This window comes from Vulpes lagopus, chromosome 3, assembly GCF_018345385.1.
Source record: "Vulpes lagopus strain Blue_001 chromosome 3, ASM1834538v1, whole genome shotgun sequence".
NCBI lineage: Eukaryota > Metazoa > Chordata > Mammalia > Carnivora > Canidae > Vulpes > Vulpes lagopus.
In genome coordinates, this window is record NC_054826.1 from 58,626,943 (window position 1) to 58,748,838 (window position 121,896).

At 49.5% G+C, this 121,896-nt stretch overlaps 1 protein-coding gene across 2 annotated transcripts; it reads right to left on the reverse strand.

Moving 5' to 3' along the window:
• Nucleotides 1-38,830: 38,830 nt before the first annotated feature.
• Nucleotides 38,831-121,696, reverse strand: SH2D4B (SH2 domain containing 4B). Of its 2 annotated transcripts, XM_041750721.1 has the most exons (8): nt 121,499-121,696; nt 95,958-96,121; nt 94,540-94,687; nt 81,338-81,485; nt 66,384-66,600; nt 64,024-64,151; nt 42,885-43,105; nt 38,831-38,923 (listed from the first exon to the last, which is right to left on the reverse strand). In XM_041750721.1, exons 1-8 carry the CDS (start codon nt 121,694-121,696, stop codon nt 38,831-38,833), a joined length of 1,317 nt encoding a protein of 438 aa, XP_041606655.1. The 2 variants fall into 2 exon arrangements, with proteins under 2 accessions (XP_041606655.1, XP_041606656.1); XM_041750722.1 differs by lacking the exon at nt 42,885-43,105 and having other exon boundaries at nt 38,835-38,923; nt 64,024-64,148.
• Nucleotides 121,697-121,896: the final 200 nt, after the last annotated feature.

The following is a 121,896-nucleotide window of genomic DNA, read 5'->3' on the forward strand; positions in this document are numbered from 1 at the left end:
TTCTATTTGCATGACATTCTAGAAAAGGCAATATCACTATAGTGACAGCAGGTCGATGTCTGCCCTGGACTGGGGAGCTGGGGAGGGGGCGGCTGGGGGTAGAGGAATGGGATGAGTGGGAGCCAAGAGGCTCCAGGAACCTCATCACGGTAAAGGGGCCGCTCTCAATACGGGGTGGGATGGTGGTGACAGGATTGCATATACTTGGCCAAATTCATGAAAGTGTGCTTTGGAAATGGGCGAGTATTATTACATATAAGTATTTCCATAATAAATAAAAAGAAGAAAAATTAAAAAATAAAATAAATAAAATAAATATATAAATAAATAGATGGATGGATGGATAGATAGATAGATAGATAGATAGATAGATAGATAGATAGATAGATAGATAGATCGCCCTCCCCCCATCAAAAAAAGAGGAAATGTGGCCTCAGAAAGTGACAGCAGGGCCGCACACAGAGGGGAGACCATGAGGGCAAGAAGGCAGCCACCTGCCAGTCCAGGAGAGAGGCCTCAGGAGAAACCAGACCTGCCGACATCCTCCAGAACTGCGAGAAAATAAATTTCCGTGGGGTGAACCCCCCCAAACACCGCCACCCCGTGCTCCTTTGTTAGGACAGCCCTACCTGACCAATACAACCACGTTAGCACAAGGAGGACAGCTGCTGCTCAAGGAGCCAGGACTTCTGTCCACAAGGAGGTCTGACAGGTAGCGTGACTCGCCCCAGGGCATGGACAGCAGGCCAGCCGGGACCCACACGTCCGCTTTCCGGCCTCAGTTCCAGGCCTGGTGTGGGGTACTGAACCATGCAGTCCTACAGGACCTGCCTGAGGCCTGAATCTCTGCTTCTCTGCATCCCTACCAGAGAGCCACCAGGTCTCCCTGCAGAGGAGGCGTCACATAGAAACCACAGGGCCTAGAGGCAGGGGTCACAGAAGGGCAGGGTCACCCCTCCACTGGGCTCTAAAGAGAGGCTGAAGTTTATGGCTGTGTGAGATGTTTACAACAGAAACATTTGTTTCTCAAACTGCTCTTGGGTTGCTAAAGTGAATTTCCTCTAAAGCTGAAAAGTGCCCATCCATCTGCTTGATGGTACCTTCCCCAGAGGCACAGAAAGCAGAGGCTGGCCAAGCGAGCATAAGGCCAGGCCGGGAAGGAGGTGACAAATCAAGCCACAGCGGGGGTGGGTGCTGTGGCTGTCCCTCCACAGGCAAAGTAGCTAAATTTTTTAACTGAATATAGTAAAAAATAATAATAACAACCACAATCAGGGGCTCTGATTTGTGACTTTATGCCAAAAATTCTACAAAGATTTGCAAAATCAATCACATTCAAAATATCCGATATTGAAAATAGTATCATTTCGTTAAAGCACACCAAAATTGTTCCAGAGCCTGCAGCATTGAAATCAAGAGTTGCCAGATTGCAGCTGGAGCCTACGCTGGGTCCAGATCCGGGCACTGGGGGCTTCTAGCTCAACAAACGGGGATCTGGGCAGGGTGGGCCGGGGTCACACACATACTGCAGGGGATGCCCTCAGGCCAGTCCTGGAAGCCGCAGGTTCCTAAAGGGAACAACAGTCCCATCGGATGACAGCCTTGCTTGCCCTTAAAAGGGCTGATGCTCCAGAGCCAGGCATGGGCCGCACGTCTGCGGGTCCTGAGGCAGGTTAGACCAAAGCATTAGCAGGTTTCTTTCCGGAAACTTCCTGCCCTTCCCCGGCTGCCCAAGGGCACCCCAGCTGAGCCGGCTCCAGGGTGGGCAGGAGCCCATCCCCGGGAAAGACAGCAACTCTCCACCGCACTTTCATCAAAGCAGGAGGTTTTATTTTGCTCCATGGATGTATTGGAGACCGAGGGAGCTGGAGGGAAGGCCGACAGTGGCTGACAGGAACAGTCTAGAAACGGGAGGAGGAAGCTAAGTCTTTGCAGAGAGAAGGAGAAGAAAACCCAGCAAGTCAGAGGGTCTGGAGCCGATCGGAAGGACCCAGGCTTGGGGCACTTGGGGGGCTCCGTGGTTGAGCATCTGCCTTTAGCTCAGGACACGATGCCCAGGTCCTGGGATCGAGTCCCACATCGGGCTCCTCATAGGGAGCCTGCTTCTCCCTTTGCCTGTGTTTCTCATGAATAAATAAGTAAAATCTTAAAAAAGAGAATGGAAGGAAGGAAGGAAGGAAGGAAGGAAGGAAGGAAGGAAGGAAGGAAGGAAGGAAGGAAGGAAGGAAGGAAGGAAGGAAGGAGAAAGAAAGAAAAAGAAGAAAGAAAGAAAGAAAGAGAAAGAAAGAAAGAAAAGGAAAGGAAAAGGAAAGGAAAAGGAAAGGAAAGGAAAAGGAAAGGAAAAGAAAAAAAGAAAGGGAAAGGGAAAGGGAAAGGGAAAGGGAAAGGGAAAGGGAAAGGGAAAGGGAAAGGGAAAGGAAAGGACGAACCCAGGCTCAAGCAGCCTCTAAGGCAACCCCCTCAGCAACCAGTCCTGCAGACAGGAGCCCTGGACCCTTGCAAATCCCTGTGGACTGAGGGGCAGGGCATCTGGCCACCGTCGGCCCCCTGGTGGGGATGGGAGTAAACAGACAGAGCCTTGTCCCTGAGCACCTTGGAATGTCCCTCTTGTCCAGGCCCCGGGGGGTCCTGCCCCAGTGTTCCAGGGGGTGTAAGGCCTGGTAACCAGAAGGAGGAGGAGCCATCCACCCCATCCAGTCTTGCCACAGATACCACAGTGCTGGCTGGCACCACGAGACCCGCAGAACACCTCACCCCCCCACCTCCACCCCTCCACCCCCCACCCCCCCCGTATGGGGCCACAGTGCGCAGCGCCCAGTAGGAGCTGCTGGTTTATGGTGAGGCCTAGAGGGAGCAGAGAAGCAGGGAGTTCCGGGGGGTGAGCCACACTGCAGTAAACGGCCCAAAGCAGAGCTGCTGGTGAGCTGGGGGGAGCTCCAGGGGGGCCGGGGTGAAGAGGGGAAGGCCCAGGCCCCGGGTGAGCAGCTGTGCCGGGGGCGAGGGTCCCTGTCAGCATTACCCCATGTGTGCCCCGACCACACTGGGAAGGAACCGGGCACCCGAGGAACTGGGCTGATCCAAGCCATGGGTGAGCGTGCACTTGCCCATGTGGGAGAAGCCATGTGTTAGGGTTACAGCACGTCTGATGGGAGTAAGACTAGTGCCAGGCACATAACAAACCATGCAAGTGACAAAGGAACGTGTGATGTTTAATTCCAGGAAAACGAGAAGGTGCACAAGGAAGACACTGCCATCATGGGACCAACTTGAACTGCTGCGAACAGTATTTTTCATTAAATTCAGAGGATTTGGGTGGCTGAAGAAACAAAAAAGAGGGTGGGGACAGGCGACGGGACAGCTGACTCCAGTCTGTAAATGATTCCCTTACGCCGAGAAATCGAGAAACAGTAGGATTGAACTTGTAATTCAGGAAAATAAAGCTAATACTAGAAAGAGCAGCTGAAGAATGGAGAGAGGTTGTGTCCGGGGAGTGGCATCGGGTGGGCAGGGTCGGGGGGAGGCAGGGGCCCACTGGGTCCTGCACGGTCCCCGGCGTTATCCTCTGACCTATGAACTACCCACTCTGGGTCTCAGTTTCCCCATTTGTACCATGATGGTGCCAACTAAGTGGTCTTTAGCGGGCGTGCTGTTCTCTGGGGTTGAGTCTTGGGCTTGTGGGTTTATGTGGATGGATCACACTGGCTGTGATCATGGGAGCCTGAGTGTCACACACACCCCGGCCACACCTGCCCATCCCCCATCCCACATCTCAGAATGGTGCTCGAGCTCCAACAGGCACATGGTCTCCCCAGGGCAGCCTCAGCCTTCCCTAACTCAGCCAGAGGGAACCCTGCCCACCTGCTCCCAGGCTGGGGGCCCAGCCAGGGAAGGCACCTGTCGCCTGGCACCACAGGTACTAGCGGAGGCATCCCGCCACGCGGGGCAATCGCGGCCCATAGACACCAGCCATCACCCCTCAGCGGGGGGACTAGTTTGTGTCTGCAAACTCCTCCCTGCATTCTGAATGAGCCTATCAAAGTGGAATGAATGAACACATTAGTGAATGAATGAATGAATGAATGAATGAATGAATGAATGAATGAATGAATGAAATCCCATCCCAGTTTGTTCTCTGGGCACTGAATATCCTCCCCAGGCTCCAGACTCGAAGGAATCCAGGCAACGGAGAGATGCAAGGCAGACAGAAAGCGACATGCGCACCCCACTCAGAATGAGGAAGAGACACTGAGAAAGAGCAGAGTCTCCTTTGTGTGGCCTTCCCCTGGCGACGAAACAGGTGTGGGGAAAGTGAGGCAAGGGGTCCCTGCAGGGAGGTAACTCTCTCCGAGCCGTCCAGGGAATCTCCCAGCCTGGCACCCAGCGTGGCTGCATGGAGCCATGTGGCCAACGGGCCCTTTCTTTTAGCCACCCAGCCAGCTGGCGACCGTTGACACTTGGAGACACTGGTGAGGCTCTGAGGGCGCATGCACCCAGCTTATGTCACCGACCTCTCATATATTTTTTTCATTTAATCCTGGGAGTGGCCTCACAACACAGGAATCATGACCCTAACTTGCAAATGGGGACACGGGACACTGTCCGGGCTGGCCTATCTCCCCTCCGCTCACACAGCCAGTGGGCGTCACTTGTGGAGGGAGGGGGTCAACCCGAAACCCCGGTCCTAGTGCAACACTCTCGTCCTGCCCATCTCCCGACTTGCACAAGACCTGCTTTGCACGGACCTTGGCCTGGTGGAGGAGGGACACTGGGGGGTCGGCCCCCTGCAGGGAGTGCGTTCCTTAGGTGGCCTGTCTGAGCCCGGCCACCTCCACCTCCCAGGCTGGGAACTGGAGTGAAGATTCCAGCAGTTTGTTGTTGGTCAAGGGGGGCGGGGGCGGTTGTTGAGAGAGAAGCCTGAGAGGCGGGGCCAGTGCACCCACGTGCCTTCCAAATGGGGAGCTCGGGCACCCTGCCTTTACTCTGTATCCTCATGAATGGGTCTCTCCACTTTTTCCTGTTTCCGAATATTTTAAATGCACTTAAATAAAGGGATTGTTTAACAATTTCTGCCGTTTTTCTGGTATCTGTTTGGAGGGTTGTTTTGTTTTCCCCCCCTTTTAATTTTGTTTTTGTTTGACAGTGTTGAATCACCAAAATATTGTAAAGCACTTTTCTGGCTCACTAATTGATACACCCCTGCCTAATTGCCTGCTGTTTCATTTCTTCCTTGTTAAAATGACACGCGGTTTTCAGTGTTGTTGCTTCCAAAAAACAAACGGTGTTGCTTCACTACCCCTCCATCTGCGCCTCCACCAGGATGACAGCACGCAGCACAAACCCCACCAGTCACTGGTCTTGGGCCGAGGGAGCAGGAGCCCGCAAGGAGGAGGCAGAGGACAGTGGGCTGCCGAGAAAGCTCCCCACATTCCCGAAGCCCCCTCCCCAGCACCCCTGCCCGACATCATCTCGCCCATCTCCTGACACCTTCGGCAGGTCTTACTTGTCTGTGCCCTGAATTGCCAAAGGATTTTTAAAGCTCCTAGGAGACTCCAACCAGGAAGCACAGCCTTCAACCAACTGGCCTCATGCATGCCATAGTCCTGCGCCCCACAGGCCCCCAGCACAGATGACAGTCCCCTCCACCCAATGCTAGTAGATGTGTACACCCTTTCCAGCATCCTGCTAACCTCTAGCTTGGACCTCACCTCTAGCTCCATGAGCTCACCTTGAATCATACACAGTGTACAGCATAGATTATGGCCACAGCCTTTGTCAGCCTCGGGATGCCCTAGACCAATCTTGTCTGGCTCTGTCCGGGGCCTTGTCCGTGAGGCCCTGCCTCTCCTAGCTTTACGCAGGTCCCAGAATAAGGAAGCAAACCCCAGTGCTTGGCAACATGAGAACGTCCATGGAGCACATTTTTCTGAGCACACCTCTGCCTTTTCCAGAGCACCTTGCCAAAACCAGAGGTTGATTGGGAGCCAGTGTTACGATCCTGACCTCCTGCACCAGAGAAGAGAAAATACTGAGACCCAATGAGAGGAAAGCAGAGTCCAAGGCCACAGCGTGAGTCAGTGGCAGAGCTGGGACCGGACCAGAAGCCAGACTTCTAACGTGGTGCTGCACTAATTCCAGGCTTTATTCTCTCCACCTCTCCCAGAACATCCATCTGTTCTCTCTTTTGGCGGACCACGTTGTTGCATTCTCCAGAGTCAGGCTCATGAGTTCAGAATTTATCCTGCAGTTTTCTCAAGTTTTCTTGAGCTTAAGAATTATCTGGAGTGTTTATCAAAGCACTGGATTGCTGGAGCCTAAGCCAGACATACTGGTTTAGAATTTCTGGGGGAAAGTCCTCATTTCCCAGTACTCTTTGTCATCAAAAAAGCTTTAAAAAAAAAAAACTTTGTAGAGGTAACTGAAAGTCATCGAAATTTTTAGAGCAGGGTCATAACAGAAATAGTTATGCTTCTGAAAGATTAACCATGGGGCCCCGTGGAACCCAGAAGCGTCAAACTGTGTAGAGGTGCCTGGGAAGGCATCTCCAAGATCTGAGTGGACAGAGAAGTGCAGCCCCTGCAGCTCATGACCCCGCCTTCTTAGCCCCCGTTGAGAGGAACAGCATGCACACATGACTCAGTGGGGGACAGTTGGGTTGTCCCTCACAAGGATTCAGAACCAGTGTCTGAATGACTCTGCTTCATCAACTTGGTCTAATCTGGCCCAGATCAAAGCCCACCCCTACCCTGATGTCCTGAGCCAGGTGGCATCTCATCTTCCTTTGAGTACTCCCGTCAGCTGTCCTTGGCTTCTCTTCCAATCTTGGTTGCCCCCTTCCACTTTAAATCAGGGAGGTATATATCTATTTCACCATTAGACTATAAAATCTGGTAGGAATTGAGACTCTAGCTCATTCAACTGTGTTTCTATTCAAGACTCCTTGGACACAGACTACAACACAACTGCCTGGGCATCCAAAAGTATTTCTCTGACAATGCCTCCACTTTTTTCATTGAAACTCTGAACTCTCTAAACTTCCTTCCAGCCAATTTTCTAAGTGGCCAGGAGGTTTCCTATATGAGCTTTGTGAATGAGACCTTGCAGCTACTGTGGGACACCTCCAGGCTACCTCTTGCCCTCCAGAAGCTGTTACAATATCTCTTTTACCTACTGAAAGAGTGAGGACATGGCCCAGCACCCGACATGGCCCAGTTGCTGCTCATTAGGTGCTGAAGCTCAATGCCGGGTGCATGGCAAGTCAACGTTGCTGCCATCCCCAATTCCAAATCTATCTATGCCTTATCACTTCTATGTCCCACAGAGACACACTCAACACAGTTATTCGTTCAATATAGACTACCGTGGGTCTGCTTGGTTCCAGGGCCACTGCTTGGTACCAGCGCCATTAAGATACAACCCATTCAGACTCACTTAAGGTTCAAACATCTGCTGAAAGCATATGGAGTGAAGGACTGTCTTTCTTGAAATCCCACTTCACCCATCCTCCAAAAGGACTCCCTTGGCATGAAGTCATGCATATGCACCATGATGCTGTATTCCCCTCTCAAAAGTCCATGTCAAGAGAGACCCAACACCTTCCTCTGAATTAATGCTAGGGTCAAGTCCACCTCCAGACCGTCCTCTAGACATACTAACTCCTAGAGTAGACATAGCTTAAGCCCACACTAACAAATACCTCTTGAATATTGAGTGACTGTCTTTCCCACACAAATCCTATACAGACCAAGACATTCCCTCCAGTCTCCTTGTTGACCCTTTACACACATCGTCCTACATCACAATAACTAAGAAGGCTTCATGGCTCTTAAAAGACTTTCAACAATATAGTTGAGGGCCTCATGGCATCAGGAAGAAATAATTAGGGAGGACAATTACATTAATCCTCTTTTACAGATGAGGCAAGTGAGATTCAGAGAAGTGAAGAGCTTCTCAGAGCTGGAAGGATCGGAGGTGGTATTTGAATCCAGCTTCTTTGCTCCTAATTGCTGTGAGTTTCCAACCCAGCTTCTCTCGGAAGGAGGAAAAGGCACCTGATCAAGTACATGCTCTGTTCTAGGTCTTACATCTTGTCTAATCCTTGCAGTGGCCCCATGAGCCAGAAGTCATCACCCACATTTTGTAAGCGAGGTGATTGAGATACAAGGAGGTCAAGTGACTTGCCAAGATCACCCTACAAATAGGTGATAGGGACACGGTTTCCAATTGAGGTCACCAGGATCTGAAACTGATGACTTTGCCATTCACCATATTGTCCCGCCATGTAGAAAACTCGATATCTTATGACTATTTCAATAGAAAACCAGCCCTCATGCTACTGTAATCCTCATAAATTACCTCCCCAATCAATTAAATAATAAGCAGCAAAGAGTGCTTTAATTCCCAGGCTTCCAGCCAGCCTAGTAGAGCACTCGTAGCTGATCTGCTGTTCCCGTGTAATGTCCCACAAATTCCCAGCTGAATAACCACAAAGTTTTAAAAGCTAACAAGTGCATCAGCCCAAACAGAGACATCTTGAAAGAGGACTTGAAAGCCCTTCCACGTCACAAAAAGTACCAAAAATCACCAAACTTGTAGAAGTTTGCCTGGAAATGGAAAGGGTCATTGTGCAATCATGTTTGGAGAAACTTTATTAAGACACAAATTATATCAGCTACAAACTCATATTTTAGCTCATTTTTCAGATTAGGCAGTGGCACAGACTTCCTTCGACCTCCCCTCCCCTTGTCTTCCTTTCCCCACTAGGAAGAGAAACAGGGGAAGGCAAGTGGCAGGTGAGGCAGACTTGAGATCGGGGTAGATGCAAAGTATCTGGGCCACGGGCCAGAATGTGCCAGGACCTCATCTGGGGGCCACAGGAACCTCTCTAGGGTGGGTCCTAACAGACACTGCCTTGCCCTTCTTCCCAGGTTTCCACCGCTCATTCCTCCCACCACGGTCCTGTCCTGCAGGTCTAATGGGGCAGTGAGAGGACACCCAGGACACCAGCCCACCGGGCGGCTGCGAGAAGTGACTCCTCCAAGCCCCAGGGCCGCCTCCTCCAGGCCTGGAGCACAGGCCCGGCGCCCCCCCACTTCCCAGTCCCCTCGTGCATGGGTTTGGCCACGCTTCCTGCTTCATCTCTTCCAACGTGCCTTCCATAATTCAGATTCTTGGGTTTTGCCTCCAGGGGGTTCACTTACTTTCCCTGCAAGAGATTCTCTGAGGATTTCAGCCCAGACTCTTAGTGCACTGAGTCTCCCTTCTCAAGCTCCCAGGTCGTGTCTCCAGCACCACCCTGACACCAGCTTTCCCCTGGGGTGTGAACTACTGCTCCTAAAACACTGCAGGTTTGAAACTGAGTTATGTGCCAACAACAGAGGCAGGTAAAAGGACAGCTGGATTCAAAGGGACCCTATAAAAATCAAGAGAGGACTTGAGTGGCCAGGGAAAGTTTTCTGAAAAGGCAGCAGCATCTTATCATGTCCCAAATGGAGCTCATTGTTTCCCCAGCCACCTTCTCCTCACCAATGCTCTGTCCCAGTTAATGGACTCATCAGTCAGGTAGCTTTTACATCAACAGAGGAAAAAAAAACCCTACTCAAAACAGAAAAGAAAGAAGAACATGCAAAACAAATGGAAAGTATGACATAAGATGGCAGAGATAAGTTCTGATCTAATAATAACCAAGGAACCAAATTGGTTAAACTTACCAACTTAAAATGAGACTCCCACATTGGATTAAAGAAAATAATATCCACCAACATGTTGTCTTAGACATATTTCAAGCCAAAACAGAGAAAAGCTAAAAAAAAAATTTTAAAGGGGGAGAAATACACCAGGCAAATATGAAGCCATAGAAAGCTGGGAGAGCAGTCTCAATATCTGACAAGATGGAATTCAAAACCCAAGAGTGACATTACATAACGATCAAAAGAAACAGTAAATATATATATATATATATATATATATATATAATTATGAATATTTCTGTACCTTGCAATATAATTGTAATAATAATTCAAAATATATAAAGCAGTAACTGACAGGACTGTGGGAAGAAATATATAAATCAACAATTACAGTTGAGAATTTAATATCTCCAGCTCAGACAGTGATAAATAAAGCCACAAAAATTGAGCAAAAATAGAGAATATCTGAATAATGCAATTATTCAAGACAGAGGACTTCACCCCGGATAAATACAGATTATGCATTCTTTCCAATTACATATTTAACCTACACCAAGAAATCATCATCTAGACGACCATGAAATGTCAATAAATTCTAAGAGGTATGTTCTACTATCATAGAGGCATATATGTTCTCTACTCATATTCCAATAACATCCGAGATTACCAGCAAAAAATTAAGCTCAAAATTCTATGTACCAAGAAATAGAATAGCATACTACTATTACCCTTTGAGCTAACAAATCATAACTGAAGTTAATAAATGCTCTAAAACTCAGTAACAGCTAAGATGCTCCACTTCAAATTGTGTGGGAATAGCTGAAGCAGAACTTTTCAGATACTCATAAATTCATCAAAAAAAATAAAAACAGAAATTGAAAACATTCAATTCAAGAAATTGCAAAAAAAATAACAGAGCAAATAAAACAAATAAAAAGCAAAAAAAAAAAGGTAAAAATAAATGAAATTGATAATAAAAACAGAAGACATTTTACAAAACCAAAAGCTAGTTCTTTGAAGAAATTAACAACATAGAACTTTGGCAACACTGAACAGGACAAAAGGAGACAATTAAAATAAACCAAAGACAGAACAAAATAGGAAACACCTACAGCCACAATATAAATAAAATGATAAGAAACAAGACAACTACACACTAATAAACCTCAAAAACGGAGATAAAAAGAGTAGATTTCTTGGCAATGCTTCTGTCAGGAGCAGAACATGGGTCTGACCCAGTGAGCAGCATTGCCCACCTCCCCAAACACCTGCTCCACAGACTAAGGGTCTGAGCCCAAATGCCAGAAACCCACCTGTCATCCTTCATACCCCAAGGCTCATGTCTGGGAGGACATCCACCCTGCATCACTCCAGTCCCAGAATTTTCCAAAGCTCAAATCTAACCGGATAGTACCCTCGTTTAAAACACTTTGGTGGCTCTGAGAAACTCACAGCCAAGGGAAGCCCATGGAGACATGAAAACTAAATGTAACATAGTATCTCTGATAAAATAAATCCTGACACAAAAAAGGAACCTTAGGTAAAAACTCAGAAAGTCTGAATAAAGTATGGACTTTAGTTAATATTTCAATATTGGTTCACTCATTGTAATCAATGTACCATATTAATATAAGACGTTAATGATAGGGGAAATTGCGTTATGTGGTCCATGGGAATACTCTGTTCTATCTCAGCAATTTTTCTGTAAATCTAAAAACCACTATAAAATAAAAAATATTTTAAATTAAAAAGAATGTAGGAGGAAAAAAAAACCTAAAATGATTGAACTCAATTCCCTTATCTTGGGAAATGTAGCCCTTCGTTGTGCACTGGCATTCCTGGGGGGGATGGAGACCAGGGGCCAGGGCAGCACTAAAGAGAGGTGAGAAACCTGCTTCTCATCATTACACAGGAATGTGGATGGGAACACTTTAAATACAGGCCTCTGGAAAGAAAGAAAAAGGAAATGCCTTTGGCTTGGGAAGGGCCCTAATTTTGATCAGCAAAACATTCCCCAAAGGGAGCCTTGGCTTGCCTTAGGAATATGGAATCACAGCTGTAGGGACATCTGCTGCTCTGCACCCTAAGCTTGAGACCCCACAGAGTTGTAGCAGCCCAAGCTGGAACCCCAACACTGGCCCAGTAGGGGCCCCCTCCACCATCCAGAACATCGAGACACCATCAATCATGGTTTAGACGTCTCTCAAGAGCCTACCTGGCTCAGATGCTGCTCCCCATGGCTGCAGCCCCAGAGCATTTTCAGATCCCCCCTCAATCCTTGGGCCAGTCTTACCAAACGTAGACCATAGCCCTGGGTCTTTGTCCAAGCTTGCCCCTTTCGGGTCAAGTTCCTAAGGCTTAGTCCAAACCAACTCAAAGATTGCCACAATTTTATAAGAGAGTGCTAGAACAGAATAGATGACTTCTACCAACCTTTCCAGCTCTAAAAGATCCTCTGAATTTCTCCATCAACTCTACAAAGCTGGACTCTTAAATCCTCTTCTCCTTCCTCTTCCAGGCTCCTCATTTTCAATTCCTCTGCAGTTCTGCTGGAAGTGAATGAAACCCCCTAAGAGCCTCCTGCTTTCTCTCTACCCAGACCCTATAGATAAAAAAGAGAATTCTATGCCTGAAAACCCAGTTATGGACTACAGGAGAAATGCCAGGTGGCCACACATAGAAGCCTCTTTGGCAAGTTACATTTCATCCACATCCCCCTCATTCATCTTTTGGCAAAGAGCAGAGAGAGAGGATTTAGAATGAGGAGGATTCCATCAAGTCAGGCAAAATTAATTAGCTGCAATTTCACTGCTGAGCTGCCAGGTAAATTTCACAGTGTAATCACTCCAAGCTCCTGCATTAACACGACAATAACACCTTCTAAGCATTCAATATCCCATTTCCCTCCATGCATGGTCAAGCCTAGAATTAGGTACTAGCCCAGCTGCCATGCTTGGTTTGGATCTGAGAAGAATCAAATTTCGTAGAATGTTTCTCATAAAGAAACACAATAGCTGCTATCTCTGCTTTTCCTCCTCTCTACTCACCTCCCCCCTCTGGAAAGAGGTTGGACTCCTGTCTCTGGGCCAGTGGCAGGCAGGGTGTTAGGGCAGAAAGCACGTGGGAGTCGGCCATGAACCCACTATGTAACTTGGGACTACGTCACTTGGGACTCTCCAGGCCTTAGCTTCCTCACCTGTAAAATGGGAACAATAGCACAGTCTCGTGGGCCTCCAAGCCTGATAGGAGGTTATGGAGTATTGCTTACACTTTGCTAGCTGAACAGTGCTCTAGTCCCCAAGCGTCATAACGAAAAATAGCCCGAGTGGGAAGACTCAGTTATTTAGAAAAGAGAGCTCGCACACTCACCCTCCACATCCACCTCCCAGCCGGAGGCCTGGCTGAGTGGCAGGATCAGCATGAGTACTGGCAGCTGTAGATGTGCACGGGGCATCTATCCCCCACTGCCCAGAGCTGATGTTCAAGGTAAACCCACGTTATTCCTCAGCTAATATTCCTTAGCTGTTATTCTTCAGAAAGAGCTGACCTATCTGCCATTGGACGTTCACCAAAACATCGATAGCTAGTGTTTTTCTCTAATGGCTTAAGGGAAGAAACACGGCAACCCCGTAATTAACCCAAGAGGTTGACAAGACAGCTTGCACAGTAGCCTAGACAACCACAAGGAATGTAACCCCAGGATCGGGTCACTTATACGCAGTTACACACAGTTGAGGGGACAAGCCTTGGGGCCAGGCCAGCCAGAGTTTGAATCCAGGCTCTGCAACCTCATTTTCCTGTGGTCTCCTCACCCTCATATGGGTGATAATAGCCACGTCGTCATTGAATTATTGCGATGCACTTAACACCGCACCTGGCCTATCATTAGTGCTCCGTGTTAGCCTTATACAGCAACAACCCCGTGGCATCCCCCCAACTGCAGCTTATTGATTGGGTGATTTACATTGAAGAACATGGAAGATACAGGAAGAAAAACTTGAGGTGATTAGGGGGCTTGTAGCATTTGGATTATACTTAATGGCCCAGAAAGCATAGAGGGAAATAAAGCTTGGACCCCAGTGGTAACCTCTCACACATGAGAAGAAGCAAAATGAACTTAAAGGGGACATCCCCCCACCCTGACCACAGCTCACCAGCCTGAACAGGTGCCTGCCTCAGAGAAACACTAGCTACTGGGGAATCTTCCCTGTGTCCAAGGAAATCTTCTCAGGAGACCAGTGTAGGCTCGAGGGCTGCCCTCTGTTGCTACACAGAGCAGTTCTACATCTGCTTCCAAAGGGTGGCCCTACAGAAAGAACCTCTTGTCTCTGCTAAGGACTTTCCATGCCTTCCTCGGTCCCTAGTGACCAAACAGAAACTGTGTGGCCCGGTACTTAATTGCAATGGCTCTGAAGCCAGATGGATGTGGAGTAAATCCAGTTTGGCCCTGGACCAGCTATTTTGCCTTCCTAAGACTTAACACCTCTACAGTAGTGAGGAGAATTTAATAGAGAAGACACCTCATAGAGTCTGTTGCACAACGTGAACAGTGGTCTTAACTCATATTAAGCACTTACTAAATGTTAGTAATTTTTATAAAATGGAGAATTTACAGGAGAAGATAGCTCATAGCATTTTATGCACAATGCAAACATGTCTTAATGCATATTAAGCATTCCATTAAATACTAGCAATTGTTCTTCCTTCAAACTCTTTTATGTTTATGATTCTGACACCTTTAACCATTCACACACATATAAGAGGCTCCCTGTAAATATCTAGTTTTTTCCTACCTCACTGGCTGATACCACTCAGTGTCCTTTGTTAACTCAGGCTCTTTGGAAGTCTCCAAATGGTGGGTGCCTGGGCTTTGTCCTAGGCCCTCAGACCTCCTCCATCCACCCCAGGCATTTAATAACATCCTAATGTCTAAGATTGCTCCCAACCATGTCCACTATAGCTCAGATATTTCCATTGAGCTCCACACTCATATATCCAATTATTCACTAGACATTTCCATTTGGATATTATGTAGTAAAAAAGTTAAGCTTGCCCCTCCCCCAAAAGGTCTAGTCTTTACTGTTCACTTCTAGGAGCTTACCTTAAGCCCTTGGAATGTCCTAATAGGAGTGTCTTTACTTGCCCAAGAGCCTTGGATCACACCAAATAGTCTAGCAACATGACTTAGGTTACATGGTATCAGCACAACCAGAGAAATTGGAAATTAAGATCAGCTCCATGAATAGTCACCCGTGCCTATGCCCGTGGAATGCCAAGGCCTGCATGAGCTTCCTGGTTGACAATACTCCATGCGTTTTGTCACACACTGATACTGGGAGAGAGATGCTGTCCTAACTTCACAGTGGTAGGACAACGGAAGCTCCATGTTGGGCACTCCTGGACTCTGCTGTGAACTTCTTCTGTTGGCTGACTTCAATCTGCATCCTTTCCTTGTAATAAACCATAAACATGAGTATAACAGCTTTCAGTGAATGCAGAGAATCCACTAATAAATTATCAAATGTGGAGGTGGTTTTAAAAGTCCCCAAATTTGCAGCTGGTGTCAGAAGTGAGAATGATATGCTAGACTGTGCGCTTTCTAACTTCACAGTGGGCTACTCTTGTGACTTCTAAAAAGCATCTCTACCCTAATGGATCCAAACCAGAAATCTTGATCTGTCCTTTCAAAAAATCAACAAAAAATATATTTTTTTAATCTCTAAAACATGGCTCCTAATATCTTTCTCATCTCCAACAAACCAGTGGAAGGGAACAGGACATGGAAAATAGGCACCAGGGGGGTGGGGGGGGCGGTTACAGGCCAGGATGGGAAGTGGCATCTATCATCCGCACTCCCGTGCCATGAGCTAAAACTTAATCACCCAACAACAAGAGCAGCTAGAAAATATACAAGACTTGGGTGCCCAGAGGAAGAAAGAGCTCAGTTAGCCATCCCTGCCATAGTTCCCATCCATTTAGGACTAGCACTCAATTCCTAACTTCTGTTCTTCAAACACGCTAGGTTTATTCCTGCCTTAGGTTGCCCACTGCTCTTCTCCTTGCCTGGCTCTCTGCATGGCTGGCTCCTTCTTGTCATCCAGACCTCAGCTCAAATGTCACCTCCTCAAAGGGGGCTTTTCTGGACAATCTCAAGTGGCCTCCACTCACCAGCTACTTTCTGTTTCAATTTTGTCATGCATTCATTTCAGCATCCAAATCCACCTTATTTTTGCACCTGTTTATTACGAGTCTCTAATGTCACGTTAATAAATCCGTGAATGGCTGACACTGGCAGATGCTCATGAATATTTTTGATTACGTGAATGAGTGAACGAATGCTTTTCTTCCACTCTTCTCTCCAGTCCAGTGAATACCGTGATGATCACTACTCTGAACTCTTTGTCAGGCATATTGCTTATCTCTGTTTCATTTACTTCTTTTATCCAAGGTTTTTATTTTGTTCTTTTATGTGGAGCATATTCTTTTGTCTCTTCATTTTGCTTGACTTTCTGTAGTTGTTTCTACGAATCAGGCAGAACAGTGACTCCTCCTAGACTTGAAAGAATGATCTTGTATATGGCCATCCCTTGTGTAGATGGTGCATGCATGGCGACTTTGGCTGGCTGGATGAAGCTGTAGGTGGTATGAGCTGGGGGGCCCATGCACTTTGTGCTGGGCTCGCCCTGGTGGGATGGCATGTGGGTGAAGCAGGAGTGGGACGGGGCATCCCAGGGCTCTCTGGATAGAAGGCACCCTGCCAGGTAGCTGGAACCTAGATGGGTCCTAGGCGAGGGGGTCCCAAAAATGTTTTGTGCAAGGGCAGCTATAGCTGAAGTGCGTGTGAGTCAAGGTGTCCCAGGGTGCTCCATGCAGGGGACACCCTCACCAAGTGACTAGAACCTAAGCAGCTGTAAGCCAGGAAGTCCCAGAGTGCTCTGTGCCAGGGGTCCCCCAGAAAGCCATCTGGAGCTGACGTGGTATGGGCCTGGAATATTCTGGGACGCTCTGCACCTGTGTCACCTTGGCACTGTGGCCTGAGCTGTGATGAGTGCTGACCAGGGATGTCCCACTGTACGTGCACTGGGGTCACTTTGCTGGGATGGCTGGAGCTGGTGGGCCTAGGGGCCACCTACAGGCTAGGGTGCCCAGGGCTTTCTCCTGTGTGGGTTATCAAGGCTGTGAGTGTGAAGAATGTGAAGCGTGGTGCTTGTCGGCTCCCCCACCGCTGCCCCAGAGAGAGTTTCAGCAGTTCCTCCATCACCAGCAGGTTCTGGAGCTGGATCTTTTACGTGCTGGTTGCCCTTTTCAAGCATAGCTTTCTTCCTGTGCTCAGAGAGGACAAACATGCCCCCCTCAGCGCTACACACTGCACCTCGGGTCGGAATCTGAATGACTGCTTTTCTGTGCTTGCTTTGACCAACCAAACCCCCTCTGAACAGTACAACCCAATCCACAGGATGAGCTCTCCATGGAGCAAAATCACTCCTCTTTTCTCTGGTTCTGCTATTTCTCCTAGCAGAGCCTGTGATTTCATGAGCCCTGAGAAGAAACCTCTCCAGCCTTTTTTGGGGTCGGGCCTACAACCCACCCATCTGACTGCCTTGTACCTGTCTAGCTGGTGCTGAGGGCCAAATAGTGAACCTGGGAGTTATTTGTGCTAAAATAACTTGGGAATAAATTTGTGCTAAAATATTCGTTTTATCTGAGTGATAGTTTGTCTCCAACTGTCTGTTCGATGACCTGCCAGGTCAGTTGTCCCAACCGCACTGGGTCCACACATGAACGGATGCCCCTCGGGGAGAAAGGGAACTAGCGCTCTCAGTCCATCTCTCAACCTTGGCCAAACAGCAAGCGGACCTGTCCTTGTTCTGGTAATTCCAGACCAACCAAAATAGGCCCTTGAGCCCAGCTGCCCTTGGCCTTCGCTGTGAGCCTCAGATTCTCGGGCCCCCACTTCACCGGGACACTGCCTCTGTGCCCCCCCCCCCGCCCCTCCCTGCGTGTGCCCACCCCGTGGAGCATCAGGAATTTCTGCAGGGCCTCTGCTGTCCCTCAGTGGGCTTTGCATCAAACAGGCCAAGACTTAAGCATGGCTCCTTCATCTGCTGCTGCTACGGCCTGGGCCCTGTGTCCTCTTCCGTAAGATGGGGTGCTCGTGCTCATTTGCAGGGCTGTTGTGAGGATCGGGAGGACAAAATGTGTAAAGCACAGAGCCTGGCACAGAGCAGGACCCCAACAAGGAAGTCCACATCCTTGAAATAATGCGCACTTCATGGGTCCAGCGGGTCCTTCATGGCACTGGCACCGGCGCCCTCTGGGGTTGGGGGGGAGCAGCCAACTGTCCCTGCTTAGGAAGGTTCCATGTGCCCAGACCTCACCAGCATCTCGTCACTTGCTACCTAGACGGAGGCAGAGCGCAGACTCGTCTCCAGGGATGGGCCTCCAGCCGGTGGCAACACCCTAATGGGGTCCCGTGGGCTCAGGCTCTGCCGACGCAAGGATCAGGGGTCAGGGACGAGAGCTGACCGGAGTGTAGAGCACACCTGCTGACCCAGGGGTTCTCGCCGAATACTTCAGGTTCTGGAAGCTTCCACAGGGTTAAGCAAGAGAACCTGCCAACCCTGCGAGACAGGGCCCCCCACCAGGCCTGGGGCCCGTGTCCCTGGCAGAAGGCAGGCCGAGCAGCAGGGACGTGGGCTGCTTCTTCCTCACTTACAGGTGGGGTGAGGCCTGGGGGCTGCAGGCTGCTTAGGCACAGCTGAGTGAAGTGCGGTCAGCACGGGGGTTGACAAGAGCCACTCATGCCCCCCACCCCCGTCTCCACCCCGGGGGGACCCCCTCTGCATGGACTGAAGACCAAAGGCCCTCACCACCACGGTGGCATAAATGTTCACGGAGACTTCCTCCAGGAATAGGTGGCTGGGAGAGAATGAAAGGGGAAAATCTTAGTCTTTTCACAGTAGCATTTTTTCCCCTCTCGTATAAATCGTAGCTGAAAGGTCACTCTCTGGGATGGATGGCTTCCTCGGGAAGGTGCTTCCTCGCCCTTCCTCAGTCGTGGGGTCTGCAGGTCACCGGACACAGGCTGACCCGGCGGCGGCTACTCTCATAAAAACGTTGCAACGGCACTAAAATCACACTTGCCAGGACTCCGAGGGTCTGGCCTTTTTAAGAATTGCATGTATAGGTTGCTCTGCTCCCAGATGTCCCTCCAACTCTGGCTTCTGAAAAGAGCCATCAATCCTGAGTGAGGGGCTGGGTCCCCCTCCGACCACATCCTCATCAGGAACCCCCCACCTGTCGCGACACTCAGCGGTTCCTGCAGCGACTGGCTGAGCCCCGGGTTCCGTCCTACAAAGTAGGGACGTGGCAGCGAACTCACAGGGCTGGTGCCCGGGCTCCTGGAGCCACCTTCAAGGTAAATGCAGACAAGTTCCCCGGCGTAGCAGCACACTTTGCCAGAGTCACGCTCCAATCCGGTCTAGAAATAACTGTCTTATTTCCCCCAAAGAGGGAGTCGGGGCTTCGCGCATGAAGGCTTGGGCTTCCTTTACCCACTAGCCGAGTGCATGAGAAAGCTGCCGCGTTCAAAAATCTGGGCAAGTGATCTCACACTGGTCACCGGGGGTTCCCCTGGAGCCAGTGTCTCCAGCCTGCACAAAACCTTAAGACACCCGATCTGGGCGGGAGGGGGACTTACCTTGCTCTGCAACCCTTGTCTATACTCAGCCAAGAGGAACTGAGCTGCCAGTAGCTCTCAATCTTGACTGCAGGTTAGAAGCACCTGGAAATCCTAGGTCCCTATGCTCAGAGTCCACCTAAGCCAATGAAATCAGGAGATCCGGAGGTGAAAGTCGGTCCTCACTCGTGTTGCGCGCCCCCCAGGTGAATGCAGGTGAGAATAACGAGTGCGAGATGAGGAGTGGGCCCTGATGGACCCTCGGGCTCTAGACCAGCTGCAGAGGTGGAAGGGCATGGGGATCTGCTCCTGCGAGCTCAAACTCATCCCAGCACACCTCCCCGGGAAGCAGGGACGTCACTAGCAGAGAGGGCGAAGGAACAGAAACAGGCAACCACTGTTGCCTATGAAAGCCTCGGGGTACTTGTCCATGGAAAGCCCAGAAATGACTGGCCCCGTTGCTTTATGAGCTGAATCTCAGGGCTGGATTCTGTGCTATTTGGGAAAATTAGGGAATGTGTCACTTTTGGTACCTGAAGCATCATGTAAGTAATTCATATTTTGTATCCACTCGGTGGTCCTACAAGGTAGCAAGTGCTAAGAGGGAGGGAGACAGCTGCCACAGTAGCACAGAGGGTCCCCAAGCTGGCCAGGGCTCCCTTCCTTTTACTGGCCCCCTTTGCAGCCATCTGCAGGTGCCCTGCTTAGCTCCCAGCCATGCCCCAGCAGGTCATGGCCACTTGGCCAGGGCTGGCAGGGGTACAGAGGGGTATCAGAGCCCCCCCACCCCGGGGAGAGGGAAGTGGTAGGTAAGAACCTCAGGTCCCAGGCGCCGAGCCCCCCTCAGATTATCAGACTATTGATCCCAGGGTAGATGCGCTTGCCCAGGCTCCTCCTCCTCCTGTCCTCTTGCCCACGATCCTCCCCACCCCATGCTCCAGCCTCCTTCCCAGAATGAGGAACTTTACACCTGAAATGACTGCTCGGCCCCTTTTCTTTCTGCAGAGAGACTCCTATCCCAGTCTTCTGAATTTCTCCCCTCAGCAGCTAAGCCCAGACCCCAATTTACTCCTGAAGCATACAGCTTTAAGAACCTTCCTTGTTTACTGTCGGGACCATTGACTGTATTTTATAGAAATAAAAAACTATAAGCTTGTTCTCTCTATTGGCACAGCCAACAAGGAACAGCTGGCAGCTTTGTAAATGACTCCATTAAATCCCAGCTCTGTAGTGGGGCGAACCTCCCCACAGCCCAGCGCCTCTCTGCCTCCGCTGCAAATGGGATCACCTGGATGGGTTTTTAAAACTGCGATGCCTGGGTCCCCACCCCTCAGAGATTGTTTTAATTAGTCTGCAATGGGTGAGGAGCGCCATGCATGAGGATTGCCTCTTCAGACCCCCTCCATGAGGCTCTGACACGTGACCAGGGCTGACAACCACTGCCATGGAGCAGATCAACATCTTCTCTGCCAGGAGCCTTGCTTCATGGGCGAGGAGCACATCCCTGAAGTGCCACGGTGGGTGGGGAGGAGAAGACAAGATAAAATCAAGCCATGTTACTCATCATCCTCCGGGGTATCTGAAGCCCCCCACCTGGTGCTTTCCCTGCCTCCAAACCCACCTTCCATTGGGTGCTTTCCCTGCCTCCAAACCCACCTTCCATTGGGCCACCCCCAGCTCTGCAAACAAGTGCAATTTCTAGGATAAGTTGTCTTCACCTGGTGTGCTGCTTGGTCTGCAAACCTCCTCCAAGCAGGCACACTAGGAGGCCTGCAGCACAAGTCAGAGCCAGCCCCGGCCCTTCCTCCAACAGCCCTTGTCCAGCTGGGGAGATGAGCAGCTGACCAGTATGCTCAATGCCTGTGAACTTGGTGGGGTCACAGTGGGCTTTCAGAGAAGGGGCCCGTGGTGTGTGCGACAGGGGAGACAGCTGGAGGAGGCAGACCAAAGATAGGATGGGATATAGAGAAAGCCAAAGAAAAGGCCTCTAAGAAGCCTGAGAGCAAGAGAAGGTATAACCGTAAGGGGTGGAGAGGATGGGTGAAAAGGAAAGACCAAAGGATCCTAGGGGTCACCCCCTCCAGCTAGCCCTGTGGCCACCTCCTTGTCTGAGCTGTTGTGCTCTCCACTCCGGATCTGTGCATCTACCTCCCCGCTCCCTGTAGATCCCCTACTGTCAGGGGAGGGGGTAGTAGGAGGTGACCGTTGGCTGACCCGTAATTTAAACTATCAGCACCTCTAGACAAATTAACAAACCTTCCCTAGCATCAGCCCATCTCCAGACCACATTGAAACGTCCCCTCCCCATGTTTCACAAATACCCTTTCTTTCTTTTTTTTTATACAAATACTCTTTCTGTAGGCAATTTGTTCAGCTCAAGATCCACAGTGTCCAGTGACCTTGAGTTTCTTCCCATCTAAAACTGACTTCCCCACTCCAATTTTTTTCTGCTGTTTCTTTTTTGAAGAAGTCAGGTCATTTGTCCTATAGAATTGCCCCATTCTCAATTTGGAGTACTTTGTTCTTGTATGGGATTTAATCTTAAAAGAAAAAAAAATAGGCAAAGAATCACCAGTCCAGGTGAGAAGCAGGAAGACCTAACTGGGAAATAGTCTCTAGAGGAATAGAATAACCAAACCATGAGCTTCCTTTTCTCTTAATCCTCTCAGTTGTGGTTTGAAGAGCAGGGGAAGGTGGGATGCAACTATTTCCAGCCCAAGCCGACCCACAGTTCTGGACTTTGGGCACGTGGTGAGAAAAATAGTGGGAAGAAAGGACACCTCTGATAGAAGGGACATGACACTGAGGCTTGAACCCACTTGAAGGAGGTGAACAATTAAAGGTGTAAAGAGAAGCATTTCTAGCGGCTCCATCCTCCACTAGAAACTTTGCTGGGGAAGATCAGAGCCTTGCTCACCCGGAGCCAGTGGCCTGCACTGCTCCCTCGGTGAACTTCCTTCAGCAGTGATGAGGGAATCTCAGCCTGGATTTCATCCAGAGCCTTGTAGAAAGCAAGAGTGCAGGAGTGGCTTCCAGAAGAGTCTACATGCTGACTCATTAGACATCCTCTCCTGAAGGTGTAGGACCACCAGTTCCATCACGCCGTGGACGTGTCCCGCTGCACCTGCTGACGTACATGGAGAATGGAGGAGAAACAGGTCTGAATGTGCTAAGCCAAAAGTCAATCTGTAAGAAAGTTCTCGAGCCATCACGTGTGTACAATCAATGGTGGAAGCCAGAAATCTCACTGACATTTCGTCAGAATGGAAGTTGTCTCCTTTCAAAAATATACTCTAGAGCGCAGGCTACGGACTTACACACGCACCATATGTTTCCTCTGTGTTGATGGGAATTGGGTGGAAGACAATTTTTTCGGATTTCCTGCTTGAAAAGTGCCATCTTGCAGCAGTACTACGAGCAATGAGCATGTGTGCCCCGCGAGTCACACGGTTGATACATGTGGATACACCTTAAATCTTGATCAGCTCTGTTAGAAGAAATAATAGATGATCCTTTTAATTCTTTGTATGGAAAATAACGATTGTATGGAGAGATGATTAAAAGAATATAAAGCAAAAAAAAAAAAGTCTGAAGATGTGAGTATCACAGAGGTGTGTTAGGCAATTATTTAGTAAATATTATGCCATCTTTCTGGATTTGAGGATGTTTGTGGTATCCGGCCACTTATGCAAAAATGTGTTTTGTTGTGATTTCTTTTCATATTTTAAATACTCACTTTTGTACCTGGGGGAAAAAAAAAACTTAGGCAAAAAAAAAAAAAACTGAAAGCTATAAAATAGATGAATTAAGGAGTGATAATTAGCTTTGCACAGTTTCATTTAACAAAAAAAAAATTCCTTTAAACAGACAGTGTGTCCTCCCGGGGCGTTTTAATTATGGCTTCATAGAACGTTACAGCTTGAAAAGACCTTGCCGGTGATCCTAGGCACCTTAGTCCTCAGATAGCTGCGGCGCTAAGGCGGAAGAAGGGACCAGGAACCAAAATCACACTGTGAGTCTGTGGCAGAGGTGGAGTTAGCACCCCAGACCCCCACCCCCCCACCCCAGACCACAAGCTCTTGCCCCCACTGCTCTTACAGCCTACAGACAAGCACCAAGCACCTGGGCCCCTTCAGGAGGCTAGTCCCACTGTGTGCTGGGAGACACACACGTTGATACCCCCCACCTCTGTGGTCCTGCACTGCAGAGACAGCACCCCCCCACCCCAGCCCGAGAAAGCAGAGCAAGTCTTTCCCACCCGGGCCTGATCCACTCCACACAGTACACCCTCCAGCCTGCCCCCACCCTCCCACCTGTCTTTCCTGCAGTTAGGGACGCTGGCGGCTGCGGCAGGCACCTGCTGCTGGCCAAACCGAGCATCACAGACCGGCCTGCCCTCCCTCTCACTGATTTGGCCCCCACACCCCGACCCCACCACCCCCGGGGGTAGTACATAAGCCATGGGGCTAACGTGGAACAATTCTCCACATAGAGGGGGAAGGAATGTTCCATGAGACTTTGTTCATGTTCAGTCGAGACTGTGGCAAACAGAATTGCATCCACGAGATCCTGAAAGGGTGAGGCCCAGGTAGTGGAGCCCAGAGCAGTGCCTTGGAATTTAACATGGACAGACCTGATCACCTGGGGGTCTTGTTGAAATGCAAAGTCTGATTAACTGGGCCTAGGGTGGAGGCCGGGACCCTGCATTACGAACAAGTTCCCAGGTGATACTGTTGCTGGCTCAAGGACCACGACTTTCAAAGTCGCATGAAAGTGCAAGAACTATGGAGTCAGATGGAATGATCTGAATCCCCATTTTCCCACTTACAAGTTGTATGATCCCAAAGGACTTAACCATCCTGAACTCTGGATTCCATATATGTAAATGGGCTTATCCACACCTGCCTCACCACATTTTGTGTGGATGATATGAATAGCATATATGTAAGTGCCTAGGACGGTACCTGGCATGGAATGGGCAGGAGTTCAGTAAATGGTGACTAGTACCAGTACTAGTATACAAATTATCTCCCATCAGGTTCATGTCCTCAGCAGCTCACTGCCCGTGGATACTAGTAAAAAGGCTTTGAGTCACACAGACATGGAAATCATAGCATCTCACACCTATGGACGTCATTGCCATTTATTAGCCCCCTGGCTGCCAAGGTTAGATCTACCTATAACCATGAACCTTGAGGCTTTGGGTCAGTTCGAGCTGGATCCTTAACAGTGGTCTCAGGAGTCCTGATGGATGTACACCTTCTCTCACATCCAAACTGGAAAGACACAGAAGAAATAAGATTGATGCCTCATGGCCACACTGGAGGTGAGCCGTATTTCACGTGTGCTCCGGGCAGACACTGGAACGTGACCTGCAAACAGAATCTTCAGTGAGCCCGTAGGGACAGACTCAACGCTGTGGAGCTGCAAGGTCCGGATTCACATAGCAGCATTCATGTTCTGTCATTGGGCCACCTCAGAAAACCTTTAAGTCGTCAGAGCCTCATTTCTGCATCTATAAAATGAGATGATGAACATAATGCATCCAAATTAGACATAGAGTGTGAACTGCTTTGAAAAAGATCATCCCCAAATAATTTTTTTAAAAGAGAAGAAGAAGAGGAGGAGGAAAGAAAAGAAAAGAGAGATCATCCCCGTTGCCTTGGCTGTGTCAGGTGTTGGAATTCAAGATAAATCAGGACCTTTTCTCCACAGTTAGTTCTGGACCCAAGGATTCAGGAAGTTAGAGGCAAATAGATGTGATGGAAATGTTTGTTTGAAAATAAAATATACTACAATTTATTTTATGGCTAAAGAGTTTAGGTCACTGAGCATCAAAGACCCATCTGCCCCTCTGGGTTACATTCGGAAGAAAAAGCAACAGAAACATAAGGCCCATCTCCATGGTCAGGCCCATGAGATCCTTCTGCACTGGCCTCTCCAGCTCATCCCTGACTCCAATAAACATCACACTTCCGTAGCTCCTGGTGCCCTTTCCACCTCCATGGCTCTTCACATGCCCCCCTCACTTGGCCTTTCCCTCCATCTTCCCCAAAGGACCCAAGGGCCAGATGGGGCTCTTGGCTGCAACAGAATCTGCCTCCAGGTGACTTAAGCCTACAGAGGCTGTCAGGGAGCTCCCAGCATCACCGAGCAACCTGAGCAGGTGGTTGGGAACGAAGGAAAGCCACAGTCAGAACCATGGCCAAGGTCACAGTGCAAAACAGTGCAGGGTTGACCCCTCTGCTGCCATCACCAAGCACCAGAGGCCATAGGAGTATGCACTGCCAATGCCACCACCCCACCACCACCTCCCACAGGCTGACTCTGCCCCCAACTGCCACCATCACCAATCCAAGATAGGTGACCCATCAGCTGCAGTGCCAAGTTTCAAATAGATCTGTCCAACTGGGGAAGTCTGAGGGACTTAAATTGGGCTTTTCAACTCCCATGGTGGGACACGCATCCGGCATCCTAGCCAGACCCACTCAGGTCAAGGGCTCAGATGCAGGCGCCGGAGAGGTAGTAGACTCTGCAACCCTTCATGATCATCACGGCGGTGCCAAAACTTCCCTGACGCCCTTTTCTCCCCGAGTGTGTCACACGTACACATCCACACACAGTCCCTGACCTGGGCTCCCAGCACCCCTTAAACTTAATCATATGGTTTTGTATTTTCCTAACTAGTTTTCTGTGACCGCCTTAGGACAAACTGCCCAGCAGCAGACCTTAAGAAGAAGAATCAGGTGGTTTACGAAGGCAGTTCTCCAGGGGAGATCAGTGTGGGGAGTAGGGGGGAGCAGAACAGGAGGAGGAGGAGCGGAGCAAGGACGAGATCACAGGCAAAGGTGAAGCAGAGGGTGGCTTCAGGGGAACTCGGGGTAATCTAAGCCTCAGAGTTGTCCCAACCCAAGACTAGGACCTGAGCTCTCATACCTCGTGCCCCACAGGCACTGACTGGCTGCAGCCAGGTTGAGAGAAGGAGAGTGGGAATATAAACTCCAAAGCGCATCCTTGCAAAGTGGCTGCAGTTACCTAGTAGAGCAGCAGGGGGCGCCTGGGTGGCTCAGTGGGGTAAGTGGCTCTTGACTTCAGTTAAGTGTCTTGATGTCAGGTCAGGTCATGATCTCAAAGTCCTGGGATGGAACCTGTGTGGGGGTCCGTGCTCAGTAGGATGTCTGCTTCTCCCTCTCCCTCTGTCCCTCCCCCCTGAGCTCTCTATTGCACACTAATAAATAAGTAAAATCTTAAAAAAAAAATCAGCAAGTATAAGCTTTAAAAAAATGACATTGAGAGCAGTGATGGTAAAATGGGGTCCAAGGAGGTAGATGTGAGCTCTGACACTATGTCCTCCAATGACTCCACTAGACCCCAATGATCCCAGCTAAACCCCCTCAGAAGCACTGCCTGTGGTTGATTTGTCCCTATGTTCCCAGCACCCTAAGTAGGGCAGGAGCTGAGCAGGCTCATTTTCATCCAGAAAATGTCTAAGAAGTGGATAAATGTTGGCCAGAATGGGCATATTTCTTTCTAGTGGGCAAAATGAAGCGACAGGGATGAGCACACATCAGTTGGGGGGGTGGGGGCAGTGGGCAAGCAAGCACAGGTGAGGGATTCCAATCTGGATTCACATTCCCTATGTTATCTTGCAAGTCCTGGCCACGCTCTGTAAAAGGAAAGAATTCTCGGAGCTTCCAAGGTCAAAGGACCCCTGTCATTAGGAAGGATCCAGGGTGGAGTGAACGTTTGTGTCTAGAAGGCGAACAAGCATATGGAGTTCTCAGACCCAGCTCGCCTACAACTACCCACCCTCTTAGGAGGACGACAGAAGCTGGAGCTAATGCAGATGGCTTCCAGAAGTCACATAAAATACCCAAAGGACACGGGCGATTTGCTACAGCAGCTCAGTACTCTTTACCTACTAGCAAGTGGAAGGCAGGGCTGGACAGGCCCCTAAGTCCCTGACAGATGTGCTTTCACGGGAGAGCCCCCAGAGGAATTCATCCAGGCTGACTCTGGAAACAGGGCTATTTTTAATCCTATGCCTCTGACTTGGCAACCTCAGAGAAAGAGCAGAGCCTCGGGACAAGCTCTCTCTCCCATTTTAGGATGAAGAAGCAGGATGGAGTGACTTAGCAGAGGCCTGATCTAGGATGCTAGAGAGATCTGGGTGCTTCCAGTCTAAGGCATAGACATGCTAGGCCACCGAGAGAGGAGACCACACAGTGAGGCCCTCCGTGGGGTCATATGACCCAAGTCATCAGCAAGTCGATGCCTCTAACACTGCCATTGGCTTCTGGAGTTAAGGGCCACTGTGATGGGTATGGGTACATGTCAACTGACTGGGCCACAGGGCCAGATATGTGATCAAATATGATTCTGGGGATCCCTGGGTGGCACAGCGGTTTGGCGCCTGCCTTTGGCCCAGGGCGCGATCCTGGAGACTCGGGATCGAATCCCACGTTGGGCTCCCAGTGCATGGAGCCTGCTTCTCCCTCTGCCTATGTGTCTGCCTCTCTCTCTCTCTCTCACTGTGTGCCTATCATAAATAAATAAAATAAAATTTAAAAAAAAAAACAAATATGATTCTGGATCCTCCTGTGAGTGTGCTTCTGGCCGAGATCGACATTTAAATCAGTAGACTTTGAATAAAGCAGACTGCTTTTCATAATGAGGGTGGGCCTCATCCAATCAGTGGAAGGCCTGGATAGAAGCAAAGACTGACTTCCCCTTAGCAAGAAGGAATTCTGCAGAAGACAGTCTTTGGACTGAACTGCAGCTTCAGGTTCCTTCTGGGTCATCCAGCCCAGTGATAAACCCTGCAGATTTATGATAGATGATAGATAGATGATAGATTAGATAGATAGATAGATAGATAGATAGATAGATAGATAGATAGATAGAGGCTACATGGAAATATCTAGAAGGTTGGACCCAGGAGGTTGCACAGTCTCCATGCATCTGGATCTTGAGGGCTCAGAGAGCAGACAAATCTTTTCCTGGGTGCCTTTGAGAGAAGGTGGGCCTGCTGGGGCTTTGAAGCCAGAACAAGACTATCAGTAGGGGCAGTGTGAAGCTCCCGGGCTGGGAACCGGATAGGACCTTCCACCACGGTCCAGCAGGAAAGCAGAACAGATAGGGCTACATCCAGTGGATGTTGACTAGGAAAGAACATCTCCCACCAGCCCCGTCCCACACCAACCCCCTGATGCTGTAAATCCACCCAACTAAGAAGACGGGATTGTGAATTGACTGATTTTAACCTGAAATAACTAAGTTTAATTCAGCAGAATGGAAACCTGACATAAATAAGTTTCAGTTACAGAAAATTAATGTTTCATTTCTTGCTCTTTTTGCTCAGCAGCCTGAAGTTGTGGAGACTGTAAGTGTCGTCATCCCCACAAAGACAGCAGGTCCACACTATCCTGTGCCCCACAGAAGGGACACCTAACCTCTGGCACATGGAGTCCCCATTTCCTTAAATTACACTGATATAGAGACCCCAGCCCAGACCAACAGTAGCAGCATCTCTAGAGCAGGAACACTGGTTAGTTGGTTGGTTTTTAAGACCCCTGGATTAGGGCACCTGGGTGGCTCAGTGGGTTGAGCATCTGCCTTTGGCTCAAGTCATGATCCCCAGGTCCTGGGATCAAGCTCCATGTTGGGTTCCCTGCTCAGTGAGGAGTCTGCTTTCCCCTCTCCCTCTGGCCTCCCCTCTGCTCATGCTCTCTTTCTCTCAAATGAATAAATAAAATTTAAAAAAAATCCCTGGATTATTCTCAAGTGAGTGTCATTGGAAGTTATCCTAGATCTCCCTGTTTGTTGCTGGTGGGTTTTCTGCCCTTCTGTCGCAGCCCGAGTTCACACACCGCCCTATCAGAAGTCCAAACTAGAGTTAAATTTCACGTCTTCTGTCTCATTTTCCAGAAACCACACAGATGACTCACCCCCTGCCCAGATGAGCCGGTGGGGAAATGGCAACAGCCGTTGTGGAGGCCCATCCCCTGGTTCTGCCAAAAGTGTGAAACACCTGCATGGAGAACCGGGACAGGGCTCCCCGTGGGGGGACCCAGTGTGCAGGTTCCCCCAACAGCAGGGTCCCGAGGGGCCTTCGGGGGGGACCCTGAGCCACAGGCCCAGGTGAAGAGCCTCTGGAGATGCCCCGAGTGTCCTGACTCCAGTTGTGTGCTGCTCCGGTGACCCTCACAGACCTCCTGTGGTTGTTCTGTCTTTAGAGACCCTAAAAGGGCTCAAACGGTCACAGCCACGACATAAAACATGCAGAGAATGGTTCACTGCTAAACATTAAACTGACTGGGAGATCCTTGGCACTGGGCCGGTTGGAGCATGGGATGCAGCTGCCTGCCCACCCCGGGGCCCCGGGACCACTGCCTGCTGTCCCCTGGGATTCAGAGGGAGAGGGAGGGGTCGCCCGGGGGGGCCACCGGAACACCAGCTGGGCCTGAAAGCCGGAGGTTAAGCCACGAGGTAAGGGCGTCCGCCTTCAGAGCAAGACCAAGAGGCCCACAACCAGGCGCCACAAGGGGACCCGCAACCGTGACAGTGGCACAGGGAGGAGGCTGGCGCGCAGCCGGGCCGCCTGAGTACGTCGGGGCCTCAGGCGCGGTGAGGAGCTGGGACAACGTCGGGCCACCTCTGCTCCTCACGTGCACCTGGGAGACCCACCTGGGCCCACCTCCAAGAGCTTCGGAGCCCCCAGCTTCAGGCCGGCAGCCCCTGGGCACCCTGAGGGGATCAGAAGGGGGAAGAGGGGAGGTCAGGGTATTTCTTTAGTGCCCCCGGTGGCCTTCCCACAAGGTCACCTGTGGCCAGCTCTGTCCCTGGAGAGCCACAGCCCTGGCCCTCAGTGGCCAACTGCATGAGCATGTCCCTCCTCAGACTGCAACTGCTTCCCCCTCTGTCATCAGGGTGATGGCAGTGTCATCGTCATCGGGGTGACAGCAGTGTCATCGGGGTAATGGCAGGAAGCTGCTACACCACGGGTGACTGCATTGTGCAGTGTGGCTGCCCTACACCCCCACCCTTGTGACTGAAACCTCCTCAAGGACCCCAGCCTGGGGCCTCCCATTGGGGAGGGGTCTAGTGGGTGTCCCATTAGGGCTCTAACTAAGATAGACGCCAGCAGGCCCCAATCTTCTCCTGGCCACTCTCAGGGCCTCTGGACAAAGGCAGATTCATATTCAATGGCACCAAAAAATGATTCCATCTGAAGATGTAACAGAGGCAGGAGAAAAACCCTCATGAAATGGGTCTCTAACTTTTTCTCCTTTTTGAGTCACCGTCATACTTTTTTGAGTACAACTGGCTTTTAAAAAGTGGCGTTCAGGGCTTTTTAAATTGCTGGGACAAAGGGTCCCTCCCTTAAACCAATAATTGAATTGCTTAATTGAGAACATAAATCTCTATTGTGAATACCGACAGCTTCTCTTTAAGGGCTGCGTGGGCTCCATCCACCAGCCTGGGCTCTATTGTTTTATAGACGTGTCGGGTAAGCGCTTTTAACACAAAGTATTCCTCCCCTGGTATGCACTAAGTAATAAACGTGACGTTGCTCCTAAAATGATTTTGCATTTCTGTTTCAGCTATGAGTTAGTGTCTGCTTTTTAAGGTTATGAATGTGTCTAATGCAGAGTGTCATTAATTAGTTTCCCCATGGCCCATTTGCTCAGGGATTCCATGCCTCTTGAACAAATTGCTAAGCTGTTAATGGAAAACGATATTTTGTCAGGCAAACTTGGGGAAATGTCGGATTTGTTCCTAAAAATGTGTGCTAGAGTCAGACTCTGGGCTACTCGTTCACAGATATTTTTATGGATTTAGTTATTTATTAGAATGCTGATTTTGGAGGGCACCTGGGTGGCTCAGGGGTGGAGCGTCTGCCTTAGGCTCAGGGTGTGATCCCAGGGTCTCAGGATCGAGTCCTGCGTCGGGCTCCCTGCAGGGAGCCTGCTTCTCCTTCTGCCTGTGTCTCTGACTCTCTCTCTGTGTCTCATGAATAAATACATCTTTTTTAAAAAGGAATGCTAATTTTTGTATTTCATCGCAATACTTTGGCTGTTCTGTTTGGCCAGTTGGCTTTTAAGTGTGTCTTACTTTTCATAAATCCAGAGAAACTGGAAATGAAGGGAGAGACCTGATTGCTCCCAAAGAACTTTCCGTAGTTCTGTTCAACAATCAACAACCAGGAGAAAGATGAAGCTGTAAAGAATACCCAGGCCACATATAAGGAGGTGGGTCTCTCCCCTCATTGAATTGCCCAGCAGCTGCCCAGGGGGTAGAGAACCGACAAAGAACATGAAATGAAAGGCAGTCATTTCAGCCAATCAGAAGAAACCAAACAGAAAACCCACCAAAACTCGGTGAAGAGGCGAAAATAAAGGATGAGTGCTGGGTGTTATGCTATATGTTGGGAAATTGAACTCCAATTTAAAAAAAAGGAGAAACTACCCAGAGATGTGCCAACGTAGGACACGAAAGGGAGTCTGCAATACCAGTACCGAGGAAAGGATTCGGAAGAGAGATCTCTGGGTCTATACTGGGCTTTTGGTCATCATCCAAGTTACAGTTCCAGACTGCTGTTGCCCCTGAGGCTTGCAGGAGTGTCCGAGAGCCTTGGCTGGTGGCGGAGCATCCGGGCAGGACAGGTCCCTGTGAGGAGCTGCAAGGAGCGGGGTTGTGACAAAGGAGGGGCAGAGGACAGTAGGCTGCAGAGCGATTCTCGGGCCTTCAGTCTCACAACACACACAGCCCATGCTTGGGTCTGAACGACCCCTGTGGATCACTGTTAGCTCACACACACGGGCGCAGACACTTAGGCACTTTCACGCATCTCTACCTTTGCCTGTGCCACTCGTTTCCTCTCCTGGCAGCCACTTCTATTCTTCTTCTGCCATTGAAATTCAGATTTATAGCCATAACCCCAAAGAATGAGTTCGTCCACTAAACTCTGCTTGCTGTCTCCTCCTGCCTGCAGGACAGGGGAGGGGGGAGTAGGAGAGGTGTAGAAGCCCCTTACAAACGGGGTAAGGGCCCGGCAGAAATGAGCTCAGCCCCACTCTGCAGGGGGTGGGCGGTTCTGAGGCCTCAGCTGCCCTTCAGGGGGTCCCTTTGATCGCAGGGCCTCTGACATCGGATGTCCCTGGGGCAAGAAATTTCCCTTCGGAAGAGCGGCTGGCACAGCATTTCTGCATCTGCCTCTGGCCCTGCAACCTCACCACCCTCCACTGTATGCAGTCGGCTAGGGGATGAGCTCATCCTCTGAGAGGAGGCTGTAAATGCATGTACTAGTGGTCACGCGGGGGACTGACGGCTGCTCTCAGAGTGCTCAAAAAGACATTCAGCTCTGATCAGGTGCTTGTCGTAGATCCCACGCTTTACAGATATTGTCTTTTTAAAGCCCACCAGCTGAAGGCCATCCAGAGCACACACGAAGCCCCCATTAGGTTTGTTAGCTTGTTGCAGCCAGGGGAGCACGTGTTGGAAGAATCGGGGATCATCTCAGGAGGTGGGAGTTAAGCAAGATTACTTATGGAGATGGAGGATGGCCTTGGCAGGGCTTGGTCGGAGCGTAAACTAGGGAGTTGTAGAGCTCGTGAATCCTACAGATGCACACCCATATGTGTAGCAGGATTATTCTCAGCCCGCATGTCCACTGATGGATGAATGGATGGAGTAAATGTGGTGCACGCCTGCAAGGGGACATCATTCAGCCTTAAAAATTAGAAAGACAGTTGTCACACATGCCACTACATGGATGAACCTGGAAGAAACGTGCTGAGTGACAAAAAAAAAAAAAAAAAAAAAAAGCCAGATACCAAATGATTTCACTTGCAAAAGCTACCTGGAGTCATCAAATTAATACAAACAGAAAGTAGGGCCAGAGGGAGGGGATAACAGAGAGTTACGGTGTAATGGGTACCGAGCGTCAGTGTTGCAAAATGAGATGTTTCCTGCACGGGTGGAGGTGACAATTGCACTAAAATGGTCAGTTGAGTATTACATATATTTTACCACCATAAAAACGAGCCCTGCGGAGTTCCTGCCGTCCAGCTCGTCTGATGTCCCATGAGAACCACGGGCCTGCACAAACACTGGAGCTCAGTTTCTCTTGAGGGCTCAGGCTTAGCTCAGGGAGTCATAGATCAGCTTTGCCAGGATGTGGTTTCTGTTTCAATTCTCAGTTCGCCCATCTCACACTAGCTGTTAGCAGGGCTATCTCCTGTGTCTTCAGTCTCACTGGCTTCTTTGTTCGCTCCTCCTAACACCTGAAAGTAGTAGATTTCAGATTCCAACCCAAAGCGGCCATAATGCTCAGCCCGGGCTTTTCAACAAAAGGGTAAAGCAGGTCTTCAAAACCTGCAAAGTCCATTTGTCCTTAATCCAAGTCAACAACATCCACTGTTGCACGCATCAAAAAACACACAAGTCAGTATGGCTTTGTTAGGCCTCAGGACCACACAGACTGAAGGACATGGGTAAGTGTAAGACGTATGATAGATTCTAGAAAGTAAATGACTCTACGCCTATGGAAAGTATCTATATAACTACGATAGGACCAGCTTACGTTGGGTTAAAATCCTTTGACAAAGAAATGAGCCTCCTTTTCCGTCACTGGAGATGGGGTGAGACATAACCTACATAAAATGGCACCACCGCCCAAAAATGTAACGCATTTACCTCGGCTTCTCTGAAGTATAAACATGGTGTTAGAATCTCTCCTAAGAGCAGATTTAGATAAAGCAGAGCAAGAAAACAAAATAATTTCTAACATATGCACGTAATTTAAAGCCAGGGTCAGGAAGCTTTTTCTGTAAAGGGCCAGATAGTAAATAGGTGAGGCTTTGCAGGCCCTGCACGGCCAATGACACGGCGTCAACAAATGAGCATGGCTATATTCCAAGGAAACTTTCTTTATGGGTGCTGAAATTCGAATGTAATATAATTTTCACAGGTCATAAAATATTATTCTTCTTTTTAATTTTGTCCCAACCATTTGAAAATATAAAAACCACTCTTGGCTCTCAGGCTGGAGAAAGACAGGGCAGCAGGCCCAGTTTGGCCTGGGGCTCCCGTCTGCCTCGCCCTACTTTCAAGGCTTGCTTCTCAAAGTGTGGCACAGAGTCCAGCAGCATCGGCAGCACCCGGGAGCTTGTTAGAAACACAGAACCTCAAGCCCCACCACAGATCGACTAACGAGAATCTGCATTTGTTTTTTTAAGATTTTATTTATTTATTTGAGAGAAAGAGTGAGAGAGAGAGAGAGAGAGAGAACATGAGTGCGGGGGGGTAGGCATAGGGAGAGGGAGAAGCAGACTCCCCGCTGAGCAGGGAGCCTGATGGAAGACTCGATCTCAGGACCCTGGACCATGACCTGAGCTGAAATCAAGAGTCCAACACTCAACCGACTAAGGCACCCAGGCACCCTGTTTTCTTCTGATTTTATTTTATTTTTTAAGATTTTATTTATTCATTCATGAGAGACATCGAGACAGAGGCAGAGGGAGAAGCAGGCTCCCTGCAGGGAGCCCAATGTGGAACTCGATCCCAGGACCCCGGGGTCATGCCGGGGGGCAAGGCAGACACCTAACTGACTGAGCCACCAGGCGCCCCAAGCAGAATCTGCATTCTAAGAACACCCCCTTTGTGTCCGATTTGCACATCCCAGTTTGAGAAGCCCTGATTTAAGGTCTACACAGACTCCAAAGCCAGACTGGTGAATCCCAGTTCTATAATATGCCTTCCTTGACAGCTGACCCTGGGGAAGTTCTAAACTTCCCCGTGCGTCAGTTTCTCCATGCACAAGGTAGAGAGGAGAGTATTGTCTGCCTTGCCATGACGGCAAGAATTACACACACACGCACACACACACCGCTTAAACAGTGTCTGTCACTACTATTATAAAATCTCACCTTATGTGACAGTTGACCCTTGAACAACATGGGCTTCAACTGTGCAGGCCCATTTATACATGGATTTTTCCCAATAAATACTGTGCAGTACGCGAGATGTATTTTATCTTCAGCATGATTTTCTTTTTTTTTAATATTTTATTTATTTATTCATGAGAGACACACAGAGAGAGAGAGAGAGAGAGAAAGGCAGAGATACAGGCAGAGAAGCAGGCCCCATGCAGGGAGCCTGATGTGGGACTCGATCCCAGGACTCCAGGATCACGCCCTGGGATGAAGGTGGCCCTAAACCGCTGAGCCACCCGGGCTGCCCTTCAGCATGATTTTCTTAATAACACGTTCTTTCCTCTCCCGTCCTGTGTCGTCAGGATGCAGTATGTAGTACATATCACATACGAAGTCGGTGTTACCAGTAAGGCTTCTGCCGACAGCAGGCTGTTCACAGTTAAGTTTTGGGGGGAGTCAAAAGTTATATGTGACTTTTCAAGTGCACAATGTGTGTGGGGGGGGGCGGCACCCCTCGCCCTCACATGGTTCCAAGGTCGCCTGCATTTTCCCAGCCACCATCTGAGTGGGACAGACATGGTTTACCCCATGTCACAGAAGAAACCGTGACCCAGAGAATCAGAGATGCTTGCCTAGGATCACAAAATAAATTCCAGCTTTCTGGCTCTAAATTCAGTCCTGAGGCTGATGAAGGGCTCAAGGGGACAGGAAGGGGGCCACCTTCCCCAGGCGCCCAGGTCTTCACGTCCAGGGCTCCATTCTAGCTCCGAGGAGCCGCTTGCAGCCCGTGCCCCTTGGACCCTGACACCCCATGTGTCCAGCTCTCCAGCTCTGCTATGCAGGGTCCCCTCCCCCGACCAGGACCCCATGCTACCTTTCCATTCAGTGCCATTTATCTTCCATTAACTTGCATGGTGTTTTTTACAACTTTTCTTTCTAGTTATAGACTGTAAATCTTCTCTCTGCTGAGTCTTGTAGCTGACTGACAATTTTTCATTATATTTGTAGGGCTCAGGGAAAAAAAAAAAGGCAATCCCTTTATTTGAGAATCCTGACATTTATTAGCATAATAAAACTCTCAAGATGAAATTGCAGTTTTCCAGACAGTAATTTCATTTGCAGGACAACTTACAAGGAATTTATTTTAAGGCCAGGTAAAACCTAAAATATATGAGACATGCAGAAGGTGCAGGCCCCAAATAAAATGAAATAAATGTGTTAGGCATAGAAAACTCAGCTGTTGTCTCTCACATATTAATTAGGGGTGACAGGAACAACAGCTCAGGGGTTCAGGTTCTCAGCCCGGCTTGGTCGCCTCACAGAGCTGCTGCTGGTGCTTGGAATAAGAAGTTTCTTCCAACACCTTGAAAGTCATCACACCACATTCCCCTGCCCCATCACTGTTAAGCCTAAAATAATTGTTGCTGTTTCTGGGGTTGTTATCCGCAATGCCTTCCATTTAGACAGAGCTTTCACACTGCTCATTTAACTGACCCACCAAAAAAACTCATGGTGGCTACACAGAAAACCCTCTCCTTGGGTAGACTGAGCCTTCACGAGCTTGAATGTCTTGAACAAAGTCACGTAGTTAGTAAATAGCACGGCCAAAACTAAAATTCGGTTCCTCTAAGACAACTAGAACAGAAGTCTAGTAGAAGGAAATCTAACCATAATCGGTTATGGTTTGAAAGCACCTTGGCAGCGTTCAAGAAGCAGGTTTCTCCTCCCCTTTCTCTTTGTTCTATTCATTCTGGGGCCCTGGGAGACAGCAGACAGAAGCCAGGTTGTGAGGCTGACATTATCGAATGCATTAGTATGATGGGTCCTTATCCTGGCTTCCCTAAAAGGCAGAGCCTGCAGGGAAGGCCAGTGTGCTGCCACTTAATTGCTCCTGCCCAGGGGAGCTGGAGAGGGAGGCAGAGAGGAGCAGGGATGGACAGGAGGGGGCGGACCTCATCTGGCCACTCCTTGTTTTCTTCACAAGTTGCTCCGTCTTGCAGGACTGTCTTTTCAGAGGTTGTAGAACTGCCTGTCCGAACAGCCCCCCAGCAGGAGGAGGGGAAAAGAGGTAACCTACCAGCTGCTGTCTCCCATTGACCCAAGGTTCGCCCCATGCAGAGTTAATCACCTGCTCTTGACGGTTGCACAGGTGTTTTCTACATCTGCAGCAATAGGAGATGAGGGCCCCAAAGTACTGCACGGGGCAGGGTGGAATTGGCTCATCCAACATGAAGCGGAAGAGCCCCGTAAGAAAGAACAGAGTCGGTGCAGAATGAATTGCAGTTCTGGTGACCAGGGTGAAGCAAGTGGCCAAAGATGTGAAGAGTAGGGGAGGAAAGAGGTGAAGTAGAGCAGAAGAGATGTGGGACATGACTATCAAGTGAGGTAAGCCCGTCCACTGACAATGCACAGGGCCCATCCATCCTTTCACTCCCGCCAAATACGGTGCCGCTAGTATTAAAAGGCAAGTTAAGTTCCAGGGTGGGGACTTGAACACAAGTCTGCTTGATTCCACTGTCATATTCCCATCCTAACATGCTGCCTCCATGCATATATCCATAAACGTGAGCACCTGAGTTTGCATGAAGACAGCATCCCTGAGTTACTGCAGAGTCACTGGAAGATTCTTGTTGATAGGAAAACCATACTCAGATTCAGTGAAGACGAAGATCAGAATCAAAAGGACTACGAAGGCAGATGTAATTATTCGGGTAACCTACATAACGAGGGCCAAATCCTAGACAGCAAAGGCTTTCTTGGATTTATAATTCACCCCAGGTTTGGGGGCACATCTATGAGAATACACGAAACCGCTGCCTCAATATTGCACAACCAGGGTTAAGACAGGATTCCTAGACCAGGGGACGGTGGCAGAAGAAGAGGCAAATAAGGAAGGCAGCGCAGTGTCAGTCACCTATTCTGAAAGGTGGGTCTCAGAAGCCTTGGGCAATCATCCCAATGACAAAATCAATGAGGGCAATAATGTACATCATTAAAATGCGGCGTCTATATTTTCCACACAAATCCTTTGCAATATTCCCTCTATACTCTCCATGACCTTATAGACAGAACAGGTAGGAAATAACTTACTAGGAAACATCGCTGCTGAGTGTTGGGAAACTTTCAGAAGAACTGCATTCATTCAACAAACATTTATTGAATGTCTTCCATTTGTTAAATTCAGAGTTCGGCACTGGAATTATTTTGGATTATTAAAACATGACGACCCGTGTGCTCTAGGAGCTCAGTTTAGGGTGGCGATGGCAAATAGGCTTCATTCTCTGAAGTCATAACTAAACTCTTCATGAAAGAGTTGCATCAGCTCTTAGCAATTTCTGTCCTGGGCATCGGGATGGGGACCAATAGCACATATGCCATATATTTCATATCCCTTGAGACATACTAATCTACTTGATCCTCTGGATGGTGGGGATCTTCCAGGAGTTCATAGGGATTTGAGCTGGGAAGTTCTTGAGTTCAAAAAAAATGGATGCCCAAAGAAGGCCCATTGATAAGGGGAGAGGGGGGAATCATTCAAACAACAGATGGTAGTCTGGTGGGCTGTCCCTCTGTCCACAGGGTTCCTGTAGCAGCTCTCCCCCTGAAACAGTGATAATTTCCTCCTAAAAGGAAAAAACAAAAAAGGAAGAATTACTTATAACCAAGCAAGGGAAATAAACATCTACCAGAGAGAGGCCAGTTCAAGATAGAAAGTCTATGAATATGTATCTGCCTCCTCCTCACTCAAATTTATAGAAATGACAGGAAAAAAAAATCTGCTTTTAAACAGAAATAAGCCATATTGAGAAATGGAAATAAATCCAATATGGGAAAATAAAAAGGAAGGCCATCAACAAAGCTAAATGTTAAAGAATATCTGAAGACCAAAAGACCTACAGGATGCGATTGTCAGAGGAGCTAAGGTGGGGCGGGGGCTGGAGTAAGGATCAGAGGGACCGGCTGGCGAACCCCAGACAGCAAAGGTCTTTGCCACAGGCAGACTGGGAAGTGAGGAGAGACACCACCCTTCCTTGGGAGGCCAAAGAGACCACAAAAGCTCAGACATTCCCATACCCAAAAGATTAACTACTCACTGTCAACTCCAGCCCTTACAGTATGGAGAGAATGGATTTGGGAAACAGGGACTGGACCCACTGATGGATAAACAGGAAATTCAAAGTTCAGACACCACCTCATGGCTCAAAGTTTATACACACTTAAGGAAATCCTATTCATAAAAGAAAGATGCCAAACTCAACAACAGAACTGACTCCCAAGAAAATACCAGGTTTATAAAACAAATGGAAAGAGCCTTTAAGGGATGAGTATTGATCTCCTCAGTGGAATAAGAAGATGAATAATCCATGAAATAAGAATAGGCTATTATTCATAGGGTGCCTGGGTGGTGCAGCCAGTTAAATGTTGGACTCTTCATTTCAGCTTAGTTCATGATCTCAGGGTCATGAGATCAAGCCCCACATCGGGCTCCACATTCAGTGCATAGTCTGCTTAGGATTCTCTCTCCCTCTCCCTTTGCCCCTCCAGCTCATGCTCGCTCGCTCGCTCTCTCAAAATAAATAAATTTTTTTCTTAAGTATGGGCTATTTTTTTTATTAAAGAACCTATAAATGAAAAGAATGTCCATTTAAATAAAAATAAAAATGTCAATAGAAGACCTGAAGAGCAGAAGAGACATAACAAAAGCATAATTCAGTTGCTGCAAGAATTGACATGTCAGTAAGAAAGGAGACATCTAAGTAGAAAAAGGACAAAGGATAGGAATGGACAATCCACGTAAGAACTCCAAGTGGCCATTAAACATATGAAAGGATCCTCTGTGTCAGTAGTAATTGGAGAAATGCAAGCTAAACAACAGTGAGATAGAGCATCTGCCCATCTGATGGGAAAAAATTAAAATGACTGATAATCCCCAGGGTTGGCAGCAGTGTGGGGAAACAGCCTCATCTAGTTTTGGCAGACACAGGAATTGGCGCTACGTGTTTGGAGGCCAATCTGGCAGATCTTTTCAAATTAAAATGTGCATAATCTTCCATCTAGCAATCCCAGTATGACGGATCCATCCCAGAGAAATACTTGCACCTGTGCCCAACGTGACATAGACGAGCAAATCTCCGCAGCCCTATTCGTGGTTGTGGAGACCTGTGTCAGTGGCCATCAGAGAATACCACGGGGCAGGCATGAGGATGCGGGACACGCACCGACTAGAAGCATTTCGGTAACAGCCAATGTCCTGATAACTCACAAATGTCAGGTGTACTGTCTCAGCACGTTGCACAGTGACAGCTCAGTGAAACCTGCCAGTGACCCCGAGGAGGTGAGTACAATTCTGAAACCCACCTGACAGAGGAGGAAACTAAAGCATGAAAATTCCAGGAGTTCCCCAAAGTCACACACAGTAATGAGGTTGGGATTTCAAATTTAGCAGCCTGCTTCCAGCGACCATGCTTGGAACAAAAATACGCCATTTGATATATTGATCCTGCTAAAAAATCAAATTGCTGAGCTACTGGTAAAGAATTGTTGGTTCGTCCCATGCCGCTACCCTTATGTGTTAGAATTCCCCTGACCAAACTTGTACATTTCAGTTTTTCGGGAAAATTCTATCTTTTTTTTTTTTTTTGAAACCCCCATCTTCTTGGTGTATTTGTACGGTGGAGAATTGCATTAAATTTATAGTTTAATTAGGAAAAAAAAAAAAGAATTGTCCAGCTTATGTGGAAAATAACAAAACTATGCATTTCCTTATGTACATAAATTTTTGTGTTAATGGCCGGGAAACACTTGGATAGTGTTTGGCAAACTAATGGCAAACTAATACTTCAAGGTGGAGGGTGGAAATGGAGATTTGAAGTGAACACGCATTCACCTTGTGTCATACTTGATTCTTCTTCGAATGTAATCATAAATTAATTGTGTGATTAAAACTTTAATTTATACACACTGGCCACGAGATCACCACATGTGCATCGAACTCCCTCTTGAGAGGGAGAAACTAAATTGGAAGTCCCCAGCCCTGGATCTGGAAGAGAATAAAGACCTCCAAGGACACCTCTTCTAGGCTTCCCATGCAGGAACCACAGCATGGCATCTCTGAGGGTTGACCTTTTTCCTTTGCTTGAACACTCCAAAGCAGGGAAACCAGACAGCGTGGCACAGAGGAAAAGGCATAATCTTTAGGGGGCAGACAGCCTGAGGATTAACTCTTGGACCGAGTGGTGCCAGTCGTGAAAACTTAGGGAAGCTACCCAAGCTCCCTGGCTTTGGTTTCCTGATGTGTGAGATGGGACCAGGATGCCTCCCTTGCGGAGCTAACATGAAGAGGCAGTGAGAACATGGGTGGACAGCACTAGGCATACACCTGCCACAGAGAAGGTGCCAGTACCCACACGTGCCCTCCCTTTGTCTTTCCTAGAGTCATTTGAAAGCTCTTCCCAACAGAGGGAGAAATCTGCCCTTTCCCCGGTTAGTCCAGTGTCCCAGGAGTCCTCTCCACCCAGGGTCTAGGTACTTGTACATGGGTAATTTTCCATGTGCTTTACTTAGAAAGGAGGTCAAGGACTGTCCCTAGAGCCCTGGGGACACCCAAGAAGAAAAGGCAAAACAAATCCAAGAGTCCCTATTATAGCAAAAACCCAATGAGATGGTCCAGTAATTCTGTGACCCTTTCGACAGCTGCAAAGCTCCGGTGGGGGGGCAGCTACCAGGGCTCTGTCTCCCAGAATCCCTCGCCGGCCCTGATGGCTCACCAATTTCCACCTTTGGCTTATCCCCTGACTCTTGTGTCAACAGCCTCATTAACACAAAAGTCGTTTCTGTCTACATAGATTGTTTGGAAGACAACACCTTCCCTAATGAGATGTCTACAGTAAGGGGACAAATAACGAAGAGCGTTCCGGAAAACAAGAACTTCACAGTTCAAGAAACAGCACTTCACAGTTACGGAGTCTGTGACAGACATATTTTCATGGGATCCGAACTAAGTATTATCTACACCCATTTGCCTGGGTAGGAAACTAAAGTTCAGTGAGACTAAGGAACCTGCCCAAGGTCACACATGTACCACACACGTACGGATCCTCGTAGTTGGAACAAGAGACATGGGAACTCTACTAGGAAAGCTTCCCAAGCTTCAGGGTTGACAGCTAGGCTTAGGCTAACTGCGAAGGTGCCAGAGTCCTGCCTAGAATGTCCTCAAAGCAGGAGTCGGGGGGATGAGTGGCAGGTGAGCTGCGGGCTTGGACAGAAGGTGGGCTAGCTCTTCCCTAAGGGGTGACGGCAGGGAGCATTCAGACACTTGAGGTGAGAGGAGCTTAGAGGCCAGGGTTGGGGGTGCCTGTATTAGTCAGAGGGCAAGCCAGAGAGAAGAACAGCAGGCCCCGGGGCCTGTCTAAACGAGCTCTGCTCTCATGCACCCCAATGTTCCATATCCTTGTGATCCTATGGACCTTCGGGGCCTGCCTGCGCCCCCTCCACCTCATCTCTTAGAATACCTGCAGTCTGGGGCTCCTTCGCCTTAAGTTTCTACCAGTCCTGTCTCCTGAACAGCACCCCTCTGAAGGATACCTTGTGGAAATCAATGAGGTCGGTGAGCGTGGCGTGGCGATTGGGGTCCACTCCCAGGAAGCTGTAAAAATCCCCAGAGGCATCCACAAGAAAGTGCTTGAACCCTTTCTGCAGGCGATAGGAGAGGGTGTAACCCCAGATTTTCTCACTGACCCGGACCAAAAAGGCTCCCTCCGTCATGTTCTCAAGGAGATCTTCTGCATCTTCTCGGCTAATAATTCCTGGTTTAAAAAAGGAAAAAAAAAAAAAAGTCAGTAGGTTCAGCAAACCCTTCCCCTGCCACTCTCCCCGACTCATCCCTGCCCCGCATCCTCCTTTCAGGGTGTCAGGAAAGAGGGGGCCTCAGGAGCTGTCGGGCACTTGCCTCATCCCGCCGAGGACTCATCTTGGTCCAGAGCAACCAGCTGTGAGCCTGGGGGCAGACTTTCTACAAGGACCTGAGTTTAGCACGCTTTCCTCCAAATTAAGCCACACTAATTTGGATTAATTGGGTAAGCAAAGAATTAGCAAAGAGCCAGAATTAGAGCATCTATCGATTACAAATACAAGTCAACAAGCACTGCCCTGCAGAGAACCTAAGAGCCCTGCTTTAATGACAACAGCAGAGTAGCTCACGATGACGGCCCCAGCTGTCTGCCCGGCACCCGAGAGTGAGCACCTGAACACACTATGTCCTCCAGAGTAAAAAAGACTTCCTCCATCCATCTGTGGCCATCAGGAAAACAGCTCAAAGGGCACGATTTTCTCAGGTTCTGCTAGTCCTTCACCATCTGGTTGCACCGCGGTGTGAAAGTCGGAGCCGGCCCTAGAGTTGCTTATTTGTCGGTGGGCAATCCCCAGAAAGGTTCATCCGGAGAGAGCCCAGGAAGCCGCACGCGTGGGCACCAGCCTCCCAGGGCAGGGAAGGGCGGGGAGAAGGCAAGAGCCAGAAAGCCTCGACGGCCTGCTCGGCCTGCCTTCATCCGGACCGCGTGATGTTCAGCCAACACCTCGACTTCTCCAACGTCCTCTGACGTCTAAGCGATCATCTTCATCTGTCTACATCAAGGGCACATTATGACTTTCCGGTCAGTAAGGAATTTGAAGGCATTTTGTAAACCAAGAAATACCATGGAAATGCTGGCACCTGTTACCATGTTTGTGGGAACAGGAGAAACCTATTGTCCTTGTCATACCCCCACTTGGTTGCCCTCTGCAGACATTCGGTGGGTCATTTATCGACAGTCAGGTAGCAAAGGGGTGGAAGGTCCTGTGCCTTTGAGAGGCACTGCACACCTGTGACTTCTCACCCACTGCACCCTGGAGCCACTCTCAAGCTTTTCCGTAGGTACCCCCTGTCCCTCCGCCGCACCCATCATTGCTCACCTATTACAGGCCTTTCCTTGTGCCCAGAGGACACAGAGGCAACCACACTGTGACATGTCCCTCTTTTAAAGAAGCCAACACAAACGCGAGCCAACTCTTTCCTCCTTGCCCAGGACTTACCAAGAAGCAATCAAGTGAGCCACCCTCTCCCCAACCAGGCTATGTAAGTAGGAAACCAGGGAGAGGGGAGGGGGAAGGAAGTGGAAAGCACCCCCCAAGATCCATGCATAATCCCCACATAGCCAGGAGGATGCACCCTGGGGCTGCCCCCCACCCCACCCCCCAGGACGTTAGTGCCTTCAACCAGGGATCAACAGTGGCCAAAGGGGGACCAAGACGGCCACCTGGAATCTGTCGGAAGACTCAGCACCGTCCCTCACCCACCTCCCTGCCCCAGTGCCTGAAGACCTGGACCCCACAGGTGGCTGGGGTGGGGAGAAAAGTCAGAGGAGACAGACGAGACCCAAGGGCCGGGAGGAAGAAGAACCAGAAAATGTCCACAGCCCCAACCTCAAGCTAAAGCTCCGACCAGACTGGAATGTGGGGCGGAGGGAAGTGTTGCATCGGGTAAGAGACCGAACAATCAACCTGAGCAGGACTCAACTTTCTAATACCTGAAAGTGGCCGGTACACCAAAAGGACAAAGTCCTGTCTCTACCATCTAGAACCTGTGAACAGCCTCCCTGGACTGCGGCCGAGTCCAGGCTCAGAAGGAGGGACACTGGGCTCCGGGGTCCCCACCCACCACCCCCACCCACCTGGCGGGGCTCACTCACTCACTCACCCACCGCGTGCACCATGACTGGCGCCTCACCACAGGCCCTTTGTGCAGAAGCTTCATCCCCAGCCCTCTTCATCCCAACGGACCCTGAATCCTCCCTCACCAAACCCCTTCTCCTCGCTCCCGGGAGGCCCAGGCTGGGGCTCACCTGCCCTCCACCTTTTTGCAGGTAAGAAACAGATGTCCCTCTGAGTGGTGGAATTTGAAAAGGGTGCCTCCCTGGGCCAAAATGGCCCAAACCCACATTTCTGCATTTCAATCCCTCCTCCCCACAGTCAGCCCGCACAGCAGGGCCCCTTTATTCAGGGTGCAACATGCTGAACTCTGTCAGGAAGGAGTCAGGAAGCCTCCTCCTACCCAGGAGGCTGCCTAGATGCTGCAGTCCATTAGCAAACAGGCTGGGAAGGGCTCAGGGACAGAGCCTGGGCAGCTGTGCGGGAGCGGAGCGAGCTGTCAGGTTCCCTCAAGGGAGCCTCTCCTGCAAGGAGCAGTGTCCAGAGCTCAGGGCCTCCAGCTGCTGCTCAGGATCCAGCTCCGAAGCATCATTTCCCCAGGCTGCTTCTGGTACAGGGGGTACAGGACCCAGTGTCCTTGACTCAGGGCACGGGGCCTGCCATTCCCACCCAGGTTGGGGCCCCCCCAGTGAGCAGTGGCTGCTGGGGGGGAGCAGTTCCCATCAGCTAGAACGAGACTTTCCCTGAGCCAGGCTCCTCCCAACGGCCCTTCCTTCCCACCCTCCCTTCATGTCCAAACACTCTCCCCACCTTCTCCTGCTCCCTCTCCCCTTTATTCTCCATGGGCATTTCTTCCAGTAACTCTCTTGCACTTCTGCTTCAGGGAAGACCCAACCTGCCACCAAAGGTGGACCTCTGTGCCCCAAGTACCTGGAATGTTGGGGAGCTTGTTTGGAGCAATAATCAAAAGCATGGACTGAAATCACAGCTCAGGCAAGGCGCCCAGGGTGGCTCAGTCAGTTAAGTGTTTTGCCTTTGGCTCAGGTCATGATCCCGGGGTCCAGGGATCGAGCCCCACGTCAGGCTCCCTGCTCTGTGCAGAGTCTGTTTCTCCCTATGCCCCTTCCCTTGTTCATGCGCTCTCTCTCTCTCTCTCTCTCTCTCCTTCTCTCTTGCTTGTTCTTTCTCTGTATCTCAAATAAATAAATAAAATCTTTTTAAAAAAATAAAAATAGAATCACAGCTCAGAGAGTTGTCCCCTCGGTGGCCTTGGGCAGGTTACCTAAGTCTCTCTGAAACCCAACGTCCTCATCTATTAAGTGGTCCCAGTAACACTACCCACATGGTGAGGCTTTTCAAGCCCATGTCAAAGTAACGCGTGAGCATGGCCACCACAGTGCCTGAGGACATGATGACTATCTAAGGTACATAACTAGTCTGCGTTGGCTGCACCCAGGGGCCCGCTCCTGCACCAGGGATGCATGTCACCTGGTGCAATGGTCATAGCACCACGAGGCTGTGCTGCTCACACCCACGCCCCCAAATCTCCCAGAGAGAAGCTGTCGAGGGTGACTTCTTCTGATCGGGACTGCCGAGGGCCCTGGGCCCCAGCCTGCACCGCCCCTGGAAAACCATCCAGGCATCTGGAACACTAAACATCTGTGAAATCTGCCCCCACTCTTTGATACTTACCTAGAAATCAAAATTATAATCTGGCCCAAGGCCACAAGTAATATAGCCTCACAGTTCATGATGGTGGAGACCGTTCCACAGACAACTGATGCCCTGGAGAATTGCTTGGTGGCCGGGAGGCCTGTAGGACACCTACCAGGAGAAGCTGTTACATTCTCCTGCCCGTTCACACTCTGCCCTCCTCATCCCCGCTCTGTCTCCCCGGATCGGCTCAAAACCAAGTGTATTGGGAACTAAGCACTAATCATACCGCCTCCCATCCCACCTCGGCCCCTTCTAAACATTCCACCACTTGTTGGCTAAGGAAACAAAGGGGGGCGTCTCACCTTACCCCTTCCTACCGGGGAGTGAGCACTTGGCTCCCCAGACATCACGGAAGCTTTCTACCTCTGCCAACGACCAGGGCTGGCTGAGGGGTGCGGCCTTAACCACACGGGGCTCCGGGGTAGCTGTTCTGGAATGCTTACTGGAGGACGCAACAGCAGATGCCTTATGAGCCAATTCTCAGCTACCAACAATGGGCACTGCAGTTTATCCCGTGATTTCTTTCCTTCCTCCCTTCAGGAGCTATGTATGTAGCACTCTCTAAGAGCCAGGCCCCATGCTGGGCACCTGGGAGTCGGCCCTGAATGAGAAACAGTTCCTGCCTTCTAGAAGCTTTGACTCTGGACAGAAATAAAGATTGGCCAATTTTTTTGTTGTTAAAAAAAAAAGAAAAAGCAAAGGCTCATCATAACCGGTGGTGATCAAGGTCACAGGGGCTGTGGGGAGCAGCTGGGGGAGGCAGCCCACCCCGCTCTGGTGCCAGGGCTGGAAATGACCGCTAGAGCGAGACCAGGAAGGTTAAGGCAGAGGTGTGAGGCAAGGATGTGTCCGCAGAAGAGATGAGCACATGGCTCTTTGTGACAGGAGGGAGCGCCAAAGTAGGAGACGGGATGCAGCAGGAGCACAATATGCAGGGAGTGGAGGTCTGCTGGGGCCAGGCCCCAAGGATTCTGGACTTCATGTCAAGGGCGATGAGAAACTACTGATGTTCCCTAAACAGAAGAAGAAGAAGGTGAGAATGTTCAAGGATGAAAAGGTGGCCTCGGGGGGTATGAGCGAGAGGCACCCAAGCCAGGGATCTCAGCGCTGTGAGGGTTTCTTCATCTAAGGATTGCTGCATGGCTACATGTGCACAGCGGTAGCACTGGATTCCAGCTCCCAGACCGTCAGTCGGCTGGGGATGGCTTCTATGCAGAGGCGGGGGGGGGGGGGGGGGGCGGAGTGCAAAAGGACACATCGGGCGTTACGTAAGAAGCCCCATGTCACAGCCAGCCCTGGGCACCGTCTGGGGACCCTGTGGTCCTCATCTCCCTTGGTCCTCCCGACATCCCAATCATCATCAGTCCGTACCTGAAGACACAGAGGGTCAGCAAGAAAAGGGACTTACCCAAGGTCACAGAGCTAGTGAGAAGCAGAGCCAACATCTGAACTCAGGTCCTCGGACTCCAAGTCCAGTGCTCTTTGCTCTACAGCGTGTTATCTCATGCACAGGACAAGTAAGTGCTGTCAAAGACACAGAAGGAGGAGATTGCTGCAGCCTCTGGAAGTCAGGGCAGGCCTGAGAGCACCAACCGAGGGGGATGCCAAGCGGGGCTCTGGGGTACATCCCAGGGGACAAGCAATAAGCAGTGCCCATGAGGTGGGGGGAGGACGAGGGGGGTGATGAGTGAGGAGTCACAGCTCAGGCCAAGAAGGGGTCCCCTCGGCACATGCACATAAATGTGACCTAAGAGAAGCTCAATCGAAGTCTCAGGACAGGAGACATGGAGGACGGGCCAGAAGGGCCAGCGCCTATAGGATCTGGATCCCAGGGCACACAGGCGAGGAGAGGAGGCGGGATTTAAGGAGAGAATGACTGGGGAGCCATCGGAGGCGCATCACCGTGAAACTGCACAAGGCGACCTCGTGTCAGCCAGAGAAAAAACGCAGATTGTCCACAGAGCAAACAATGAGCCTGATGGTTAACTTCTTGGTTCCAACAGCAGAAGCCAGAGGACAACCGGACAAGATTTTCAGTGTGTTGAGAAAATAATAATAATAATAATAATTATTATTATTATTATTATTATTATTATAACAGTGTTTAATGAAATGGTCTTCCAAGGAGAAGGACGAAATAGAGAGATCTTCAGAAAAAAAAAAAAAAAAAAAACAAGAAAATGGACTCCCAAGGATAATCCAAAGGATGTGCTTCAGGTAGAAGAAATTTGATCCCGGACAGAGAATCTGACGGGCTGCAAGGAAAGATGAGCACAGAGCCTGCAGGGTAATTTAAAAATACATACTGACCTGCAAAACAATACCAATAATGGGTAATTTGAGGATTTTTAAAAAGAAGTCTAATAATGACAACATCGGATCAGTTGAGAATAGAATCACTGGACTTAAAAATTTCAAAAAAATGTTGAGGGGGCGCCTGGCTGGCTCCATGCCTCTTGATCTCAGGGTTGTGAGTTCAAGCCCCGCGTTGGGTGCAGAGATTACTTAAATACCGAAAACTCTTAGTAATTTAAAAAATAAAAATTCCGTGTGTTTAGGAAGAGGGTAAAGACGGATATCAACTTGGAATCGGTGAAATAGGCATGTTAAATCCTCTAAAGTAAACGCTGAAAGATAGGCACTGACAGTGGTACAGCCTCCAAACGACAGAGGTGGAAAAATGCAGTGAGGACACCTTTTTTTTTTTCTTTCCCAATGAAGCGTGAAACAAGCTAATTACTAAAAAATAACTACACTCTAGTTCCATCTCTATTAAATTGAAAAGCACACGAGGCCAAAGGCCATAGCGTTTGGAGATTAATACATAAACAATAAACGAAGCGACGAGCTGCTGGAGAAGATACACCTTCAGGAGAGGGATCCCGCCTGGGGGAAGGAACAGGGCCACCACGGGGAGGAGCACACAGGTGCTCCCAGGATGGGTCGTGCTTCCCCTTCTGAAGCTTCCCTCACGCCCTTCCCATCTGCAGGTGCACACACTGTATATACTCAATATTTAATATTTTAGGTATTTAAATATCACGGCTCTGCACCTCCCCACACATCATGCTATGACATTCATTCAAAGTCGGTCAATGTCCTTTGAGGGATGGGGAGGTTTTAGCCAAGGGGGTGGTGGAAAAAGTATCACTAATGAGCTTTAAATGTCAGTGTTGGCTGTTTGGAGTCTCCGGGGCACGGCTCTCAGCCCGGGCCCGCTCTGACAGAGTCTTGTTTAATTCATTTTGGGTACAAGCGTCAGTAATGTTTACAGTCTTTTCAGGTAATCCCAACATGCAGCCAAGTTTGAGACTTGCTGAGCCACAGTGTAAACAGTCCTGCGAACCAGGGTTGGCAAAGATGCACAAAAGTGATTTTTACAGCCTATGAACTTCCTCTATATTTAGGGTAAATACTTGGGGGTTCTGAACACAGTCCTGCAGACCCGCTCCAGAGGGGAAAGGGGTAGGTCCTGTGAGAAGTCCTCGCCAGGCAGGGAAGAGCAGAGGGGAAGAAGGATTAAAGAGAGGCCCCCGCTCACGTTCCTGCACCCCACAGCCCACAGAGAATGTAGAAGAGCCCTGTTCCCCTATTTTGGGGCAAATCCAGGAGGTGCTGTGTGCCTGCATAATGTAGCCACAATTAGGTAAAATGATGTATTTGCAAACAGAACAGCCTGAAGACGATGGTTGCCAGGCTCCCCAAGTCCCTGGGAGTCCTGGAGGGGATCCGGGGCTCCTATCACGTCCTGGGGGGTGGGGGTGTGGAACGTGGAGAGCGAGCAGCCCTCGTGCAGGGCTGCTGGGAACCGGGACCCGGCCAGCCTGCTGGAGAGCCACTGGCACCCCTAATCAAATTAACTGCACGTATGCCCTCTGGTCCAACAATCCATCCCTGCGATACATTAGAAAGAAATCCTCACATGGGTCCATAAGGGTCCAGGGCAAGGAATGTAATTGGCTCCTAGATTAATTTGTGGTGCTGATAAGTTGAGGGCAACCTGGGTGCCCACGACTCCAGGAGAGGATGAGCAAAATTAGGTAGATGCACCCCATGGAATACTGAGCAGCAATTAGAAATAATAGGCCAGAGTTAGAAACAGCAGGGCTCTCCTAACACATGCTCCACGAGATAAAGTGAGAAGCACAAATGATATTTAAAGCACCTCACCTTTCCTGTAAATGTCCTTAAGTGCAGGGCAGGAGGGGCATCTGTGGTGGTGGCGGCAGCATTTCCCAAATAAAAATAAGCAGGAGCAAGGGCGCCCGGGTGGCTCAGCGGTTGAGCACCTGCCTTCGGTTCAGGGCGCGACCCCAGAGTCCCCGGATCGAGTCCCGCACCGGGGTCCCTGCAGGGAGCCCACTTCTCCCTCTGCCTGGGTCTCTGCCTCTCCCTGTGTGTCTCATGAATAACTAAATAAAATCTTTAAAAAAAAGTAATAAAAACAGAAGCAGAACAAGTCAAGAACAAAACCCAAAGTCCAAGGACCACGTTTCCAACAAAACCAAGTCGTGGCAAGTCAGTCCCACGAACCCCAGATACAAATGGTGGTGGGAACAAACAATCAACACAAGACCTTCGTGACACCAAGAGTTTCCACTTGAAGAAGAAAGGAGCATGGGTGACCAACAGACCCGAGGACAGTCAACAGGAATTCCCTGGAAAGCAGGAGGCCGGCTTAAGAACAACAGCTGACACTCGGGATTCGCCTTCCCCAACCCCGGGGAAGGACAAGACGCCCATGGGGACACCCTCCGGGGCCACCTTCGCTCCCTGGGGGAGGACTCAAAATTGAGTAAAGTAGGGGAACAGAGGGGGCAGAAGGAGAAGGTCAGACCCACATGAGGGAGGGGAACCCCAGGAACCAAGCTGCCGCATTTGTGGACACATCACAAACACAATAGAAGAGGAGGCTCCGTAAAATCCAAATCAGCGTCCTGGCCCTTGTGTCCCTTGAAAGGTTCGGGAAAACTAATTTCGCATAAAAATTAGCCACAAAAAAAGCATCAAGGTCGAATCACATGTAACATTACGAGGAGGAAGAAAAGAAAATATAGGGAGCAGGCTCACTTCCCTCGGGTGCTAGACACACAACCTATACACGAGAACCCTTCGGACAGAGACGCGTGGTCACCAGGACGGCTGCGGACGGAGGAGGACCGGGAGTGTGGGTTGAGCATAAGGACAGTAAGAAAATACGCAAAATGCAGGGCAGCCTGGTTTCTTTCCGTAAAGATAATAAAGTATGAGGACAGGGGACAGAAGAGGCGGCCAGGGAGCTGAACCTGTAAGACGTAAGGGTTTGTTGTTGTTGTTGTTGTTTGGAAAATAAACATCATTAGGAACACAGCCCAGAAAAGAGGCAAGGTGACCCCAGAACCTAGGCTTTGGGGGGGTGGAGGGTCTTCCCTAATCGTTCATTGATGGCACCCAAGGCAGGCAAGTCAAGTTGGGGGAATGATCAATGTAAGAAGGGAGCACCCAGGCCCCAGCTACACTCAGCATCCAACGCTCCTGGGGGTTCCCAGCAGTGGACCCCTAGAGGCCGAGGCCGAGGCCCAGAGGTGAGCGGCCCACCAGGGGCTTTCTTGGCTCCCGCCAAGCCATGGGCTCCCCTGTACTCAGGCGCCATCAGAGGGCAGGGGTGGGGTATTGGAATGACCCCAGGTGCCCACAAGGGAGCACGTGGAGACGGGTGACACTGGGCACCTGCTAGAGAGTCACCAGCTCAGGCCGAAGGAGGCTCCTCAGCCGGAGGAACTGGACACGTCGAGGGTTACTTGTTTAGGCAGCAGCAGGGAGCGGAGGCCCCGACAGGCAAGACCACTTCTAAAAGCAGGTAGACAAGAAAGGACACTTGTGTGCCTTTCCTGCAGCACCTGGAAAGTCTGGGGGCGACACAGAGACCAGGTCATCTCCAGACACTGTCAGGCCACGACATCCCGGGGGAGCTGGGAACCAGGGACCCGCAGACAGCTCGACGGATCTGCCAACGACAACCAAGTCTGTAATAGAGAGTCCAGGGGGGCATCTGGGGCCCGCACCCCACGAGGTGCGGCTCCGGCCCCCCGGGCACCTCCCCGCGCCCCACTCAGGCACCTGGCCGCTCGCGGGTTCCACGGGTGCTCGCCGCCGCCGGTCCCAGAAAAGGGGGGGGCCCTTGGTAAGGCGGCCTCAGCCAAAAGGGGCCCAGCAACCCCCACCTTCTGGATTTTTGGTTCTGGCCCCCCTCACCTGCATGGCGGTCCCTGAAATCACTGGCTCCGAGTTTAACCGGAGTCACCAAACGAGCCCGCTTCGTTCCTCTGTTACGGCTTCTCCCCGAAAAGAAAGGCGTGCGGGGGGCCGGGGGGGGCCACCAGGCCGTCTACGTCTCAGGGGCCTCAGTGTCCCCATGTGCCTCTGTCCCAGGGCTGTCACCACAGCTCCGCCCCGGGTCCACTCCTCGGGACAGGAGCTACTTCCCATTCATCTCTGTCACCTCCCTTCCTTTTTTTTTTTTTTTAATTTTAAAGATTGTATTTATTTATGTATCCATGAGAGACCCAGAGAGAGAGGCAGAGACATAGGCAGAGGGAGAAGCAGGCTCCCTGCGGGAGGCCCGACGCGGGACTCGATCCTGGGACCTCGGGGTCACACCCTGAGCCACAGGCAGATGCTCAGCCACTGAGCCCCCCAGGTGCCCTGTGTGACCCCCCTTTCTTATCTCCAGGCTCTCCAGACGCTGTCCCGACAGGGGCCGAAGCACTAGGCTTCCGTCCTCCGCAGTTTCTCCCAGGCTCCCGGAGCCGCCGAGTTTGTGGGGTGAACAGGCTCACAGGCCTTCAGTTTTGGGGGCTCCTGCGGGGCTCCCGTGGGGAGCTGCTGAGACCACGGCTCCCCTGGACATGCTTGTCTCTTCCAGGTCCAGCCCTGCCTGCGACTGCCGGCCCCAAGCAGGCCAGACGGCGCCCCGGGCCTGGATAGCACCGACCTCACCGACAGCACACGTCCAGGACTCGGGTCATGCCTGTCTTCCTGACCAGACTGACTGTCCCTAGAGCACAGCCAGGCCGGGTGTGCCCCTCTCGAGGGACCAGGTGCCCTTCTTCTGGCACGAGAGGGCTGCGGGGACCTCCTTGTGGGACGTCAAGTCTGCACGGCTGCAATGGGATGGACTCTGTTATCCCCCATGGACGGCCGTGTGCCTCAAGCCTGGCCAGTCAGGGTGACCAGTTCAGGAGCGAGCACGTGACCAAAGCAGACCCGACAAGGCAGGACGTGAGGATGAGCACCAGTGACGCGGAGGGAAGAGCGTGCCCTCCGCCTGCTGGACGTCAACACGAGCAGCCGAAGCGCTGCCTGGAGTGACGTCAACATTAGAGCAACAGAGCTGAGAGATGGAGAAAGGCCAGCTGCTGAGACCTCAAGTTCCCTGGATCAAGCAAAGCCTGAAGCCGACCCTACCTTTGGATTTTTCAGTCACATAAACAGATAAATTTCCTTTTTTGACTCTATCAGGATTTTTTTTTCCTGTTACTTGCAAAGGAACGTAAGTTCCGTGAGGACAGGGAAGCTGTCCGTCGGATTCACCACCGCCTGCCCTCTACTTAGCACAGCATCTAAGACAACAGGAGCTTAATACTAACGATCAATAGATTGGTTACAGAAATGCCTTATACAGGGAGCCTGCGTCCTCAGGTCCCCGCCCGGGTGATTCAACAATTCCCAACACCGCTTCACTCCATCCACTGCACGAGGACTTGCAGACTGTCGGAGACGTGAAGGTCACCCTTCAGGGATTCTGGGGGAGGGTGACGCCGGCCTAGGAAGGAGCAGACACTTGCCCCCGCCAAGAGCAGGGCATGGCAGCTGCAACCCCCAGTCCCACGGCCCTGAGATGCCGAAGAGCCATCTCTTCCTCCTGCAGATGTTCTGGCCTGGGGAGGAACTGGCTTCCCTGAGTCCTGCGTGCCCCGGGCCATTACTCAACACTGTCCCTCGCCCGCGAGACGGTGACAAGGCTGCTTGGCCTCAGAGCTGGGAGCCTGGACTCCAGAGCCCGCCCACCAGGGCTTGAACCCCACAAGCCCCGCTTACCAACAGTGAGCCTCGGGCCGGTGGCCTCGACTCTCTGCTGCACCTCAGCTTTCTCATCTGTGAAATGGGGCCAATGCTAGCAGGAAGCACACGGTGCTGCCACAAGGGCTAAACAAGTTAGTGCATGTGAGGAAGCATCTGGCGGGCTATGAACCCTGTGTACCCACCTAAGTGCCAGTATTACCACCTGTTCCAGAGAGCTGTGCCAGGAGTCAATGAGGTGTTTACCTGGCATAGCCAGCACCAAGTAAAAGTTTAATAAATCATCTGTTAAGTCATAAAAGCCAGCCTGACTCCCCAGGGGAGGCCAACCAACCATGCCCCATGGAGAGCACCCAGTGCACACCTGAGGACCAGCACAAGCCTAAGTGCCCCCTTTCCAGGAATGCCCTGATCTGAGCAGAGCTCCTGTGCACCTTGAGACGGCCACAGGCCCATACAGGGTATAGGGCTTGGAAGCAGAGTGGAGACCCCGGTGTCAGCCTCTCTTGTCCCTCAGCCACATACCCTCAATCTGAGTCCAGCCCTGCACCTGACAACCTCCTCGTACTGCAGAGAAGCCCCAAATACTCGGATCCCCTCTTGCAGAGAAGCAGGGGAGGAGGGGAGAAAATCCTAAAGACCTAGTCTCCCCCAAAAAGACTACTCCACTGAATAGGACACAGTTCCACAAAATGGACTAGAGTTTATTTTTCCCCTACAACCCAGAAAGGAAGAAGGGGGTGGTGATAACTTCGTGATATGGGGAGAAACGGAGAAAAGTAAAGGACCTCCACTTGCTGTGTACACCAAAGCTTACAACCTGAGTGTGCAAATGTGGGTAAGGCCCCACTGCCTGCCGGGGGCGGGGTACTCGTGCACGTCTCAGGAGGAGCCGTACGCTGGCTGCATATGGCAGCCGCATCACCTCCCCTCCAGGAAGTGGTTCTAAGCTATCCCATGGGGAGGAGACACCCCTGCGGGCTGGTGACAGGCAGTGTGACTCGCAACACCCAAAAGCAGCAGCATCGTTTGAAATGTAACGTGTAAGCAAATGCTCCGGCGTGTAAACCTATAAAGAACTTAATTACTGAACAGAAGGCAATTTGAGTCTGATAAACTTTTAATAATGATGCATAAATATTAATGAGCCTTCATTTCCAAAAAAAGGCTTCTCCACGACTGTAGAGACTAGACTTTATTCTCTAGCAGGTGTCAGAGCCACCGTCTTGGTTTCTCGGATAAGCAGAGACAAGACGCTCAAGGTGGGAGGGGAGAGGGGAAGAGTCAGGCCGCCCGGCCTCATCGCCATCAGACTGGACCATCCACGCTGCCACGGTTTTGACCGAGGCCTGTCTGGCTTCTGCTGACACAGCCCAGCAGTGGGTGCTCGTGCCTGCTGCAGGTAGCTTGTTCCTCAATGGGACAACTCACCGCTCAAGAGCTCATCAGACTGTGCCACTGTCAGCACCACGTGCTCCGTGTCCCGACCTCAAGGCCTCTCCCAGGTTGAGGGACATTAGTGGTGTGAACACAGCTGCTGCACCCCCGACGCCAAGTCTTCCGTCTCAAGCCCATGCCTGCCCTTCAGGAAAATGTGAGCCCAGTGTCTCTGGCATGAGCTGGGGCACTGGGTGCCAGGCCCGGGATGAGCTCGGGACTGGGGAACAGGTGGGAAACTAGAATCCGGAGCCTGGAGCAAAGAGTACCCCCCAAATAGCTTGCTTTTGTTAAAGAAGGGTCTAACCCATGATAGGAACCTCCCAGAGTTAGGAAGATAGCAGCATCTTCTATAACCACCAGCAATATGACGGGACTGCAGAAGAATATGAAATCAATTACACCAACAGGCACCATGGTCTGGGGTCACTCTGCTTTTTTTTTTTTTTTTAATTCCAAATAGAAAAGAAAAATTCCGTTCTTTCAAATCCAACCAAATGGCCAAGCCCTGTCCCTCCCCTCACGTTTTAGTTACCCCCACCTGTGCATCAGAAAACAAAAAACTCAGCAAAACAACCAAAATAAAAGTGTTAAGTGGACAAGGCGCAATAGGCTGGAGTCCAAAGCACAGAACTGCAGACCGCCACAAGGAAAGAGTTAAGGTCTTGAAAACACCACGACGATCTGTGCTTTCCTCAAGCAAAAAAAAATAATGCTGCTGCTCTTTGTAATCCTTTTTTTTTTTTTTTTGAGACTTTACACCCAGTGCACAATTTTTTTTAAGACGAAGGGAAAAGATTCCTTTATTTCTTAGTTGGAACAGCTTAAGCAAGAACTTAAGAGGAAAGTAGGTCAACTGACCTACTTTTTCCCTCTTTTAGAAATTTTTGCATTTGGGATCCGAGTTGGTGGGAAATTTCCACTCCACATTCTGCTCGGGAGAGGAAAATCAGCCATCTGACTTGACATGATGGATCTGCGACATGCCAACCATCCTTCCAAATGACCCATGTGTTACTCTCACAGCTTTCAAAACACATTTCAAGATGGGGATCATAGTCATAATGTAAAAAAAAAAAAAAAAATTCAATTTGTGCTTTTTGGGGGGTAGGCTACATAAGTATCATCTTTATTCAGTCATTTGATGTCACCTTTTTCATTTCTTCCAAGTGACAATGGTGGCACAGCCTCAGGGTGGGAGGCCACCACGGACAGATTCAAATCCTAACAGTCATCTCCAAAGGCTACCGTGTTTATTTATTCCCTATAACAAATGGAAGCCGGGAATGTTCTAAAACACTTTATAAATATTATACACTTAATCCTCATAACATCACTACAAGGTGGGTATTATTACTTTCTCCACCTCCCACGTCTCTTCAGCAATTCCTTGCTTAACATGGATTCAGCGCCTGGGTCCTCGTTGCCTGAGTCCCCCACTCTGGCTGCCACCTCTCGACGGGCTCCAAGGCCTCACCTTTCCCCATCCTCCCACTGACTGTGGACACCACGCCCGGGACCTCAGCTGGCTCCCTCTCTCCATCTCGGCCCCAGAAATGCAAGCTGCTGAGCTAATCCCAAAGGCCAAACAGGACAAACCCAGATTCTCCCTCTAGCGGGGCCGGGAGACTGACTAGCAGCAGCTCTGCTGCACAAGGTCACAGAATGAGCAGGGGTGAGATTCTGAATAAAGAACTCGGGCTGAGTCTGAAAGAGGCTCAACTGACCATGCAGTAGGGGACAGTGAATCCAGAAGGAAGACCTTGGGGCCCCAATCTCCCTCCCTAGGTGGCGGTATATTCAAGGAACCTCCCAAATAGAGGTGGCAAGACCAGGATCCAGAAGGCCTGCCTCTTGTTCCCGTATCTTGCTCCTGGGCGAGCTGGGTGCTAGGGGTCGGGGTCTCGAGCTCTCTGGGCCTGAGCATGGTCACCTGCAGAAAGCAAACCGTGCCCGGGTCAAGAGCCGTTGAGAGTCCCGTGAGCTGGTGTGCACGAGGCCACCCTGCCCATGGGCACGGCCGGGCGAACACGTGAGGCGGTGCAGCAGCATCTGCAGGGAGGCCCCGACGGCCGTGCCCGCCGCCAGCCCCAGGCCTGCCCGCCCAGGGCGCTGCCTCCCCGCGGACAGCCAGCCTGGTGACTGCCGTCCGCCTGCCGCTCCTGGAGGGGCCATCGGCGGGGTCTCTGCTGCCCGCCCCTCTCCGCTCCTAGACCAAAACTGCCACCAGCAGTAGAGAAGTGCGCAAGGGGAAGAAGGCCACGGCCATGGAGAAAAGAACACCCTTCATCCTCAGCCCCAGACCCCAGGCACCCACTAGTGGCACGCCCCACGGTCCCCAGGGCACCCGATCCCCCGAGAAAGCCCAGGGAGGCGCAGCAGGAGCAGAGCCCGTGGTCCTGGAGGGACGCAGCAGGCGTGCGCTCGAGTCACACTGCATCCCAGGGACAGAGAGCCTAGTGGTCCCCGTTCCCCCCCGGGTGTGCGCTGGCATCCAGGCTGCGACCCCAAAATGCTTGGTGTTCTCTTGCAGTGAAGCGTGTCTCTTCGCACATGCTCACCCAGGCCCCGGCTCTGTCCTCGTTCACATAACCCTTTCTCAAGACAGAACTCCAGAGACTGAGGAGCGGCGGCTCTGTCCTCCCATCTATCCCACACCGGGGCGTCCCTTTTCCAAGACACACATCCCCCGGTGTGGTCCCTAAAAATGACCACAGCGACCTCTGCTTCCCCGCCCTCCCTCCACACATTTAGATGGGCTGCGATCAAGAGCAAGCGAATGAGCACGGGGTGTCATGCCGTATGTTGGCAAACCGAACTCCAATAAAAAAAATACAAAAAAAAAAAAAAAAAAGAGCAAGGTGAACAAGGGGTCTGGAGGCATGGGCCATTCCAGAGCCCACAGCTCTAGGACCTTCCACGTTCCTGGCCTCTCAATATGCCCAGCAGCCACAGTGCGGAAAGGTAGCACGCAGCACCCCTTGCACTTGGGAGCTCAGGCTTTGTGTGTGAGGCCACCCCTGACCACGGGGCTCCCTACAGGCCGCATGGTCTATGTGGGGGGTCCCTCCTCCCCGATGGAGCCCCCACTTTGTGCTTTGCCTGGAAAGGCATGACCAGAACACTCCACCTGAACGCCGGGCCCAAGCAGGGTTTACCAACACCAACCACATCAGCCACTGCCCAGCACCGTCCCCCAAGCCCGAGGGCAAGCTGCGAGACAGCCAGGGGGTTGTCGCCAAGACAATAATCACAGGTCACACTGTGACCGCTCTCCGAGGAGAGAAAACCGGAGGAGAAACGGGTCTCCCTGAGTCAGTGCTCAGACAGGATGTTCTTAATAATTTTAGATCCATGCTGAAGTCCAAAAATAGATTTTTTCCCCCAAAGCCAAGATCACATGCACCAGGTTTCCTCAGGAGTATTTTTGGAGAACTAGAAGTCTCTCTTACAACCCCTGGAACATTTAACAACGAACAAAGGAGGAAGGAGGGATAACTTTACCACTTTCTCTTTTTAACAGAGGAGACGACTGCGAGGGCCTTGGTCCCAGCGGGAAGCCCGTTCTCCTGCCCCTCTCCCCGCCTCCCCGCACCGCTGCGCTCTGGTCCCCAGCATGGGCGGGGCCTCTGGCGGGGACAGACATCAGCACCCACCCCGCCATGGCTCATCATGGGGGACAAAACACATCTGTTGGTTTGATCTTCATGAGTCCCGCAAAGTCAGGGTTAAAATCCCAATTTCAGAGATGGGGATTGAAAGGACACACCCAAGGTCACAGAGCTGCTAGGTTCTAGAGTGGGCCCGTGTCTTCAGACACCTTGTCCGCACTGCTCTTTGGAGTGTCGACACACCCCACTGTGTTTGAGGGAAGGAATTAGGAGTCAGAGTGGTTGCTTTTAACCTGCACCCAAAATCCAGCTGAACTGGGGCGCCCGGGGGGCTCAGTCGGTTGAGTGTCCAGCTCTTGATTTCAGCTCAGGCCATGATCTTGGGGTCGTGGGATCATCCATTCTCCACTTAGAGTCTGTTTGAGATTCTCTCCCTCCCACGCCCTCCTCTCCTCCACACTCTCATGCTTATGCTCTCTCTCTCTCTCTCTCTCAAATAAATATTTTTTTGAATATTTAAAACCCAGCTGAGTTAACTAGGAACATTCTACCCAGGAAAAAACGGATTTATAGTGGGGTTGTAACAGATTACATTATCAGCTCAAACTCTCCTCTGCTCCCTGTCTTCACACCCTTGGACACACAGCGTGGCTGGTCCTTACAGGAGAGAAGCAGGATACACTTTCCCACCCCATACTCTGTGACATATTGTGGGCAATGTCATGAGGCGAAAGCGATTGGGTCCTGCTTCAAAGAGGAGGTTCACAAGCAGAGAAGGCCACTTGCCCTCTGGCCCCTGGGAGGAGTGTGGGAGATTCAGGGAGCAGAGGTGCCCCTGCTAGACATCCAGCTGAGACCAGTTGAGAGCAGAGCCCCCAGCCAACCCCCTAGGAGGCAAAGACCCCCTAACAGTTAAAAGGGTGCGGGCTGCCCGTGGGCAGGATGGGCAGCAGCCCCATCCCAGGAAGGACTGGTGGGGCGCCGGGGGGGGGGGGGCCTCAAGGATGCAGTCAAGGAATGCCTCCCCTGGGGAAGAAGTTGGAGCACATCAGGAGTTCCAGACTTTGGGATTTGGGGGATGAGCAAAGTTACTCTCAAGAATTTGGAAACCAGGAGTCCTGGATGGCTCAGCAGCTGAGCATCTGCCTTTGGTCACCATCCTGGGTCCTGGGATCGAGTCTCAAATCGGGCTCCCCATGGGGAGCTGCTTCTCCCTCTGCCTGTGACTCTGCCTCTCTCTCTGGGTTTCTCAGGAATAAATAAATAAAATCTTTTTTTTTTTTTTAAAAAGGACAACTGAAGATATCTTTATAAAAATAAAAATAAAATAAAAAAATCACATTTTTTTTCATCCAGGTAGAAGGGAAAAGTAGAGATGGAGTTGAGGAGCTCTGCGATGCCTCCCCTACGGGCTGCCACACACGCTGCAGGCCCCCCCGGGCCCCTGGCCCAAGCCTCCCCTGCAGAACAGCGGAGCTGCACTAAGAGGCTGCCCTCAAGCTTCCAGGATTCCAATGGACCGAGGAAAAGGAAAGCAGCAATTCAGAGGCCGCTCTCTCGGGGCTGCAGGGACACATACCTGGGACAGAGGCGAGAAGCAGGGACCCCCTCGGGACTGGCTGGGGGATGTGTGGTTCAGCTACCCAGTGAATGGTGACTATCTTCTTTCTGGGCCCTAAAGAGCCTCTCCATCCTGTAGGATATGTGGAGGCCTGAAGGAAGGGGGTTGCAAGCGGACAGCTCAAGCTTAACCTCACTCGTCAGGCCCTGAGGAGACCCACACACTGACCAGGGCCCAGGGCAGAGAAGCGATGGCTGCCCTTTGGAACTGGGAAGACTGGGATCTCATCTGATACTTCATTCCCACCTTCATTCATTCTTCCTGCAGACACTTAACTATGGTAAGCACTCGGGGCAAAAATGAACAAGGTCCTTAGTTTCGCAGGCTTACACACAGGTAGAGCAGATGACAGCAAATAATAAGGTGAATATCGATTGGGTGAGCACTCTTAAAGAGGGACGCATAGTGGGTGAGAGCAACTGTTAAAGGCTGCTTTAGATAAGGATTCAGGAAAGATCTCTCCCAGAAGGGGATATTTGAGATGAGAAATAAGAATGCAGCATCCATGCAAAAAGCTAGGAAAACAGCAATGCCAAGCAGCTCAGAAATAAGTGCAAAGGGCCTGGGGTAGAAAAGAAAATGGCTTGAGACAGGAAAAAAAAAATCAGAGCTGTGGAAACAAGGTGGACAAGGGGAAAATTGTGCTAGGAGGCCGGAGCAGGAAGCCTGGAGTTTGAGATTCCTTGCAAATATAAACAGAAGGAAGCAGTGCGTATTAAGCAGGAAAGTTAACAGGATCTGATTTATCTTAAAAATATATTCTCAGGATGCTGTGCGAAGAATAAATTGTAGAGAGGCCTGAGTGAAACAGGCAGACCGGTGAAGACACCCTTGCACAACCAGGTGGTGTCTCTGTGACCTCCATGACCTTGGGCAGTCCCTGAACAATGCTACATCTCAGCCACCCCAGCTGTAGGGTGGCTACTACCTACACTTCATGGTTCACAAGCTTTTTGGGCTCCTGAAGCTGCGGATGGAGGTGCACACGGCCTTGTTCACCCCTGCACTCCTGCTGCCTTCCCTGGAGCCAGAGCCACGCCCACAGCTTGCCCATGAGGGCCTCCCCATGAGCCCTGAAGAGTGTGCAGTCATTAGTGCCCATCACGACACTGAGGTCAGCTCTCCATCTGGAGGGAACTGGAAACACCTGGAAGCTGGCCAGGAAGCAGGTGGGGAGTTGACATTGCAAGGGGAGACAAGACCAAGGCCAGGGTGCGGGCTGGCGAAGCTCCCAGGAGGCCAGAAGAAGAGATGTGAAGGCACTCAGGGGTCTGATGGATATGAACTGTGGCAGAAGCGATCAATTCTACCCCGGGGAGTCCACAGGCAAACCTGGGCTCAACGCTGATAAGGGAGGGACGACTCAGGGAGCAAGGCTGCAGGCAGCTGACCCAGAGAAGCCTGGCAGTGTGGCCAGGCTGCTGGGGGACACGAGCCCCTGGGGAGCAGAGAGGAGATGTCTCAGGCAAGTGTCTCCTGGATAAGCCAGCACCCAGGGGACCAGCCCGCCGTCTGGGGACACACGAGCAAGCTCAGCTCAGATCACCTGAGCCTGGCCCATTCCCGAAGAACTGCCTGGTTGATTCAAAAACTTACGAATAAAAAATACATGTTTATTTGTTTTCAGCTCCTGAGTTTTGGGGTGATTTGTTACGTAGCAATAGCTAACTGATCCAGATGAGTCTGGTGGCCGGTAGTGACTCCCATTTCCCCGTAGCAAGTCTCTGCTGAAATCACAATCCTGTTTCCCTGTTTGAGGCCGCTGCAGGTTCAGATCACTGGACTGGGGTCAGGAGCTTGAGGTATGTTCTTGAACTTGACCTCAGAAGTCTATTGGTGATGTTAGGAAAACCTCCTCCCCGATCTGGACCTGTGTCCTTGTCTGTGAAACGGAGAGTTAGATAGTTCCAGGGAGCCTTCCAGCTCTCATGCTCTATGCTTGGGTGGCTCTGACCTCTTCATTCAGCCATTCAGTCCTCTGATCAACAAGTGTTTGTTCGGAGCCTGCTGTGCGCCGGCCCACAGTCAGGATCAGGGATGCGGGCTCAGACAACAAGACATGGGCCCTGCCCAGCAGAAGCTCATGGTACATGGAGAGCTCACTGTCTTGTGAGTATAGAGAAGACCTCTGAGGAGCCCCTGACGGCCAAGGAGGCTGTGAGTGAAAGCAGTGGGCAAGAGCGTGGTCCTCCCTCCCCAGCAGAGAGCAGGGAATGCATATTTGGGATCCCCAGCACCTCCAGTCCTCTGGACTCCTGCTCAGAGATGTTTGCCTGGGTCCCTAAGGCCTTGATGAAGGCCACTCAGTACTTCAGCTCATGCCCTGGAGGAATCAAAACCTGTGCCTTGAACTCAGCACATTTAACAAGCAAACAGAGGACAGCCGTGGGACCTCTCTCCACCCAGGCAACCCGGGAGAGCCAATCCCTAGAGCTGGGAGACTGGCCAGTCTATGTGGGGGTGGCGCAGAAATACCAAGGTCCAAAGTCCTCGACTCCCCCTGATGCCAGCAGCCCTTCAGGACCTCCTCCCGACCTCAGAGAGAGGCAGACGTGGAAACTGTCTGCTCCAGGGGCCCGGTAAGCCATCCTACCATGGAACCAGGGGGCGATGGATTTGGTGTTCCTCTCAAAGCCAGCTCGGCGAGGCAGCTGCTCCTCCTTAAACCAGCGGACAATGACTTCCCTGGACACGGGTCTCAGTGGGCGCTCCCAAGTCCTGCTGAGAAGGGAGAGGAAGTGTGAAGACTCAGGAGGGGAGGGGAGGGGAGGGCAGAGGACAGAGGACAGAGGAGGAGAGGGGAGTGAAGGCCACTATGAGGATGAGTAATGCCCACACTCGTGCCTGTGGCAAGAATGGAGTCCAGGTGCATGAAGCCACTTTGCAGATGATAATACACCAAATATTCTTATTTTTCCCAAAAGAGCATTGTTATCACTTGCTTTGAAAAAAGTCACACAGGTGGGCATGGAGAAGAGGACGGGAGGGATGTCTGAGGGAAAGAAAAGGCATTTTCCCCCCCTCTAGAACTGCAGGACACAAGCATCGGCATCCACGAAGGAAGAGCCTCACGTACCCAGAGTAGCAGACCCACCTGGAGAGACCACTCCCCAGCCTCCCTCCCAGGGGGTCCATGTGTAGAATGAATGTCCCCAAGGTTATTCACTAAGGGCACCCTTGGTAATAACCAAAGATTTCAAACAACTTAATGTTAAAACATTAACAGAGTTTCTGATAAATCATTTCTAGCTCATCTGTGGAGTAGAATACGATGCAGCTATAAAAAAAGGAAAACTGGACCAGGGTGCCTGGCGGGCTCAGTCAGTGGAGCACAGGATGCTTGGTCTGGGAATGCTGAGTTCAAGCACTGCATCGGGTGTAGAGATTACTTAAAAAATAAAATCTTTTGGGATGCCTGGGTGGCTCCGTGCTTGAGAGTCTACCTTTGGCTCAGGTCATGGTCCTGGAGACCCGGGATCGAGTCCCACATCGGGCTCCCTACATGGAGCCTGCTTCTCCCTCTGCCTGTGTCTCTGCCTCTCTCTCTCTCTTTCTTTCTTTCTCTCTCTCTCTCTCTTTCTATGTCTATCATGAATAAAAAAAAAAATCTTTAAAAAAATATTTAAAAGTAATAAAAAAGAAAACTAAATAAAAATAAATGAATAGCTAAAAACTGATATGAAAAGACCTCCAAAATATAGTTCAATGGAAATAAAAGCCAAGACACAGAGCCATGTGCATAGCGAGCAACCTTTGCTGCAAAAATACATAAATAAAAAGCCGGGGATATGACTTTTCACGTCACCAACTCCTCAAAGGAACTGGATGGGCGCACGCACACTGAGGACGGTGCCCCCCTGCGGGGCAAGGAATTACCAAGGAGATGGAGGCAGGAATGCGAGGCAGTTGTTTCCCATACGTCTTTTTAAATTTCCTGGTTTGTGAATCATATAAATGAAAAGGAAGGAAGGGAGGAAACGCAGGTACGGCCAGCCCTCCCTAGACCGCGGAGGGGAGGGCGAAGGGGCCTACGAATGATCCTCAGTCCCAATTAGGGCAAAACTCAAAAGGGACTGGCCTCTGCTGCAGGTTCACGGTGGTTCGGGAGGCGGCAGGCACCCACCGCCCAGCCTCACAGGGCCGCAGTCGCCCGGCAGTGCCGGACATGCAGGGGACCAGCCGGGCGACGACAGAGGGGGGGGGGGGCTCCAGGCGGTCTCGTGGGCAGTCGCCTCGGTGCCCTGGCCAAGCCACTCGGGAGACGCTGGTGCGTGAGGCCCTACACCAGCCACACTCATCTGCCAACCTGCTAGCAGATCGGGGGATGCACCAGCGCTGGCTGTGCTCGGGACGAGCAGCCAACCCTGCTTCCCAAGCGGCTGGGCCACTTTTAACCCACTTGGGTTCTTACAGTACAAGTTCTTAGGGACGCCCAGGGGCTCAGTGGTTGAGGGTCCGCCTTCGGCCCAGGGCGCGATCCCCGGGTCCCAGAATCGAGTCCCACATCGGGCTCCCTGCAGGGAGCCTGCTTCTCCCTCTGCCTGTGTTTCTGCCTCTCTCTCTCTGTGTCTCTCATGAATAAACACATAAAATCTTTTAAAAATTAAAAAAAAAAAAAAACGAGTTCTTAGCCTGGAGTCTGTGATCTATAAGAGCTTGGAATTACATGCAAATATTTTGGGGCATTTTCATGTGCACATCTTGGAGGGTACACAGCATTCTTTAAGTGCTCAAAGGAACCCTGGACTCCGGATTTCCAGACTCCCAGAACTCCGGGGCTAATTAACATCTGGGACCAGATTCCTCACCACCCGCTCCGGCCCCATTATGCGGACTTGAACACTGAGGCCCACGGGGCGGGGGGGGGGGATGACCAGCTCCCAATGTCACAGCAGCTGGAGCAGAGCTGGATGGAGCCCCGGCCACACTGCACCTGCAGAGCCCCAGACCCACCTGACGGGTATGGCGAGCGGGGGCGGCGGCCCCGGGCCTGGGAGATGGTGGTAGAGTCTGGCCTCCTGCTCTTGGCTCTGGCCGAGCTCTTGGAACATGGAGCTGAGGCCGGCGACCGTGCCCTTCTGGATGGCGCGCAGCGAGTGGCGCCGGTACTCGTCCCTGGCGCGCTGAGCTCCGCGGCTCCTCTCCTCGTCTGCAGCCTTAGACCTGCGCACTGGGAAGGGGTGCAGGGCACACTCACCCAGACTGGAAGCCCAGGCCGGGTGCCCAGCAGGTCAGGACTGGGCCCGCAGCCCCGGCACTCACCCGGAACCCCATGATTCGGCTGGATCCACCCCCATAGGCGGAATGGAGGGCCATTCCTCCAGGTGGAGGCAGTCCCGACAGTGTGGGCCCATCTCCCCTTTCCAGGAGGAGCATGCAACCTTCGGATGGAAATGTGCACCCCTGTATGTATGTCCTCCTGGGAGTACCCTGCGTGGAGCGGCTTCTCAAACCACGTGCCCACCCACCAGCCTCAGCGGCACCTGGCGAGGGGATCAGCCTCTCCAGACTCCACTGCCATCCCCCTCACTGGGTGGAGGCTCTGTCCCTGCCAAGCCCTCGTTCCATGCTTCCCCTGTGATATCTCATTACAGATGCTTCCCCCAACCACCGAGGGCAGAGGGCCCGTCACTGTTTCTACATCAGAAACCTGGCTCCAGAAGGGGACATAACTTGCCCCAAAATAAACAGCCAACGAGGGGCAGAGCCAGGGTGGGAACTCGAGCGAGGCTGGCTCTAGAACCCAAGCGGCTCCCACCACCCCCTGCAACCTGCCTCTCCACCTCTCAAGCCTCCTTCATTTGAAAACCAGGTGTGCCTGACACCAGAGCCCCTGCTCCTTCCTGCAAAAAGCCAAAAGCGCATTTAAGACCGGCCAGTCCGACCTCCTCATGTGGCTCATGTGGAATCTGAGGCCCAAGGAAGGACGGTAACTTGCCCAGCTGGGTCGGTGGCTGGGCGGAGCCAACAGCCATCCTTCCTGCCGTCACCGGGTGTGCTGTTGGAAAACAGTGGTGTCCTGGGTCCCGCGCCCTTTCTCTGGGCTGCAGTGGCCTTGACAGCTGATGCCTGAGTGTGTTGGAGAGAGAGAGGATCCTTTGGCAGCTCCTCACTCCCAGATCACAAACTCCAGATGCCCCTCTCTCCGGCCTTCCAGCTTTTTCCATCCCGCCCAAGGCAGGGCCCTGTCTCAGCCAAGTGGCCTTGGAAAGACATCTGTGTGGTTGCTGCTTCTGAAACTCAAAAGGGCGTCCTAGAACTGGGGAAACACCAAGAGAGGGAACGCAGCCAGCTGGAGGCCAGGTCTGGAATCAAAAGCAGTTCTTTCATAGTCTGATTGCATCCTGTGCAGGCCCCTATCTGCTCCTAACATCAGATTCTTTTTGTAGAGAACCCTCAGAGCCGGACGTGTTCTAATTGCGCACGACTGTTGATTGCGTGCGGCGCCCAGGCAGGTCACCCTCCCCTCCGGGAGCAAACTCTTACCCACAGTCTAGTCCTCTTGCACCTCCGTTCCACTCGTGTGTAGCAAACACCTACCACCTACCCACACCGGAGGACTGTGCTCTGTCGGTGTCTGGAGGGTACAAGGAAAACAGCCTGGTCCTGAAAGAAAGCACTTCTCCCTCTCACGTTGTCAAAGCCCTTTTCTTGAAACATGATAGAACATCTCCCCAGCTCCGAGGCAGGCAGTGTGAAGTCATAAAGCTCAGAAAGGTTTATGGAATGGAGGTCACATGCAGAGGATCCAGTAGGCTGAGCAACACCCCCCTACACCCCATCCCAGGGCCGGTGGGGGCTGTCGTCTGCTCTGGTCATTGCTATATCCCTAGGTACGTATGTGTCAGTCACCAGGCGGTACCCGTTCTTGGATGACCGGGCCCGATTATAGGTATTTAACCCTGAGCTGGGTGCAGATGTGACAAAGACCTTCCCTTCAAGGTGCTCCGAGGCTACCTGAGAAAAGAAGACAGATGTCTCTAACACCATGGAATGTGGGACAGATAAAGTACTGTCAGGTTTAGAGCGTCGCAGCCCTCATCTTTGGTGCGGGAGCCAACAGCCATCACAGGAGAGGAAGCATCTGGAAAGGTCAGTAGGAGTTCTCCAGAGACTCAGGGAGGAACCTAGGTATCCGGGGCCCAGCTGGTTCATCAGCAAGTTGTGGATCTGAGAACAGGGCAAGGCCTGCCTTGCGACGCCATGGGAGAGGCAGACAAGGCCGGGATCCCCCCTGGGCCACCGGCCAGCACACTAAACACAGAAGCTGGGACCCCACGACAGCCAGCAACCCCTGAGAGCTTACTGAAGGACAGCGACCGCCCCCCGCCTTTGTGACAGGTTGCAGAAGGAAGTCATAGGCAAACTGGGAAGACGGGCTTTGGGGGTTCAGCCGGGTGAGGCCCTGAGCCTCCCAACCCACAGACACTCAACCCAGCCTCCTGAAGGCCAGCCCTGATCCGGCCATGCTCGTCCTCGGGAGCCTCGCACACAGGGTGAAGGGCACCCCCTCCCAGCCCCCCACGCCCCAGCCCTCAGGAAGCGTCCTGACTGCTCTACTGCCGTCCACGCTCTCCTTACAGGGTTTGTTTCCAAGGCATAGTCGGTACATGACATTGTGTGAGTTTAAGGTATTGAGCGTGTTCATTTGACACATTTATGTATTGTGACGACGGCCCCAGAGCCTTAGCCAACACCTCCGGCATGTCCCTGGGGCCAGAACATTTAGATCGAGGCTCCGAGCACCTCGACGTCTCTGCCGGGCCCTGCAGTCGGTCAGCACGATCGCCGTCACTCTGGAGCCCCCGCTTCCCAGCGGATCCGTGCACCTTGGCCTGCATGTCCCCCCCCCGCCACCCCCCCAGCCAGTGCCTGGACCCCGCCATCCGGGCAGGGTGTCACGCCGCATTGGCCTTCCTCTGGCTCACAAGCTCACGCGGCACATCGCCCACCAGGTCGGCGCAGGTGGCAAGGTCTCTTTCCTTTCTGCGGCCTAACAATATTTCACCGTGCGCGCATGCGGGCGTGTGTGTGCACGCACGTGTGCTCTCCAGCCACTCGTCCGACAGTGGGCTGGTTTCCGTACCTCGGCCACTGTGAACCCACGAGTGTGGGCCTCTCCGAGCTCTCCTGCCCCTTGGGGGATACCCAGAAGGCGGGGTGCCTGACCCTAGGGGGGGTCTAAGCTTTGAGGACGCGCCATTCTGCTTCCCCCGCGGCGCCTGCCGCGTCTCTTTCCCGCCTGGGCCTGCGTCACCCCATCCAGCTTCCCCAGGCAAGTCCCTCTGAGTCCCCTCTGGGCCTCAGGCTCCAGCTCTGTCAAGCCGGGAATGACACGGATGCCCACCTCACGGAGCTGTCACGGAGCATAAATGAAACGCCAGAACATTATAAACTATGAAGCGTGCTGCACGCGTGGGGTCCGAGGCCATCAGGCCTGCGACTTCGGTCCTTTCTTCTGAGCTCCCGATGCCTGAGTCTGGAGCCAGGCCGCCTGGATTCAGATCCTGGCTCCACGTCCCCGCTGCATGACACCGGACATGTCACTTCATCACCCTTGGCCTGCGTCTCCTCCTAAGAGAAATGTAGAGAACAGCAGCCCCTACCGCGTGGAGTCCCTGCGGGGATCGAGAGCGCCGGTGGTGCGAGGAGCCAAGCCACTGCGAATGGCGTCGGGTCCCCGCCGAGGGCTCCCCAACATCGTCCTCTCGGTGAGCCCTGGAATTGCTGGTGCAGCCCTGGCTCTGGTTGGCGCAGACAGACGCCCCTGCCAGCCCATTACAGGGACCCAGCCGGGCCAGCCGCTCACCCCACACTGTGCTGCGAGATCGATCCTAAAAGGATTGGATTCACAGAATCAGGAATGGATTCGGACTCCGGCCCGTGAATCTGCCACAGAAACCCTCAGCCAGAACTCATGGGTTGTTTTCTCTTTTTTTCCTTCTGATCCAATGAAAACAACCAAAACTCGTGTAAGAAGCCCCATTAGGAGCAGCCACCTCCTAGCACCTGAGCTAGCAAGTGTCAGACGCTCTGAGTGGACCCCGCGCCTGGGCAGGCCCGGTGCCCAATCACCCTCCTCCCACAGCTGCCCCCGGGGCCCAGACGACACCCTGCAAGCCCGCACAGCACCCACGACAGGGGCCAGCACAGCCACCCCCACTTCAGACGTAGGATCCAGAGCCTCCTTCCTCCCGCCGACGGGAGGAGCATGGAGCCTGCAGGAAGGCACTGCCGGCTGCAGGAGCCAGGCTGACCCAAGATAGCCCGTGGGGGGCCGCCCGCAGTCACACGCCACACCACACCCGGGGGATGCCTATATATATATTTTTTTTTTGACTCGTTTAACCAGAAAAAATAGAAAACATGTGTCAGGAAGGGTGGGGAGAAAGTGGAACCCTTGCGCATCGTTGGTGGGCATGGACCACAGAGCAGCTGCTGTGCAAAATGGGAGAGCAGTTCCAGAAAAATCAAACATACCATTGCCATGCGAGCCAGCAAGTCCTCTGCTGGAGATACACCCCCAGAGGGCTGAAAGCGGGGCCACAGCACATTCCTGTATGGCCATATGCACAGAAGCGTGATTCACAATAGCCTAAAGGTGCGAACGACCCACATGTCCATCGAAGGACACCCAGGTAAACCAAGTATGCTAAACACACCCGGTGGGATATTATCCAGCCCTAAAAAAAGAAGGGGATTCTGGGGCACCTGGGTGGCTCTGTCGGTTAAGCATCCATCTGCCTTCAGTTCAGGTCATGATCTCAGGGTCCGAGGGTCAAGTCCCATGTTGGGCTCCCTGCTCAGGGGGCATCTGCTCCCCCCTCTTCCTCTGCTGCTCTCCCCACCTGGGTTCTCGCTTGTGTGTTCTCTCTCTCTCTCTCAAATAAATAAAATCTTTAAAAAAAAAAAAAAAAAGGAAGGGGATTCTGATTCCTACTACAACGTGGATGAATCTTTTTTTCATTTTTAAAGATTTTATTTATTTATTCATGAGGGACATGGAAAGAGGCAGAGACACAGGCAGAGGGAGAAGCAGGCTCCATGCAGGGAGCCTGATGTGGGACTCAACCCCAGGACCTTGGGATCACACGCTGGGTGGAAGGCAGATGCTCAACTGCTGAGCCACCCCAACGTCCCAACGTGGGTGGATCTTTAAGACATTGTGCTAAGTGAGTAAGCCAGACACAGACACCGTACGATTCCGCTGATACTCCACGCGTGGTACTCACAATAAAGACACGAAGTACAATGGTGGCTTCCAGGGGCTGGGGACAGGATGGAATGGGGGTTTTCTGTTCAATGGGGCAGAGTTTCAGTTTGGAAAGATGAAAAAGTCCTGGAAATGGGGGGCTATGATGGTAGCACAACACCACCAATGTACTCAAATGCCACCAAACTGTAGACTTAAAAACTGGCAAATTGGTAAATTTTAAGTTGTGTATCTCACTACAGTTTTTTCTTAGATGGACATTCTGTACCATTCTGGTTGGTGAACACTGGGCTGAGGATTAAGAATCCAGAGGACCTGGGTGACCCAGGCAGCTGGGTGTCCGACTCTTGATTTCAGCTCAGGTCGTGATCTCAGGGTTGTGGGATCAAGCCCTGTGTCGGGCTCTGCACCCAACGGGAAGTCGGCCTGAGATACTTTCCCTCTCCCTCCCCCTGTTCACGCTCACTCTCTATCTCTCTCTAATAAATAAATAAATCTTGAAAAAAAAAAAAGAAGAAGAAGCCAGAGCACAACAAAATGTCACCGTCTGCTAGACGTCTACCCAATTGCATCCTCCGCCCTCCGTTCTCTCACATGCAGACAAGGAGGAGGGTCCCTTCCAGCTCTGATCCCCACCCCAGGGATGCGCCCACACCTGCCTGGTTGGGGGGAGGGCCAGCACCCCAGAACTGAGACACCACCCTCCAGCACTGCCCAGCCTCGAACCCTCCTGCTCAGGAAGAAAGCAGGAGTCCCACAGGTTTAGGAGTCCAACCTCTCCCATATCAGACCTGGAAACCTCAGCCTCGGCGGGCTCAGGGGTGTGGAGAGAGCTGGGTGCTTGCTTGGCTTTACCTCCAACTGTCTGTCTGTCTGTCTAAACTGGGACAAGTTTTCATGTCTCCGGGCCTTACCTGGCCCTCCACGGAAAAATAGAGAGAGCACCATCTTTTACCCAAGGGCCGCCAAAACTGCCAGACTGGTCTGGGATCAGGGCCTCATCTGTGCTCAAGGCTCCTGCTCAGCTCTCGAACATTGAAGAGAAACAGCAGAGGTTGCTATTCCTCCCGGCTGAATGTGCAAGCAGGTTACATAGTTCTAGAAACACAGCCAGGCCAGTCACTGCACAAAGCAGGGTTCTTATCGCTTGAACGCAGTCAGCCAGCCAGGGCGTGCACATCTGTTCAGCACCCGTATGCTTCAGAGCCACTTTGCGTCCACTCTGTGCCGCACAGGACCAAGGCTGTACATCGCACACCTCCAGGGGGCGTGGTCTCTGCAGGATCAGCATAGACGGGTGGGCGTGGAGCAACTTCCTGGCAGATGGGAGTGCAGTGCCCTTTTCTTGAATTTTCACAAGGTCAGCATAACAGCTGGCTGCCAAGTGATGCGAGGAGCAACGAGCGAGGCATAGTCCTGCCCTCGGAGAGCTTGCCGTCGAGCGGGAAGGCCACGCAGCAAACCATGGAGCTGTGGTGGAGAAGGACAGCTAGGCTGATGCCTGGTGGACCTGTGGGACTCAACCAACAGAGCCCAAGGAGGGGGTGTTCTGGGCAGAGCTAGCTCAGCGGCAGAGGCCCGGGAGCGAGAGGGAACCCAGGCATCCCTCCTGGAATAGGTCAGCTTGGCCAGAGGGAGGCTCCCATACGCACTGGGCAAGAAGTGAGGATATAGAAACAGAAAAGGCCTTGTAGGAGACCAATAAATACTGGCCAATTAATTTTAATGCTTTACCAGCAGGTGATTGGAAGCCACCGAAGTATTTTTTTAGCAGGAGAACGAGGGTGCTGTTTCCACTCCCCAAAGATTGGGTTGGCTGCCGCGTTGGGAATGAATCCAACTGGAATGAGAACGAAGGCTTGGAAAACAGAAAGGCAGGGAAAGAGCCATGGCATCAGTTTCACACGGTACCAGGACGATGGGGTGGAAGGCTGTGAACCCAAAGAATGTTAAGGAAGTAGGATCCCTCACAACTGGGTACGTTTGGGGATCGATAGTGAGCGAAATGGAGACACCAGAATGGCGGCCAAGCTTCTGCCCTTGACAGCCAGGTGATCAAGCCAGCCAGGGCAGGTAGGGGGGAGATTGGGTTTTGGGTGCGTCGAGGTAGAAGTGCCCCGGGGATCCCAGGAGGAAAGGCGCAGTGGATGTGAGGTTCTGGAAGACCATTAGCCGCTGCTAGTCATGACGTAGCCCTCTAGACGACTTGCCCATGGTTCCTTGGGCCCTTCCCACCTCGGCCCAGAGAGAAAAGACTCAGTGCTTCACAGAATTCAGATGATCCGGTGACTTCCACAGAGATACCAAGTGCTTCAGAGCAGCAGCCATTTGTAGTGTCCCCTCGGGTGAATGATACGTCCCTAAAAGTGGATCATTATGTATTTTATATTGGATTTATATTGGAAGTATTTTATATTTTAAAGATGAAAAAGCACCCAGAATGATTTAAACTGTGTATGTGGGCCCTCGTGTTGGCTTCTGCTCCGTTGTCTGCTCCACATGGCCTTGGACAACTCGAATCTACGCTTCATCTCCTCATCTGTAAAGTGGGGGCCTCGTAGGGCTGCGTGCAAACGAGGTCATCGAAGTGCTGCCCAGAAGGGCGTCGGAAGCTCTGGTGTCCAGTAGGAGTTGGTTCAGTATCACACCTTGTTGTTGCCCCTGGGTTGGGGGGTACCAGGAGGAGGCGGGGGTTGTGCAGGGGAGGGGCTGGGGATGGGCTGGGAAGGCTCAGGGACTCTCATCCCGCAAATGGGGAAAATGAAAACCTCGTGAAATGGGGAGTCTCCCTCGCCGGGGAAGGACAGGGGCAGCCCAGGTACCAAGGGATACATGCGGGAGCAGCGTGCTGGGGCCCGATGACCCCGAGAGGAGCCTGTGGGGAGGGAGGCTCACCCACAGCTACACCCAGGCCAAGGGACGGGGCGCTCCCTCCCCGGGGACTCCAAGGCCTCGAAGGTCGCCGCCACCCATGTCCTGCTAGCAGCTGCCCAGGGCTGCCATCGGTGCCCACTGGGGCCCCGGGAGCGACTTCACAAGTTCCTTAAGACCAGGGTGAGCACTGGACAGACCCACCTCCCAGTGTGAGCCTGGGACCAACTCCCCCCCAGTGTGAGCCCAGGAGTGACTCTGCTTTGGGACAACAGGAAAGCCCCCAGAGATTCTTGAGCAATTCAAGAGGAGAGGAACCCCGGAGCAGGATAGGATTCCAGCACCTGGGGGCTCCGGCTGGCCTTACTCTGAGTTATAAAGCCAGAAGTACGTGGCTTGGGGCACAGCCAGCTGGGACTGGTTTTGTCCAAAGAGAAGCCGCAGCCTTTCCCGGGCCACGGGTGCACAGACCGGCCCTGCCTTAGTGAGGCCCCCTCCGGCCCACACACTCCGCTCTGCCCCCCGCCCCCCACCGTCTCTAGGCCCAAGGCGTCTGGCGAGCCCCAGTCTCCAGCACGCGGCAGCGTAGAACCATCCAAGCACAGCCCAGACTCCAGGACACTCTCTCTCTGTGAACAAAGAGAACGGAACCGACACAAACAGACTCCATCCTGGGCCTGAGCACCCATTTTTCTCCCTCAGCTCCGACCAGGCGGCCAAGCATGAGACGAGCAGAGCCCAGGATGAGGGGCCGCAGCAGAGCTCAGGGAGGAAGGGGGTGGTTAATAAGAACACAGTTCCAATATTTGGAAATAGTCTCATTTACCAAGTCATGCTGGCTCTTCTTCAAATCTCCGGGCCACCAGACATGCCCTAACTCCTCACTCCTGCGAGTTCACAGTTGAGAAATAATTAAGCGGATTCATGCCTGGTATATGCAGAGCTGCTCAGAGGCCAGAGCCTGCTCCGCTATTTGAACTGAACAACCAACTCTGCAGTCGGGTGATACTAAAGGAAACAATGCCCTTCTTTCCCCTAACTCAGAAAATTTAATTTAGGTGTTTTATCAAAAACTGGCGCTCCAGTAGATTAATGGTCCACTATAATTTTTCATATTAAATTAACTGAGTGCAGAATGGCTTTGCTGGTTTTGAATGACAGCCTCCAGCATTTAGCTCATCGTCTTTAAGAAAGCATAAGATGAGGAACGAAAACCACGGGGCCTGCGTTACCACCTTTTCTCTGTCCTTTTGGAGGCTTTTCCACTGTCTGGTGCCACGCAGAACAGTCAGGAGCAGTCAGGCAGCACCTGGGCCCGTTGATCTCCAGTCTGCATCCCTAACAAAACACCAACCCAGCCCGCCTCATCTTGTCACTACAAAAGGAGGAACACTCCTGAGTGACATTTCGTCCCTCTCACTTTATCTTCCCAACACCCCTCGACTCAACACAATTACCCCCCGTTTTACAAATGAAGAGACTGAGCAACTGAGCAAGAGTTTGCTCATGGTCACACGAGCCAGTGGCAGAGCTAGGGCAGGACTCCCAGTCCAGTGCTCTTCCTCCACACTAGAGTGGCCGCAAGTGACTTCGCTTTGTAATCGTTCACTATTTTTTCAGTATAAACCTTTCTCTTGCCTTTTTTTTCCCCCATCTCTTCTTCCATTCTGAATTCAAAGGAATGAATTCTCTTTTAGCTCTTGTCCATCTTACCTGTCTAGCCTCATTCTCATCATTGTTCACCGTGAACCTCAGGCTGCAGCCAACATGGAGACATGTGCTATGTCCTGCACCCACAATGCCCTGGCTTTTGCTCAGTGCTGCTCCTTCTGCTGTGATGCTTTCCCCGCCTTCTTTGCCTCCCCAGTTTTCCCAAACCAAATGCCATTTCCTCTACGGGGCCTCTCCAAATGCTCTATATACACCATGATCACGTGGGATTGGTTCCTGGGATGCCAGAATGGCTCAGCACCACAAATCAGGAATGATGATATGCCACATTAACAAAAAGAAGAAGAAAAATTGTATGATCCTCTCAATAGATGGAAATAAAGCATTTGACAAAAATCAGCATCTTTTCATGATAAATGCTCTCAACAAGTCAGGTATAGAAAGAATGTACCTCATAATAGAGCCATATATGACAATCCCATAGCCAACATCACACACAACAGTGTAAGGTTGAAAGCTTTTGCTCTAAGAGCAGGAGCAAGATAAGAAAATGCACTGTCACCACTTTTATTCACTATGATACTGGAAGTCCTAACCAGAATAATTAAGCAAGAAAAAAAATAGTAAAAGGCATCCAAATCAGAAAGGAAGAAGTAAAATCATCTGTTTGTAGGTGGCATGATCCTACATACAGATAACCCTAAATATTTCACCCCGAAATTGTTAGAATAAATAAATTCAACAAATACAAAATCAACATACAAACATCAGTTGTATTTCTGTGCAGTAATGACGAATATCGAAAAAAAGAAATTAGTACAACAACCCCATTCACAATAGCATCAGGTTGGGTGACATTTGTGACATTTCGTCCCTCTCACTTTATCCTCCCAACACACCTCCACTCAACATGATTACCCCCATTTTACAAATGAAGAGACTGAGCATCTGAGCAAGGTGAGGGGCATTAGCAAGGGCACTTGTGATGAGCATCAGGTGTTGTATGTAAGTGATGAATCACTAAATTCTACACCTGAAACTAATATTACACTGTATGTTAACTAACTGGAATTTAAATAAAAACTTGGAAAGGAAAAAAAAAAGAATAAAATACAGAAATAGAATAAAATTTATTCTATTAAATTTCTATTATTCTAAATTTATTTATTTATAATATTATAAATTTATAAATAAATTTATTTATAAAAATATTAAAAATATAAATTTATAAATAAATTTATGAATAAATAAATTTAACCAAGGAGAAGAAAGACCAGGACACTAAAAACTCTAAGACATGGATAAAAAAAAATTAAAGAAGACACAAATAAAGGGAAAGATATCCTGCATTCATAGATTAGAAGGATTTATCACTTCTCAGCCTTTTGGCAGAGATCCAGTGCATAGATTAGAAGAATTCGTATTATTAAAATATACATACTATTCAAAGATTCAATGCAATCTCTATTAAAATTCCAATGGTATTTTTCACAGAAATAAAAAAAATAACAATCCTAAAATTTGTATTGACCCTCAAAAGATTCTGAATAGCTAAAGGAATCTTGAGTAAGAAGAACAAAGTTAGAAGCATCTTACTTCCTGATTTCAAACCATATTACAAAGCTATGATAGCCAAAACAGGATGGTGCTGGCATAAAAACAGACACATAGACCAATGGAAAAGAATATAGAGCTCAGAAATATACAGTCAACTAATCTTCAGCAAAGGCGCCAAGAATACACAATGGGGAAAGATAATCTCTCCAATAAATGGTGCTGGGAAAACTAGATAGCCACATGCAAAAGAATGAAATTGGACCCTTATCTCCTAGCAAATACAAAAATCAACTCAAAATGGATTACATACTTAAATGTAAGACCTGAAACTGTAAAACACCTGAAAAAAAAAATAGGGAAAAAGCTCCTTGAACGTTGGCCTTGGAGATGTTTTTTTTAGATATGACACCAAAACCAAAAGTTAACAGGTGGGATTACGTCAAATTAAAAATCTTCTGTGCAGCAAAGGAAATCATCAACAAAATGAAAAGGCAACCTGTGGAATAGGAGAAACATTTGTAAACCATATATCCACTACGGGGTTAATGTCCAAAATATACAGGAATCCATACAACTCAATAGCCAGAAACAAATAGCCCAATTTAAAAATGTGCAAAGGACCCATATAGATATTTTTTTTCAAAAAGATGTACAGATGGCCAATAGGTATGTGAAAAAGGGCTCAACATCATTAATCACCAGGGCAATGCAAATCAGAACCACAACGAGACAACCTCTCAGCCCTATTAGGATGTCTATAATCAAAAGACAAAAGACACCAAGCATTGGCAAGAATGGGAAGAAACTGGAGCCCTCATATATTGCCTGTAGAGATGTAAAACGGTACAGTTGCTCTGGAAGACAATATGGCAGCTGTTCAACAGTTAAACATGAGTTACCATATGACCTAGAAATTCCACTCCTAGTTATATACCCAAGAGAACTGACAGTTATATGTTCACACAAAAACACACCAGTGCTCACATTACAGGGACTCTTTTGTTGGGGTTCCTCTACCACAGACATCAATTGCTGAACAATAGCTACCTGTCCTGATTGTGTCCAGTACCATTGATGACAGTGTTGAACGGAGCTAGCTCCTGTCCATCACCACGTTTTTTGAGCTTGCTCTTATGTTTTAAGAGGTTCCAGGGGCACATTTCTGCACTGAAATCTAAAGATGTTTTAAAAACTCTAAAAAAAAAAACTATTTACAAAAATATAGTAAATGCCATTACCTGAGTATTTACTCAAGTGTTTGTACATTTCTGTTAATTTATGAATGATTTTTTTTCAGTAAAAAATACACATTCAAGAACCACCAAAGGAAAAAAAAAAAGAAAACAATGCTCAGATGAACATTATTCATAATAGCCCAAAAGTGGAAACAACCCAAAGGTCCATTAACTAATGAATGGATAAACAAAAATGGTGGCACATGCCTACATTAGAATTTTATTCAGCCGTAAAAAGGAGTGAAAGCCTGATACACGCTACAATGCGGATGGACCTTGAAAGCATTGCTAAATGGAAGGCTACGTAATGTATGATTCTATTTATATGAAATATCCATTATGGGCAAATCCATAGGGACGGGAATTAGATTAATGGCTTGCAGAGGCATGGCGGGAGAAGAAATGATCAATGGGTCTAGAACTTCTCTTTGTGGCAAGGAAATCTCTGGAACTAGTAGTGGTGATGGTTGCAATGTGGTGAGTATCCTAAAAGCCACTACGCTGTACACTTTAAAAGGGTGGATTTTGGGGATCCCTGGGTGGCGCAGCGGTTTGGCGCCTGCCTTTGGCCCAGGGCGCGATCCTGGAGACCCGGGATCGAATCCCACATCGGGCTCCCGGTGCATGGAGCCTGCTTCTCCCTCCGCCTGTGTCTCTGCCTCTCTCTCTCTCTCTTTGACTATCACAAATAAATAAAAATTAAAAAAAAATAAAATAAAAAATAAAAGGGTGGATTTTATGTCATATTAATTTCATTTCCAATTTTTTTTAAGTCTGGCACATGGTTGAGAAAGGCTGGAGGACCAGAGAGTGGGTGAGTAGAAGTCACCTGGCACCTGCACTCCCACTCCTGCGGCCCTGGCTCCCATCACCTCTCGGGGCCTCCTCCTCTCTCACCCCCCAAGCCCACCTTTACGGGTCTCCCACTGCCCACCTGCGTGAACCATGCCTTCTTATTTTCTCTATGTTTTGATGTTTTGACCTCGGGGGCTTTGCTGAGCCCAGAGAGCCTGGCCCTCCCAGGGTTGGCCGATTCCTAAAGATACTAAAAGACTCACCACCCATTCACGTGCAAGCCAGCCAATCCAAAATATTCCAATCCTTCCCTCTCTCTCTAGCTCTTGCTCTCTGGTGCACACCAGGGCTGGGCTCCAGGCCACTGGAGACACCCCCCCTCCCCTGTGCCCCAGAGCCTGCAGGCATTATTCAAACCAGCCAATCCTAAACCTGCTCACCCTGCCTGGCCTCAACTGTCCCAGGCACACCATGAGAAAGGCTCCTGCCCGCATTGCCTCTGGCTCCCTCTGCCTCCTGACTGCCCTGATGCTTCCCCGTGGAGCCCCGTACGGTGCATGCCCTGCTCCTGGAGGGGGGGTGGTAAAAACTTCTTGGGGCCAGGTCATCATTTCCACATTATCCATAGGATCCAGGTGTTACCATACCTGATTCAAATGAACCCCCAGCACACGTGGAAACCCCACCCTTCAAATCTTGCTTCCACTTTCCCCTTTCCCATCTACCTTTTCTCCCCCTACACTCTCCAAGCTTTGGAGCCAGCCCCACCCATCACCACCTCCCTAAGCACACCACCTCCTGTCACCAAGCCCTCATGCTGCCGGGGCCTCTGTCTCAAACACCTTCTCCCTGTCCTGCCTCTTGGCCTCACTTGTTCCTGAGAGCCCACCACGCTTCCCTTCGTAATGCTGTGCCCTGGAAGCCCACGAGGATGGCCTCTCTGTGCTCCGACAGTGCGAGGCCCTGTCTCCCTCAAAGCCAGTAGCAGCCCGCGTGGCTGTCTCCCACCTGGCCCATGAGCTCCTCCAACACACGCACCATGATGCCCCATTTCTGGGTGCCCAGGGCTTAGCACCGAGCCAGCAGAGTATTGCTGACTCAGTAAATACAGGGTTTTCTGTTTTAGTGTAAGAAATGTCCTCTTGGGGCATCTGGGTGGCTCAGGTGCTTAAGCGTCTGCCTTCAGCGCAGGTCATGATCCAGGGGGTCCTGGGGTCGAGCCCCACGTTGGGCTCTTTGCTTGGCAGGGAGCCTGCCTCTCCCTCTCCACCTGCTTCTCCCCCAGCTCATGCTCACTCTCTCTCTCAAATAAATGAATAAATAACCTGGAAAGCAAGAGAAAAGAGGAAGGAGGAAGGAAGGAAGGAAGGAAGGAAGGAAGGAAGGAAGGAAGGAAGGAAGGAAGGAAGAATCTCCTCTGTAGGCGTGGAGGCCCTGGAGGAGGAGCCTAGCAGGGCCCGGGCAGGCCATCCTGGGGGGAGGCTTGGCAGCTGGATGGGTGAAGGGGTGACGCCAGCAGGTGGATGGGGGGCGAGGGGAGGGGGGAGGCGGGCTGCTCTACTCACACTGTTCCTCCCACTCGCGCTCCTCGCGCTCACTGGTGCCGCTCTGCAGCTGGGCCTGCTTCAGGGTCCAGTAGAGCTCCTTGGCCCTCTGCTCCTCCTGGAGGCGAATCTGCTCTTCCCCTTGCTTCCTCTCCTCTTCCTCTTTCCTCTAAAATACCACGGGGACAAACGCCATGAGGTGGGGAGAGAGAGAAGCACCTTTGTGGGTGGGCGGCGGGGTGGCGGGCGCGGGGGCCGCCCGTGGAAGGGCCGCAGTCAGGCCTAGCCAAGGCTGCAGCTAGGACTGAGCGGGTCGACTCATGGATCGGGGCACGGGGGTGGCTCAGTGGCTTAAACTGCTGGCTCTTGGTCTCAGCTCAGGTCATGATCTCAGGGTGGCAAGACCGGGCCCTGTGTTGGGCTCCCCACTGGGTGGCGGGGCGTCTGCTTGGGATTCTTGCCCTCTCCCTCTGCCCTTCCCACCCTAAAATAAAGAAATAAATCTTAAAAATATATCTATATGTGGAGCAATCTGTAGATTCTAAAGCTTTCTGCAAAGACAAGTGGATGCTGGGCCATCCTCGGCCACACTTGCCCCCTGGGAGGGGGAGGGCCGGGTACCTTTCGTCCTGGAGGCCAATGAGGCAGGTTATGATCATGTCTTAGCCTTGTGTCTGCATAAGGTATTTCAAGGACAAGCAGGTTTGGGGGCCCCACATCTCCACTTTCAGGCTCCAAGGAGGCTGTCATGTGTGTGTGTGTGTGTTCGTCTACCTTTGTTCACAAAGTAACCAGCACATGTCAAACGTGCATTAAATGCCAACGGCTCAAAAAAACAATAATAAATAAAAAATAAATGCCAAAGGCTCGTTTTCAAAACCAGCAATTTTTCTAAACTGCTTCACCCCAACCTACACCACCCTCACCCGGTGCCCGGAGGCCACGTGCTCAGTGATCTTAGTTGCTCCTTCAGTGGTGACATCTCTGGCCTGACTCACGCAGCTAATTTTTCGATTGATCGATTCTAGACATTCAACTACTGCCTTTCTTTTTTGGGTACGGATTTCCTATTTACCTGTCTCCCGCACAGGTACACGCCCAGACGTTTCCTCTCCTCATCCTTATGACGTCAACGTCACAATGTGTGGTGAGATCAATGACCAGGGTGACGATGGCTCACCACAAAGCCAGGTCAGGGGGCTGTGTTCACCAATTATAAGAAGTACGTTTTGTAACTTCCTAACATAACCTCCAAAACGTGGGTGTCTCTCACAACTTACAAGTTCCTTTTTTAATAGGCAATGGGATTTTATTTCTAAAATAATGATTCACAAGCAAGCGCTTAACTCATATGGCATCTTGCATTCAGTAAAACAGGGTAGTACGATGGCTTTTTCCTTCCTGGGTTCACAATTGTTTTATTTTGAAGTTGAATATTGAATTTTCCCAAACTTCTCTACGATCAGTAGTAAAATTTCTCTGTGCTTATTATTACAGCAGCTCAACAGCAGTTATCTTTTTTTTCCAGGGTCACCGCTGTCCCCAGATGCCAGCCTTCCTTCTTCCTGCCATCTCAGCTGGTTGCTACCTGGGTCTCCTGTCCATCCGTCCACGGGGCACTCATTTCTCAGCCCTCCCTGAGTTGAAGCCCTTGTTTCCCTGTTCCATGTTTTTGTTGGTTGGTTGGTTTGGTTTGGTTTGGGGTTTTGGGGGGGTTTTTTGGTCACTTTGCCATTTTGCAGCAGCATAACTTGCAGGACTTTCCAGGTACAGACGCACAGAGAGATACTCTCTGAGTCTTGTCTGAAAACATCTATCAACTGCCCTCAGATACAGCTGCCAATTTAGCAGAGCATAGAATTTAATTAAAAATCACTTTCCTAAAGCACAGTTTGGAAGACGTGACTTCCCAGCACCCAGTGCTGCCATTCAGATTCTCAACCTCCTGCATGAGACATTAATTTTTTTCTTTATCGCGGATGTTCTGAACATTGTTAAATGGTGTGCCGTGGTGGGGATTTTCTTTCATGGATTGTACTAGGCACTCAGGGAGCTTTCCGCCTGAAGTGTCGGATCTTTCCAGTCCTATACACCTTGGCTTACAATTTCTTGGACAATTTTTTCTCCTCTCGTTGTTTTTCTTTCTAGAATTCCTGTTTGTCAAATGCTGGACTCCTTGACTTGATCCTCTAGGAGGTTTATCACTCCTCTCTTATTTTCTCTCTCCTGTTCTATTTCCTGGTTGATTTCACTGATTTTGTCTAAATCCGTTGCTATGTTTTGTTTTGTTTTGTTTTGTTTTGTTTTGTTTTTCAGCATTGTATTTGTCATTCCCAAGCCCTCCTCCTTATCTCTGGTTGTTCCTTTTAGCTTCATAGCACCCTGACCTGGTTTCAAGAGTGTGACGTTTCATGGCCTAGAATTTTAGAGCTTTCCTCCTCCCTATATTCTGATTTAGATCTACGTCCTCCATTTTTTGCTTTTTGTTTTCTTTAAAATATGGTTTTTTGTGGTGCCTGTTACTGATGTTGGAGGCTTTCCTCAGATGTCTGATGTTTCCTGGCTGTCCATATTCAAGAGAGAAAATAACTATCTGAAGACTCAAGGGTATAGACAGGACTTCCTAGGGAGGTGGGCTTCACTCTAGGATGACTGGATGAGGGGTCAGCCATTTCACCGAGGAACACTCAAGTGGAAGTATCTAGGGGCCCTTTGTCTGAGACTATATGGGTCTTCTCCTCCATCCCACCTCGGTGAAGTCTGACCACCAGCAAACCACCTGTCTGTTGGGGAGGCAGGCTGCAGACAGGACAGCCCCGAGACCCTAGCAAGCAGAATCCCTGGCTTGTGCCCCACACTTCACAGGAACACCGTGCTTTGAGATGCCTTCTCTGCAAACATCCCCGTCAGGTGTCCTCCAGGAATGGCCACAAAGAGTCCTCCCGGGGTTGGCAGTGGCAGCAGAGGTATCCGGGTAGGGTACCATCCTAAGTCCAGAGCAGGTCCTGCATGAGCCCTAGTCTCTTGTTTCTCCCCCTCAGGGTGCTCTCTGACTGTCTCCTTCATGAAAGAGGTTAACCGCATGGCCCCAGAAGCTCATATTTCTGGAATAATCCTGGAGCTGAATGGCTAGGCCATGGTTCCAGCAGGGTGGCTAGCAAGCAGATGAACCCTGCCAGGCAGCACCATATGTTTATCGCATGATCATGAGATTGCGTCACCAGAAAAGAGATAACAGGCTGATTTCCTGTGGCTCAAACTGATAATTTTTTTATAAATGAAGACACCCTGCAAAAATATTGGCTGGCCCTTGACATCCCAGAGGCAACCCCTGGCTGCAGGTCCTCGCTGCTAAAAGTAAGACCTGTCCTTAATCCTCCTGCTTCTCACCCATCCCTCGCCCGCTCTCTCCGCTCGGCCTAACACACTGAGCTCTGAGCCTCTGCTTCTCCCCATCTCCTCCTGCTCGGAGGGAGGGAGGCCTAGAAGAAATGGATGGAGAAGGGGACATGAGGGCCCAGCCATCCCTCAGAGATACTGGTCACCAACCCGAGCTCCCCTCTTCACAGGCCCTGATGCCTCTGGTCCTGAGCCCGCAAGGAATCCAGAGTGAACTACCCTCTTCCCGCAGGTGCCCCCCCGAACCCCCCACTCTCACCACTCTGTCTTCCACCCTCCAAACTTTGGCAAACATTTTCTTATCTGTTCTCTTTTTGTTGTTGTTTCTTTCAATTTCTTTTTTTTTTTTTTTTTTGTATATTTTTTAATTGGACTTTGATTTGCCAACATATAGTGTAACACCCAGTGCTCATCCCGTCTAGTGCCCCCTCAATGCCCATCACCCAGTCACCCCCACCCCCCGCCCACCTCCCCTTCCACTACCCCCTTGTTCTCATGTTATCTGTTCTCTCTTCTCCTTTTCTATCTCCTTGTGCTTTACAAGGTTTTCAGTCCTTTGCTACCATTTAAATGGATCAACAAGAGTGTGGGGTTGGGGAGCGGTGGGTAACTGAGTTTTTAATCGCTCATTTGATAAAAAAGACAAAGTTTTCTGTTTCTTCTGAAACAGTATAGATTAAGGATTTTCTTTTAATTCAGCAATCAACTTTTTAGTCTTGAAAAATTGGCAAAATTCCCACTTCCTAATGAGTCCCTCTCAAGAGTTGGGCATGAGGACAAAAGAAGCTGTGTCACTCACCAAATACTCGCAGAGCACCCAGAGGCTCAGGCCTGTGTCGGGCTCTGGGGACACAGCAGTGGCCAAGACACACACAGGCCCCTCCTGGCGCTTGCCTTCCAGGGGGTGAGACACACCAGACAAATAAAAATCAGGAAATACCAGAAAATAAACAGCATGCAGAGAATTAAAACAGGGTAAACAACTGGGAGAATTTAGGAGGCTACCTTAGGCCGTGTGACCAGAAGTCCTCTCAGAAGGGGATATGGGATCTGACAATTAAACAGTAGAGAAGGAGCCCATAAGTGAGTTATCAGGGACATGAAATTTCCAGGCAGAGAAAACCACAAGCACCACAGGCCCAGCACTGCAAATGGCCTTGGCCTGTTTGAGTATAGAATCATCCACTGTGGTTGGAAGAGGAGAAGTCAAAACTCTATGTTTGATGAGTTCGAGATACCATCCGACATCCCGGAGGCCTGCTATTAGCCGCGGGATGCGGGAGCCTGGGGCTTACGGGCGAGTTCAGCTGAAGATTCCGGCTCAGGAGTCATCTGCATGGGGAAGATGTTTCTCAGCCATGGGACCTAATGCTATCATCACCGAGAAAGCATGCAGATCAAGAGAAAACAACCAGAAATGAGGTACGGAGCTGAAAGTACAGCGCAGGGAATATAGTCAATAAACTGGTAATAATGTTGTAGGGGGACAGATGGTGACTCCACTTACCAAGGTGTGCACTGCGTAATGCAGAGAATTGTGCAATCACGATGTCGCACACCTGAACCTAATACAACGCTGTAGGTCGATTATACTTCAACAATAACAATGAGAGAGAGAACAACCAGAGCATCTTGAGCCACTCCACCATTGAAAAGTTGAGAGGAAGAGCTGGAGCCAGGAAAGGAGGCTGAGAAGGAAGGCCAATAGAGAAGCGAAAAACCCAGAAGGGGTGAGGTCTGTTGGGGAAGCCAAGAAAAAGAACGTTTCAAGTAAAAGGGAGCGGTAAACTGAGCTGCAGGCCCCGAGACATCACGGAAGATAAGGACAGAGAAGTGACAAGGGACGGCAGGCAGGTCATGGCCTCAGGATGTGATGAGAGAGTGGCCCTGGTGGAGTGGAGAGGCAGCCGTCCAGGCAGTGGGGGGGAGCAAGCGGAGATGACCTCAGATGGCCCTTTAGGGACATATTCTGCAGAGAGAAGCAGAGGCAGGAGCGGCAGGTGGAGGGGACGTGGGGTCAGGAGGGAGATAGACTCGGGTAGGAAATGCTAGAGCTGGGAGTTGACGATGGATGCGAAACGGGAACAAAAACTGGAGCAAAGGGGATCCCTGGGTGGCTCAGTGGTTTAGCACTGCCTTCAGCCCAGGGTGTGATCCTGGAGACCCAGGATCGAGTCCCACATTGGGCTCCCTGCATGGAGCCTGCTTCTCCCTCTGCCTGTGTCTCTGCCTCTCTCTGTGTGTCTCTCACGAATAAATAAATAAATAAAATATTTTTTAAAAAAGACTGAATAACGTTCCATTATATACAGATTCGATGGATACACACAGAATGTCTACATGTCAGATTTTACTTATCCACTCATTGCTCAGCAGACACTTTGGTTGTGTTCGGCGAATGGGGACAAACTTTCAGTCATGCAGGATGAGTACGCTCTGGATTTACCGCATGGTGCCTACAGTTCATACCATCCCTGCTGTATACTTGAAATCTGCTAGGACAGTAGATCTTCAGTGTTCCTGCCACACACAGAGAAGGTCACCAGGTAAGGTGACGGATGTGCTGATTGTCTTGATAATGGTCATCATTTCGCAATGTCTGCGTATACAAAAACATTGCACATCTTAAATATGTACGATTTTTCTTTGGAAGTTGTAGCTCAGTGAATTGGGGGGGGGGGCAGGAACCACCCACAAATGAATAAATCGATAAATGGCAGAGCCGCTGCTCACTCAGGCCCCTTCATGCAGAGCGAACGGCACACTGGGGGCCAGACACCTGCTGCCACCTCCACCTCGGGGGAAAGCAACCGGCCACTTCCAAGTGACCAGGACAAGCTTCTCATGGGGACAGGGGAGCCACAGGGGAACATTTCACAGCTCCAGATAAAGAGCACAGCCTCCCGCCCCCCGCGGCTGACATCGCCAGAAGAACGTCTCAGAAGCCGCTGGCCCCTCCGCAGCCCTGATGGAAAGTCCACCCAAAGGGCAGCCGCTGGGGCAGAGCGGCCCAGAGGCCGACAGACCAGTGCCCCCTGCTCCTACCCTAGGGAGCCGAGCCCCCCCACACAACCCCAGCCCTCGGCCGCCCGCCTCTTGCCCCTTTCCTGATAAGCAGCTGCACCCCACGGACCCGGACGCCCGGGCCCCTCACCCCAAGACGCAGGCTTTTCTGGAAGGCCCAGTCGTTTTGGTCATGTCGGGGAGCAGGACTCCCTGTCCCCTTCAAGGGTCCTGCTTGCTGGACAAGGACTCCAAGTGACAGGAGACAGATTCACGGGAGAAAGTCAGGCCAGGTGGCTCAGCGGTCTAGCACCGCCTGGGGCCCAGGGTGTGGTCCTGGAGACCGGGGATCGAGTCCCACATCGGGCTCCCTGCATGGGGCCTGCTTCTCCCTCTGCCTGGGTCTCTGCCTCAATCTCTCTCTCTCTCTCTCTCTCTCTCTGTGTCTCTCATGAATAAATAAAATATTTAAAAAAAAAAAAAGAAAGAAAGTCAGCCGTAGCAGCGTCTACATACAAGACAGGCACATGGATGGGGAAGCCCGGCAGGCCAAACGCGGGATGTGCCATCCTGAACTCAGGACAAGGGGGTAGGGGCCTGGGATTTCAAAAGAAAGGGATGCAGTCCGCAGGGGCATAAAGAGAAAAGCAGGGACCTGGTAAGAAGACATCTGCCTGCCATACGGAGGTCCCACAGCTAAAACTGATCCCCATTAGTAATCCCCATTCTGGAAGCGATCCCTCGGTCAGACCCTTCCAGGGAGTTAGAGGAGGGCAGGGCTTTCCCCCGAGCCCTCAGGGTCTCAAGCTCAGAACAATCCGCATGCCAACCCGGAGGCAGGAGGGCTACCCTGAGCCCCTGCAGCTGCTCGTGGGGCCCGAAGATGCGTCCTGCTTCTTGAGGTGACGTGCTCCGCAAAGGCAGGGCCGCGCCCGGGTCACTTATTCGGGGCCTAGCAGGCAACAGGTGCTGCATAGACGCTGACCAGGGCAGTGAGCAAACGGACGCACAAACGAGGGTGAGACGGGGCTTGTGCTGATCATTGGGAGGGGAAGGGTAAGCCTCGCCGGGTTGCCTCATGCGGGAGAAGCTCAGGTCACGTCTGCCACGCTCTCATAGAAACCTCGGGAAAGTGGAAGATGTGCCCACCGCTCATAACCCTATTATGGGGCGGTTTCTATGGTGGTGCGGGTGTCAGCAAGGGCCAGCTTCACCAATGAACCCCAGGCTTCAGGGAGGACAGAGCAAAAAGGGAGTGAGTGGCCTTGAAGAGCAAAGGGTGCAGAACGAGAGGATGACATAGTCGCATCACCAGTGCCGGGTCCCTGTGGAGCACACTGGGGAGGGGGGAGACTGAGGCAAAGGGAGGGAGCAGAAGTCTTATCATCAGTGTCCTGTGGCCCCAAGTGGAAGCAGGAGCAGCCCAAAGCAGCCTTAAGATGTAAGAAAGCAGAAGAGGGGCACCTGGGGGGCTCAGGGCTTAAGCCTCTGCCTTCGGCCCTGGGTGTGGCCCCAGGGTCCCGGGTTCAAGTTCCACATCGCGCTCCCCACACAGAGCCTGCTTCTCCCTCTGCCTGTGTCTCTGCCTCTCTCTCTGGGTCTCCCATGAATAAATAAATAAAATCTCTTTAAAAAATAAGAAATCAAAGAAAATATGCAAATTATATCTGGCCTCCTGCTGCCACTTCTTTCTAAAGGAACACCTTCATGTGCACAGACAACGCATTCAAGCAGCGCCAGCCACAACAGAATGGGTTTTGGTTTGTTTTGTTTAACATAATTTTTTTTTCAGAATGGTTTTTAAAAACCGGTTTCCAATTGTCTGTATCTTGTTGTTTGAAGTTCCCTCTTTAACCTTACACGGATTCTGGGTTCCTCCCCCCATTTCTTCAAGGGAATCCTCACTGTTAGGCACCGGATCACCCCCCTCCCAACCGGGCCCAGCGGCACACCCTCCTCCCCGCGGCCTCTGCACGGTCCTCACGGCCCAGCTCCAAATCAGCACCAAGCTCTGCTGATTTTGCCTCTGCCCTCCTGTGTGTCCGTCCCTCTGAGTCCTGCCACAGTCAGGCTGCACTGGCTGCCCCCTCGGCCCCCGCAAAAATCTCCCCACCGCCCCCCCTTCCTGGCCTTCAGGCCAGAACATCACACCGTGGCCACCGGGCCTTCTCGTAGGGGTGCACTCAGCCGTGTTCCTCTGCGTCCAGATCCTCACGGGCTGCCACCTCCTCCCCACGGCCCCGAGGGCCCCACCGCCCACCCCGCCAGATTCCCTTCTGGCTTCCCCCACCACGTGCTTCTCTCTCCCCACAGCAGACCGGTCACCATTGCACACACCTCCTGGCCGTGTCCCATGGACACGTGGGTCCCGCTCATGCCCAGACTCCGGCAGGGGCTCCTTTGTGCCCATGGTTGAAAGACCCAATAAAAACAATCTAAGCCAACCTCTAACCCAATGCATAAACCCTTCGGCGAAGCTGTCCTCGTCACCTGTTACCGAGTAACAGACTCCCAGAAAACATACTGGCTTAAAACAGTAATCATTTTATTTGCTTTGTGGTTCTACAGGTTCATAATTTGGGCAGGGCCTGGCAGGTGGCCCTTCTGCTCCACACAGTTGCCTCTGAGGTCAGTGACTTGACTGGGGTCATCCACCGGGAGAACCAAGGCTTCACTCTCGTGTCTGGTGCCTCAATGGCCTCCACACAGGCCCTGCATCTCTGCCCGGCTTGCCCGGGTTCCCTTACTTTACACAGTGATGGACCAAAGCTGGAGGGCCTCTGGTGGGGCAGCTCCCAAAAGTGAGCCCTGCAAGGGGGGCAGATTCTACAAATCTCTGATAGCCTGTCCTCCAAAGTTAGAGTCCCTTCTACTGCATCTGCAGATCAAAGCTGGTCACAAGGCCACAGCAGACGCAAGGGATGAGAAGTAAACCCACCTCTCGCAGAGGGAAGTGGCAAAGGACTGGCCACCAGCCATAGTTAATCCAGCACAGAAACTTCTGAGATGCTGCTCGGTGCCAAAACAGGTCCCGTGATGAACATCTCATCACAATGCAAGGGCAGTGCATTTACGGAAAATACCCTCACTCATAAACCTGGACCTTCCCACCCCAGAGTCCTTGAGCTGACGGTCCTGGCAAACACTGCCCCAGGGACCCCCCACCAGGGCCTCCCAGGTGCTGCCTGCATGTCTGAGGCTCCTCAAATTGCAGACGTACCAAGTCAGGATTACTACGAGCATTAAAGTCTGAACCTTCACATTCAGCAAATTCATTTTTAAAACAAGAACAACCTTATCATTACCATAGCCTTCCTTGTAAATAATACCAAAAGCCTGCATTTGGGTCCCTTGGTGAGCCCTGTGGCTTTACAAAGTCCTCCATGACCCCCCACGCAGAGCACCCACAATTTATCATCTCTGTCTCACTGAGGTTCTCAAGGAGGTCATCAACCAGAAAACCCCTCTGTAATCTCCTCATGAATTGAGCCCCAGGACACCAGTTCCACGGAGCCACCTTCCCAGCATCTGGGACTCAGCTCACCCCTGCAGAGGAGGGAGGCCAGGGATTAGAACAGGTGATTCTTGCTCTTAGAGATACATAAAAGTATTGCTTGTCCTCTCCAGCAGACTTACATAATCCTATGCAAATTCCAACGATACAAACTGAAACATCTCTCCGCTATGGATTGATTGGATTTTAAAATGATTATGGAATCATTGTTCAACAGGTGTGATAACGATTGTTGTGGCTCCACAGGGAAAGGTCCACGGTCCTGGGAGATGCACACTGAAGTGCACAGGGTTTGGTCAGGAGTCGCCAAAGTTAGGCTCCCAGGCCAGATCTGCCCTCTATTACTTAAAGTCTTATGGGGGCATCTGGGGGCTCAGTTGGTTAAGCATCTGCTTCTCCCTCTCCCCCTAACATTCCCCCTCACTCGTGCTTTCTCTCTCTTTCTCTGTCAAATAAAGTCTTTTAAAAATAAAATAAAGTCTTATTAAAAGGCAGCCACACTCATTTGCTCACTTATTATCTGCAGCTGCTTTTGTGCAGCTGATTGAGTAGTTGTGACAGAGGCAGCGGGGCTGACAAAACCTAATATATTAACTATCTGGACCTTTACAGAAAAGAGTTTGCTAAGCCCTGGGCTAGAGTTTATGAAGTCTACATCTTTGTTTTAAACTGTTTGGCAAAACAGTTTAGCAGTAGCCACAGAAATATACATGTGCGTGTGTGTATGTGTGTGCATATGTGTGTTGTACAGATAGATACAGTTATAGAGGAGAGGAGAAAAGAGACAATGCAAATATGACAAGATATTAATAACTGGTGAATTTTAGTGGCAACTCTACCAGTATTTCTTTCAGTTTTGCTGCAAGTTTGAAATTACTTTTAAATAAAATGTTTTGAGAGTAAATATGGCTTCCCTTACAGACTCAAGAGAATCTCATATATATATATAGGATATATATATATCATTAGTATATCATATATATATGGTTCAAAAGAAAATTCAGTAAGATCAATAACAATATAAATATGTAACCAGCCATTGCAATAGGTCTTAAAGCAACAAGAACAATCTTATTCACAATCAAACAAAAAATATCAAACCTACAGTTTAAGAAGAAAAAAAATGTGGAGCATTTAAGTAAAATAATAAATTTTACCAAAGTCCAAAGGATGGAAGCACATCGGCACATATAAGTTATTGTGAATGTTTGGGATTGGTGGCCAGTGCATTTACAGGTGTTTATTTTTTTTTCAGGTTTTTTTTAAATAATAAATTTATTTTTTATTGGTGTTCAATTTGCCAACATATAGAATAACACCCAGTGCTCATCCCGTCAAGTGCCCCCCTCAGTGCCCATCACCCATTCACCCCCACCCCCGTAACAAAACAAAAACACTTTACCAAACACAGAAAGAAGCTTTGAGTAATAGGAAGATAATATTACATCCTGAGCAAGGAAACTGAATGATTTAGTATTGAAAAAATATGTCCATCTTCCACAAATACATCTATCACACTGATGTAATTCCAATTAAAATTACCATGTATTTTTGTTGTTGTTGTTGTTGTTGTTGTTGTTGTTGTCTGGGGGAGGATAGTGATAAAATGAATCAAATGTACCTCTAGTAGAAAAAAAATGGGTAAAACCAGCCAAAGACATTTTGAAAATGAAGAGCAATGATAGGTTCTTACTTTAGCAGAAGTGAAAACTCATTTTAAAAGCCACAATCACTAAACAAGCAAATGTGGCTCTAGAATAATCAAAGGAGAAAAATCTATGAAGAGATCCAAAGGTATGTGAGAAGAATTGAGGCTGCAAGTGCAATGAGAAGAGAGAGGATAGATTATATCTTTGTAAACAAAGATGGAACAATTTGCTAAGCAATTGGAAGGAAAAAAAGTTATAGCCCTATATCATACCACTCTCTAAAGTGGGAGAAAATGAAGTACAAAGAAATAAAATCATGAGTGATATACAAAACACTGTGGATTAGTATTATTAGAAGCTTGTGGTGGCACAGATCTTAGCATGAAACAAATCATTTTTTAAAGCCTGATATAGTTGGCTAATAAAACTTATAATCTTCTGTACACCTGAAAGCACAATAACCAAAATTAAGAAAAAACAACACCGAGAGGCACCTGGGTGGCTCAGTCGGTTGAGCGTCTGACTCTTGATTCCAGCTCAGGTCATGATCTCAGGGTTGTGAGATCAAGCCCCACATGGGGCTCTGCGCTGGACGCCTGCCTAAGATTCTCTCTGTCCCTCTCTCTCTCTGCCCTTCCTCTGCTCATGAACACACTCTCCCTCTCCCTCACTCTCAAAAAAAAAAAAAAAAAAAACCGAGAAAAATATTTGCCATATAAATGATCCTAAGGGGCCACTGTCCTCATTGTCTTATCAGTATAGGAAAAAAATATTATTAAAATGTTTAAATGAATATACAATCCATAAAATAATATGATTGTTGGAATTCAGCATTGTTATTATTTTCTTCTTTTGACTTATGTATTTTTTTGTGTTTTCTAAACCCCCCCCAAAAAAATGTATTATTCCTGTAGGAAAAAAAATTGCATAATAGGAACCAGGAAAAAATAATTTTCTTCAGGCAATCTAAGCAGTGTAAAGCTCCTTTACCAGCTCCCAACTGTCCCAGAATGAGTAGGTATGCAAGGTTCCCAAGAATTCCCTATCCAGGGCCAGAAATGTGCATTTGTCATCTTCTTGAACCCTCCAAAATACTCAAGTTGGATGCAGTTATTACCCTAATATTATAAACAAGAAAGTGAAGGCTCAGAGACATTCGGCAAGCATCCCAAGTTCACACAGCACTAAGCAGTGGAATTGGAACTGGATCTCAAGCTGGTCTGACCCCAAATTCCACACTTTCTGGGCTCCTTTCCAGATCGCTTGTGTTGGGAGACAGCAGGTCTGAGTTCTTTTTTTTTTTTTTTTAGGTCTGAGTTCTGATCCTGCCCCTGTCCCCTCCGCCACCACGTCCTTGGCAAGTCTCTTCCTCTGTTTAACACTCAGTTTCCTCATCTGTCCAATGAGAAGTGGATTGGCCCAAATGGGGTGTCAGATTCCTTCCTGCTCAGACGTGTGAGATTTCTGTTCTTATAAAGCACTCAGGCCTCGCTCTGTGTGTCTCTCATGAATAAATAAATAAATCAAATCTTTAAAAAAAGAATCTTAAAAATAAATAAAGCTCTCAGTACCAACAAATGGCCAAACCAGGGATGGGCGCCAGTAGCCCGGGCGCAAGCGTTGGTGGCCGCTCAGAGATGTCCCGTGCGCTGGCTCACCTTGAATTCCTCACGGATGCGCTCCTCCAGGACTTTGGCAGCCTTCCTGTCCTCCATCTCCACTTTCCACTTCTCCGCCAGGATCCGGGCTTTCTCATTGGCCAGAGCATCCCGAAACTTCTTGGTGATTTCTGCCTCCTTCTGTCTCCTTCCAAGAGAACACCAGGAGGTATAAGCCCGAGTAGGAAACCGAAGGACCACATAACAACAGAACTGTGAGTAAAAACCATAAAAACCATCATTTCCCGGTCTTAGACTGGCAGACACCTAAACTAAGCAAATTCGATGTTGGCAAAGTTTGGGGCAAAAAAGAGTCACTGTCCTGGATGGTAGTGCAAATCAGCTGAATTTTTCTGGAAGCCAGGGAGGAAGAAAGACTCAGAAATCCTTTTTCTCACTCAATTTCACAAAGGTGTAAGTAGAAGATGTTCAGCAGAGGCTTTTTATAACATAATAAATGGCAAACAACCTAAAAGTCCATCAACAGGACCAATAAGTTGAGTTTCTCAGGTAACAGGAAAACATACGTGATCTCAAATAACACTGGGAATCTCTATCGATCAATTCTTCAAGGTGCTGCCTAAACGCCCACTGTGATTATCTTAGGTGGTGGGTGTTGAGTTGCTGTTACAATTTGACAATTAAAATAGTGTCTTTAGGGCAGCCCAGTGGCTCAGTGGTTTAGTGCCGCCGTCAGCCTGGGGTGTAATCCCGGAGACCCGGGATCAAGTCCCACGTCAGACTCCCTGCGTGGAGCCTGCATCTCCCTCTGCCTGTGTCTCTGCCTCTCTCTCTCTCTCTCTCTCTCTCTCTCTCTGTGTGTGTGTGTGTGTGTGTGTGTATCTCATGAATAAATAAATAAAATCTTAAAAATTAAATTAAATTAAGTTAAAGCTAGGGGGTGGGGAATGTTGGAATCAACTGCCTATGGATTTCCAAGTTTGGCAAAAAAAAAAAAAGTTAAGAGTTGTTCATGAAAGTCGTCTGACTCCACATCGCAGTGGGGGCTCAACTATCTGCATTGCGTGCAAAATGCAGCTGAAAGGGAAAGAAACAAGCAGACGACAAAAGTGAATCCAAACTCGTATACTATCCCAGGGATAAGCCACTGAGAAAGGAGAAGTAGGTCATCTGTATTATCTCAGGGAATCCAACTACGTCCAGATGGGAAGGGTATTATGCCCACACCACAGATGCCACAACTGAGACCCCAGATCAGCTCACTACTGGCTGGTGGGGCCAGGATTTGAATCCACGAGACCCACCCGGTGGAGGCTCTGATGCTGTGGTCCCCTACTCTTGGCTGAGCCCAACAGGTGCTGCCTGGCACCTTCTCCCTCCCACCCACAACCTATTGTCCTTCAGCTTGGACCCACCCTAGGCGCCCAGACCCCCCGGCACCCATCTGCACCTCTCACCAGAGCTCCTCGGCCTCCCTCTGAGCCTGCAGCCGCGCCCGCTCGGCGATCAGCTCCTCCGAGATCTCTTCATAGGGCTTGTCGCCGGGGCCTTCTCCCATGATCCAGACCCAGACTTCACCGTCTGCCCCCAAGAGCCACTGGATGTGTTTGTCACTCGCTGCCTCACAGCAGAAGGAAGGGGGAAGGGACAGGTGTGAGTTCCAATTAGCCCAGGGTGAGTGAGTGGGGTTGGCGGATGCTGACCCCACCTGTCTGCGGGCCGCTGCCATCCGCAGAAAGCATTCCTGAGGGACGCCGGCCCGAGCGCCATCCACCTCCCACCCTGTCCCCCTAGGAAGCGACACAGCTGCCAAGTCAGCTGGTGTAGACGGTGCCCAAGGCCGGCCTCCAAGATGCTCCGCAGACAGCGCGCGCCGGCGCCTCCTCTCCCTCCCTGTGTCCCCTGTCTGCAGACAAGCAATCAGAGACACAGAGCCCAACCCGGACCCACACCAGCCTGCAAGGGGAACAAGGATTAAGCCTGGGGCCTACTAAGCCACTGAGATTTCTCGGTTTGGGCACAGCGACTGATGCCATCAATTCCCAGGACTAAAAAGGAAAATATCCCTGGCGCAGGGTAAATGCAAGCCGGGTGGCGTTGCCCTGGCAGGGAGGTGGCCCCGAGCAGCCAGCCCAAGGGACAGCCAGGGGACCATGTCACACACAAGAGCAAGACATTTGACAAAATCGCAGGCGCTGCAACTGAGAAGGCGGACCCTCGCACCTCCCAACCTTGCCACTCTTGGGCAGGAAACTGGAAAACAGAACCTGGCTAGTGAGGGAGTGTCGGCTGCTAGCAGCTGCGAAGGGGAAGAAATGAGCTCAAGAAAGAACTGAATGCTTTGCAAGTAGAAATGAAAGGGGATAGAGAGAACACAGAAATTTGAGACTTTGTAGGATTGGAAAAACCATCCCCTTCTTTAAGGCCCAAATTACAAGAGATTGGATTTTTTTTTTAAGTTTTGCCTGATGGTGCCCAATAAAATTTCGAAAGTAATTAAAGTGACCTAAGGCACCGAACACGGTGAGAATGTGCTCCACAGACATCCACCCACCGGGAGGTAACGGAGCAAGCGCTTCAGTTCCCGTGCTCTTGGGTTTGCCGAAGGCCGTGCTTCCCAGAGGTGGCTCCCAGCCTTTGAGCCAGCATGGCGGGCTCATTCCTGGGGGACACCACACTCTCCGATGAGGATGATGACAAACCTCCCTTGGGCTGCATGGCTCCCCCAAAACACCCCCCCTCCACCTAGAATACCTTGGCCTTCCCCGCCTCCTTCACTCCAGGCCAGACTTCTGTTGTAATACGACGGCTCTCACACACTCCTCCAGCACCCTGCCCCCTTTCCTCCCACAGGGAAGTTTCATTTCCTATATAAAACCCATGTTTGTGTAACCCCACCCCTGTCTCTACTCCTCAGAGGAGTCAGGCTAACACAAGTACATTCAGAATGCCACCCCTCATGCTTATTTTTCAAAGAGTCTAAAATAGATAGATGCCCTTGGGTTGAAAACAGAAGCATAGGGAAATAGAGGCAGAGAATTACAGTCAACTTGCAAAATACGTCTAGAAAAGAATTTCAGATGTTGTTACTGGGACATGGAAGCAAAGAGATCAGAAACCTACTAAATTTTTGAGTCTGGACTTAAAAAAAAAAAAGCCTTTGATTGTTCAAGATGTCAGCCACGTTTGGGTCCCCAAGCTCGATGAATGAACAGAAGGTGGGTTTCAAAGCCTGTGTCAGTTCAAGGAGTGCGTGGTCCTCAAAACTCACTTGAGATGAGGCCAAGGGGAGCAATGCACAAAGGAGCCTCCTCGAGGGCACAGTCCTACCCTGATTCTCCTGCCAGGGCAAGAGAACCGTAGAGCCTGACCTCTAGGACTTCAGGAATGCTATCAACTAGTGACTGAGGGGGGCTCACATTCTCCCCATTTCCATAGTTGACATCCTGACCCTGCCCTTCCACTGTGTGCCGTGTCATAGAGGTGGGGCGTGCTTAGATAACACGCCTTTTCAGCCACATCCAGACGCTGTAGAAATTAATGCAGAGGCCGTGCAGACTGTGAACACTGAGCTGGACACAGTGACTGCATGAGACTCGAGAACATCCCCCTTACGGAGGTGCTGGGCGTATTCGTATGGAGGAGGAGAACACAACGTGAGAGAGACCAGAACGACAATCTGTGACAGCGACCATACTGTCTGGCAAGCTTTCCCTACTGGGGTCCCTGAGCCCACCAGATGACCACGTTCAGGTCCATGTGGCCATGGGAATGAACGCTAGACTACAGGTATCAGAGGAAGTGATTTGTACACTTTCAGGCTGCGACTTTTGCAGCTGATGTGGGAAGGAAGGAAGGTGGAGAAGCAGCAGCAGCCTCAACCCTGGTGGACACTGTTGCCCAGGTAAGGACTTTGGATTTCATCCCAAGTGAAATAGAAGCCACGAGAAGTGGGAGATCGGGGAAAGTGACATCTTATGCACGTCTCAGAATGTCCGTTCTGCCCGTTGGGCGGAAAACAGGTGGGGGGACGGGGGCAAGAAAACCTGTACTCCCGTTGGCATTTGTTAACAGCTCCCGTGAAAGACAATTATTTCTTGGACTAAGGTGGTACAACGGAGGAGGCATAAAGCAGTTAAGATTTAGGACATATTCTGAAGGAAAAAGCAGTATTTCCTTAAATTCTGGATGCAGATTATGAGAGAAAGAGAACGAGAAAACTCCAATGTTCCAAGATTAAGCATCAGAATGTATGGTTTGGCCACATAGAAGAAACGACTTGGAGAAATCAATTATTCTGTTTGGGCCAAATTAAGTTTGAGATGCTTATTGGACATCCCATCGGCAGTTGAAGGAAACAGAATTGAGAGGAGAGGCTAGAATTAAGATACAAAGCTTTGGAGTCATCGGTGTATAGATACTTAAAGCCACAAAACTGGATGAGAACAGAGAGAGAGTGAGTAGAGATAGAAAAGAGAAGAGGTCCAAAGCTGGTGGTGCGGGACGCTTCGACACTTAGGAGGAAGACCTCCCAAAGGAGAGAAGGACAAAGAAGCCTATGAACAGAAGAACAATCCTAAAAGAGGAATATCCCAGAAGCCAAGGAGAAAGAATTTCAGGAATTAAGGCAGCATCGACTGTGTCAAAGGCTGCTCAGGGGTCAATAAGATGAAGACAAAAGACTGACCACTGAATTTGGCACCATGGAGGTCATGGTCCGTGAGTTGGTGAAAAGGAATACTTGGAAACTTGAAAACTTTTAGAGGGAAATATAAAATCACATCTTTATAACTTTGGGGAAGGGAAGAATTTCTTCTACAAGACATAAAAAGAATAGACTATAAGAGACAATGCTGATAAATTTGAATACAGATTGAAGCTTAAAATTTCTACACAAAAGGGCACACCATAAAGACAATTAAAAATCAAGCCACCAGCTGAGAGAAGATAGTTGAATACACATAACTGTCAAATGATTGCAACAATTAATTAAAGCAATAATAACAGCTCACATCTACAGAGGGCTTATCAGCTAATCACGGTTCAACATATTTTACATCTATTAACTTATTAATGTCTAGAACAAGCTTTCCCTACTGGGGTCCTGTGAGAAAAATAAGCCCTATAAAACGTAATTTGAATGATGATTTTCCTCGGTTCTCCCAAAGATGGTATGTAGATAGTACTAGCCTCGAAGCATCGTAGAAAAGTTAACCCATTACATACAATGGGTCTTTAGGGAAGCTGTTCTCAATTGACTTGCTCTTGGGACCCCTTTGCATTCTTTAAAAATATTGAGTATCTCAAATGCTTTTTTTTTTTTTAGTTATATCTACCAATATTTACCATATTCAAAACTAACACTGGAAAAAAATGTAATGTTTCTTTAAAATAATGGCCAATCCATTACATACTTACATATAGCATTTTTATGAAAAATAGCTATCTGTTCTAGAACAAAAATATTTTGTTGGAAGAGTGGCCTTGTTCTACATTTTTGTAAATCTACTTGATGTCCAGCTTAATAGAAACCAGCTGGATTCTCATATCTGCTTCTATATTCACTCTGTTGCAATATGTAATTTTAGTTGTAGTATATAAAAATTTTTTATATAAAAATTTTTTGACTTCACATGGAACTGGAGGGTATTATGCTGAGTGAAATGAGTCAATCGGAGAAGGACAAACATTGTGTGTTCTCATTCATTTGGGGAATATAGATAATAGTGAAAGGGAATAGAAGGGAAGGGAGAGGAAATGGGTAGGAAATATCAGAAAGGGAGACGGAACATAGAGACTCCTAACTCTGGGAAACAAACTGGGGGTGGTGGAGGGGGAGGAAGGCGGGGGGTGGGGGTGAATGGGTGATAGGCACTGAGGGGGGCGCTTGACAGGATGAGCACTGGGTGTTATTCTGTATGTTGGCAAATTGAACACCAATAAAAAATAAATTTATTATAAAAAAAATTTTTTTTGACTTCACACATACAGTCAGAAAAGGGAAGTAAATAGAAAAATTGATAGTTCTTCAGATACTTATTGATACTTTTCTTTAATACTACAATGAAACTCAAATGGTAGTTTCTTAAAAGTTGTAATGTGGAACTTGAAAAAAATCAATGAATTTATTGTACTTTGTTATATTAGAACTGATTGGTCATGTTAATTTCCTACTTTTGAATCAATGGATCAAGGTAATATAAGATGTTACCATTCAGGGAACTAGGTGAAGGCTATGTGGGAACTCTCTGAACCATTTTGCAACTTTTGCCTAAAGCTAAAGTTGTTTCAAAATAAAAAGTTTAAAATTTTAAAAAGCAAAATAAAACAAAACTCCATTGGTTTATTTTGTGCTTCAAATGAATCTGTCACTAATGCATAATCTTACAATGTTATTCATTATTCATTGATCCTTTGGAAAATATGGCTTCACCGAGTCAAGCAGGTATTGCAAATGTGAACACATTTTATTTCATAATATCAGAAAATCATGTTTGTTGATATCATATGAATCTCATGAGAAAATCCTTTATGCATTGAGAATTTAATAAACTCTTGATGACCCAAGTTTTCCAAAACTTCTAATTTTTGCTTGAAAGCTGAGATTTTATTGTTGGCATAAATTCTACCAGTTGCTTTTCTTGAAGTGACAGGTTCATTTTATTCATTTTCAAATACCCAAGTCTTACAAAAGATGGGTTGTCTGTCAGTCTTCCTTCAAGTAAAAATTATATTCTAGGGATAAAGAGGCTAGAACAGCACATGGAAATCCCACAGTGCTTTTACTCAGGAAACTCATCATACTTCAGTATGCAGCAGAAATGCTTTATGCATACTTCCCATTTTGTCCTACAATAAAATGAATAAGGTTTACCATTTCATCAAGGAGTGAAACCATCACTAACTTTAATCTGAGGCGCATGATGCTGGAAAAATACAATGACTACCGCTACTAAGATACCAGCAAATTTACCCAGTCTTGGTTTTGCATCATTAGTACAAGTATAAACACAGTGAATAGGTCGGAGAACATCTCAGTGTTACTGTAAGAATAATTTTAACCTTGTTGACCCGGAGAACCTCACACCTCCAGGAATCCAGAGACCACACCTCAAGAACCACTGCTTTTTTCACAGAATCTTGACTGAGGGGAGAAGAAGGAAACTATCTGGAATAGGAGTGTCTGGGTGGCTCAGTTAAGTGTCCAACTCTTGGTTTCAGCTCAGGTCATGATCTCAGGGTCTTGAGATTGAGGCCCACGTCGTCGGGCTATGGGCTCAGCGGGGAGACTGCTGGAGATTCTTTCCCACCCTCTGCCCTTCCCCCTACTCATGCTCCCTTGTTCTCACTCCTTCATAAATAAATAAATAAATAAATAAATAAATAAATAAATAAAGTCTTTAAAAACAGTAATAATACTTATCTGGAATATACAAAGAATGCTTATAAACCAGTAAGAAAATGACAAACAACCCCACAGAAGAAAGAGCAACAGTTATTGTCCCAAATGCTATCAGTTACCTACCAATTACCCCTCCACCCTCCTTGCACTGCTTCCTTGCATTTAGTATGCAGAGTTTAATCAAAACAGCAATCTGCTTGATTAAAATTCTCATCTTCTGTCTTCCTTCCAGGGAAGGCTGCCCATGTGACAAAGTTCTGGCCAATTATTATAGGTAGAAGATAGTGAGAGAGCTGTGAGAAATGTTTGCTATCCTGATACAAATAACACCCAACCTTTCTTCCCCCTTTTCGTCATGGCTGGAACACAGATGTGATGCTAAAACACACAATAACTACCTGAAGACCTAAAATACTAAGCCACCATCTAAAAATCAGGAAAGAAGAGCCAGCAATATTACTAACGTCACAGAGCCAATAACCCAGTTCAGGTCTGCCTATTTCTAGACTCCTTTTGGTTACATGGAAAACAAATCCTGAAAGTCCCTGGTGAGTGGATTTTCTGTTCCTTCCAGGTTAACACATTTTCATCAGGTTATTGATATGAATAGACATCTCATGGAACAGGAAACATAATAAACTAACATATCAAAGATAGTTTACTTTATCACTAATTCGATTCAAGCTTATAAAAACAAGAATGAACTATCTATCATTTCACTCCTACAAGATTGGAAAGAACCTTGTAAAAAGTCTGATGAGGCAAGTGTTGGAAAGGATACGGAGCAACAATAATTGTTACAAATTCCTGATGGTAGAAAGTACCAATACAATCACTTTGAAGATCTTTGGAAATATTTAGTTAAGTTGAAAATGCTATACATTATCACTAAGGAATAGCACTTCAGGTATATAACTCACAGAGTCTCTTTCACATGTGCCCAGAGAAAACTGAAAGAGAAAACAGTATTCCAATGTAACACTGCTCAAAATATGAAAAATTGGAAACATAAATACCCAATAAAGAAAAATAGACAAATAAATCATGATATGTTTTTATAATGTAACACTCTACAGGAAGAAAAATAAATACATTTGAACATACGAAATATATGTGTTTTAAAAATACAGAACCGTAAAATTAAATTCAGGTTGCATATGGTTTAATGTCATTCATATAATGATTAAGTGACATAATGCCTACAAAATATATATTGCAGCATGGCAAAGATATAAGCATGATATACATTTAATTTAATTAAGGTTGCAAATTGGGAGAGATATGAGGAGTAAAATTTTAGGAAGACATCAATGTAGGTCTCACCATATATAAAGGGCTTGAATAAAAACAGAAGAGGCACTAATGTCAACATTTAATAATTAATTTAATAATATTAAATGTTATGGGCCCAAACACAAGAAACAACAAGTGTTGGAGAGGATGTGAAGAAATAGAAGCCCTCCTGCCTTGTTGGTGGGAATGCAAACTGGTGTAGCCACTGTGGAAAATGGTAGGGAGATTCCTCAAAAAGTTAAAAATAGAACTACCCTATGATCCAGTAATCACACTACTGGTATTTACCCAAAGAATAGAAGAACATTAATTCAAATGGATACATGCACCCCTATGTTTATAGCAGCATTATTTACTATAGCCAAATTATGGAAATAGCCGATGTGTCATCCATCAATAGATGAACGGATAAAGAAGAGAGAGAGAGAGAGAGAGAGAAGAAAGTTATTCAATCACTTTTTTAATTTTTTAAGATATTATTTGTTCATCTGAGAGAGAGAAAGAGAGAGCATAAGCTGGGATGGGGGAGGCAGAAAGAGAGGGAGAAGCAGACTCCTTGCTGAGCCAAGAGACCGACATGGGGCTCCATCCCAGGACCAGGAGATTATGACCTGAGCCAAAAGCAGACACTTAACCATCTGAGCCACCAGGCACCCAATGTTCTTTAATCATTAAAAAAAAAAAAAAAAAGAATGAAATCTTGCCATTTGCAACAACATGGATGAGCTAGATAATATAATGCTAAGGAAAATAAGTCAGTCAAACAAAAACAAATACCGTATAATTTCACTCATATGTGGAATTTAAGAAACAAAATAAATAAGCAAAGGAAGAAAAAAAAAGGAGAGAGAGACAAACCAAGAAACATACTCTTAACTATACAGAACAAATTGATGGTTATAAAAGGGGGTGAATGGGAAGATGGGTGAAATAGGTGACGGGAATTAAGGAGGGCACTTGTCCTGATGAGCACTGGGTGATGTATGGACGTGTTGAATCATTACATTGCACATCTGAAACTAATATAACCCTGTATGTTAACTATACTGGAACTCAAAAAAAAGATATTGTGGGTCCACGAGTACTTATTATATTATTTTCTATTTTGCCTATTTGTTCAAATATTTTATAATGAGAAATATTTAAAGTTTTATTTTAAAAGATGTGACGTAAGGGGCACCTGGGTTGCTCTGTCAGTTTCTTGGTTTTGGCTCAGGTCATGATCTCAGGGTCATGAGAACTAGCCCCACATAGGGCTCCAGGCTTAGCTCAGCGTCTGCTTGGGCCTCTCTCTCCCTCTCCTTCTGCCCCTCCCCCCTGCTTACTCACGCTCTCTCTCTCTCTCTCCCCTTCTCCAAAATAAATAAATACATCTTAAGAGAAAGCTGTAACATGAATAAACTAAGTTTTCAATCTAAAACATTTTTTAAACAAAATAAGATAAAAGAAAGTTAGGGAAAATAATTAATGAAGGAAAAAGCTAATATTAGTGAAATGCAAAGCATGTATAATCCCAAACATTTGTTATTTGAAAAACGCAAAATAAGAAATCACTAGCATGCCTAATTAAGTAAAAAAGAAATAAAACAGAAAATATCGTTAGGAATTATAAAGATAACATAAAACATGGAATTATTACAAGAGAATATTATGTGCTGTTCTATGTTAATAAATTTGAAAACATAGATACAGATATAGGCATAAATGTTCATCATCTTAAGTTAGACAATGATTTCTTAGATATGACACCAAAAGCACAATGATAGATAGATAGATAGATAGATAGATAGATAGATAGATAGATAATATAAAATTAGACTTCACTGAAATTTAAGACATTTGTGTTACAAAGCACACCACCAAGAAAGTAAAAAGGCATAGCATAGGTGACTCAGTCAATTAAGTGTAACTCTTGGTTTCGGCTCAGGTCATGATCTCAGGGTTGTGAAATTGAGCCCTGAATTGGGTTCTATGGAGTCTGCTGGAGATTCTCACCCCCTTCTCCTTCCCCTGCTTGTGCACATGCATGCATGATGAGAAGAAAGAAGAAAGAAAGAAAGAAAGAAAGAAAGAAAGAAAGAAAGAAAGAAAGAAAGAAAGAAAGAAAGAAAGAAATCCATAGACCGGGAGAAAATATTTGCAAATCATATATCTGATAAGGGACTTGTACCTACAGTATATAAAAACTCTTACAACTCAATAGTAAAACACAACCCTGTCAAAAAAGCGGCAAAGGATCTAAATAGATATTTCTCTAAAGAAGATATACCAGGGGTCAATAAACTCAAGAAAAAACACTCAACATCATTATTCATCAAGGAAATCAAAATCAAAATCACAATGATCTAACTCTTCACGTCCACCAGGATGGCATTAATCAAAAACACAGATAATAGCAAAGGTTGGTGGGGATGTGGAGAAATTGGAATTCTCATACAGCTGGTGGGAATGTAAATGGCGCAACTATTTTGGAAAACAGGCTGCTAGGTCCTCAGGTGATTAAACATAAGGTGACCAAATGACCCAGCAATTCCACTCCTAGGTACACACCCAAGAGAAATAAAAACAGATGTCACACAAAAATTTATACTGAATATTTATAGAAGCATTATTCATAATATCAAAACCCTGAAAACAACCTAAATGTTCATTAAGAGATGAACAGATTAAAAAAAAAAGGTACATCTGAACAATGGAATATTAGTCAGCCATTAAAAGGAGTAGTACAGTATGGAAGGATCATGAAAACATCATGCTAAGTGCAAGAAGCCAGTCACAAAAGTCCACATATTTACATGATCCCATTCATATCAAAGCCCAGAATAGAGATATTATAGAGACATAAAGTAGATTAGTGGTTGCTAAGGACTGAAGAAGGGAGAAGGGGATTTAGGGGAGTGATAATTAAAGTGTATGGGTTTTCTTGAGGTGATGAAAATACTCTAAAATTGACTGTGGTTGCACATATTGGTGAATTTACTAAAAATTATTTAATCGTATACTTTACATAAGTGACTTGCATGGTGCATAAATTATATCTCAATAAAATTTTTAAGAAAAATTTGTTTCTACGGGATCCCTGGGTGGCGCAGCGGTTTGGCGCCTGCCTTTGACCCAGGGCGCGATCCTGGAGACCCGGGATCGAATCCCACGTCGGGCTCCCGGTGCATGGAGCCTGTTTCTCCCTCTGCCTGTGTCTCTGCCTCTCTCTCTCTCTCTGTGACTATCATAAATAAATAAAAATAAAAAAAAAAAGAAAAGAAAAATTTGTTTCTAGTAATTCATAAGCAGGGGAAAAAATCAGTTAGGGTATAAGTTGGTTAATAGTCTAAACACTGTCAACCAACTTAACCTAATTGACATTTGTAGAACACTTCACACTAGAGCAGAACTCTTTCTTTTTTGAGTGAACACAGAACATTCACCAAAGATAGATCATATTCTTAGCCATTTAAAAAAATACTCAGCAAATTTAAAATGTTTGAAGTCATCTCTGGCATTTACTCTGACCACAATGGAATTAATCTAGAAATCAATAACAAGACGTCTGGAAGAAATCCCTTCAAATATTCAGAAATAACACAATATAACTCTAAACACCCCAGGGATAAAAGAAGAAATCACAAGATGAATTAGAAAATATTTTAACTGAAGAAAAATGAAAATACAACATGTAACCCATGGAATGTAAACCAGTGCATTAAGAGAAATGTATAGCATTGAATGTTTATATTTTCTTTTAAAAGAAGTATCTCAAAAAAAAAAAAAGTATCTCAAATCAATGGTCTAACCTTCTACATTAAGACACTATAAAATAAAGAACAAATTAAATCCAAAAATAAAAGAAAGAAATAATAGAGATAATAGAAATCAGTAGAACAGAAAATGGGAAAAAAATCAGGGAAATAAAAATTGATTGTTTGAAACCACTAGTAAAATTATTAAATTTCTCACTAGACTGACTGGTCAAAATTGCAAGAAAAAACACAATTTACCAATATCAGGCATGAAAGAAGGGTCACTACTGCAGATCCCACAGACACAGGAATTTATAAAGAATTTAATGCCAATAATCTAGTAACTGAGATTAAATAAAGAAATTCTTTAAAAGACATAAAATACCAAAGTTCACTCAAGAAGAAATATACAATCTGAATAGCTTTGTGTCCAATAAAGAATTTGAATTCATACTTTAAAATCTGGCCACATGGGATCCCTGGGTGGCGCAGCGGTTTGGCGCCTGCCTTTGGCCCAGGGCGCGATCCTGGAGACCCGGGATCGAATCCCACGTCGGGCTCCTGGTGCATGGAGCCTGCTTCTCCCTCTGCCTGTGTCTCTGCCTCTCTCTCTCTCTCTCTGTGACTATCATAAATTAAAAAAAAAAAAAAAATTTAAAATCTGGCCACAACAAAACTGTGGGCCCAGGAGACACCACTGAGGAATTCTACCAAATATTTAAGGAAGAAATAATATGAATTCTATACAAACCCTTCCAAAAAATGAAGAAGAGAGAGTATTTTTCAACTCATTTTTATAAGGTCAACACTATCCTGATATTAAACTAAAGATATTTCAAGAAAACTACAAACCACTACCCCTCACAAACACAGATTTTAAAGATTTTTAATAGAACATTAGCAAATTGTATTCAGAAATATATAAAAAGGATAATGTATCATGACTATACAGGTTTAACCCAGGAATTCAAGGTTGATTCAACGTTCAAAAATCAAAGTAACTTGTCATAAGAGCTGACTAAAAAAAACTGTAATCAACTCAAAAGATGCAAAAAAACTTTTGACATATCCAGTGTCCATTCCTAATAAAAATTCTCAGCAAAATACTAATAATGGAGAAGTTCCTCACCCTAATAAAATATATCTAGGAAAAAATCTTTGGTTAATATCATACTTAATGATCAAATATTGAAATTTCATCCTAAGATTGGGAATAAGACCAGGTTGCCTGCTGTCACCACATTTATTCAACATTGTACTGAAGATCCTAACCAGTGCAATAAGGCAAGAAAAAGAAATTAAAAATGTACATATATTGGAAAGGAAGAAATAATATGGTCTCTATTTGCATATGGTATGATCACCTACATATAAAATCTTAAAGAATCTATGGGAAACACTATTTGAACTAATCGGTGATTTTTAGCAAAGTCACAAAAAATAAGGTAATCAAAACACAAATATCAATTTATATATTTTATCAATAAACAGGTAAAAATTAAATTTTAAGATACCACTTAAAATGGCATCAAAAAATATGAAATAGAGATAAATTTAACAAAAGGTGTTCTCTAATCTACAAAATGTTGCTGAGAGGGATGCCTGGGTGGCTTAGTGGTTGAGTGTCTGCCTTCAGGGCATGATTGCAGTGTCCTAGGATTGAGTCCCACATCAGGCTCCCCACAGGGACCCTGCTTCTCCCTCTGCCTATGTCTCTCTGCCTCTCTCTCTCTCTCTCTCTCTCTCTCTCTCTGTGTGTGTGTGTGTGTGTGTGTGTGTGCGTCTCATGAACAAATAAATAAAATCTTCATTAAAAAGTTGCTGAGAGAATAAAGACCTAAATAAATGGAACATTATACCTTTTCCATGTACTGGAAAATTCAACTATATTAATATGTCAACTCACCCCAAACTGGTCTACAGTTTCAATGCAATCCCAGATTCCTAGCAAGCTTTTTATAGAAATTGACAAGCTGATTCTAAAATTTATGCAGAGAAGCAAAAGTCCTAGAGTAGCCAAAACAATGCTGAAAAAGAACAAAATAAAAATAAAAATAAATAAAAGAAAAAGAACAAAATACGACTCACACAATTCAGTTTCAAGATTCACTACAAAGCTATAGTTTCAAAATTTACTATGAAGCTACAGATAGAGTGGTATTTGTGTAAGGAAGGTATATGCAGCAGTGAAACAGAACAAAGTCTAGAAATAGACCTACACATATATGGTCAAATGCTTTTCACCAAAGATGCCACGGTAATTCAAAGGAGAAAGGATTTGGGATCCCTGGGTGGCGCAGCGGTTTGGCGCCTGCCTTTGGCCCAGGGCACGATCCTGGAGACCCGGGATCGAATCCCACGTCGGGCTCCCGGTGCATGGAGCCTGCTTCTCCCTCTGCCTGTGTCTCTGCCTCTCTCTCTCTCTCTCTCTCTCTCTCTGTGACTATCATAAAATAAAAATAAAAAAAAAAAGATTTATTTATTTAAAAAAAAAAAAGGAGAAAGGATTTTTTTTCCCAGAAAATAGGACCTAGACCCATACTTTACCCCACATATATGCCCATGTTCTACCTGTCAATGAGTCGGAAAGGTAATATCATCCCCTTTACATTACAATTTCCCTCCACATAGAATGGGTGTACCAGAGATAGGATGACCAACAGTCCCGGTTTGCCTGGAACTAAGGAAATTCCCAAGATGCAGACATTTCACTTGTAAACTGGATAAAGTCTGGGTTGACCAAGCCAAGAGGTTTTACCCTAAGGAGAGATATCACAAGTTTACCCATCATAGCCAACTTCCTTTACAGCTCTGCCTTCCATAGCTCATCACTCTGAGAAGCAGCAGCCTTACCCTCCCCATGACCCCAGCGTCTTTGCTCACAGATGTGAACCAGAGCTGGGCCAATCAGACACCCACTGAATGGAATCTGAACTGAGAGACAGAAGGGGTGGGGTTATTTGATAATAATGGATCTTGGAAGTAAAGGCCAACTAGATTCAGACCTGGAATAGCATTAGGATTATCTCTAAAGATGAATAGCCTTGGGAGCTGGTGTGGTGTGCAGAGAGAAGCACCGACAGGAAACCAAGAGAAAAACAACCCTGGCTGCAGCTTCCTGATTCCAGACTATACTTGCCATTCTTGGATTCTGGGAGGTAGCTTAGGAGCATCTTCCTTTAGCCAGCATGTCCTTACCAAGGTGTCTGGCCACCCCAGCCAGACAGAGGACTTCTAGCATCTCTCACAGTAGATGCACACAGTAGGTGCTTACTACATGCAGGTAGAGTCAATTATAAGCTGTGATGGTTAATTTTACATGTCAACATGGCTAGACCACGTGCCCAGTTGTTTGGGCAAATGCTAATCTAGATGTTGCTGTGCAGATGTGATTACCATTTACAATTGGTTGACTTAAGAGCAGATTGCCCTCTGTGATGTGGGTGGGCCTCACCTAATTAGTCAAAAATCTTCAGAGTGAAAAACAGGCTTGTCCAAGAAGAAGGAATTCTGCCTCAAGACTGTAACATAGAAATCCTGCCTAAGTTTCTAGTCTGCTGCTGTGCCCTACAGATTACAGACTAGCCAGGCCCATGATCATGTGAGCCAATTCCTTAAAATAAATCTAGATTAGATGGTAGACAGATTGATAGATAGATAGATAGATAGATAGATAGATAGATAGATAGATGATAGATAAATCATAGATGATAGATCAATAGATAGATAGATGATTGATTGATAGATGATAGATAAATAGATGATAGATGATGATGATAGATGATAGATAGATAGATAGATGATAGATAAATCATAGATGATAGATCAATAGATAAATAGATGATAGATAGATGATTGATTGATAGATGATAGATGATAGATAAATAGATGATAGATGATGATGATAGATGATAGATAGATAGATAGATAGATAGATAGATAGATGATAGGTAGGTAGATAGATAGATAGATAGATAGATAGATAGATAGATGATAGATAGATGATAAATATCTCCTAAGAGGAGGGCCACTTCTGATGAAATGGTGTTTTTCAACAAATCCTACAAGGAAGGGGCTGCCCCAACACCTGGTGTGTTCTCTTAATATAAGTGCTTTTTGTTCTAAGCTGTGAACATTAATGTTTTGGGAAAAACAAACAGGAAAGAAGTCCACTAGATGAGAAATGTGCTTTTGCTAATGTTTATCAGGTTCTTAAACATACCAGGCTCTGCTGGGAGCATCTCTTTTAATCTTGCCCACAGATCTGGGATATAGGTCCTATTACCATCGTCCCCAGTGTATGTAAAAAGAAACTGAGGCTCAGGAAAGCTTGAGTAATTTGCCAGGGTCAAGTTAATAAGTGGAACACACTTACAGTTCAGAGCCAAAATTTGAATCCAGGCCCTCTGACTGCCACACGACCCACCTTTGGCGTAAAGGGTGTGCACGTTGGCATGAAGTGGCCATAAGGTGTGTTGTCAACAATGCCGGGCTGCTTACGTTGTTTATTCAGAACTGTCCTTGCCGTGGTCTGCAACAGACTTGGGGTCAGGTCACACTAAACCACCGCCCCCCACCACTCACTTTGACCTTGTGAGTGTAAAATGGCTCCTGAAGTGGCTCCCCAAGCTCCAGGCCATGTCGTCGCAGAAGGCGTGCCCTCTCCTGTGAGAATAAGGGACAAGTCCAAGATCTGCCACCAAGACCACCATGCCCCTGTCTGCTGAGACTCGGTGTCACTATCACTGCGAAATCCACAATAGCCCACCTTCAAGCCCACCCCCCCAGTCAGACACACCCCAATCAATGGGCCAGTGGGGTCTCTGGACCCCAGTCTTACTCCTTTCCTTATCAGCATAAGCATCCTGGCACAAAACGTCTATTTATCTAGAACAGCATCCAAGGCACAAAATAACCTCCAGGTCACACGGATCCCGGGGTAGGACGACTCTCTAAATCTTCAGCACCTCACGAGCCTGACTGTGAGCACCCGACGGTGGTGTCAGAAAATGGACATATCAGTGAAATGATAGGATAAAAATAAATGACCACAGGGGCACCTGGGTCCCTCAGTTGGTTAAACGTCCAGCTCTTGGTTTTGGCGCAGGTTGTGATCTCGGGGCATGAGATTGAGCCCCACGTGGGGGGCTCTGCACTCAGCAGGGAGTCTGCTTGAGATTCCCTCTCCCTCTCCATCTGCCCCTCCCGCTACAATAAATCAATCTTTAAAAATAAATTAATGAAATAAAATAAAAGACCCTGACACCTAAAGTCATATAATTTTGCAAGAAGGTGGGAGAAACAGGTGTGAAAATTGCCCCCAAGGAATTCAGATCCCAAAGCCAAATGCAAAATCTCATACCAAATGGGAAAACCATTTGCTAATTTGTACGTGAGAAAAAAACCTGGAAAGCAGTCATGCCAGCCACTTGGAGAGATTAGCTGAGGGACGGGCAGCCGTCTGCAACCTGTTACTTGGGCGCGGCTGCCCTGGGCCAGGGCTGAGAGCTGGGATCGGGTGACAGGCAGTCGGCAGATAACCAGCTGGTGGCCTTTCTCAGAAACTGCCCCTCCTGACCTCCAGCCTGGAAGGGGAGGTAGGGAGCTGGAGGAGGTAGGGAGCAGGGAGGTGGCCGGCAGGGTGGCCCCTGTGGCAAGGGGAGAGGAATTAAACGTGATCACGGCCCCTCGGGCATCCCTGGCAGCGGGCAGGAGAGGGGCTTCCCTCCCTCCAGAGCTGAGCAAACCCAGCTGCTCAAAGGCCTTGAGCTTTGGCAGCAGCCGGGGCAGGACAGGATCCGCCCGCAAAGCCCAGTTCTCTGCTAGGCCACTGAGCCCTGGCCGGCTGTGTGGCCTCAGGCACTTCTGGAACATGCAGAAATACGGGGAAAGGACAAGCTCGGCTCCCCCTTATGTGCCCCCTCAGCCGAGCTGCGGGGACCTCTCTGCCCGGGTCAGCACCAGCAGTGCTCCTGCCACACTTCTTGGCCATTTGCCTACCTTACCGTGACGACTTGCACTGGTGCGGTTACTAGTGATGTTGGGCTTTTCACTCTCTAAAAGTGCTGGCCCTGGACATGGACCCCGGAGCCCTTGGCCAGAGGGAGCCTCCTCAGTCAGCAGCAGGCCTCCCGGCTTGGGGAAGGTGGGAAGGGAGAGGGAACAAGGTGCTGAGCTACAACGGAACCAGAGGCCCACAGCCCGGGCCCTGCAGGCAGGGTGGGCCCGGAACTTTCCTCCTCCAGCCCCACAGCCACTGGGACAGGGCTCCCCCCACTGCAAGTGAAGGAACTGGGCTGCCAGGACGCAGAGTGACATCGCCCTTAGGAGCTCCCTCCCTAGCACAGCTGTCCCACTGTGAGGCAGCCCCTGGCAAGCCAGAAAATAGAGCCCCATTAGTCAAGTCCACAAACCTGGGTAGAGCACCTACAGTTGGAAGCCCACGTTGGGCCCCTCAGTCCAGGCAGGTGTAATGGAAGGGTCTGGCCCTAGATCCCAACTCTATGCCCCAAAGCACCAACAAAACACATACGATTCATACACACAAACACACACACACACACACACACACATACACACACACACACACACACACACACACACACACGGCTCTCCAAGAATTCTAACTTTTGTTCCACTGCCTAGGCCAGGACAAGGGCCCACGCCCAGCCACACACTCACAAACAGGGTGATCCCAGGCCACCCAATGCCACACCTCCAACTATGGGCAGATCACAGCCATTCATAGACTAGTCCTGCACCCACTATAACGTCACATCTTTTCCCGATCCATGAGAAGGGTGCTTATCAGCCTCCCAAGTACCAAGAGTAGCCTTTCAATGAAGGAACTGAGGGCAGCCTGGGTGGCTCAGTGGTTTAGCGCCGCCTTCGGCCCAGGTCGCGATCCTGGAGACCCGGGATCGAGTCCCACGTGGAGCCTGCTTCTCCCTCTGCCTGTGTCTCTGCCTCTCTCCCTCAATCCTCTCTGTGTGTTCTCATGAATAAATAAATAAAATCTTTAAAAAAAAAAATGAAGGAACTGAATTTCTGCCAATGGTCCTAAAACACACACACACACACACACACACACACACACACAAGGGTGATGTTTGACAGACACAGGCAAGGCCCCAACCCCCACTATGGTCAAGACTCCAAAAACATTGAGGTTGGCCAGGCCACGATGCAGCTGGCCCAGAGCTTAGGTCTAACAGTGGAGCATCTGGAAGAGGCTGAGCCAGTGTCCACAGGATCTCCATCAGAGCCGGGGGGTGCAGAGTGGGGAGGAAAGGAAAGAGGGTGCAGAGTAGCCCTTAGGTGCTCCACAGGAGCTTTCCCCGCTTGTTGAAGAAGCTTTATGAACCCTCCCAACGACCGTTGAGAAGGGGTGGTTATTCCCATTGCACAGGTGACTTTCAAAGGTCAAAACGGAGCCAAGATGAAAATCCAGGTGACCTGGTTCCATTCCACCCGGCTAGAGGCATTTCGGAAAAGGCATCAACCCAACCAAAGGGTGAAGAACTGATCAGTGACTATTATTTTCCACCCCTGAGCACCTCAGAAAATGAGCTAATAGAGCATCCCTTCGGCCGTGAAAGTCTAGAAGAATGAGCACGGTTCGCCTGCCCCCAGGTATACCCCAAGAGCTGCAGGGGCTTATCTACAAGTCATGGGTGCTAGGACACCTCTCTGGGCTCAGGTGGACAGCCCTGGGTCACCACAGACACACTTCTCGTGGTGTTTCTTCTTGCCGGACTTCTGAGCTCCCAGTAGGAAGCTTGTTGCACCCCCACAGCTCATCTGCTACCCTAACTGACCCCTCAGACCCACACTCAGCCCCAGTTTACCAAATATCTTGACTCAAGGGACTTTTTACCTCTGGTCTACCCTGCACTAATTAGTGTCCTCTACAGGAGTCTGCACAGCCTGCCTCACCCCTAGACACCTCTTCTCTCCTCCTCACATACATTCTCTGAAACAAACTCCAACATTGCCCTCCCCAGAACTGTCCCTCGAATATTTGCATACTGATGGGAAAAATGTTCTTAACAAAAGGACCAGGCGCTAGTGGCAGGTAATGTGACACCGTGAGAAACCCGGGGGAGACTGTGTCAGTGGCCTCCCCCACCGTTCCCCACACTACACAGTCCTAGACACTCTGCCCCTTGCACCCAGGAAGGGGGCTGTGACCAACAGCTCCAACTATGGTCCAGAAATCTGGGGCATCCTCTCCCCTGACTCTCCCCCACCTTTATCCTGGGCAGTCGTGGCCTCCCACATCACCCCAGTGCATCAACTGACACACTGTTGGAATTCATGAAGGAGCTGAAGAAGTCAGCGTGCCAAGGTCAACAGTGTCCCACCACGTTATGTCAGCAAGGCCACGGAGACCACACAAGACGGTGACTTCCGACATGCTGAGAACCCCCACAGTGAGGCCGATGCTGCTGGGTTGGCCAAATCCCTTGGGCAATAGGGTAGAAGGGGGAATAAAACATTCATCACTTTCCCCTCAGAGGAAAAAAAAATGTGAGGAGCAATGACACCGGTACTAAGTGAATTTAATGACCAAGTAATTATTGTCATTATGATTTGATGAAGAAACCCCTACTATAAGCAGAAGATGTAAATCTTGAAAGATCAAAGAAGGTAAATGAAATCAAACATGCTTGATTATACCAAGAAAGTCACGGAGAAAAATATTTTTAAATCCTTAAATTTCTCATCGTCAGTATATAATGTTTTATTGCTGATAAGGACAGATAAAATGGACTCAAGCACTTTTTTAAAAAATAAGGTCTTTAAAAAATATTTACGTAAGTAATCTCTATACCCAGCATGGGGTTCGAACTCATGACCCTGAGATGAAGAGTCACATGCTCTTCCGACTGAGCCATCCTGGCACCCACTAAAACAAGCTTTATTTTTTTTTAACATTTAATTTATTTATTCATGAGAGACACACAGAGAGAGGCAGAGACACAGGCAGAGGGAGAAGCAGGCTCCATGCAGGGGGCCCGACGCAGGACTCGATCCCAGGACCCCGGGATCACATCTTGGGCCAAAGGCAGATGCTCAACCACTGAGCCACCTGGGCGTCCCTAAAATGAGCTTTAAAACAGCATGTGCTCTTTAATATGACATCAAAAAGCTAGAGGGAAAAAAAGATAGAGGTAATATGCCCTAAGAAGGGGCCCTGGGTGGCTCAGTTGGGTAAGTGTCTGCCTTCTGCTCAGGTCATGATCCCAGGGTCCTGGGATCGAGCTCCGCATCAGGCTCCCTGCTCAGTGGAGAGCCTGCTTCTCCCCCTCTGCCCCCCTCGTGCTCTCTCTCACTCTCTCTTTCAAATAAATAAATAAAATATTTTACTTTATATATATTTCAGTGTGCTAAGCATCTGCCTTCAGTGGGAGGCATGGTCTTGAGGTCCTGGGATGGGGCCCCCTGTGGAGCCTGCATCAGGGTCTGCGCTTAGCAGGGAGTCTGCTTCTCCCTCTCCTTCCCCCTGCCCCTGCTCATGCTCTCTCTTTCTTAAAGAAATAAATAACATTTTTCAAAAGCAAAAAAAAAAAGCAAAGGGGAAAAAGTCATATTGGTTAAACTCACATCCAAGTCAAAATCCTGAAACAAAGAAGAAGACTGACATGAGGTATAAGTCCGAGTGAAAAGGTGGCACAACTGTCACCACTGATGTGTGACGATAGACGCAGCCCAGCTTCTATGACGCATCCCCCAACACAAGGACACTGTGACTTTCATTCTTTTGCTGAAGACCTTCAGGGTCTAGAGGAGGGAGGGGTCCTGCTGCAGAGCACATGGCCCTTCCCGTTCGTCCCCATCCCCCTGGTTCAGCTCCTGTGACACAGCTCGAGTGTGCATGCTGCACACCCACGGCCCCCTGCCGCACTCAGCTACTGGCACAGAAGCCGGCGACACTTGTAGCCTCGTGGCCCTTTCAGGCTAATGGAGGAGACAGGCCACGAACAAGCAAACATATCTATCTTTTAAAAAAGCAACAAATCAATCAATCAATCAATCAATAAAAATAAATAAAATAAAAAGCAACAAATCCACAGAGAGAGAATGCAGATCTGCTGTCACCAAGGGCTGAGGGGGGTGGGTTGGGGAGTGAGTGCTTCCTGGGTAAGGGGTTTCCTTTCTGGGCTGAAAATGTTCTGGAACTAGATGGTGGCCATGGTTGCACAACATTTTTTTGCAAAGATTTTTTATTTTTATTTTTTTAATTTAAGAGAGAGGGTGCAAGCGCAACCCAGGGGAGAGGCAGAGGGAGAAGGAGAATCTGAAGCAGAGTGGAGCTGAGTTCGAGCCCCTGGAGCCCAGGCGGGGCTCATCCCACGACCCTGAGATGGTGACCAGACACGTAACTGGCTGAGCCACCCGGACGCCCCCTATACAACATTTTGGGTGTGCTGTCACTGAAACGAACACTTTAAAATGGTTAAAATGGGAAATCTTCTGTTGTGTTAGAAACATACTGGTAGCCATGGTAGGTTGTGGAAAGCAAGCTCGCCAGGGGTGGTAAGAGAAGGACGGGGTGCAGAGCGGGTGGTCAGGGAAGAACTAAGGCCCGTGAGGATATGGGGGAGAGCACTCCCCACAGAGGGTCACCTCGGGGTGGAGAGTGGGGAGGACGGGGCACGGGCCAGCAAGAGGCATCCTATGTCTTCCGAGAACAGGGGGGGGCGTGCACGTCTGGACATGAGTGAGCTCATCGGTGTCACGAAGGTTCTTTGGCTGCCGGGTGGAGAAAGGGTTGCAGAGGGTGAACGCGGGGCAGGGGACCAGGGCCGTGCCGGGGATGGGTGCAGGGAGTGGGGTTCCCGGCAGGGCTGGGGCTCCGGGTCAGCAGTGCCCAGCAGGAGGGGGCCCTGGGCTAGGAGGCCCTGGACAGTTCCCTGGGCACAGAGAGAGGCAGACCAGGGGCAAGGAGCGGGTCTGGGGGCTGTCACTTGGGTGTGGGCAAGGCCCCCTGGTGGTGCTGAGGCTGGGCCAGATGTGCAGCCCGAGCGGCTTGATCCTGAGACACAGACACGATGCTATGGGGCCGCTCTGGTGACGCCCGGGTCAAGCCAACAGAGCGAGATGGGCCTGGGATGGGCAGGCTGCAGGGGAGGAGGGCGGAGGGGCCTGAGCCCGGCAGTGTGTGGGAGCCACAAGGAGGTGGGGGGAGCCCGGCCCTGAGCCGGCTTGTGGGTGACATGAGTGAGTGTCAGGCGGCGGGCCCAGCCAGGGGGCGGCTGGGGAACACGATGGGCTCTGGGCCCAAGACGTCCAGCCGGAACAGGTGGTCACAGAGGAACCAGTCAACACTGACAGGCACTGTGGGTCAGGCAGAAAGGACAGGTCGGTGTGGACACGTGTGCCCCGAGTCCTGTCCCAGGCGACCCCTAGGCCCACCCCGGAGAGACAGGGCCCACCGAGCAGGCCCAGAGCGGCCGGCGCTTGTGAGGCTCCTGGCGTTGGTGCGGGTTTTCAGGGGGAAGGGACACTTGCCAGAGGAGAGGATGCAGAGGTCCTGGCAACGTTGGAGGGGCTTGGCCTGAATTGAGCAGGACCACAGTTTGGAGCTTTGTACCCACAGTCTCAACGAGCCCCGTCAGGCGTCGAATCTTGTCGGAAATGTGACAAAAAGGTGAATGTGACAATGGTAGATGGGAAAACAAAGCTGAGGGTCTGTGTCTTCCACAGCAGGGAAGATTCTCACTGAGGCATAAGGTGAAAACAAAAAAGACGTGCCTGTGGGGCCAGGGGAGTGATGTGTGCCCAGCCATGAGCTCAGCTTTCCCCCAGCTCGTTTCCCTGCGGACCCCACCGGCGGGTCCAAGATCAGTAAAGCCCTCGAGATTCTGTACCTCCGTGTCCCCAGGGTTTACTGCCAGGAATGCCTGGAGAACAGAAAAGTTCTCAGGGACAGGGCACAGCCTACAGGAGCACTGGGGACAGCAAGGGCCAGTCTGCTAGGAGCTGGGAGGTGCCCCCAGAAAAGAGACAGCAGGACGGAGGCCTTAGGGGACAAGACAGGACTGGGGCGAAGCATCCACGCGGGCTCATGAGGACCGAGTAAGTTGCACGGGGAGCCCAAGGGGCTGGCACACAGCTCGGCAAAGCACAGCAGGGGCTTCCTTCCAGACACACAGGGGAATGGGGTGGCGGCGGTGCAGGCCAGGAGGAGAAAGGATGCACCCCGTGGAGCAGGTCCCCACCCACTCCTGCCCTGAGCCACCACACGGCTGCACTCCCGTGTCCCCGTGACCTGTCCACCCACGGCCGCAAGGGCCAAAGCTCTGTCCAGTTCACCAAAGTCAGCGCTTCGGGATGTTGCATAAGGGAAGGGGTAAGTGAAGAAGGGAACGGGTGAATGCATGCTCAGATCATCTGTGGAATTAGAGTCCGAGCTCAGAAGTGAACAAATGGAAAAACCTCACTCCCCAGCCCCACGGTCAAAGCCACAGGATGTGCTTCCCGACTCCACCTCTTAGCACGTAGGTGCCTTGGGGTGGATTGAGTCACTTCGTGAGCCTCGGCTTCCCCAGCAGAAACGGGGTCGCAGCACACTGTGCGTCCCAGACCTTGCTGAGGCCTGGCCAGCACCCCCCCCCCCCCCACCAGGGCTTCCCCGCCATCCACCCAGACACTTCCGCAGCCAGGCCTGAAGCAAAGAGCTGAGGCTTGAACGAGATGCCGACCTGGAGACACACACACACACTCCCCCGTGTGTTTCCCTCTCCTCTCCATTCTTTATAAATCAGAAAATTAATCACGCAGAAAAGACTCTGCTGCACCAGAAACCCAAATGAGTTTAATGTATAATTTACACATGAAAATGTAGATGTCAATGTGTGACAAATTGCCATAAAAATGTTTTTGCAGTTAAATTTTTAGGCATCTGTCTTCGTCCCAGAAGAGCCACCGTACAGACGGCGTGAGGCTCCAGGACTTGGGCCGGGTGGGGCTGCAAGCAGCCTGTCATTCTCAGGAGCTGGTGATGCAGCTGCCAGCACAGCCTGGCCCCGAAGGCCCAGCCCGGCCCCAGCCACGCGCTGCCAAGCCAGAGCTGTCCCCCTCGGGGTCCTGCTGTGTGTCTCAGCCAAAACACAGATGTACCCGTACACCAGCTGTGCGCTGGGCCAAAGGATAGAAGACAGAATGGAGTGTGGCCTCACACCCCCGTGGCTTTGAGGCCCCTGGGAGGGCCAGGCAAGCAGATGATGATAAGTGACAGGGTGGCAAGCACTTAGGGCAGGAGTGGGCACTACATGCCAAGCACCTGCCAAGATGCAAGTTCATCCCTGCTCCAGGAGCATCCCCCAAAGGCTCCAGGGGGCAGGGACTAGTCCTGGAGGAGCTTGTCAGGAGGGTGAAGTGGGGGACATTCTCGACAGGAAAAAGCACTCGTGCTCAGGCGGAGGCTAAACAGAGCAAGCCTGTCCCGATGCGTGTGAGCGTGGCCTGCTGCACGCTGCTGGGTCGCCAAGGGGTCTGCATGCCCAGCGAGATATAGGATTTTGTCCTGGATTGAAAACTTCCGACAGGCCAAGTCTACACTCCACTCTACTGAACTGTGGAGAGGCCAAGAGGAGGGCTGTTGGGGACAGGGACGAGGAGAGACGAGATGGTCCCGCCTACTGTAAAGGGCCGCATGCACATAAGGTGCCGTCCCCCGCAGGACCCCGAGTCCTCTACCAGGTCCTGACTCCTGCAGGGGTATTTTCATCCCAGGTGCACCAGCCCGCGGACTCAGGACTGCATATAAACCACCCAAAACGGGCAGCCCTGGTTGCCCAGTGGTTTGGCACCGCCTTCGGCCCGCGGTGTGGTCCTGGAGACCCGGGATTGAGTCTCCCGTTGGGCTTCCTGTGTGGAGCCTGCTTCTCCCTCTGCCTGCGTCTCTGCCCCCCCCCTTCTATGTCATAAATAAATTTTTTAAAAAAGAAAGTAAACCACCCAAAACACAGGCTGGGCCCCTGCTTCTCCTCTACACCTGATACTGCCCTTTGGGGCGGGTCATGGCGCAGGACATTCCCTGACAGCCTCTCGCCAGATGCCCAGCGAGGCTCCAGGCACAGCCCCAAGCTTCCTCTCACACGCAGATAGCAGGGAGCGGCCGGGGGCCCGGGCCGGCCCTAGCTGGGAACCACGGTGCTGGCGCGCACAAGGCGGGCAGGAAGGGCACGTCCTCGTTGCACCCTGCCCTCCTTGGTGGAACCACTGGCGAAGGTCAAGAATACGCCCTCTCCCTCTGCGAGCGATCATCGCCTGTGTCCGAGCCCGAGCTGAGATCCCACTGGTGACTTCCCCGGAACTTGGGCCTCCCACGACGGGACAAAGCCCCCCTTCCCCAATCCCATCAGGAGCTCCCTCTGCAGCCTTGGAGCCTCACAGACCTGGGGTCAAAACACAGAGGCCGGACTAGCATGGCCAGACGCTCACAGAACAAGGGTTTGAGCCCCCAGCCCTCATCACACGGGTGCTCGTTTTAAAGAACACAGCCTGGCACCAATAACTTCTCCACCTCCTGGAGGCCTGGGGCCGACCCCTCGGTGACTCGCAGCCACATACCTCGCTTGACTTTCGGGGGCCTGAGGCCCTCCGCCTGGGCCAGGGCCTCCCACGCCTCGCGCTCCCTCCAGCGCCTCAGCTGCTCCTCTCGCATTTTGTAGAAGAGGATGTGCTTCTGCACATCACTGAGCTCGGCCAGGAGTTCGGGGTCGATGTACATGTCATGAAGGATCTGCTGCAGCATGATGTCCTCCGGAGTGCACCCCTCAGGGCAGCCAGCCAGGGAAGCCCTGACAGGTGGGACACCCCAGGCCACTCCTCACCCCCGGCTCGTCACTGCAGGACCACTCGGGGAGCCCCTTCTCTGTGTCGCATCGTCACTCTCCCTCAGCTCCCAGCCAGGGACAGACTCATCTCCCCTGCCCGGGAAGCAATGGGGGCCAG

Excerpts from the sequence above, each read along its gene's own strand:
- SH2D4B (XM_041750721.1), bottom strand. The coding sequence starts at position 121,696 with ATGCTGCAGCAGATCCTTCATGACATGTACATCGACCCCGAACTCCTG. Across the intron at positions 66,601-81,337 it reads GCGCGAGTGGGAGGAACAGT|TGCGCAGGTCTAAGGCTGCA; the intron begins GTGAGTAGAGCA and ends ACCCCTTCCCAG. Across the intron at positions 64,152-66,383 it reads CCGCTCGCCATACCCGTCAG|CAGGACTTGGGAGCGCCCAC; the intron begins GTGGGTCTGGGG and ends CTCCCTTCTCAG.